This window comes from Euleptes europaea, chromosome 6 (assembly GCF_029931775.1).
Source record: "Euleptes europaea isolate rEulEur1 chromosome 6, rEulEur1.hap1, whole genome shotgun sequence".
Lineage (NCBI taxonomy): Eukaryota > Metazoa > Chordata > Lepidosauria > Squamata > Sphaerodactylidae > Euleptes > Euleptes europaea.
In genome coordinates this window covers 4,555,415-4,683,306 of record NC_079317.1, presented here as the reverse complement: position 1 = coordinate 4,683,306, position 127,892 = coordinate 4,555,415, and the positions used below count along the sequence as shown (strand labels likewise).

Here is a 127,892-nt window from a genome sequence, read left to right as displayed (position 1 = left end):
GAGATGCTGCCAGCCAGAGCAGACAATACTGACATATGGACCCAGGATCTGATTCAGTATAATGCAGGAAACTCACAACTACCTCCCCCACCCCACCCCCAGTGGCCGCTGCTCCATGCCCAGAAGATAGCCAAGATGCCTTCCCTCTCATGAACTGCCAACGGTCACAGAACCGCATTGCTGACAGTTGGCCTCTGCTTAAAAACCTCCAGGGAAGGAGAGCTCGCCACCTCCCGAGGAAGCCTGTTCCACTGAGGGACCCCTCTGACAGTCAGGAAGTTCTTCCTAATGTCTAGACGGAAATTCTTTTGATTTCATTTCAACCCGTTGGTTCTGGTCCGACTTTCTGGGGCAACGGAAAACAACTCGGCTGGACAGGTGCTTGTCCAGCCTCTGCTTAAAGACGGCCAGTGAGGGGGAGCTCACCGCCTCCGTAAGGAGCTGATTCCACTGCCGAAACACTCTTACTAGAAAATATTTTTCCTAATATCCAGCTGGTACCTTTCCGCCCGCAATTCAAACCCATTATTGCAAGTCCGACCCTCTGCTGCCGACAGGAACAAGTCCCTGCCCTCCTCTAACTGGCAGCCCTTCAGATGCTTCAAGAGAACAATCGTCCCCCTTCAACCTCCTCTTCTCCAGCCAAAACATTCCCAACTCCTTCAGCTTTTCCTCGCAGGGCTTGGTCTCCAGGCCCCTGATCATCCTCGTCGCTCTCCTCTGCACCCACTCCATTCTTTCCAGTGGGGGTCTTGAGTGGGGAGGTAGTTGTGAATTTCCTGCATTGTGCAGGGGGTTGGACTAGATGGCCCAGGTGGTCCCTTCCAACTCTATGATTCAAGGTGCCACAAGAGGCTTTGCTATTTTGCAGCAGTTGGAATTTGCCAAAAGAAAAGAAGGGCTGCTTGTTGTCATTGAAAGGCCAGAACCTTCACCTCTGATGAGATGGAACCGAAATGCAATAGGCCAGGGGTCCCTAGTGTGTTGTCCACGGGTGTTTTTAAGAAGTGGCTTTGCCCAGCAAGGCTTCTGATCGACTACTGGAGATTTGATCGGCTCTGCAGGATCTGCACTGTGTGACTGAAGTTAAGCTGTGGCGATCATTTTGTGGCTGGCTCCGCCTCCTGCGGCAGCCATTTTGCGGCAGCCATCTTGTTGTTGCGCCCACCGTGCCGTGTCAGAATTCCAAATGTCCCCCCAGGCTCAAAAAAGTTGGGGACCCCTGCAGTAAGCAGTAAGACTGGCTGATCCTTTTTGTAGAAGGGAAAGTTAAATGGCAAAATGAGCTAGTATGGTGTAGCGGTTAAGAGCAGTGATTTGGAGTGGTGGACTCTAATCTGGAGAACCTGGTTTGATTCCCCACTCCTCCACACGAAGCCAGCTGGGTGACCTTGGGCTAGTCACAGTTCTCTTCAAACTCCCTCAGCCTCACCCACCTCCCAGGGTGTCTGTTGTGGGGAGGGGAAGGGAAGGCGATTGTAAGTGGTTTGAGTCTCCCTTAAGTGGTAGAGAAAGTTGGCATATAAAAACCAACTCTTCTTCTTAAACCAGAAGCTGACAAATCTGAAAACAAATGAAGAAGTCAGCATAAGAGGAGGGACATGCTACAGAGGGGTTGGAGGAAAACCTTCCTTAAGGGCCTCTTCCTCCCGTGTGAACCTACCTGAACATGAGCAGCAGCGTCTGAGGTCCTACCGAGCGTGTCCCTCCTTCATTAGAGTGGGTAGCCAGAAAGACAGGACCTTACTTGGGGTGGCCTCTCACTTGTACATCTCCCTTTTATCAACTGTACGCAATGTTCTTCCCTCATTATAGAGGAGCTGGAGGTAGGGGAAGGTGCAGGGGGGCCATGGCTGATTGGTAGAGCCTCTGCTTGGCATTCAGAAGGTCTCAGCCCAGGCTCAATCCCTGCCATCTCCAGTTATAGGACTATCTCCAGTTATAGGAGATGCTGCCAGCCAGAGCAGACAATACTGACTTATGGACCCAGGATCTGATTCAGTATAAGGCAGCTTCTTGTGTCCGTGGGGTGGGGGGGGGGGGCTTTGGCAATCCACTATGTTTGTGTTCTCCCACATTTTTTTGGTGAACTGTCTTTTAACAATTGTTTCTCAATGAGAAACCATCCACGGTTATATCCTGTTGCCCTAGGGCCTGGCTCCTTGTCCCTTTAGGCTAGGGGTCTGCAGTCCACACACACCCCAGCCTGCAGGCACCTTTAGCATTCTAACATAGGGAGATGCGTGCAACCCTAAAATGGCCAACCACAAAATGTCAGAGAGTGAGGCTATACATTACTCCGATAGTTAGGTCTTCAACATTTCAAACAGAAGCTCTGCTTAACGGGGTGCCTTTTAAAATTAATATTTGCTGGATTATTCTGACGACTGTTAGCTGCTCTGAGCCCGGCCTGACCAGGAAAGAGAGCGGGGTACAAATAAAATAAAATAACACATTTTGTGAAATATTTTCTTGCATAGACACAAAATAAGTACACGTATTGAGTTAGCTAAGAAACACTAATCTGGCAGTATCTGTCTTCCAGTTTGTACCCATCTAAAGCACTTATGCAAAAGGAACAAGTGCTTCTTCCTTTAGTAATCTCTTTATATGAGCTTCTGTTGTGAGCCCAGCCATTTCTAATGCACACTATTATTTATAACAATGACACTTAGTGCTGAAAGGCTGGTCAGACTTACTTGTGCATGTTTACAATAAGAATCATAGAGTTGGAAGGGACCACCAGGGTCATCTAGTCCAACCCCCTGCACAATGCAGGAAATTCACAACTACCTCCCCCCGCCACACCCCCAGTGACCAGAAGATGGCCAAGAGAGAGATGCAGGCCAGATTTTGACAGAAACATTTTGAAAACTTAGCCATATTTGCTGTGGTGAGGTTGTTACCAACTTCTACTTGGATTAAAAATACATTAAACTACCCACAGTTATGAGAATGGGTGACACACATGTACGCTGAGGTGTTGGTAGCGTGTAAACTATGTGTTCCCCACAGGTCTCTTGTTCAGATGCTGTTATGACAATATCGGATATATTTATGAGGTACCTTTAGTTCCCTTTTTCAGTATATTAAACTGGACAGATAAAAACAAAGGCCACAACACATTTTATTTAATGAGAGGAAAGGTGTTCAACTACTGTCATTCTGGGAGATCTCCAGTCATTGCCTGGATGTTGGCAACCCTATAAAAAACTAAACCCTTCTTATTATAGCATACACTTTCCTAGACTAGAGCCCAATTCAGATTCATGACACTGAGCAGCTGAGCCAGGCCAGTGTTTTGCCTACTGTGATTTTTAAATTCCCACCATCAGTAGTTGTTTGATGTCATCTGCGTAATTGCTACTTAGGTGTTTGGCATATTGTATCGGGTAACCACTTCCTACGTTTGGCAGGTGCCGGTCTCGTGGATTTCTACATCATTTCTTGTGGGAGAACCGATTTTATTTGTGGTGGGGATGTATTACCGCAGGCCCTGCAGAGAAGGCCACTAGTACAGACAAAGCAAACCCCACTAGTGAATGATTTAATGCAGAAAGTTCTCTGCAGCTCGCAACCATTCGTAATGTAACTTAAAACATTATTGGACAGTATTTTAAGGATCAGTTTAAAATATTTCACAATAACTGACGACAAGAAGAGGGGTGCTATTAAACCAAAGGAAATTGGATGACTGCATCTTCAGGTAACATAAAGGGGGAAAAGGAAGGTGGAAGAAATTAAGTGAGCAGAGAGAATCCGGGGAGGGCTGCTTAAATAAAAAGTAACTGAATAAAGGGCACTTTTGAAATCTAAAATTGTGCAATAGGCTTGATTCTGGTGGCAGGTGATAGAATTATTGCTGAGCCATTTTATTGATTCCCACTGATTCACTAGTGGTGGGGGGTGGGGGTGGGGGGTGGGGGTGGAAAGTGCCGTCAAGTCACAGTTGGCTTAAGGTGACCCCTCATTGGGTTTTCAAGGCAAGAGATGTTTACAGGCAAGAGATGTTTTGCCATTGCCTGCCTCTGCGTAGCAACCATGAACTGCCTTGGTAGTGTCTCATCCGAGCAGGGGCATAAACTATGGGGGGGGGGCAGTGGGGCTCAAACCCCCAGGGATTTCCTGGTGCCAATAGCCACTTTGAGTTTAGGAAGGAATTTTCCTCCAGGCCAGATTGGCCAGAGATCCTGGAGGGTTTTTTTTAACCATCTTCTGGGCGTGGAGTAGCGGTCACTGGGGGTGTGGAGGGGAGGTGGTTGTGAATTTCCTGCATTGTGCGGGTGGTTGGACTAGATGACCCTAGTGGTCCCTTCCAATTCGAAGGTGAGGTCAAGGTCCTCCTCAGCTACACTAATGAGTGGCCAAAACCTTGGGCAGGACTGATGGGGCATCTGCATGCCTACCCATTTCCAACAGGGGCTTACAAAGACAGGCACCCACCTTCACTTCTCCAGGTAATTTCATCAGCCAATGCAAGTCTTCCCGAGTGCAAAATCTAATTAATAACAAGCAGCCAGGTGAGCTGATTACTTTTTGCTGATCCTCCCTGAATGTCTCCTAGCATACTAGCTTGCTCCAGGCATGGCGGAAGCTACTCACGCAGAGACAGGACATTCATAGATTCTTATCCTGGTGTGTGAGTATGCCGTCAAGTCACAGCTGATTTATGGTGACCCCGTAGGGTTTTCAAGGCAAGAGATGTTGGGATGTGGTTTGCCATTGCCTGCCTCTGGCTGGGCTGAGAGAGTCCAGAGAGAACTGCAACCGGCCCAAGGTCACCCAGCAGGCTTCATGTGGAGGAGTGGGGAATCGAACCCGGTTCTTCAGATTAGAGTCCGCCGCTCATAACCATTACACCACAGTGGCTTCTTTACTCACCCTGAATTCCGGAACTGTATAGGTGTGAAAGCTGGACAATTAAGAAAGCGGATAGGAAGAAAGTAGATTCCTTTGAAATGCGGTGTTGGAAGAGAGTGTTACGGATACCGTGGGACTGTCAAAAAAACAAATCACTGGTTTATAGATTTTCAAGCCTGAACTGACCCTAGAAGCTAAAATGACTAAACTGAGGCTGTTGTCCTTTGGTCACATTATGAGAAGACCAGAGTCGTTGGGAAAGACACTCATGCTAGGAAAAGTGGAAGGCAGCAGGAAAAGAGGATGACCTCGCAAGAGATGGATTGACTCTATAAAGGAAGATCTGAGCAAGGCTGTAATGGATAGGATGCTTTGGAGGACATTGATTCATAGGGTCGCCATGAGTCGGAAGCGACTTGACGGCACTTAATACACACACGTCTTTGACATTATTTTGTGCCGGCTCCTCTAAGGATCGCTGCTCTGCCAGCCAAAACTGCAGTTTCATCCTCTCCACTTGCAGAGCGGCTGCCAACTCCACTTTTCTTTCTCTGAGACTGGAACATTTTCTTACCACCCAGGAGCACCCTGCCTTCACTGCCTTACCTTATTTCTCCCTTGGGATCTATGGAAGTTCTGCCTAAAGCCCCCTACCCTTAACCTATGGATCACTGAAACAGACAACGTACCAGAAGTTCAGGTAATGTCGGTATCCTGTGACATGCTGCTTTAGAGGGGGGGAAATTGGAGGAGATGGGAATATTTCTGTCTTTAGCCATGAGTGCTTGTGGGGTGGGGGCCAGAGGCTTATGGCTCAAATGGGGGAAGTTGTTGATTTTGGTATCCTGGGACTTGCAGCTTTGGAGAAAAAGAAATAGAGGAGACAGGAGTACTTCTCTTTAGCTATTCTTTTTTGTCTCTGTGCATCTGTACATGGGGGGAGGGGAGAGATAAACCTGGTGTCCCAAATATGGAAAGTCAGGTGGTTCTGCTGTCCTGGACCCTATTTCAACCAAACAAATGTTCCCATATTTTCAGGCCAGGGTTATTTGAGAAGCCATTATTTACTGTGGAGTCTGAGATGTATTTGGAGATTTGTACTGAGTATCCAGTATGTAGCGGTGTAGTTGTTAGTGTTGGTCTAAGATCGGGGAGACCAGAGTTCAAATCCCTACTTAGCCATGATGTGCAATATATGACCCTGGCCCTGGGCCATATTCAGCTTAAGTTGCGAGGAAAAGAGAGGGGAAGGAAGTATTTCCTTTCATACATGAATGAAATGTTTTCTCAAATTGTCTCAGTGAAGGAGTTCATGACATCTTTCCTCTCCTCTTACAGACTCCTCTTTCTCAGACTGAGATTCAGGATTCTTGTTACCCAAACTGGAACCAAAGAAGGGGAAATTAGCTTATTACAGGGTTCCAGAAAGGAATAACACAGGACCTTGTAGTCTGTGTATACCAGGGTAGATCTCAGTAGGGGTACCCCAAAATAAAATTATAAAGAAAAGAGAGAAAGTGATTGTAAAGACAAACAACTTTATTGTGTACAAAATAAATTGAAAAGAATAAAAATGTAAAAAACCTACAGTAAGCACCTGAGAACTGATTCCCCAAGCACATTTGCACATGCCAACAAGAGGGCACACTTGTCAAAGGGAGAAGGAAAAGAATTGGAACATTTGAGGGGAGGGAGAAGCATGCAAACTCAAATCCAGCGCTCGAGATCTGGAGAAGTCCAGGGGTTGATGCAGCTGAGGTCCAAGGAGCAGAGTATCAAGAGGAGTCTGCAAAGTGGTTGCAGGGGTATGCAGGTAGTGAGAGAACCCGGCACACTTCCCATAGACATGGGATGGTCTTTTTATGGGGAAGGGTCCCATGGCTAGACACGGGAACCCACTTTCCCAGGAACCTGATTGGTCCAAGATAACGATGCTTTAATTTGACTGGGTGGTTTGAAGGTGACTGCTGCTGTCAAAATCTGGCAGGAAGATTAGTAGGGAAACACCTGACCTTCCCAGGTGGGATGATGATTGGACGGGTTTAACATATTGACAAAGAATTGGGCATTAATTATGGGTTTAAATGTCCTCTTGGTGGCTCATCCTGGGTGGATCGGATGTTAGGCTGCCTTTATCAATAGATGGATTAGATTAGCGATATTTAAGGGTTACCCAGCTGTCTATTAATAGGAATGGTTCATATTGCCTTGATGAAGTATCCCTTGGAGCAAGGGATATGATTGTGTTAGGCATGTTTGGAGCTGGGCAGACATCTCCGGGGTGTGTCAGGATATTGGGTAATGTTCTTAGAGCTGAAAGTTTTTTTTTGTTTTTGAGAAGGATACACCACTGAGCTGGGGGAGATTGCACGTGTTTTGCTTTCCTTGAAGAAACACCTTTCCTCTTAATTCCTGGGAATTTCCAATGTCATGGCTGAACTCAGGTGCCTTTATGAGACCCCCCAAGTTTCAGATCCTTAGGCTGTAAAAGGAAGTGCCCATTAAAACAACAAAGTCCAAAATAAAAAGGGGAATCCTACTATGTAAGGGGTCTTGGCTGGAGGAGGGGATAGGATCCTCGCTCTATTACAAGTGGGGGGGAGTACATTTTTAAAACCACATGATTGATGGCATATGTTTTTTGGAAACATAAAGCTGAGGCTTTTCCACACAAGTGTGATCAGCGCACAACAAGATTTATAGTCACACCGAGATTCCTAAGGAACACACACATACACACACTACAGGTGAACTCAGTCCCATGGAACACATAGATGTTCAGAGAAAATGATGATAGTGAAATATAGCGAGATGTATAATCATAGTGGGAGAAAAGGTGGCATAGTATAGCCCATTCTCGTCAAATCTCAGAAGCTAACGAGGGTCAGCACTTGCATGGAAGACTAAGGAAGGCTCTGCAGAGGAAGGCAATGGAAAACCACCTCTGCTTCTCACTTGCCTTTAAAGCCCCTTGCTGGGGTCGCTGTAACTTGGCTGAGACTTGAAGGAGCTTTACGCACACAAAATCGTAGTGGGATACAGGTGGGGGAATCCTTTTGAGGAGACTCTAGATGACATGGGGCCGCAACATTCGCATCCGCATTACATTGATTTATATCCCACTTTTCTCCCCGGCTGTCAAGTGTCTTAGAAAATAATTCTCCCCCCTCCATTTCCCCACAACAACCCTGTGATGTAGACCAGGCTGAGCATTTGTGATTGGCCCAAAGTCAACCTGTGAGCTTCCATGACAGAAGTGGGGATTTGAACCTGGATCTCCGAGGATCCTAGACCATCCACAATGCCACACCACACCACTACATCTTTCTCACATTTCTACCCCAAATTGCATTCATAGCCAACATGGTTGAACAGGGCAGAGATCCTCCTAGTTTTCTGAGGATTGTTTATAGGTGAAAACGAACGCACGGCTGGGATGGTGAACAGCTGGGATGGTACTCCTTGTGACTGTGAACATCAAATCAGAGGAGTGGTAGTTATACCATAACTAACAGGGAGTAAAATTGACCGTGCTGGTGACTGTGGAGCTGGTTGTGGGCATTTTGGATTGATATGCTGGTGTTTAAAAGGAGGTGACAGCTATGGTCACTTAATCCGTGCACAAATAGTGTGATCTTGAGCCATAAGGAAAGGCGGGATCTAAGTTGTCTGATTAATAAAAGAACAAATGTGGGACTGTAAATAAACAGGAGTAAACATTAAAGTATCCGGCCTGCTCTGCTTGCGCACAGGAACCATTCCAATCTGCGCTCATTGTTGTTTTTGAATGCAGACGCATCAGCAGGCATAACAGGGCAGATTCTCTCAGTTTTCCTCAATGATGAGGGAGAATCAAACTTAAGGGAGAATCAAACTGGCTTACAATCACCTTCCCCTCCCCACAACAGATACCCTGTGAGGTAGGTGGGGCTGAGAGAGCTGTGACTAGCCCAAGGTCACCCAGCTGGCTTCATGTGTAGGAGTGAGGAAACAAATCCAGTTCACCAGATTAGTGTCTGCCGCTCATGTGGAGGACTGGGGAATAAAACCCAGTTCTCCAGATCACCACTCCAAACCACCACTCTTAACCACTACACCATGCTGGCTCTCCATACCCCCCTGAGACCCCCAGTTCCCCTTTCTGGTGCCATTGGAGGGATTTCTGCAGGCTTAAAACATAGTGTCTATGTTGCTATAGTATTTTAACTATTGATAAAAAAAATGTAACTCATTTATGGTGTTGTGAAGGCACTGGCAAACCACCTCTGTTAGTCTCTTGTCATGAAAACCCCAAAAGGGGTCGCCATAAGTCGGCTGCGACTTTACGGCACTTTACACACACACAATGTAAGTCACCGTGAGACCCTTTGGGTGAGTGGTGACTTTTAAAAATCTAATAAATAAGCAAGCAAGCAAGCAAGCAAGCAAGAGAGCTGGTAAAAAAAACCAGTTGGGGAGGGAATGGCAAACAGGAGGAGATGCTGTGAGAAAATTTGCACCTTCCTGTCCACACAGTGTTCAAACCCAGTTTTGACCACTGTCTTTCCAGCAAGCTGGGAAAATGCAGTGAGGTGAGGAAAATCTGGAAGGTGGGCAATTATACACATCATACTGAGGCTGGGGGGAACCATGCAAATTTGGCAGCAAGGCGGAGCTCAATGTCTTTGTGCAAGCAGCCCAGGACTAGCCCAGCCTCTGGTTTATTTTTGCTGCCACACACTAATACAACCTACTTCACCGGAATGGATTTTCTTCCTTTATACCCTGCCCTTCTCCCCAGCTTACATCATTCATGTCTCTTGCATTTCATCTCCACAACAGCACTGTGAGGTAGGTTAGACTCAGTAGGGTTCCCAACTCTGGGTTGGGAAATCGCTGGAGATGGGGGAGGGGTGAAGCCTGGGAAGGCAGAGTATGGTATGCAATATACCTTAGCATGGGTATATTGCCACAGAATCCACCCTCCAAATGATCAATTTCCTCTGGGGCAACGGATCTCTGTCATCTAATGATCAGTTGTAATTCTGAGTGAACACTAGGGTTCCCAACCTCTGGATGGAAGCTGGCGATCTCCTGGAATTTCAACTGATCTCCAGACTGCATAAATAATGTATGTATTGAAAACATTTATTCCATTTATTACTGGGGAAGGGCCATGGCTCAGTGATAGAGCATCTGCTTGGCATGCAGAAGGTCCCAGGTCCAATCCCCGGCATCTCCAGTTAAAGGGCCTAGGCAAGGAGGTGATGTGAGACCCTGGAGAGCAGCTGCTGGTCTGAGTAGACAATACTGACTTTGATGGACCAAGGGTCTGATTCAGTACAAGGCAGCTTCATGTATTTACCTCTGGAAGAAAATGGATGGCTGGTTTGGAAGGTGAACTGCATGGCATTAAGCTCTGCAAAGGTCATAAGAACAGGTGGATTGGTAATTCGTTGACCAACCGAACCCAAAGGGTGCTCATTAATGGCACAACTTCATCCTGGAGAGGAGTGACCAGTGGGGTGCCACAGGGGTCTGTCCTGGGACCGGTACTATTTAATATTTTTATAAGTGACTTGGATGATGGAATAGAGGACATGATAATTAAGTTTGCAGATGACACCAAGTGGGAGGGGTAGTTAATACCCCAGAGGACAGAGTCAGAGTTCAGAATGACCTTGATAGACTGGAGAGCTGGGCCATAAGCAATAAAATGGATTTCAATAGGGAGAAGTGTAAGGTACTTCACCTAGGCCAGGGGTCGGCAAACTCATTAGTCACAAGAGCCAAATATCAACAGTACAGCGATTGAGATTTCTTTTGAGAGCCAAATTTCTTAAACTTAAACTATATACCGGTAGGTAGGTACACTGTTTATTAATTTAATAAACTTTAATTAAAGTTTTAAGTCTTAATTAAACTATAGGTACACTGAATAAAACTTGATATCATACTTAATAGTGATCTTATTTATTGATAAAAATTTAATTGTAAGTCCCTGCCATTTCCCCCTCCCCATCCGGAGTCCTCGCCTGGAGGCCTGGTCTACTGCCATAAAAGCCTATTGGTAGACCTGGCCTCCGGCTGAGTCCCATTGGGAGGCCAGGTCTACCCATTGGCTTTCTTGGCAGTAGACCTGGTCTCCGGAGGCCCTTAGAAGCCAATGGGTAGACCTGGCCTCTGAAGGAGGACTTTTTCCCCTCCTCGGAGTCCAGGTCTACCGCCAAGAAAGCCAGTGGGTTGACATGGCCTCCCAATGGGACTCAGCCGGAGGCCAGGTCTACCAAAGGAAGCCCGCCTTGCCCAACAGCTGATAGGTGGGGGGGGGGCAGGAACCGCTGAGCTGCCCACCCAGCAATCACGCAGCTAGAGGGGAGGGGAGGGGAGGCTTTAGCCTCCCAACCATTGAGGGAAAGGGAAAGGGGGACCCGGCCATTCTCCACAGCGTGGGGGTGGGAGAGACAGCACACCCTCTCGCCCGCTCTCTCTCAGGCGCGCCGGCTCCGCAGTCCAGCTGCCAGAGCGAGCGGGCGCAAGAGTAGGGGCTCCGAACCAAGTTCGGAGAGCCGCACTCAACGGGCCAAAGAGCCGCATGCGGCTCTGGAGCCGCAGTTTTGAGACCCCTGACCTAGGCAGAAACAACATAAGGCACAGGTACAGGATGGGAGAAAGCTGGCTTGACAACAGTACATGTGAAAGAGATCTGGGGGTCTTAGTGGACCACAAACTGAACGTGAGTCAACAGTGTGATATGGCGGCTAAGAAGGCCAATGCAATTCTGGGCTGCATCAATAGGAGTATTGTGTCTAGATCAAGGGAAGGAATACTACCACTGTATTCTGCATTGGCCAGACCTCACTTGGAATACTGTGTCCAGTTTTGGGCTCCACAATTTAAGAAGGATGTTGACAAGTTGGAGCTTGTCTGGAGGAGTTTGACCAGAATGGTGAAAGGTCTGGAAAACATGCCCTATGAGGACTTAGGGAGTTGGGTTTGTTTAGTTTGGAAAAGAGAAGGTTGAGGGAAGACATGATAGCCATGTTTAAATATTTGAAGGGATGTCATGTTGATGAGGGAACTAGCTTGTTCTCTGTTGCTCCAGAGACAAGGATACGGAGTAATGGATTTAAACTAATAGAAAAGCGATTCCACCTAAACATTAGGAAGAACTTTCTGACGGTGAGGGTTGTTCGACAGTGGAATGTGCTGCCTCGGAGGGTGGTGGTGTCCCCGTCTTTGGAGGTCTTTAAGCAGAGGCTAGATGGCTATCTGTCGGGAGTGCTTTGATTGTGGGATCCTGCATGGCAGGGGGTTGGACTGGAGGGCCCTTGTGGTCTCTTCCAACCTTGTGTGATTTTGTGATAAGAAAAGCCATGCTGGATCAGACCGAGGCCCAACAAGTCCAGGAGTCTGTTTACATAGTGGCCGACCAGGTGCCTCTAGGAAGCTCACAAGCAAGATGACTGCAGCAGCACCATCCTGCCTGTGTTCCACAGCACCTAAGATAATAGGCCTGCTCCTCTGATCCTGGAGAGAATAGGTATGCATCATGACTAGTATTCATTTTGACTAGTGGCCATGGACTAGTGGCCCTCTCCTCCATGAACATGTCCACTCCACTCTAGTTGGATGGGCAAATGAATATGAACTAAGAAAGGCCCTGCTGGATCAGACCAAGGCCCATCAAGTCCAGCAGTCTGTTCACACAGCGGCCAACCAGGTGCCTCTAGGAAGCCCACGAGCAAGACGACTGCAGCAGCATTATCCCGTCTGCATTCCACAGCACATAATATATTCGGCATGCTCCTCTGATCCTGGAAGGAATAAGTGTGCATCGTGGCTATTATCAATTTTTACTAGTAGCCGTGAATAGCCCTTATCCTCCATGAACATGCCCACTCCCCTCATGGGGGCTTATTTTTGAGGCCGCTTATGCACAGGAGGTTTTGCCTTGGGTTTGCTGCTCTCTCGATGCACATTTCCCCCATCCTAATTCTTAAAACTCTACATGGGGGGGGGGCATATTTTTTTAGTTTTACGAATTTGGACAGGGGAAAACGTTCATCTGGGGAGCATCAAAGGCCATTTATGCATGGGAGGTTTTGCTTTGGATTTTCCGCTCTCTGGATGCACATAGCCCCATCTGAATGCCCAAAACTCTGCATTGGGGATTACTGTTGAGTTTGGAGAATTTGGATGGGAGAAATGTGCATCTAGAGCAGTGGTTCTCAACCTGGGGCCATATGGCCCCCCGGGGGCCCCCAGGATATTCCAAGGGGGCCACAGGTGAAAACTGTGTAAATGGGGGGCCACAGTGAGAAGCAAAGAAAACAGAGAAGTGACCAAAAGCCTAACACATTACTTTCTTCGTTGCACTTCTAAACATCCTTTGCAACTGTGGATTTTTGTATTGCTGTGATCTTGTGCAATGGTGGTAGAGGCTTTGTTCTCCCTTGTATGGGAACATTGTTGTTTATTAGCATGTTGTATTCCCTTGTGGGGGGCTATTTTGTTGTTGTTGTAAATTTCAGTTCCCCAATAAGAACTGTGCACGTGTGCATTTTGTGTGGCTGTTTTATGCTTCTTTGTTCCTTGGCCATTTATGATAGCCGTGTTTAAATATTTGAAGGGATATCATGTTGATGAGGGAACTAGCTTGTTCTCCATTGCTCCAGAGACTAGTGGATTTAAACTAAGAGAAAAGTGATTCCACCTAAACATTAGGAAGAACTTTCTGACGGTGAGGGCAGTTCGATGGTGGAATGCGCTGCCTCGGAGGGTGGTGGAGCTCCTGTCTTTGGAGGTCTTTAAGCAGAGGCTGGACAGCCATCTCTCGGGAGTGATTTGATTGTGGGATCCTGCATGGTGGGGGGAAGGGGGGAGGGTTGGGGTCACTGGGTGTGTATGGGGGGGAGGTAGTTGTGAATGTCCTGCATTGTGCAGGGGGTTGGACTAGATGACCCTGGTGGTCCCTTCCAACTCTATGATTCTATGAAAACATTTAAACAGCTACCTTTCTACCGGTAGGAGGGTAGGGGCACAGGAAGGAAACAAGGTCGGAAGGGGATGGCTCGGTCTGTGTGTGTAAAGTGCTCTCAAGTTGCAGCCGACCCCTTTTTTGGGGTTTTCATGGCAAGAGCCTAACAGAGAGAGGTGGTTTTGCCAGGGCCGGATTTAGGTTTGGTGAGGCCCTAAGCCCACTCTCTTGGGGCTCCCCCCAAAAAAACAATTTAAAAAAATAATTATTATTTCACTATTAATATACTTCTTCTTAATTGTATTTCAGTTCAACAATTACTTTGATAAAATACAGTATTTTGTTACGTGCAAATGGCTTTAGATACCTATTAGGTCCATAAATTACCATATAGCATATATTCAACACAAAAAACAGCGAGAATTTGTTGTTGGCAAAGGACAGCTGGGCATATAAAGGGCCCCCTTACCTTCAATAGCTTAGGGATGTGTTGGCGAAACTATGGCACGCGTGCCGGACTTGGCACGCCGAGCCCTCTCTGTGGGCACGCGCAGGTAAGTTGAGCAGCCATGGCGTTTGCCTTCCCTGGACTGCCCGCCGCCCAGCTGGGCGGCAGGGGCTTTGAACTGCTCAGTTCAAAGGCAAAAGATGTGAATGTATGAGTTGTTGTTTTTTTCCTAAACGGAAACCTCAGTATTCAGGTTAAATTGCTGTGCTGGCACTTGGCGATAAACAAGTGGGTTTGGGGTTGCAGTTTGGGCACTCGGGCTCTAAAAGGTTCGCCAAAGGTACGGGAGGAGTGGCGGCTGAGGCGGAACTGAGGGGAGGGCGCTGGACCGTTGGCAGGCGACCGTTGGAGGGGAAACGGTCAGAGAGGGCACGAGACGGCTCGAGCGCCCTCAAAGGGTTAATTACTTTGATAAATTAATTACTTTGATAATTAATTAAAATTTTTGATAATTTGATAAATTTGATAATTTTGATATTTGATAAATTTTTAATTTATTTTTAATTTAATTAATTAATTTAATTTAATAAATAAATAAATAATTGATACATAAATAAATAATAAAAAATTGGATAAATAATTAAAGTTAATTACTTTGATAAACAATTACTTTGATAAAATACAGTATTTTGTTACGTGCAAATGGCTTTAGATACCTATTAGGTCCATAAATTACCATATAGCATATATTCAACACAAAAAACAGCGAGGATTTGTTGTTGGCAAAGGACAGCTGGGCATATAAAGGGCCCCCTTACCTTCAATGGCTGGCGGCTGAGGCGGAACTGAGGGGAGGGCGCTGGACCGTTGGCCAGGCGACCGTTGGAGGGGAAACGGTCGGAGAGGGCACGAGACGGCTCGAGCGCCCTCAAAGGGTTAAAGCGGGGGGGGGGGAACCCGTCCGAGGCAGGCCTGCACGAGCGCAGGCCGCTTGGTGGCGCTGTGGCTCCTCCTGGGCCTCCGGGCCCGGCTCGGCCCTTCCGCGGCCGGCCGGCCGGGCGGGCCTGCCTGGGAGGCGGGACCGGGGAAGGGAGGCGGCGGCGGCGGCGGCGGCGGCGTCTCCTCGGGGCTGGTGTGGCCCTCAGCGGCTTCCTCCAGCGGGCGGGCGGTTGTGGCAGGCGGGCGAGGCCGGCTCGGGCCCAGCGCGGCGGAGGGACGAAGGAGGCCTCCTCCCACCCCCTCCCCCACCACGGGGGCCCAGCCAGGCCGCCCCCGCCCCGGCAAGAGGTGAGGCGGCCCGGCGGGAGGGGATCGGGGCCTACCCAGGCGCCGGGCCCCGCGTGAACCGCGCCCGGAGGAGGAGGAGGAGGCGGCGGCTCGGGGGGGGGGGTCCGAGAGGGGTGGGGGGAGATTATGGCGGGGGGGGGGTCCCCCTCGGGAGGACGCAGGTAGACTGCGGGGGGAAGGGGAGGCTCTCGGCAGGCGAGGGAGCGAGAGGAAGGAGAGCTGGGTTTTGAGGGGGGGGGTCTCCCCTCCCTCCGTCCTCCCTCTCCGGCCGCCTCCTTCTGCAGCCCCGGACCTTGAGCCGGGTTACACCACCACCACCACCACTCCGCGGGAAGGCGAGGGGGACTGCGCCCCAACCCCATAAAACTTAAAAAAAACCCCACCTCCACCACCCGGGTCCCCCTGCTTCCCCCCCAAAAAAATAAAGGAAATAATAATTATTTCACTACTAATATACTTCTTCTTAATTGTATTTTAGTTCAACAATTACTTTGATAAAATACAGTATTTTGTTATGTGCAAATGGCTTTAGATACCTATTAGGTCCATAAATTACCATATAGCATATATTCAAGTTATGGGTAGGGCCAGCGGGGGTCCCCCCCCCCCCGGGTCGATTCCCCTGTAAAATCAGGACCCCGGCTGTCTAGTGGGAGGGGGGCTTGAGGGTCTTCCTGTCTGCAAGCAGCAACACCCCCCCCCCAGGCCCGTTTTGATTCCAGCACACTTTTAAGTTTAATGCTCCATTCAAAAAAAAAAAAAGGTGGGGGGCTCATCCTTCAAAGTGCTCAAAGGCTCCTCCTGGGCTGTTTACGCACGGGAGGTTTTGCCTTGGATTTGCTGCTCTCTCGATGCACATTTCCCCCATCTGAATTCTCAGAACTCCACAACAAGCCCCCATGCAGAGTTTGGAGAATTTGGATGGGAAAAAATGTACATCGAGTGAACGGCAAATCCAAGGCAAAACATCCCGCGCATAAATGGCCCTGGTTTGGGTTTTTGTTTCAGGAGACTGAAGCCCCCCCCCCCAGCAATTCTGATGCATTTCTTATGCAGCACCCATGGGTCGGCAAGTCCTTCCTTTGTCCTTAGGTGGGTCTCCATCAGCCAGTGAGGTTAGAGGGTCAGATTAAGACCTGGGTTCAAATCCCCATTCTGCCATGGAAGCTTATTGGGTGACCTTTGATCAGAGAATCATAGAGTTGGAAGGGACCGCCAGGGTCATCTTGTCCAACCCCCTGCACAATGCAAGAGATTCACCACTACCTCCCCCCACACCCCCAGTGACCCTTACTCCTTGACAAGAAGATGGCAAAGATGCCCTCTCTCTCATCATCTACCTAAGGTCATATGATCAGCATTGCTGACAGATGGCCATCTAGCCTCTTCTTATAAACCTCCAGGGAAGGAGAGCTTACTACCTCCCGAGGAAGCCTGTTCCACTGAGGAACCGCTGTGTTAGAAAATTCTTTCTAATGTCTAGACGGAAACTCTTTCGCTTTAATTTCAACCCGTTGGTTCTGGTCCGATCTTCTGGAGCAACAGAAGACAACTCGGCACCATCCTCTTTATGACAGCCCTTCAAGTACTTGAAGATGGTTATCATACTCTGAGCCTACTTTACCTTACAGGGTGGTGGTTGTAAGGATAAAAGGAGAGGAGGGGAGCCACATAAGCGGCTTTGCATTCCTGTTGGGGAGAAAGGGCAAGGTATAAATGTAATAAAAGAAACAAATGAAATAAATCTCTCCCCCCCCTTGCCCGAGAGACTTTGTGCCAGAGATGGGTGCTGGTATCCAGGGTGTAGTTTCACCCCCAGTGAAAGTGTCCCTGAGTTGGCAGGGGTTAGACTAGATGACCATGGTGTTTCCTTCCAACTCCGACATTAAGTAAAAATTAAATACATCCACTAAGGAAGTGGCTACAGTAGATATGATTCCCTCTTAGAGATTCTGCCTGGCTCAGAAGTCATTCAGTGCCTTTGTTCTCAAGCAGGGTTTATCTCAGGCCTCTTTGTGTGTATGTTTAGTAAGACACTGCGCAGAATTTCTGGGAGAAGCAGTTAGTCTTCAGGATACTTCGACTTTGCGGTTTCTTGCTGCAAACTCCATAACAGCACTGGCAACGTATGCTGTGCGCTAAACAAATGGAAATTGGGCATCTGAGTAACCTCCGACTGTGCCAAGAAACACCGGGTTCTGCAGTCTAATGGAGTCAAGCGAGCAGATTTACATGAATTTGCTTGTTTTTCCTGGTTCTGCTAAAAGGGAATTTAGCTTGGGCTCCCTCTGGCTTTTAAGACAGGCTGCAAGCTGTAATCGGTTAATAGATCAAATAACGCTTCAGTTGCTTCCTTGGCAAGGACAAAAATTTTAGTTTGTGGGTCTGAAAGGGGAGGGCACACTTTTTTAAAAAAGTACATCCAAGTGTATGTGTGTAAGGGGAATGGGGGGGGGTAATAGCTCCGCTGAATAGTTGCGTTAGACTGTTTGTTGCATTGCATCATTTTGCTTCTTGAGAGTCAGCGGTTGTAGTGGCTGTCAGGCTAGGATCGTGGAGACCCAGGTTTGAATTCAGACTGTGCCATGGAATTCATGGGACCATCACTCTCTCTCAGCCTTATCTGCCTCGCAGGGTTGTTGAGAGGATAAAATGAGGCAGGGTGAACCACTGACCCTGCACTGGCGATCCTTGGAGAAAGGGCGGCATACAAATGTCCCGGACAGATACATTTCTATCCCGATCTCAAAAAGGACGTCCATATCGAGGGTTTGATATTAATCTGGAAAGTCAGATCATTAATCAGCTTAAATTGTTACGCTTGTGAGAAGCACAAAGCTTTGTATACACGGTTTTAAAGCCTATCTTTGCAGCTGGGAGCTTGCCGTGTTTTTAAAGCTCTGAGGTCCTCGGGTTGGGGAACTCGGTGCTTGGTGTCATTGTGCCCTGCCCCAGCGCAACTGTGGTGTGTGCTCAGAACCCTGACAAAAAGGGACCCTGCAAATTTCTGTCTGGTATTAAATTTTCTGGAGGCAAAACGACCCTCTTGTACAGCGTGCACAAAGAGCGTTTGCCTCTTTGGTTATGTTTATGAGGAAAACATTCTTTGAGCAGAGGGGGTTCGGCCAGACGGTTTCTCTTGCAAAACTTTGGCCGCTGTGTGAGATTTTCCACTGGCAAACGCATGCCTTTTTCTGCGGGAGAATCCACAGCAATTCTGGGCCTTGCCAGTTTGCCCTCCCTCTTTTCCCTGGCTGTTTGCTCTAGGTTTCTGGCGGATCTTCTGGGAAAACGGCAGCTCAAGTCTTGCCTGACATTCAGAGGGTACTGTCAACACATCCATACAGACATGGGGGTACATGAACACATGAAGCTGCCTTATCTGGATCGGACCCTTGGTCCATCGAAGTCAGTATCATCTACTCAGACCTGCAGCAGCTCTCCAGGGTCTCAGGCAGGGGTCTTTCACATCACCTACTTGTCTAATCCCTTGAATTGGAGAGGCCGGGGATTGAACCTGGGACCTTCTGCATGCCAAGCAGATGCTCTACCACTGAGCCACAGCCCCTCCCCATAGGGGGATGAGTCTGGAGTGCCTATAGGTGCCTTTCCCAATCCCCGTTCTTCATGTGGATGCAGGATATTTGGGTTGTGTGTGGTGCTAGTGTGGTGCCTGGAGGAAGAAGAGTTGGTTTTTATATGCCGAGTTTCTTTACCACTTAAGGGAGAATCAAACCGGCTTACAATCGCCTATCCTTCCCCTCCCCACAACAGACACCCTGTGAGGTAGGTGGAGCTGGGAGAGCTCTAAGAGAGCTGTGACTAGCCCAAGGCCACCCAGCTGACAAAGGCTGTTACCGCACTAGGTATTCCCAGTGATGTATCAAGAGTTTGAAACTGTTATAAAAAATACTGTTCGCACTTTGTTTGGCCCCTTTAGCTGTGAAGACGTCTTCCAACCATTTTTTAGCCGTGGCATCCAAAAACCCTTTTAAAGCGATGTTTTTTATAACATTTCCAAACTCTTGATACATCGCTGGGAATACCTAGTTCGGTAACAGCCTTAGTGTGTAGGACTGGGAAAACAAACCCGGTTCACCTCCGCCGCACATGTGGAGGAGTGGGGAATCAAACCCGGTTTTCCAGATCAGACTCCACCGCACCAAACCACTGCTCTTAACCACTTCACCGCGCTGGCATGGAGCATTGGTTGCTGCAGCATATGACCATAGGAAGAGCCCTGCTGGATAGGACCGGTGGTCCATCCAGTCTAGCATCCTGTTTCACACAGTGGCCAACCAGTTCCTCTGGACATAAAAACCAAGGCCTTCCCCGATGTTACCTCCTGGCACTGGTATTCAGAGGTTTGATCCTGAACACGGAGGTTCCCTTTAGTCACCATGGCTAGTAGCCACTGAGAGATCTCTCCTCCATGAACCTGTCTTTTAAAGCTATGCCCGTGGCCATCACTACATCCTCTGGCAGCAATTTCCATATTTTAATCACTCATTGTGTGAAGAAGTACTTCCTTTTGCCCGTTCAGAATCTACTGCCCGTCAGGTTCATCGGATGCCCTCGAGTTCCGGTATTCCGAGAGAGGGAGAAAACGTTCTCTTTGTCAGCTCTCTCCACCCCTTGCATAATTTGGTAAACCTCTAACCATTCTTCCCTCTTTACTCGTCTCTTTTCTGGACTGAAAAGTCCCAGACTCTTCAGTCTTTCCTCACAGGAAAGGTGCTCCAATCTCCCAGCATCATGGACCAGTTGCTGATTGCATACTCCTGGTTCAAGCCAGGATACAAATAGCCCATCCCGCTATCCCCCTGGTCCCTGGTCCCTGTAGGAGAGTTTGCTCGATGCTGTTGCCTATTTTAGAACTTGCTGGTGCTCAGACCTGAATACTAGAATGTGGGGTCATCTGCTGAAGCTGGAGGGTGAGAGATTCAAAACAGATAAAAGGAAGTACTTCTTCACACAATACATCATTAAATTGTGGAACTCTCTGCCCCAGGAGGTGGTGATGGCTGCCAACTGGGAAGGCTTTAAGAAGGGAGTGGACATTTTCATGGAGGAGAGGGCTATTCATGATTACTAGTCAAAATGAATACTAGTCATGATGCAGACCTATTCTCTCCAGGATCAGAGGAGCAGGCCTGTTATATTAGGTGCTTTGGAACATAGGCAGGATAATGCTGCTGCAGTTGACTTGTTAGTGGCTTCCTAGAGGCCCCTGGTTGGCCACTGTGGGAACAGACTGCCGGACTTGATGGACCTTGGCCTGATCCGCGTGACTTTTCTTATGCTCTTATGTTCTTATGTACTACACCACGCTGGCTCATGTGTTCATCCAGCCAGTGAGGGGGAGCTCACCACTTCCCTCGGCAGCCGATTCCACTGCTGAACTAGTCTTACTGCAAATTTCCCCCCTTAATATCTGACATTTCTTTCCATGAGGCATGTTCAAGGCAACTCCCTGTCGGTTGGCTTGTTGTTTTAGCGGGGGCCTTGTTTGTATTTTCTCTCTCAGACGTAAGATGTGCTATAAAGACAGCTTAACTACCCTTGCAATACTTCCCCCATTACACACCCTAAATCTCTGTGACCCAGATGTCAGAACAGGCTTCTGGCCTATGTTTGTTTTGCACAGTGCGACTCCTCCTTGGAGGACCTGCCAATCAACTGCCAGCTTAGTTGGTGCCGCCTTAGAGATGCCGAACATGGCTGATGTGCGCGCAGCTGTGCTGAAAGCATCGTGACACACTTACACTGATGCGTGTTGGCATAAAATAGTCTTTGGCGGGTGCTCATGGACCTAATGGTGCTGGGCAAGTGTACAAAGCAACCCAGGGTGCAGAATCCAACCTGCTGAGAATCTCAGCTTCCATTTCACCAAGAGCCAAGTTTCCAGCTCTTAAGGTCTGAGGGGTCTGGATGGGTGAGGGTCTGAGGGGTCCGGAGACCACGTCCTGTGAGGAAAGGTTGAAGGAGCTGGGTATGTTTAGCTTGGAGAGGAGAAGACTGAGAGGGGCTCTGATAACCATCTTCGAGTACTTGAAGGGCTGTCATATAGAGGAGGGTGCCGAGTTGTTTTCTGTTGCTCAAGAAGGTCGGACCAGAACCAACGGGTTGAAATTAAATCAAAAGAGTTTCCATATAGACATTAGGAAGAATTTTCTAACTGTTAGAGCAGTTCCTCAGTGGAACAGGCTTCCTCGAGAGGTGGTGAGCTCTCCTTCCCTGGAGGTTTTTAAGCAGAGGCTAGATGGCCAACTGTCAGCAATGCTGATTCTATGACCATAGGTAGATGATGAGAGGGAGGGCATCTTGGCCCTCTTCTGGGCATGGAGTAAGGGTCACGGGGTGTGGGGGGGAGGCAGTTGTGAATGTCCTGCATTGTGCAGGGGGTTGGACTAGATGACCCTGGTGGTCCCTTCCAACTCTATGATTCTAACCCTCTTGTGCAAGTATCTGAAACTGAAGAGTCCTGAACGGATTCAAGAATTAGATTCTGCCAAGCTGAAAAATTGGCTCCCTATGAATTTCGGTTATGATCTAGTATCTGGCCTTATGCAGTGTTAGCCCTGCCATGAAGCCCCCCCTCCCCCCGGCGCCCTTAAGGGGGTTGGAGTGGTGAATGCACAGATCTGACATGGTATCTTCCACTGTGCAGTTCTCCTGCACAATTGCCTCTGAAATTAACCTGAGCAACCTTCCGTTCCATGAGAAGAAGGTTTTTTGTACCCTGATTTTCTCTACCTTTTTAAGGAGTCTCAAAGCGACTTACAATCTCCTTCCCTTCCCCTCTCCACAACAGAGAGAGAACCGTGACTGACCCAAGGTCACCCAGCTGGCTTCATATGGAGGTGCAGGGAATCAAACCCAGTTCTCCAGATTAGAGTCCACTGCTCTTAACCACTACACCACGCTGGCATTGCACCTCCCTGTTGGTTGGCTTGTGCTTTTAGCGGGGCCTTGTTTGTATCGTTCCAGGATATGGTTTTTTTCAAGTCAATACCTCATGTAAGTCTCTCTTTTATTTTTCAGGCCTATAGAAAAGCTGGCTGAAGCCATGCAGGTCACTGGCCCGTCTCCTCGCTAGGACCTCCAGGGTGTTGCCGACGATCTCGGAGACCCACCAGCGAGGAAAGAGAGGCAGCCGTGGACTGTTCCCTGTTCCCCCTCTGGGGGGAAAGGGAGGGAGAGCGCGTTTGTGGACTATGGATCCTCTGACTCGCCCGATTGGGGATATAATGCGGCGGAACCCCCAGCAGGACTACGAACTGGTCCAGAGAGTGGGGAGCGGCACATACGGAGACGTCTACAAGGTGGGAACCCGGCAAGGGGATGTTCTCTTGACCTCCTGGCTGCATTTCCATGGCACTTCTGCTGCAAACCCTGGGCCCAGGGTGGCTAACAACAACCCTAATACAATAATCAATACATTAAGGACAATCATAAAAACATATATCTATTACCATAGATATACTTGGAGATAGATCACAATGGGTAGCCTTGTTAGTCTGTCACTAGTAGTAGAAAAGAGTAGGAGTCCAGTAGCACCTTAAGGACTAACAACATTTCTGGCAGGGTATGGAGCTTTCGTGAGCCACTGCTCACTTCTTCACATATACCTAGAATGTTATTCCATCTATCCTTAAGTAGAGACGAGGGAATTAGACATACAACTAATTAATCAGGTTCGACAATGCATTCTCCTGGATTGAATAGAGATCTGGGATTCTTGTCTCATTACCAATGCAAATTTCTCCAAGCCTACTATCCCTCTGCATATCACGCCTAACCAAATCATGCCTGCTAATGCCATTTACTTACTTTTGACATTTACATTGCCATTGTGTGTCTAATTCATTCATCTCTACCTAAGGATAGTTGGACTCACATTCTGGCTGCATCTGAAGAAGTGAGCTGTGGCTCACGAAAGCTCAGACCCTGCCAGAAATTTTGTTAGTCTTTAAGGTGCTGCTGGATGCCTACTCTTTTCTACATAAAAACCTTAACATTCAAGTTGGATAAAATGGCACCCTAATGATGATTGGCTTATTATGCCAGATTAAAATTGGGGGAATAATTCTTTAATAGGGTGAAACTCGTCTCTAAGATGGCAAATGAGATTCTGTGTGATCAAGTGTAAAGTGATGCATGTTGGGGCAAAAAATTTCCCCACTTCACATATACACTGATGGGATCTGTGTTGGCAGAGACAGACCAAGAAAGGGATCTTGGGGCGGTAGTGGATCACTCGATGAAGATGTCAACCCAGTGTGTGGCTGCTGTGAAAAAGGCAAATTCCATGCTGGCCATAATTAGGCAAGGAATAGAGAACTGCTGCTGTTATACTGCCCTTGTACAAATCTATGGTGAGACCACACTTGTAATACTGTGTACGGTTCTGGTCACCACACCTAGAAAAGGATATTGCAGAGCTTCAGAAGGTGCAGAAAAGAACAACCACAATGATCAGGGGACTGGAGCAACTGCCCTATGAGGAGAGACACTTAGGGCTGTTTAGCCTGGAAAGAAGGCAGTTAAGGGGAGACATGATAGAGGTCTATAAAATTATGCATGGCATGGAGAGAGTGGACAGGGAGAAGCTTTTCTCCTTCTCTCATAATAAGAACGTGGGGTCATCTGCTGAAGCTGGAGGGCGAGAGATTCAAACCAGATAAAAGGAAGTATTTCTTCACACAACTTGCATAGTTAAATTGTGGAACTCCCTGTCCCAGGATGTGGTGATGGCTGCAAACCTGGAAGGCTTTAAGAGGGAAGTGGACATGTTGTACACCAGCCAGTGTGGTGTAGTGGTTAAAGCGGTGGTTTGGAGGGTGGACTTTAATCTGGAGAACTGGGTTTGATTCCCCACTCCTCCACATGAGCAGCAGATGCTAATCTGGTGAACTGGGTTGGTTACATATGAAGCCAGCTGGGTGACCTTGGGCTAATAACAGCTGTCTTAGAGCTCTCTCACCCCCAACTACCTCACTGGGTGACTTGTTGTGGGGAGGGGAAGGGAAGGTGATTGTAAGCCAGTTTGATTCTCCCTTAAGTGGTAGAGAAAGTCGGCATATAAAAACCAACTTCTTCATGGAGGAGAGGGCTATCCATGTCTACTAATCAAAATGGATACTAGGCATGATTCATACCTATTCTCTCCAGGATCAGAGGAGCAGGCCTATTCTGTTAGGTGCTGTGGAGCACAGGCAGGATGGTGCTGCTGCAGTCGTCTTGTTTGTGGACCTCCCAGAGGCACCTGGTTGGCCACTGTGTGAACAGACTGCTGGACTTGATGGGCCTTGGTCTGATCCAGCAGGGCCTTTCTTATGTCCTTTTGTCCTAGAGGGTAACAGCAGAAGACCTACCAAACAAGAGAGAAGCACTGAATGTATCAGTCTGGTCCGTGTGATTTGACTTCCTTCCTTTCCTCCCTCCCCTTGAATAGCTTGAGCCAGCTGGGGCACAGGTCACACATTTTTTCACTCCTGGGGTGAACGATGGGAGTGAGAGTCAGGCGGGGCGTGTGTGTAAATGGCTGGGCACCCTGGGTTGGGAGGTCGGAGCCAGTCTTTCCTGGCCCCCTGCACTTCTTATGTGGGCTGCCAGCACCTTGCTGGGTAATCCTGCCCCTGTTAGTCTCTTCCTCCAAATGTCTGTTGTAAGGGGGGGGAACTCCCCGACCTTTTAGTTTTGGATTACCTCAAAGGAGGGGGGTGACTCCTCTCTTGTTTATGTGTTTGGCACATTTCTGTGCTTCCCTCTCCAGGGCAAAGCTGCCTGAGGAGGCTCACGACAGGCACAGAGCCATAAAACCGTCAGTAGTGAGTCTGATAACTAAACGGCAGCTTATCAAAAACAGCTCAGCCCAATGACTGTGAAATAAAAATGACCCACCAGCAGAAGGAAGCGCGAGGTCACAGTGAAGGATGTGTAGAAACATAGCCGAGGTCAGCATAAAACAGCAGAACGTCGATTTAAATAAAACTCCACAAAAATGACGCGTAAGTGATGAGACAGGTGATAAAAGTATTAACGCGGTCAGGAAAAACGAGTAACTCTGCTTCACCCTGGGAAGTCTGTTATAGGCAGTTCCTGAACATTACAAGCCGAAGGCAGCCTGAATAAGACTGGGAGGGGCCTGGGGTGGAGCGCTTGTTCCTAGACTCTTATTCCCAGCCACGGAAGAGGTTCAAAAGATTGCCCTCTCCCCACCATATTTGGGGGGGGGGATGGGAGTCATGGTAGCAAACGGGATTTCACTTGGAGGTAGAATTTTCTCTTACAAGGAGCTATAACTGAGTCCAGTCTTTTTATGTACGATTCCCCAGTTTTAGTTTTCAGGCTGGTAAGCGTTTATTTTTTTTAAGAGGGCGTTTTTTCTTTCTTTCCCTCTATCAGACAGTGCTGAAACGGGGGGTGTGACTGGAAAGGGAAGAGTCTTATTCTGACTGAGTGGCCTTCAGGCCAGTTAGTGCCCCCCATTCCCCCCCACATCAAGTCACAGATGACTTATGGCAACCCCTCATGGGGTTTTCCAGGCAAGAGATGTTCAGAGGTGGTTTTGCCATTGCCTGTCTCTGCATAGCAACCCAGGCCTTCCTTGCTGGTCTTCCATCCAGGTACTAACCAGGACCAGCCCTGCTTACCTTCTGATTTCTGACAAGATCAGGGCTTGGCTGGGCTATTCAGGTCACATGAACACATGACGCTGCCTTATACTGAATCAGACACTTGGTCCATCAAAGTCAGTATTGTCGACTCAGACCAGCAGCGGCTCTTCAGGGTCTCAGGCAGGGGTCTTTCACATCACCGACTTGCCTGGTCCCTTCAACTGGAGATGCCGGGGATTGAACCTGGGACCTTCCGATTACCAAGCAGATGCTCTACCACTGAGCCATGGTCCCTCCCTGGTACCCCCCATTAAGATCTGGTTTTTAAGGCGGTGGAGCAGGCAAGATTTTGACTTGGATTTGGTCAATGAGGCTGCTGTTGGAAGCCCAGGGGGGCTCAGGAGTGATTGTGATTTGGGGTGGAAGGAAAATTTTGTCAGATCTTTAAAGTAAAATCCAAATGAAAGGTGTGCTGGAGGCAAACCAGGCTGCCTTATCTGGCTTTGAGGAAAGGGGTGATCAGGCCCAGTTAGTTAAGTAGAGAAGTGGAGACAGAAACGAGTAGGAGAGATAGAATCATAGAATTGGAAGGGACCACCAGGGTCATCTAATCCAACCCCCTGCACAATGCAGGACATTCACAACTGCCTCCCCCCCCACACCCCGTGACCCCTACTCCATGCCCAGAAGATGGCCAAGATGCCCTCCCTCATCATCTGCCTACGGTCATAGAATCAGCATTGCTGACAGATGGCCGTCTAGCCTTTGCTTAAAAACCTCCAGGGAAGGAGAGCTCACCACCTCTCGAGGAAGCCTGTTCCACTGAGGAACTGCTCTAACAGTTAGAAAATTCTTCCTAATGTCTATATGGAAACTCTTTTGATTTAATTTCAACCCGTTGGTTCTGGTCTGACCCTCTGGGGCAACACAAAACAACTTGGCACCATCCTCTATATGACAGCCCTTCAAGTACTCGAAGATGGTTATCATATGCCCTCTCAGTCTTCTCCTCTCCAAGCTAAACCTACCCAGCTCCTTCAGCCTTTCCTCACAGAACGTGGTCTCCAGAGTTTCTAATCTTTAGACAGAAACTCTTGATCTAGTTTCAACCCGTTGGTTCTGGTCCGACCTTCTGGGGCAACAGAAAACAACTCGGCACCATCCTCTATCTGACAGCCATTCCAGTATTTGAAGATGGTTACCATATCCCCTCTCAGTCTTCTCCTCTTCAGGCTAAACATACCCAGCTCTCCCTTTAAAAACTGGATTTTTGAATTGGAGGGTTGGAGGATATGGAGGTGAAGATCTCCTTGAAAATATCTGCAAGGAAAGACTGTGGCTCATTGGTAGAGCCTCTGCTTTGCATGCAGAAGATCCCAGGTTCAATCCCTGGCCTCTCCAGTTTAAAAAAAGGACAAGGTAGTAGGTGGTGTGGAAGACCTCTGCCTGAGACCGTGGAGAGCTGCTGCCAGTCTGAGTAGACAATACTGACTTTGATGGACCTGATTCAGGGTCTGAATCAGGGTCTGATTCAATAGAAGCCACCTTCGTGGGCACGCATCTGTGGTTCTTGGGACAGTCCCGAATCCGAAGATCTCTTCCAAACTCATGTTCTTCACAGAGCGTCTCTCCTTTCCCTCATTGTGACATAAAGTTGTCGACCTCAGTTTAGTCTGCCGTGTATATCCCCCCCTTCAGACGTGTGACTTGATTGCTTACGACTGTGTATCACCCGGCATTAAATGTGATACTTGGAGGCAGCCTGACCTTGAGCTAAGAGTGGCAAATGCCTCAGGTAGGGGAGTTGGGGGGGGAGCGGGAATGTGCAAAGCTGGTGGCTGTTGTGGGGAGGGGAAGGGAAGGTGATGGTAAGCCGGTTTGATTCTGCCTTAAGTGGTAGAGAAAGTTGGCATATAAAAAACCAACTTTTCTCTATTCTTCCAATTCTTGATGGGACCATGTACGGAAGGCAGCAAGGACTCTAATTAGTACTCAGTGTAGTACTCATAAGTGTGTGTGGGGTTCTGTGTGGAAGGGAGAGCTTGGTTCGAGTCCTGAAGCACCTTAGAGACCGTGTGGAAGCGATAGGGGCACACAAGTGACGAAAATAACAGCGCCGAAGAGCTCTAAGGCCAGGGAATTCCACGCAGTACTGACCTTGATGGACCAAGGCTCTGATTCAGTATAAGTGTGTGTGGGGGGCTTCATGCGTGCTGTGTTTTTAAGGCAGCGTTCCTGTTCTGTTATCGTTGCCCAGCACCAGAGGTTGCAAGGCAGTTGATCTAACAAATTGTAGCTACTACCAAAAAAAATACTAACTAGTTGTAACAGAGGTTCAAAGAAAGTGCAAGACACGTATTGCAATACACACATAGTGAGCAACAACAAAGGCGTTGATAATATTACACAAAGCCACAACAGTGATGGTATGCCGGCTAATGTTCCGTTTCGATCTCTTCTTCAGACTGTAATTTCTTTGAACCTTTGTTACAACTATTTTGTGTGTGTTTTTGTAGCAGCTACAAGTTGTTAGGTAAACTCGCAACCTCTGGTGCCAGGCAACTTCTTCTATCAGAGGTTTCCCCCCTTTTTTTCTGATAAAGTTGCCAGCAGACACTGAAAAGGCCTGAAAAACACCCGCGTTTGGGCCGAATCGGTGTTTGCACAAATATCTGGATTGGTGGAACAGCTGCTATTGCTTGAGGCTGAGGACAGTTACTTAGATGCCTCGGCTAGGCTGTGTGTGCTGGCTGTACATTGATGCGCAAACAAGCAGGGACAGGTAACGCAGTCATAGTTTAGTAGCCTCCACAAGAACCCCGCAAACTTTGACGGCAAGCTGAAGACGCACAGGAGTGTGCTGAGGTTCTGCTGTTGCCAGAGGTTCTGCTGTTCTGCCAGAGGTGTGCTGAGGTTCTGCTGTTGTCCATGAATGTTCTGAGTAGATTAGTTAGAAGAGGTGGAATGATTCAGCATTTAAATCTGGGTTGTTGTGCCTCAGTCTCTTAATTTATTCCATAAAGCATCCTTAGAACTGTGTGGATTTATTGTGGAAATGTGGTGTCTTGCAAAATACAATCTGTTGCAAAATAATATACATAATATGCATCTGCTTTGCATGCAGAAGGTCCCAGGTTCAATCTCCAGTTGAAAGGATCAGATAATAGGTCATGTGAAAGACCTGCCTGAGACCCTGGAGGGCTGCTGCCGGTCTGAGTAGACAATTCCGACTTCGATGGACCAATGGTCTGACTCAATATAAGGCAGCTTTGTGTGTGTTCATGTGTAAGACCTTTCTGGTAGTGGCCCCTGATTGTACAATTCCTTGCCTCCTGCGGTTCATCCAGAACCCTCTTTTTAGCCTCTTCCCACGCCATTGAGGCTCAGCCCATCTCTTGCACTTTCTGCTTTCATTCCTATTTACTGAGGCCTTTATCAATGTTTTGTTTTGGTGGTGTACCTGATAGTAAAGGTAGTCCCCTGTGCAAGCATCGGGTCATTCCTGACCCATGGGGTGATGTCACAACGCGACGTTTACTAGGCAGACTGTTTATGGGGTGGTTTGCCAGTGCCTTCCCCAGTCCTCTTTCCTTTACCCCCAAGCAAGCTGGGTACTCATTTTACCAACCTGGGAAGGATGGAAGGCTGAGTCAACCTTGAGCTGGCTACTTGAAACCGACTTCTGTCGGGATCAAACTCAGGTTGTGAGCAGAGCTTGGACTGCAGTACTGCAGCTTACCACTCTGTGTAATTTTCTTTAAGCTGGGAGCCACCATGAATGCTTGAAAACAGTTGATACAAATAAGTAAGTGATGAACTCTCCTTTTGGTCCCGAGAGCGCCAAGGTGGTTCACCTTCTCAAAATCAAATTTCAGAAGAACCATGATCCAAAGCAACAAAATAAGGGGGGGGGAATCCCCCTGGAGTGGTCTTCCGGCTTCTACAGGGTTGTGGTGAATGCCCTTTTGGAAATCAGTGGGAAGATGAACAGGGCTGAGGCCTGATTCTTGTGGTAGCTCAGAGGTGCAGTGGCCCTGCTCTGCCATGGAGCTTGCTAGGTGAGTCTCAGCCTAACTGCCTCACAGGGTTGTTATCATAAAATCATAGAGTTGGAAGGGGCCGTACAGACCATCTAGTCCAACCCCGCTTAATGCAGGATCAGCCTAGAGCATCCCTGACAAGTGTTTGTCCAGCCTCTGCTTAAAGACTGCCAGTGAGGAGGAGCTCACCTCCTCCCTGGGTAGCTGATTCCACTGTTGAACAACTCTTACTGTAAAAAATTTCCCCCTAATATTCAGCCGGTACCTTTCTGCCTTCAATTTAAACCCATTATTGCGAGTCCTACCCGCTGCTGCCGACAGGAACAGTTCCCTGCCCTCCTCTAAGTGACAGCCCTTCAAATACATAGAGAGCAATCATGTCCCCCTTCAACCTCTTCCAGCCAAAACATTCCCAACTCCCTCAGCCTTTCCTCATTGGGCTTGGCCTCCAGGCCCCTGATCATCCTCGTTGCTCTCCTCTGCACCCGATCGATTCTGTCCACATCCTTTTTGAAGTGAGGCCTCCAGAACTGCACACAATACTTCAGGTGCGGCCTGCCCAGTGCATTGTGACCCTCTTGCCTACCAAGGCAGAGAGGACTTCAGTCAAGCTCAGCCCCTTTCCAGTGGCAGGCGGAGGTCAGTGACCAACGCATGAGACGCTGCCCTGTCCCGGGCTTGTGGCTCCGCCTTGTTCAGCATTGTCTGCCCCAGCTCTCCAGAGAAAGGCCTTTCCCATCTCCTGCCATCTGCGCTTTCTCCCTAGAGATGCCAAGAATGTAACTTGCGACCTTCTCCTCCACGCAAATCCGCTGAGCTGCATCTTCTCTGTTACGCAGAGAAGCAGATCTCTGCTAATTTGCCCAAATAATTCACATGAAAGGAGTTGGTTTTTCCATGGCATGGAATTTTGGTTTTTGTGTGTCTCAAAACAGGCCTGCCCTTAGTTAAGTGGCTTGTGATAATATTTCACATTTGCTCTGATTTTAGTTACATTTTTTTGCTTTGGTATAAGTCAGTATGAGCTTGATTTAATTTTGTTTTTTGTCAATGGATTTTGAGTCCAGGTTTTGGAATATTTTTTCACCCAAGTGATATGCGGGAAAAAGTATTTCTGCCAGCTTCTTTTTGCTTCTCTCTGCAAGAAGCTCTAGGAACAGCTAGATTTGAGTCCAGTAGCACCTTCGAGACCAACCAGATTTTCAGGGTATAAGCTTTCAAGAGTCAAAGTATCTGACAAAGAGAGCTTTGACTCTCAAAAGCTTATATCCCCAAAAACATGTTGGTCTCTAAGGTGCTGCTGGACTCACATCTAGCTCTTCCCCTGCAGACCAACACGGCTACCCTCCTAGAATCATAGAGATGGAAGGGACCACACAGGCCATCTAGTCCATCCTCCTACTTAATGCAGGATCAGCCTAGAGCAGGGGTGTCAAGCATAAGGCCTGAGGGCCAGATCCGGCCCCTTGAGAACTCTTATCCGGCTCACTAGCCAGCCGAGGAAGCCCCCCCACTCTCGATCTGGGCTGGCGTGGCATGGCCCGGCCCGACCAAGTGACATTTATATCATATCTGGCCCTTGTAAGAATTGAGTTCGACACCCCCCCACCGGCCTAGAGCATCCCTGACAAGTGTTTGCCAAGACCGTCAGTGAAGGGAAGCTCACCACCTCCCTAGGGAACTGATTCCACTGTCGAACGACTCTTACTGTAAAAAAAATTTCCCCTAATATCCTGCCGATACCTCTCCACCAGCAATTTAAACCCACTATTGCGAGTCCTATCCTTTGCTGCAAAGAGAAACAGCTCCCTGCCCTCCTCTAAGTGACATCCCTTCAAATACTTGAAGAGAGCAATCCTGTCCCCTCACAACCTCCTCTTCCCCAGACTCAACATTCCCAACTCCTGAACCTCTAGCGCAGGGGTGGGGAACCTTTTTCCTGCCAAGGGCCATTAGCACATTTATAACATCATTCGGGGGCCATAACCAGGTGTAGATCTCCCAGCAGGGGGGAGGCTAGGGTTGCCAGGTCTCCAGCCACCACCTGGAGGTTGGCAACCCCAGGGGAGGCCACGCAGAGAAGGCCTGGAGGGCACCCCTGCTCCCCCCGTCCTCCCCCCCAGGCAGGAGGGCAGCCAGCGGTTGGCCCGAGCAAACGAGGCGCCAGGGGGGCACAGCCCGCAGCCGATCCGCAGGGAAGGAAGGGAGGAAGGAAAGAAAACAGAGAAAGAGGAAAAGGGAGGGAGGGGGAAAGAGGGAGAAAGAAATGGAGGGAGGGAGAGAAAGAAAGAAAAGGACGGAGGGAGACAGAAAAAGAGGGAGAGAAAGGAGAGTGACAGAAAAGAGGAAGAAAAGTAAGAAAAGCCTCCCCCCACACACACACACACACCCGCGCACACCGGCCCCATGCAACCAGGCCCCAGCCTCCACGCCTCCCCCCCACACACACACACACGGGCCCGGAGCTCCTGAGGACCACGGAAAATGTCCTCGGGGTCCGCATGCGGCCCCCGGGCCTGATGTTCCCCATCCCTGCTCTAGCGAGTGGTTTATAGCCAAAGATTGTGACCTTCTGTATGCCTGTCCCGCTTAAAGAAGGTGAAGGTATATTTGTCTGCCTCTTGTGAGAATCGGGCATTTATAGCGCCTGATTAAAAGGATGCAGGTTGTATCCTGAGGTTAAGAATAGCTTTCGGGAGGCCGAATCAGATTAAGGCTGACCTTTGGTAGTGGAGTTACAGGTGGCAACAGGTTGGCATTACATTCGGAGCGCTTTCGGTTGGATCCAGACTAAATGGGCAGTTTCCACCACCATTCTGCTGTAGACCCACGCCATGGTGCTCCCCCCGGGTCCCTTGTCTCCCCACCCCCAGCAGATCCATGGGCTGTTGGGAAAAACATGGGGCAGGCAAGTCCTTTCTGCTGGTAGAAAATTTAGTCTGGATCGTGCCCTTGGTTTTGTGCCCTTCCAAAACCGAAGGAGTCTCCCTCCATCTTAGTACAGAAGTGGTCTTGTGGCTATTCTGAGGCCAGACTTGTGGTTTGCCGAATGACCAGTGGTGTCGCGAAAGCCCCTCCCGGTTCCTGGATGAGCACGGTGCGGCCTTCTACTTCTCGTATGCTACTCCGTCGCTGTCCTCTGACTTGGGCAGAGAGGAGACTTTTCGAGCAGGAAAACGTAGCAATCTGGTGCCCAAACTAACGGGAAACACAGAGTATTATCTGCTGTGGAAGGTGTGCAAGGATAAGGAAATGGAATGAGGCGGTCAGGCGGTGGCGGAGGACGGTGAGGGCTGGTCGCGTCTGAGATTGATGACAGCTGCCGTAACAGTGTGTTGAGATCTGGGCTGGGAGGTCCTCAGTTCGAGTCATGCCTGGACTCACCAGGTAGCCTTATAACCACTCAGTATCCTTTCCCCACATCTGCAGTATGGAAATCAGAGTAATAACAATGAACTTTGTGATGCTTGCAAGGATTTCTGAGAATTCTCAAAATGCCTCCTGTGGCATATAAAGACCAACTCTTCTTCCTCTTCCTTCTTTTCCTCCTCCTAAACAATCTCTTCTGCACAGACTGGAACCAGTCCCTCACTAGCAAAGTGGTTTTGGTGCAGGGCTCAACCCCTTTAGTTATACAACAGTGCCTCAGCCACCTTTCTCTTTGGGGTGGCTTCCATCTGACAGGCCCATACTGCTGCAGTAAGAGCCCAGAGATTTTTACTGGGCAAGGGCAGGTGGTACCCTCTTGGCTACCTGGCTCTCTTGTCTTTCTTAGGTCTTTCAAGGTTAAGGTCCCTGTAGGCTTGGTCTGTCTGCCTCTGATGGTTTTTTCTTTATACTGTGAATACTTTTATTGTGAGCCAGTCTGAACTTGGGGAAGAGAAAGACAGGAATGCTTAAATACACAAGCGAGGGCCTCGCAAAGACCTGGGAAGAACGCGAGAAGCTCTCCTTCCAGGCTAGATCAATTGCTGGTGTCTTCTCCAATCTCATCTGGGGAATAGACCCAAACTAAGTGTCAATCCAGATACACTGGAACAGTCGGTACGATCTGCTGGTGAGAGTACCCCAGGATTAGAGAAGCCCAGGTTCAGATTCTCCCTTGCCATGATGTTGGGAGGCATTACAAAATTATCAGCATACGACCAAAAACAAGTGCTTTTCAATGTAGTTATATTCTGTAAGCATATAACATACAAACTTGCAATCTACAATTGCTCATGTGTTTTGTGATGCCAGTTGCTTATGCACAATTATCAAACATACAATGTTTTGCATACATGAACTTCAATATTCCGTCAAAACAGATATTGCACCATTTGATTTTGTCTGTAGCATTCACAATGTCAATGGAATCCAAGGTTTAAACAGAGATGGGCTCCCGGTATTGTTCCCATTTCGCTTTGCTGCTTCATCAAACTTGGAAATTCATTATGCCAGTTGAATAGGTGCTCTTTCCTTCTTCACGAGGAGGGTGCCTCTCTGTTGCTTTGCGGATGGCTGCGTAGCTTCATGTTGGGAGGGGCTGTGGCTCAGTGGTAGAGCATCTGCTTGGCATGCAGAAGGTCCGAGGTGCAAAACAGAACACTACCTGTTGAACTTGCTATTTGTATTTGTGGGACTACTATCTTATGAAGTGTTATTTGTCATTTATAAGCTTTTTGTCTCAATTACAAGTGGACAGTCACCCATCCAGCAGATGTTTTTGAGAGTCCATTAACCTCTGGCATGTTGTGTATCTAGATTTCGTTTTTGCTGTGAACTAGAAGGCTCCTATGACATCAGAAGCGACTGAACTTCCCAGATTTGATGGCATTAGAATAAAGATAAACCTTTTTTTCAAAAATAGAGACAGGAGAGTGTAGCTGTTCGAAGAGCAGGTAATCATTTTCCATCAACCACTGAGCTCGACAGGAGCTGTCTCAGTTCATTAGGTTTTCCTGGAGGCAGCAGATCCGTCCTGTGCAGTTAAGAAGACGACGAAGAGTTGGTTTTTATATGCTGACTTTCTTTACCACTTAAGGAAGAATTAAACCGGCTTACAATCACCTTCCCTTCCCCCCCCACCACCAACAGACACCTTGTGAGGCAGTTGGGGTTGAGAGAGCTCTAAGAGAGCTGTGACTAGCCCAAGGTCACCCAGCTGACTTCGTGTGTAGGAGTGGGGAAACAAATCCAGTGCCCCAGATCAGAGTCTGCCGCTCATGAGGAGCGGGGAATCAAACCCGGATCTCCAGATTAGAGTCCACGGCTCCAAACCAGTGCTCTTTACCACTACACCACACTTAAGAGCGCTCTTCTCTGGGACACGTGTCCCCAGTGTTACCATCGCAGCTTTCATCGGAGTAATCCTGCCCCAGGCAGCTGGGTGGGGAGTTAGCCAGGGAGCCTTGAGGTGCGGGTTCAAGTTTGTCCACATGTTGAGGTGGGTGTGGAGGGCTTGATGTGAAACCTGTGGGGACACAAAAATCCCAAGGGGGCATTTTGGACTCTCCTTCGCAGTCAGAGCTGGAAGATGCCTGGGAAGGCAGAGTCAGCTGCTGGCTGAGAAATCCAGTTTAGAGCCAGTGTAGCGTAGTTGTTAGAGTGTTGGACTAGGTCATGGGAGGCCCAGGTTCGAATCCCTGCTCTGCCATGGAAGCTTGCTGGGTGACTCTCAGCCTAACCTGCCTCACAGGGTTATTGTGATCATAGAATTGGAAGGGGCCACACAGATCATCTAGTCCAACCCCTGCTCAATGTAGGATCAGCCTAGAGCAGTGGTTCCCAAAGTGGGCTGTACCACCCCCTGGGGGGGCGGTGGGATTACCTAGGGGGGCACTAAGAGGCAAGAGGGTAGCAGGGGGTGCTAGAGGTGGGCCCCTTCAACTGTGTTGTTGGGAAGTGTAGGGGGTGATGGGGTTGAGTTTGTGGAACCAAGGGGGCGGTGGCCCGAAAGGTTTGGGAACCACTGGCCTAGAGCATCCCTGACAAGTGTTTGTCCAGCCTCTGCTTAAAGATTGCCAGTGAGGGGGAGCTCACCACCTCTCCAGGAAGCTGATTCCACTGTTGAACAACTCTTACTGTAAACATTTCTTCCGTAATATCCAGCCAGTTCCTTTCCAGGTGCAATTTAAACCCATTATTGCGAGTCCTATCTTCTGCTGCCAACAGGAACAGCTCCCTGCCCTCCTCTAAGTGACAGTCCTTCAGATACTTAAAGAGAGCGATCCCTCAACCTTCTCTTCTCCAGCCGAAATATTCCCAACTCCCCCAGCCTTTCCTCCTACTGTTTGGTCTCCAGGCCCCCGATTCTCCTCGTAGCTCTTCTCTGCACCCGCTCCATTCTGTCCACCTCCTTTTTGAAGTGAGGCCTCCAGAACTACAGCGGAACTATGACATCTTGTGATTTGAATTTTATGCCTCGATGATAAAATAGAGGAGAGAAGAATGCCATAAGTGGCTTTGGGTTCCCGCTGGGGGGAAAGGCAGAGTAATAAATGAAGTAGATAAATCAAATTTTATCAGCTGAACCTGGAGTGTGGAAACAGGTTGGCAACTCCTGCCTCCTTTCTGAGTAAACATGCCGAGGGTTGTACTGTTTCTGTCCGCGTTTTCTTCCTTGAGAGGCTGAACATTTGTCTTGGAACTGGGGGGCTCACTCTCAGCCCCAGCAGGCCTCGCTCGGCGGCCTCGGGCGTCTTGGCGTCTTAGTCCCCGTCTGTAAAATAATGAGATGCAGAAGGTGGTTGTGAGGATGAAGGACTCGGTGCGTGCGTTGTGCAACCACTTTGGCTGTTACATAAACGCAGCTAATAATAAACCCGGCTTGGCTCTGTTCCCGGCTGCCACCCCCCTGCGGTGTTTATGGGCTTCTCACATGCGTGTCCCTCCTTGCCGCCTGTTCTCTGCCAGAGGGGATGTTGCTTCTGGCTCAGCCATGTCATCTCTGTTGGCCAATCCCCTGTAGCCCTGCCCCTTCCTTTTCAGGTGGTCTCCGTGGGGATTCTCCATCTGGGCATTACTGGAGACGCCCCTTTCCAACAGCAACACCTTTATTGGCATATATACAGTTAATACAGGGGCTAAGACAAGAAGATAAAAAACTAGGATCAGATCGGATCAGAATTTAGATTCTCGAAGCCTCGTAGGTAGTTGCAGAAATTTTGCTACCGTATCCATTATATCGGAGTTTTGTCCAGAAAGAAAAAATAACGAACTTTACAATTGTCCAAAACTCCGTTCCATTCATCTAAGAGTGACTTAAGAATTTTTTCTTGGATATCAGCATAGAAAGGACAATACAAAGAGACATGTTGTCGTGATTCTCGAGGCCTCGTAGGTAGTTGTCGAAATTTTGCTATGCTAGCCATTATATTGGAGTTTTGTCCAGAGAGAAATAAAATGAACTTTACAATCGACCGAAACTCTGTTCCATTCATCCAAGAGTGACTTAAGAAATTTAGCTTGGATATCAACATAGAAAGGACAATACAAAAAGACAGGTTGTTGTGATTCTCAAGGACTCTTAGGTAGTTGTAGAATTTTTGCTAGGCTGTCCATTATATTGGAGTTTTGTTCAGAGAGAAAAAAACCCTGAACTTTACAATTGTCCGAAACTCCGTTCCATTCATCCGTTCCTTTGGGAATCTGGCACAGTGTGGTGGGCACGGCCACACAATGGCTGCCGAAGGAGGTGGAGCCAGCATTTTCGAAAATCCACGCAGCCTATCAAATCTCCAGTGGCCAATTAGAAGCTTCACTTGGCAAAGGCCCCACCTGGCCCTGCCCACTTTCTAAAAATACTTGGGCACCCCAAAAAGTGTTGGCAGGCATCCTGGCACCCACAAACACCATGTTGGGGACCCCTGCCTGAGGAGATATTTCTGGTTTCTGCCCAGGCATCCAGAGAGTCGACCCGGCTCACTTGTCTCGGTCGTGGAGCTTGAGTGCCGCTGACTGAGTGTGACACGTGGGAATTTTTTCCTCGTCTACCATTGCAGCTGAACTATCAGGGCACCTTAATGTATGAATCATAGAATAAAATCATCAGAGTTGGAAAGGACCACCAGAGTCATCTAGTCCAGCCCCCTGCACAATATAGGAAATCCACAACTACCTCCCCCCACCACACCCCAACGAACCCTACTCCATGCCCAGAAGATGGCCAAGATGCCCTGCCTCTCATCATCTGCCTAAGGTCATAGAATCAGCAAAAAGCAAAGACTTTTCTAGAGTGTTGTGTCGGAGACATTTGGATTTTTGTTCCCTGGCAGGCTCAAAACAGAGAAGGGTAAAAAAAAGATCTTTGATCCATTCCACTTTTCTTTTTTTTTAAGCTGTTCATGTGATTTAATTTTTCTGGTTTCGGCCGCTGGGAAGCGACTTCAGCAGTAATTCTAGGCACATCTACTTGGGAGAAAACCGACTGAACTTTGGAGGATTGGGCTGTGTTTATGTTTTTCATTTCATTTCCTTTTTCTTTTCTTTTTTGCAGTTAGTAGCAAGGCCGAAAACTACGTGCTTTACATTTTTCGAAAAGTGGTGATAAATATTTAGGCCGCATTCCTAAGCTCAGCTGAACCCAGTTGGTCTCCCTTCTGAGTAAACATGCATAGGACTGGGCTGATAGTTTTTGGGCAGGAATTCAAGACAGTCTGAATTGGCCTATTATGGAAATTTCTACCGGCGATCGTGAGAATCCAGCTGGGGCAAAGGGCAGGCAGTTCTACAAAACAAAGTCTTGAAACCTTTCTGCTCTTTCCGTCCCCCGTGGTGCGCATGCACACTCATTACTTGGTACCTGCAAGGTCAGGCGTTGACTTAGAGATGTGAATGTGCCATGGTTTCTCGAAGACCACAGTCCAAGGGTTTGCATCACCTCGAATGCAGTGTGCTCCAGTGGAGGCTCTTCCCACATTTCAGCTGCGAAGGATGTTGTGTAACCTGAGGAAGAACCACTAAATGATAGTACAGGCACACATGTGATCCATGTGCAAGTGATATAAACTTGGACCTAATGTAAAGATTTAGGTGATGCATGTGCATCTTTAACTGCCCTATGAGGAGCGGTTAAAACGCTGAGGGCTGTTTAGCTTGGAAAGAAGGCGGTTAAGGAGAGACATGGACTTGATGGGCCTCGATCTGATCCAGCAGGGCTTTTCTTATGTTCTTGATGTTGTCCTCCCCCTCACATTCTCAGAAGAGCGTGCTGGTGAAGCAGTGCAGAGCTGGGAGAAGTGCCTGCCATAACAGCCGCCGTGTTTGGCCCATGGGGCCAAGGGGATGCCAGTACAATGCCTTGGCTTCCATACAGTGGCTGCATGATATCATTGTCTATTCATCCTGTTTCTGCATTTCCCCTGCTTTTCTGCGATCTTTCTCAAGGCTGGCTTGCTACTATCTTTATAGAAAGGTGCTGTCAGACGCCTTGTAGATGGGACATAGCAGCACATTTTTTCCCTTGCCTCAGCCCCAACAGCCACCATTGGGACTTAACAAACATCTGCAGCACAGTGATGCTATAATGATCACTGTGCCATGGCCTTCTAGTACCCAGCTTTCAGAGTTTTTTTTTTAAGTCACCCTTTTTGTTGTGGAGTTATAAGGGGAGTTGTGCAGCCTGCACCGTTTGCCTTATGACGTTGCAATGAATAAGGCTAGAGACTTTTTTACAAAAATTAAAAGCTGGGAACATGTAGTTGTGGCGATAATTCTCTTTAATATTATCGCACTGTAGTGCTCTGCGAATTACCTTATTTTTAAATGCCTGAAAAAGGCCTCTAGTGGTGCGGATGGGAAATGGTATCCTCAGTTGGGCTGAGGCAAGGAATATGTGGGAAAACTGCCACGTGGATTCTCTGTCGCCAATCTGTGGGGAAGCAGCGCTGTTAGAATTGGGGCTCCCAAACCTTTAACATTTAAGCAACAGTGATGCTAGAGTAAGTATCTTGCAGGCCCATTGCCTGAGTTGTGCCTGACTTGCAGCAGGTTGTTTACCAGGATGACTTGTTGCCCATCAGGATTGTCTCCAGTTACTCATAGAATCATAGAGTTGGAAGGGACCACCAGGGTCATCTAGTTAACCCCCTTCTCAATGCAGGAAATTCACAGCTACCTCCCCTCCCACACCCCCAGTGACCCCTACTCCATGCCCAGAAGATGGCCAAGATGCCCTCCCTCTTATCATCTGCCTACGGTCACAGAATCGGCATTGCTGACAGATGGCCATCTAGCCCCTTCTAAAAAACCTCCAGGGAAGGAGCGCTTCCCACCTCCTGAGGAAGCCTGTTCCACTGAGGAACTGCTCTAACTGTTAGAAAATTCTTCCTAAAGTCTAGATGCAAACAACTTTTGATTTAATTTCAACCTGTTGGTTCTGGTCCCACCTTCTGGGGCAACAGAAAACAACTCGGCACCCTCCTCTATATGACAGCCCTTCAAGTACTTGAGGATGGTTATCAGATCCCCTCTCAGTCTTCTCCTCTTCAGGCTAAACATCCCCAGCTCCTTCAGCCTTTCCTCGTAGGACTTGGTCTCCAGACCCCTCACTATCTTCGTTGCCCTCCTCTGGACATGTTCCAGCACTTGTCTACATCTTTCTTAAATTGCGGTGCCCAAAACTGAACACAGTACTCTAGGTGAGGTCTAACCAGAGCAGAGTAAAGTGATACCATCACTCAGATAGGGAAGCTCTGCAAAAATTAGTTTCAGAGGGTTTGGTTGCCATGTTGATCTGCAGTAGAATAGCCAAATTTGAGTCCAGGAGCCTCTTAGAGACCAACAAGGTTTTCAGGGTATGAGCTTTCGAGAGGGACAACAGGCAGCCTTGACTCTCGAAAGCTCACATCCCCCCCCCAAGTCTTGTAAGTCTCTAAGGCCCTACTGGACTCGAATCTAGTTCTGCAAAAATAGGCGCTAATTGGTTCTGTGTCCCCCCCACCCCCCTTTTAGACTATGAACAATTAATGTGGCTGTGGGTAAAGCGCAGCTAGCTAGGGGAAATCTTTGTGAGCGGGTAACTTGTATAGACTTATTTGTGGTTCCAGCTTGGGTGTGTTTTTGTCACATGGGTGTTTGGGTGATAAAAAGTTGGACGTGCAGTTCCATACATCGCATTGACTGTTAGTGCGCTCCGCAGTTACCATGGAGAACAGAAAGAACATTTGTGAAACACATACCGGGGTTCAGAGTGCGAAGAGCTCAACGAGTCTGTCAGCTCAGTGCAAAGCAGTGGAGAAAAAGGCAAATTTGATGCTAGGGATTATTAGGAATGGGACTGAAAGCACAGCTGTAAAGCTTGCGTATAACTTATGATTCATAGAAATACAGAATCATAGAGTTGGAAGGGGCACATGAACACATGAAGCTGCCTTATACTGAATCAAACCCTTGGTCCATCAAGTCAGTACTGTCTGTGACCCGCAGCGGCTCTCCAGGGTCTCAATCGGAGGTCTTTCACATCACCTACTTACCTGGTCCCTTTAACTGGAGATGTCGGGGATTGAACCTGGGACCTGCTGCATGCCAAACAGATGCTCTACCACTGAGCCATGACCATCTAGTCCAGCCCCCTGCTCAATGCAGGATCAGCCCCTAGAGCATCCTGACAAGTGCCTGTCCAGCCTCTGCTTAAAGATGGCCAGTGAGGGGGAGCTCACCACCTCCCTAGGGAGCTGGTTCTACTGTCAAACAATTCTTAGTGTAAATCCCCCCCCCCCATATCCAGCCGGTACCTTTCCGCCCGCAAAAACCAGCCTGAAGGCAGTCTCTAGTTGGCACTTCTATGCCAGAGCAGGAATTGGGGCACTGGGAGCCCTTTGGGGCATGTAAGATGCCAGCTGCTCCTCCAGGGGTGCAGCCAGCCCTCAGTGATGTGGTCTGTGCTTTGCACCAATAACGTTCCAGCTTCAGTCCCTGGCATCTCTGCCTTTCTGGCCTCTCTGTCCACACCTTTGGAGAGCCTCTGCCGGTATAGATACTGCCAAGCCTAGATGCTGCACTCGTCTGACTCTGAGGTGACTTCATACGTTCACACGCCCTTTTGAATCCTTTGGAAACCACTCTTGCTGGTGCGTAGTCCCCACCCTTTTTGAGTCTGTAAATATAAAACAAAAATCTACTCTGTGTGTGTGTGTGTGTGTGTGTGTGTGTGTGTGTAAAGTGCCGTCAAGTCGCAGCCAACTTATGGCGATCCCTTTTGGGGTTTTCATGGCAAGAGACGAACAGAGGTGGTTTGCCAGTGCCTTCCTTTGCCCAGCAACCCTGGTATTCCTTGGTGGTCTCCCATCCAAATACTAACCAGGGCTGACCCTGCTTAGCTTCCGAGATCTGATGAGATCGGGCTGTACCATGCTGCCTTCCCTCCCATGCTGAATACAATGATAATAATAAGAGTTGGTTTTTATATGCTGACTTTCTCTGCCACTTAAGGGAGAATCAAACCGGCTTACGATCACCTCCCCTCCCCACAATATAGAAGTCTATATGCATAACAGTAACATCTGAGAATCCAATAAATCAAAGTATTCGCTTCAAGTCCAATATTGCTTAAGATGAGAACCATTCACAGACATTTATAAGCAGGAGACGGGATAACTGAATAGATATTCAGCCGTTTCATCCAAGCAGATTTCCTCGGTCCTATGTAACTGTTGCTACTACTAGCACTCAGTAAGCACAAACGTGATTCTGCATTGCATTGTCTTCAGAATTCCTGGTGCCCAAAATCTTGGGCAGGCATTTCTTCTTTTAAGTTTTGTTATAAAAAAATGCAGAGATTGTGCAAATGCAGGCAAGCAGGATTGAGAAAGGCAATCTGTCCCACAGGTTTGTGGTCAGCTGAGACGGAATTCTGGTGCTCATTTAGAAATGGGTATTATGGATGACTCATACAGGCACTTTCTTGACTGTGTGATTTAAATTTACATTTATGAACTGTACTGTTTTGGAAGCTTCTTAAAGGAAGGAGCCGTACCTTGATGTCTCTGGGATTCTGTTTGTTTGTATGCAGTACAGCATATGTGTCAACATGTTTAATTTTAATGCTTGAAGTGAATCTCGGGCAGGCGTTTCTTTTTCTCAGTCTTGTTGTAAAAATGCGGAGTTAGTGCAAATGCAGACAAACAGAATTGAGGAAAAGCAATCTGTCCCAAAGGCTCACCACTTAGGGAAAAAATCCACTTAAAATAAAGAGTGCATGGAAGGAATGTGTCCGGATAATTTAAATTAAACACACCAAGGGACTTGTTTTAACCGCCTATCCGATTGCCTGCTTCTGTAAATAAGGAATCAGAAAACAGAAGGATACAGGAGGGATAGGTATAACAATGTCTTCTCTCTGTACCTGAGGCACAAGTTACTATCTGGTGTGGAACAACTACTACCATGACATTCTATGGTCATTTTATTACAGCCCTTCCACAATTTTAAGCTGCCCCCCCCCCCATTTTCCCCAAGTTCAGCTGGTGGTCTTGGGGTGGTAGTGGATCGCTCAATGAAGATGTCAACCCAGTGGGCGGCTGCTGTGAAAAGGCAAATTCCATGCTGGCCATAATTACACGAGGAATAGAATAGAGAATAAAACTTCTGCTATCATACTGCCCTTGTACAAATCTATGGTGAGACCACACTTGGACTATCGTGTACAATTCTGGTCACCACACCTAAAAAAAGGATATTGCAGGGTTTGAGAAGGCACAAAAAAGAGCAACCAACTTGATCGGGGGACTAGAGCAACTGCCCTATGAGGAGCTGCCCTTTGAAACGCTTAGGGCTGTTTAACTTAGAAAGAAGGCAGTTAACAGGAGATATGATAGATGTCTATAAAATTCTGCATGGTATGTAGAGGGTGGACAGAGAAAAGCTTTTCTCCCTCTCTCATAATACCAGAATGGGGGAGTTGGGTCATCTGCTGGAGGGTGAGAAATTCAAAACTAACGAAGTATTTCTTCACACACTGCATAGTTAAATTGTGGGACTCACTGCCCCAGGATGTGATGGCTGCCAACTTGGAAGGCTTTAAGAAGGGAGTGGACATGTTCATGGAGAGAAGGCTATTCATGGCTACTAGTAAAAATGTATACTAGTCATGATGCAAACTTATTATCTCCAGGATCAGAGGAGCATGTAGAATATATTAGGTGCTATGAAACACAGGCAGGATGGTGCTGCTGCAGTTGCCTTGTTTGTGGGGCTTCCCAGAGGCACCTGGTTGGCCACTGTGTGAACAGACTGCTGGACTTGATGGGCCTTGGTCTGATCCAGCAGGTCTTTTCTTGTGTTCTTATGTGTTCGCCCTGTGTTGTGCTTAAGCCTTGTGCTGCAGTTGCTTTTTGACGATGGCAGTAATCAAATCCATCAGATTTTTGCATCTCAGGAATCCACTTTTTCCCCCCGACTTTAAAACCTTTTTTTGCCTCTGTGGTTGTGAATACAATACTGACTTTGATGGACCGAGGGTCTGATTCAGTATAAGGCAGCTTCATGTGTTCATGTGAACCGGTGTATGAAAAGAAACAGAAAATGTCTCTGTAAAGAGCAGGAATCCTTTGAAAAAGGACCATGTTGTCTAGATGTGTTTAAGCGGCAGGCCCGTCTTACGCTGAAGGAATGAACTACTGCGATAGCAAACTAAAGGGCGGCGAACCCTCCCTGGAAGCAGAATGTGACTCGGTCCTCACTGTCTTTGCATGCAAATCGCTTCTTTCTGTTTTGGCAAGCTTCAGTGCTGGGCTTTGACTGCTGCATTACAGGTCTGCGCTGATGCCGGATAAATTTTTAATTGACTTTTCATTTTGGGGTTATGGATTAATTGAGCATTTCGCCACTTAACGAGCGGCATTTTCTGCCCGCTTTTCGACCTTTTTATCTGCTTTTGGGAGTCGCTTTGGGGGGAAAAAAATGATTTTCTTAAAACACGAGCGCAAAGGAATAAACCCTCCGGCCCGAATTTGCACCACCCTGAATGTGATTGTTTTTGCGTTTCTGGCTGCTGTTTGCTCTTCTCAGCTCAAGGAGAATAACCTGTTTGGGGGGTGCGTGAATCTTATAGAAGTTCAGGAATTCAGTTCCTGTTTTTCTGTATCGTCTTACGACCTGTTCTGAGCTGCAGTTCCTGTTGCTCTAGGCACAGGGCCCCACCACCCCCACCCCAAATTGGCATAGCCCAGGCAGTTTTTCTTTGATCTGCCTTGGAGACGGTCATTCCCCGAAACCACTTTTTTTGTTTCCTGGTGGTCCTTCCAAATGCCAGATGTGTTGTGTGTGTGTTGTGTGTTAACCTAGCGTGGTGTAGTGGTTAAGAGCGGTGGTTTGGAGTGGTGGACTCTAATCTGGAGAACCGGGTTCAATTCCCCACTCCTCCACATGAAGCCAGCTGGGTGACCTTGGGCCAGTCACAGCTCTCTTAGAGCTCTCTCAGCCCTGCCTACCTCACAGGGTGTCTGTTGTAGGGAGGGGAAGGGAAGGTGATTGTAAGCTGGTTTGATTCTTCCTTAAGTGGTAGAGAAAGTTGGCATATAAAAACCAACTCTTCTTCCTCTTCTCCTCCTCCTCCTCCTTCTTCTCCTTCTCTTCCCTAAGTTGCTTCCAACTTATGGTAACCCTACGAACCAATGATCGTATCATTAACAGCCTCGCTCAGGTCTTGCAAACTGAAGGCTGTGGTTTCCTTGAGCCCTTTCTGAGCCTGCAGGCACCTTTGGGCTTCTGTCACAGGATGGTGAGTGAAAACATAAAATAGCTGACACGGGAGGTGGAGCCCCCCGCAAAATGGCCGAGCCATCATGAAATGTCAGGGAGTAAGGTTATACATAACTGTCATAGCAATTCTTCAACATTTCAGGTAGAAGCTCTGTATTAACAGGATGCCTTTTAAATAGGGCGTATTGTTTTAAACTATTTTCTTGCACACGCGCCACTTACCTCCCAGACATGCAGTGAAGATCCTTGTGCCGTGGTGGCAGCTGCTGTCAAAGCAGTGTTTTTAAAAACCAGCACAGGCAATCAGATCTCCGATGATCAATTAGAAGTCTCGCTGGGCAAAAGCTCTGCCTGCCCCTGGCCGCTTGGCAAGTGCCAGGAAAGGGGTCAACAGGTGCCATGCGGGGGCCCTGCACTAAAGTGTTTGGCAGCCTCAGTTTATATTGTGTTACAGAACTGCTCAAGAGAGATAATTTTAAAGTTCTGCATTTTGGTAGGAAAAATCAAATGCATAGTTATAGGATGGGAGAGACTTGTCTCAGCAGTAGTGTGTACGAAAATGATCTTGGGGTCTTAGTAGACCAAACACTGAACATGAGTCAGCAGTATGATGCGGTAGCTAAAAAGGCAAATGCGATCTTGGGCTGCATCAACAGAAATATAGTGTCCAGATCACGCGAAGTGATGGTATCGCTTTCCTCTGCTCTGGTTAGACCTCACCTAAAGGACTGTGTTCAGTTTTGGGCACTGCAATTTAAGAAGGATGTAGACAAGCTGGAAAGTGTCCAGAGGAGGGCAACAAAGATGGTGAGGGGTCTGGAGACCAAGTCCTATGAGGAAAGGTTGAAGGAGCTGGGTATGTTTAGCCTGAAGAGGAGAAGACTGAGAGGGGATCTGATAACCATCTTCAAGTACTTGAAGGGCTGTCATATAGAGGAGGGTGCCAAGTTGTTTTGTGTTGCCCCAGATGGTCAGACCAGAACCAACGTGTTGAAATTAAATCAAAAGAGTTTCTGTCTAGACATGAGGAAGGATTTTCTAACAATTAGAGCGGTTCCTCAGTGGAACAGGCTTCCTCGGGAGGTGGTAAGCTCTCCTTCCCTGGAGGTTTTTAAGCAGAGGCTAGATGGCCATCTGTCAGCAATGCTGATTCTGTGACCGTAGGCAGATCATGACAGGGAGGGCACCGTGGCCATCTTCTGGGCAAGGAGTAGGGGTCACTGGGGAGGTATAGTTCTGAATTTCCTGCCTTGTGCAGGGGGTTGGACTAGATGACCCTGGTGGTCCCTTCCAACTCTGTGATATGCTTGTGTCTTATAGAAATAAAAGAAAAATAAGTCCATGGTCTAACATTTCTTCTCCCAGTCCCTTTTTTCCTGCAAGGTCTTTTTTGGATTCCCCCCCTCCCCCCAGTAGCGTGAATGGCAGTTCTGAGGCAGATCTCTTTACTAGCTGCTGCCTATAAAGCCTCTGTTCTGGTGATGTTTTCTGCCCCCGCCACTATAATGGAGCCTGTCACGGCGGTCTCTCCCCCAGCTCGAGCTGGGCAAGTGCACAGAATCCACAATCACCCGGGGCCGCTTTCAAAAATGAAAAGGCTCTGAAAAGCTACAAAAGGCCTGCTGAGTTGCCTCCCCCCTTTCCCCACTCCCGGCAGACGGAGCTGATTTAAAACGTGGTTGGCTGTGCGTGGGCAGCAAGTTCCCAAAGCAAAATGGAATGCCAGGAGGTGGCAGCTTATTGCAGACGGCTCCCGAGGCCACTGCTGCCAAGACGTGGCGGCATCTGCTCTGCGCCCTTTGATTTTTGCATCACAGAACCTCTAGTCTCTGGCTGCAGTACAAATGAACACATGAAGCGGCTTTCTACTGAGTCAGACCATCAAGGTCCAGCGAAGTCAGTATTGTCTACTCAGACCGGCAGCGGCTCTCCAGGGTCTCAGGCAGAGAGGTCTTTTACCTCTCCTACCTGCCAAGTCCCTTGAACTGGAGATGCTGGGGATTGAACCTGGGACCTTCTGCATGCCAAGCAGAGGCTCTACCACTGAGCCACAGCCCCTCCCCACTAAGCAGCGTGGCTTGTGGAAAGCACAATGCCCTGACAAGGTTGGGGCTGGGAACCTGGAAGAAAGCAGGCCTTGAGGAACTGGATCCTTCTTCACATGAACACATGAAGCTGCCTTATACTGAATCAGACACATGGTCCATCAAAGTCAGTATTGTCTACTCAGACTGGCAGCGGCTCTCCAGGGTTTCAAGAAGAGGTATTTCACTACACCTACCTACCTAGTGCCTTTAACTGGAGATGCCCGGGATTGAACCTGGGACCTTCTGCATACCAAGCAGATGCTCTACCACTGAGTCACAGGCCCTCCCAATTGGTACTTCCAGTGGGCTGAATAAGTTTGCATGACACCGACCTCTTCGTTGGGGAGAGGCCGTGGTTCAGTGGTAGAGCATCTGGACCAGGTAGTAGGTGACATGAAAGACCTCTACCTGAGACCCTGGACAGACCCTGCCAGTCTGAGTAATCAAAGTTGACTTGGATGGACCAATGGTCTGATTCAGTAGAAGGCTGCTTCCTGTATGTATTGATCATGCACTGAGTATTCATTGGGGAGGGGCTGTGGCTCAGTGGCAGAGCATCTGCTTTGCATGCAGAAGGTCCCAGGTTCAATCCCCGGCATCTCCAGTTAAAAAGGGCCAGGCAGTAGGTGATGTGAAAGACCTCAACCTGAGACAGGAGAGCCGCTGCCAGTCTGAATGGATGATACTGGCCTTGATTTATTTGATGGTCTGATTCAGAATAAGGCACTTTCAGGTGTGGGGAGGGGCCACACCTCCCCACACCTGAGCTCTCCTTCCCTGGAGGTTTTTAAGCAGGGGCTAGATGGCCATCTGTCAGCAATGCTGATTCTGTGACCTTAGGCAGATGATGAGAGGGAGGGCATCTTGGCCATCTTCTGGACATGGAGTAGGGGTCCCTGGGTGTGTGTGGGGGAGAGGTAGTTGTGAATTTCCTGCATTGTGTAGGGGGTTGGACTAGATGACCCTGGTGGTCCCACGCAACTCTGTGATTCTATGATCCTGGTCTATGATTCTAAATGCAAGCCCCTCTGTGGAAAGAATTCCTCCAAAGTAGAAAAACTGTCATACGTGGCAGTCTCAAGGTGGAGCAGAGCTGTGGAGCGGTCACCCGCCATCCTGTCCTCTATTTTTGAATCTTCTTTGGTACGGTTTTTATTATTTGTCCCCTGCTTTTATCACTTCCAAAGGACTGAACGTTCCCTGCTTTGGCACAGATGCCGCGTGCTTCCTGCAGGCGAGGAAGGGAAGCAGCTGCCTTCCTGCATTTGGGGCGACCCTCCTGGCCTTTTGCCCCCTTGAGCTGTCAAGGGGTCGGCCCGGGGCTTGGGAGACTCCAAAAGCCCTGCTGGATCATAGAAAGTGGCCGAAGGTGCAGGAAAGCGGGCACTGCCTCTCCACGGCCCCTGTTTTTCAACGGTCGGCTGTGAGAGCAGCGATAAAGTAGCAGGGCTGTAAACTCCTGTCGGAAGTGTTTACAATATAACTGTAAATGTGGAGATTACTTTAAACCCAGGGTTGGCTGGGGGGATTTGGGAAGAAATTGCTTGCGTCCATTGTAAAAAGGATATCCAAGACAGCCCGTAGGTTTAGAAACATTCCAAGGCTGGGGGCCCGAGAGAAATTGTGGGGCAGATAAATCATAGGGAAGGTACCCCGCCCCCAGATACCCCCCTTCCGGATTCTGTAAACTCACTGACCAGCCAGTGTGGTGTAGTGGTTAAGAGCGGTGGTTAGGAGTGGTGGACTCTAATCTGGAGAGCCGGGTTTGATTCCCCACTCCTCCACATGAGCAGCGGTGGCTAATCTGGAGAACTGGGTTTGATTCCCCACTCCACATGAGTAGCGGACTGTAATCTGGAGAGCCAGGTTGGTTTCCCCACTCCTCCACACGAAGCCACCTGGGGGACCTTGGGCTAGTCACAGCTCTCTTAGGGCTCTCTCAGCCGCACCTACCTTTCAAGGTGTCTGTTTAGGGGAGGGGAAGGTGATTTTAAGTTGGTTTGATTATCCTTAAAAAGGTAGAGAAAGTTGGCATATCAAAGCCAACTCTTCATGACTAGGCCGCTCCTGCCCACCCGTTTTGTTTTTTCTCTTTATCGGCTGTTCAGTTATGCTTAACTTTCCGTGCCTCCTGGAGCTTGATCAACCCTCATCAGGCTGTTAAGGGGGGAAGAAATTGCTGCATCGTTGTTTCAGCAGAGTGTAATGCTTTATTATGTATTTGGGGAGCCTGCTTAGTATTTGGATGGGAGACCTCCAAGAAAGTCCAGTGTCACTGGAATCCTATGTCCCTATTCGGCCCTAGGGACCGAACCTTTGTTTGTCTCTGAGGTGCTACTGGATTTAAATCTAGCTCTTCCACTGCAAACTGACACTGCTACCCTCGGAAATTCTCACCACAAATGCTAATTTCTTGTCCCTAAGCATTTCTTCCCAGCTCCAATCAAGCTCCCATTTGGCGTGGTGCCTTTGTATCCCGACTTCCTTCTTTACAACACCCCATTACCTCCCGGCTGGGGTGTAAGGGCTCAGAGAGCTTCGTTCCGACTTGTATCTGATGAAGGAAGGTTTGACTCTTGAAAGTTCGCACCCCCCAAAATCTTCTCAGTCTCTAAGGCGCTGCTGGACTCGAATCTAGCTCTTCTATGGCAGGCCAAACTGGCTACCCTCCGAAGTTATCTTGTGGAAGCTGTTCCAGTGACCTCCGATGTCATCATGCACAGCTTCATTCTGAACAGATACAGTGAGGGGAAAAAGTATTTGATCCCCTGCTGAATTTGCACGTTTGCCCTCTGACGAAGAAATGACCAGTCCATAATTTTAATGGTAGGTCTATTATAGCTGTGAGAGACAGAATAACAACAGGAAAAACCCCAGAAACCCAGAAGACAAAAGTCAGAGATTGATGTGCATTAGAATGAGTGAAATAAGTATTTGATCCCTTTGCAAAAGATGACGTAGTCCTTGGTGGCAAAACCCTTGTTGGCAATTACAGAGGTCAGACTTTTCTTGTAAGTGGCCACCAGGTTTGCACACATCTCAGGAGGTATTTTGTCCCACTCCTCTTTGCAGATCCTCTCCAAGTCAGTAAGATTTCGAGGCTGATGTGTAGCTACTCAAACCTTCAGCTCCCTCCACAGATTTTCGATGGGATTAAGGTGTGGAGACTGGCTAGGCCACTCCAGGACCTTAATGTGCTTCTTCTTGAGCCAATCCTTTGTTGCCTTGGCCGTGTGTTTTGGGTCATTGTCATGCTGGAATACCCATACTCGACCCATTTTCAATGCCCTGGCTGAGGGAAGGAGGTGCTCACCCAAGATTTGACGATACATGGTCCTGTCCATCGTCCCTTCGATGCGGTGAAGGTGTCCTGTCCCCTTAGCAGAAAAACACCCCCAAAGCATAATATGTCCCCCTCCATGTTTGACGGTGGGGATGATGTTCTTGGGGTCGTAGGCAGCATTCCTCCTCCTCCAAACACAGCGAGTTGATGCCAAAGAGCTCGATTTTGGTCTCATCTGACCACAACACTTTCACCCAGTTCTCCTCTGGGTCATTCAGATGTGCATTGGCAAACTGCAGACGGGCCTGTACATGTGCTGTCTTGAGCAAGGGGACCTTGCGGACTCTGCAAGATCTCAGTCCTTCACGGCGTAGTGTGTTATCAACTGTTTTCATGGCGACTGTTGTCCCAGCTGCCCTGAGATCATTGACAAGTTCCCCCCGTGTAGTTCTGGGCTGCTTCATCACCGGTCTCATGATCACTGCAACTCCACGAGATGAGATCTTGCATGGAGCCCCAGACCAAGGGAGATTGACAGTTAGGGTTAGGGTTGTCACCTTCTCACCAAGCTGCTTGGCAATAGTCTTGTAGCCCAATCCAGCCTTGTGCAGATCTACAATCTTGTCCCTGACATCCTTGGACAGCTCTTTGGTCTTAGTCATGGTGGCTAGTTTGGAATCTGATGGATTGATTGCCTCTGTCGACAGCAGAACCCTAACCCTAACCTGGCTGGTTGATAGGGGATCAAATACTTATTTCACTCATTATAATGCACATCAATCTCTGACTTTTGTCTTCTGGGTTTCTGGGGGTTTTCCTGTTATTCTGTCTCTCACAGCTACAATAAACCTACCATTAAAATTATGGACTGGTCATTTCTTCGTCAGAGGGCAAATGGGCAAATTTAGCAGGGGATCAAATACTTTCCCCCCTCACTGTACATCATGACAAGCCAAAGGAGCGTGTGTGGAAGACCATGTGGAAGAACATGTGGTCCATCTACTCCAGCATCCTGTCTCACAGTGGCCAACCAGTTCCTCTGGAGTGCCGGCATAGGGGCCGAGGCCTTCCCCTGATGTTGCCTCCTCCTGGCACTGGGACTCATAGGCTGACCATCTGTGAACGTTTAGTCACCATGGCTAGTAGCCACAGGTAGACCTCTCTGATTGGTTCTGTTTTGTCTTTTTAGGCCAGAAATGTGCACACGGGAGAGCTGGCGGCGGTAAAAATAATCAAGTTAGAACCAGGTAAGTGTTTTCCTCTTTTCATTCTGCTTCCAGATCGAGGTGTGCTTGGAGAGTGTGTGCACAAATGACAGATACGTGTGTGTGTGTGTGAAGTGCCGTCAAGTCTCTTCCAACTCATAGCGACCCTATGGATCAGTGTCCTCCAAAATGCCCTATCCTTAACGGCCTTGATCAAGTCAAGTTTATTGATACAGTCTATTTGACCAGCCAGAGGTTAGTACATCAAATTATCTAACTTGATGAGACTGTAAAACTGGTACAAATTACAAAAATTGACAAAAATCCAGTATTAAAAAAATATAAAATATTAGTGCATAACACAAAAGTAGGCTTACCATCTTAAAATTACTGTCCTGGGTCGCCTTCCAGCCTGCCCCAGGACTCTGCCAGGAGCCCCCCCCCCCCGACGGACCTCCCAGGACCACACTCACCTCCAGTCCAGTGGAGGGCGAGGCGCGACGCGGCGGGTCCCATCAGGACATGGGACCGGGCCAGGGTCTTGGGGCCAGGAGGGCTGCGCAGAGTGGGGGAGTGGCCGCCTCGGGGCGGAGCGGAGGCCGCAGGCAGGCTGGGCGCCTCGGCCCGGTCGGCCTCATGGGCAGAGGGGCGGAGACGCGGGGGTGGGGCGGGACACTGTGGTGCGGGGACCACGACGCCGCTGGAGATCCCGGCGAACGGCGGCCCCTGCCTCGGGGGAGAGGCGAGCAGGGCCGCGACGGGCAGGCAGCCACGGGCCAGGTTCAGCCGGGACCGCCGGGCGCAGGGCGAGCGCGGAGGAGCAACCTCCGTGCGCCCCGGCCCACTCTTCCACCAGGGAACAGGCGGGGCGAAGCCGGAAGTAGGCTGCCTCCTTATAAGGTGGGAGAGGGCACAGGCGAGGGAATAAGGGGAGAGTGGAGGCCGATGAGGAGGAGGGCCAGAGACGAGTGGGTGGCAGTGGCTGGAGCAAGCTCTGCAGGCTGACACGCTGGCTGACATGGCAGGCGAGGACAGCTCAGACTCGCCTGCTGAGTGGTCTGAGGCCGAGGAAACTCCTCCCGAGGGGACAGTGAGTGCCGCGGCCGGGGTGGAGTCCAGGGACATGGTCCCACATCGTCACAATTACTAAAAGTATAAAAGGATTTAACAGGTTTTTCCCCACCCTATTTTTGCGTATTTTAATTGCAATGGCGCAAAATTTGGCACTGGGGAGTGAAAGATGAGAACTCTCCCCCATCAGAAGCTTCTTAGACAGGAACTCAACCGACTTGTCTGGGAATCCGCTGATCAGGGGAGAATTAATCTAACGGAGCCCCATGGTAAAATGGACAGCTGAACAATACATGTTCAATAGTTTCAATGTCACCTGTCCTACAAGGGCACAGCCTTTCAGATTTTGGGATCTTGTATTTTCCATCTAAAACAGCCCATGGCAGGGCTTGACACCTGGCTAAAGTATAGGCCTTCCTATAATTAATGAGTTCCAAGTTGGAGAGATAAGCCGCGGGTGTAACTAGATGTCTGGATTTTTCTGGTGATAAGAAGAAAGGTGATTTCCCCAGGTCTACTTGACGTTCAATATCTGTTCAGATCTTGCAAACTGACGGCTGTGGCTTCCTTTGTAGAGCCAATCCATCTCTTGTTGGGTATTCCTCTTTTCCTGCTGCCTTCAACTTTTCCTAGCACGGTTGTCTTTTCCAGTGACTCTTTTAATAAAAAAAAAGTATTTAACTTAAAATGGTCACATCAAAACATCATAAAATATGTAGAAAAAACTAAGTGAATAATAAGAACCCCCCATAAACTCCCATCTAGGCTGCAAAACCCACTCTCAAAAAGGGCAAAACAGGCAACGAAAGGACCAATGTCCCCCATTAATACTGTCAAAACCATCGTAAAATGTTGCAAGATAGTTCAGTGTCCTTGTCTTTTTCCAGGGACTCTTGTCTCCTCATAATGTGACCAAAGTACGACAGTCTCAGATAGTCATTTCAGCTTCTAGGGACAGTTCAAGCTTGATTTGATCTAGAACCCACTGATTTGTCTTTTTGGCAGTCCACGGGATCTGTAACACTCTCCTCCAACACCACATTTCAAAGGAGGCAGATACTTAACAATCCCTTTATCACACTTGTGTCTTTTAGTCCCCCCTCCCCATTTAGAGCCAGCTTGGTGTAGCAGCTAGAGTGTTGGACTAGATTCTGGGAGGCTCGGGTTCGAGTCTTGCTGGATGACCTTGGGTCACTCATTCACACTCGGCCTGACCTACCTCACAGGGTTCATGATGATGAAACGGGGAAGAGAAAACAATATGTGCTGCCCTGAACTCTTAAGAGGACGGAAATGTACCAAATACAGATAAATCTTCACAATGACCTTCTAAGGTAGATTAGGATGAGAGACAGTCACAAGTCCAAGAACAGATCAGAGACACCCTGTGAGGTAAGTGGGGCTGAGAGAGCATGGCTAGCCCAAGGTCACCCAGCTGGCTTCATGTGGAGGAGTGGGGAAACAAATCCAGTTCACCAGATTAGCGTCCGCCGTTCATGTGGAGGAATGGGGAATCAAACCCGGTTCTCCAGATCCAAGTCCACCGCTCCAAACCACCACTCTTAACCACTACACCACGCTGGCTCACTGAACTGACCGGTGAATTTCCTCACTCCCTCTTAGATATTCCCAGGGTCTTAGCTGGATTCCAGGCAAAGTCACTTGGTTTTACAGAGGAATGTTTTATGATGTTTCCATGATAACTGGAGGAAATAAAGCTGGGGGAGTGAGGGGGGGGAGAGAGAATCCTCGTCTGCCTCCTGATGACCCCCCCCCCCGCGCACCTCCTGAACTGACTTTGCTGTCTGGTATTCAAGCTTCTCGTTCTGCTTTTGTTCGGCTTTCCTGCCGTCGCTGCAGTTTACGCCTTTCAATGAGTTGCGCTTAGCCTCCACTCGCTCCCTGCGGATTAGCTGGGGAGCCGGCTGTGGCGCTTGGCCTCAGGGCATGCAGGGCAGCTGGACGGGGAGAGGAGGCCCTTCTTGCCACCCTTGAATAACCTCCGTGACTCGCTTGTTGGTTTTGCATCTTCTGCGTTGGCTTCTAGCTCCCAGGCTGCCCTTTGCACCTATTTTGAGAGAGGAAGGCCTGCGCATTCGCGGTGATGCCGGAACATGACGAGATATTGTTTTCTTTGTTTAGTAGAACATTTGAACCCCGCCTTTCCTTGTGGCTCAAGGCGGCTTACGAGAATAGTTAAAACATCCCCGGATAAAACCAAAAATAAAATGGCAAGACTCTGCTTGCCGTTCCCTGGCTAATAAGCAGTCAGCCCTGCAAGGATTCCTCCTGGGCCCACCAATTTCAGGCTAGGAGCTTGCCAACACGGTTGGTTTAACCAAACACATGGCCCCCAAAAGAGGCTCCTCCGGGGCCACCCGGTTGCAATTTCCCCCTCTTCAGGACATCTGGATGCTTTGCTGCGCTCGAGGCAGCTCTGCCTCCTCCAGAGATCCTCGGAAGCATCGGTAGCTCGAAGCAGCCCGAGTGCGAAAGCCAGCTTCCTTGTATGGCTTGAACACATGAGCTGGCCTCAGCTCGACAGCCGCGGTCAGAAGGGCTCTGCCTGCCAAGGCCAGTTCTCCTCCGTCTGGGGGAAGAAGGGAGAGACGAAAAATAAAGCAAGAACCTGGCCTCGGAAGGTGGAGGAATTGCAGAGGGGTTGCGTAGTCGGAAAGGCGAACTCCGGAGGACCAAGAGCCCTGTGGCATCTGAAAGACAGGTCTGTTGCAGTGGGAACTTCTGGGAGCCTCTCGGGGCCTCAGATTCACATCTCATTTTCTTGCCTGGTCTGCGGGAAATGACACGAGTGTGCCTTACAGCGTTGTGAGAAGGATGCCAAGATCACACACTTCGAACACCCCGGGCATAACAAGCAAGGCCTTATACCGGAGCTAGCAGGATGTAATGGTTAGAATGCTGGGGTAGGACCTGAGTTCAAATCCCCATTCAGCCACAGAGCTCACTGGGTGATCTTGGGCCAATCACTCTCTCTTGGCCTGGCCTACCTGTCAGGGTGGTGGTTGTGAGGATAAAATCGTGGAGAATCACACATACTGCCCTGAGCTTTTTGGAAGGGAGGAAGATAAAAATGTGATAGATAAGTGACCTAGGTCATTAATTTTATTTATTTATTCCTTATATTTTTAGAGAGCCAGCGCGGTGTAGTGGTTAAGAGTGGGGGTTTGGAGCGGTGGACACTAATCTGGTGAACTGGGGTTGGTTTCCCCGCTCCCCCACATGAAGCCAAGCTGGGTGACCTTGGGCTAGTCACACTCTCTCAGCCTCACCTCCCTCACAGGGTGTCTGTTGTGGGGAGGGGAAGGGAAGGTGATTGTAAGCCGGTTTGATTCTTAAGTGGTAGAGAAAGTCGGCATATAAAAACCAACTCTTCTTCTTGTTCTTCGTAGCCCGCACTCAATCCCAGCAAGCCGGGCTCAGAGCTGTAGCGGCTCTTTTCCCAGCCCTGCTATTTGGGGATAAACGTGCAACTTTTCCAGTGCCCAACTCTTTGCTCAGCCACTGAGCTGCGGGCCTTTTTAAAGCGCTGTGCAAATGTGGAGCGAATGCAGGTTGTTAAGAGGCTGCGCGCATCAGTTCCAAGAATCCGATTTGGTGTGTGTGACTGACACACGTTTAGTCGCTCTCCGACTCCTTTTACATCAGTTCTGAATTACGTGTCGGATTCATAAAGAGCTGGGTAGAAGATGCTGCTTTATTTTCCCAGTTTAAACTCTAACAGTGCATTTCTAAGGAGAGTTACTCCAGTCTAAGCCTATTCATTTCAATGGGCTTAGACTGGAGTAACTCTCCTTAGGAATGCACTGTAAGCCTGGAACCTAAACTGCAGTAGATGGTGAATTAAAAGGCTGGCTGTCATTAACGCCCACCTGAAATTGGACAAAAGGGAATTCTTGCATTGTGCAGTAATTGCTTGTGGACACAATCTGTTGCTGGCATCCTGAGAGCCAGTGTGGTTTAGAAGAAGAAGAAGAAGAGTTGGTTTTTATATAGACTCTCTCTACCACTTAAGAAAAAATCAAACCGACTTACAATCACCTTCCCTTCCCCTCCCAACAGACACCCTGTGAGGTAGGTGGGGCTGAGAGAGTGTGACTAGCCCAAGGTCACTCAGCTGGCTTCGTGTGTAGGAGTGGGGAAACAAACCTGGTTCTCCTGGTTAGCCTCTGCAGCTCATGTGGAGGAGTGGGGAATCAAACCCGGTTCTCCAGATCAGAGTCCACCGCTCCTACCACTGCTCTTAACCACTACACCACTCTGGCTGGTCAAGCCCTCAAGAGTTTACAGGATCTCATTTGTTTACTCCCAAAAGATGCTACAGATTCTCACCTTCCACAGTCATACCGACCAATCTCCCTGCTGAATGTAGATTATAAACTATTTGTTTCCATATTGACCAAGAGGCTTCAAAGATTCATCACTAAATTGGCCCACCCTGACCAAACCGGGTTCATTCCTAAGAGACTAATGAAGGACAACGTGAGACTGGTCCTTAGTGCAATCAAGCATATCAAATCAAAATCCTTGAAAACAGTTATGATGTTTCTGGATGCGGAAGAAGCCTTCGACAAAATTTCCTGGCGGTTTATCTCAAAGACGTTGGAACATATGGGCTGTGGTGATACTTTTGTTAAAGTATTCAACACAATATAGTCAGTACAAAAGGCACGACTTCTAGTCAATGGTTCTCTAGCGTCAGATTTCGCAATCTCAAAAGGTACTAGACAAGGCTGTCCACTTTCACCCCTTTTGTTTGATTTATCGGTGGAAGTTCTGGCAAATCAAACAAGGAATGATCCCAATATAAATGGACTTAAGTTTAGAAAAGAAGAACACAAAATTAAAAGCTATGCAGACGATGTTGTATTGATTTGCCAAGACCCTAAAGAAAATCTCACTCACATACAACATCACATTACGGAATTTTCTAGATTTTCGGGCTACAAATTAAACAGAACAAAGACAAAAATATTGTCATTTAACACTACCAAAGTAGAAGATAATTTTATTAAAGAACTTACAGGATGCCAACTTACAGATTCAACAAGGTATCTAGGTGTTAATATATCATCACATAATGGGACTATTTAAAATGAATTACCTCAAAATCTGGGGAGAAATAGAGAAGGATCTCAACCGTTGGTCAAAGATGAATATTTCCTGGTTAGGAAGAATATCAACTGTAAAGATGAATGTCCTTCCAAGATTAAATTTCTTATTTCAATTTCTACCTGTCAACATACCCAACAAGACGCTAGATAATTGGCAGAGACGGATACAAACATTTGTATGGAACGGTAAGAAGCCAAGAATTAAATCCAAAGTATTACAAGACGAAAAGAAGCGGGGAGGTCTTGCATTACCAAATCTCAAATTATACTACTTTGCAGCTTGTTTGATTTGGGTTGCAGATTGGATTAAACATCCCATGAACAGAAATACAATACTGGAAAGAGCAGATCTTTTGCAAGGTTTGCACAAAGTTTTATGGAATCCTACAACGATTCCGCAACCCAAAAAAATCTCTGAAGATTGTGATATAAAACCCGCAATTCTTAGAGTATGGAAGAGATATAAGAAGCGAATCAGTCCCTCCCCACCATCTATAATGTCTCCAACTGAAGCTTATCTTGATGATGTCAAATTGAAGACAGATTCACCACTATTGTATTCTGATATGATAGACTCACTGGGAGAGATTAGAAGTTTACCAACGCTTCAAGACAAATTTGAAAAATTAACTTGGCTGACTTATTTCCAACTGAGATCTCATTTAAAGACAGACTGCCTACAATTCGGTCCACTTCGAGAGTTAACGGAATTTGAATCATTTGTAACTAAAACAGAAGATCATCTATTAGGAAAAATTTACAAACTACTCTTGAAATATGATACAGAAGTCGAGCAAGTTAAAACAAATATGATTAAATGGATGCAAAACGTTGGAGAAATGGTCCCAATGGAAACCTGGGAAAAACTTTGTACCTCAGATTTGAAATGTACTGTGAGTCAAGAAGTTAAGGAAAATTGGTTCAAGATGTTTCACAGATACCCAACATGATCTCCCAAATGGCCAATCCAAAAGAGAAAAAAGGGGCTTGTTGGAAGTGTCATCAGATAGATGGTACCTACTTTCATGTTTGGTGGACGTGTCCAAAGGTACAAAAGTATCGGAAAGAAATTCATCACGAATTACAGAATATGACCAAAACAAAACTAAAACTAGATCCCAAATACTTTTTATTGGGTATAATACCTTCTGACTTGCCCCCAAGATGCAAAGACATCTTTAAATATGCCACAACAGCTGCCAGAACTGTATTGGCAAGAATCTGGAAACAAGCATCTATACCTGATATAAGAGAATGGAAGGATAAAATGTTTGATTATGCTAATATGGCCAAAATGACCTTTATGATGAACCTTTCCCCTAACGAAACAGTAGAACAATTCAATGAAAAATGGCAGTTATTCTACGATTACATATCAATAAATCTGTAGATATATGTAATACAGTATTAGAAAAGAATTAATCATTACTTAATTTATTAATACAATAGTATGATACATTGTGTATAATGTTGAAGATACCTTAAGCAGTAAGTGTTTAGTTAAATCTGGCGGATATTTTAAATGTTTTTTCTGCATCTATCAGCTTGAAATAATTTTATGCTCTTTTTGCCTAGATTTATGTTTACGCTTTTGTCAACGCAGACGGACTGCCTTCCCCCCCATCTTTCCTTTCTGTATCCCCTTATTAAAAAAATAAATAAATAAAGAGTTTACAGGATCTGAGAGAGCTGTGACTAGCCCAAGGTTACCCAGCTGGCTTCATGTGGAGGAGTAGGGAAACCAACCCGGTTCTCCAAATCAGAGTCCACCGCTCCAAACCACCGCTCTTAACTACCAAACCACGCTGGTTTAGTGAATAAAGTGGCAGAATGGGATGTTGGGCCACTTGGGTTCGACTCCCAGCATCTGCCAGGGAAACTTGCTGGGTGACCTTGGGCCCCTCGCAAACCCTCAGGCTGTCCTACCTCACAGGGTTGCTGCTGTGAGGAAACGGAGGTGAGGAGGACGATGTTCCAAGCCACTTTGAGTCTCAACCGTGGGGTGAAAAGTGGGATAGGAATAAATAAACGCAAGTGCGTGAGCATCTCACAGTGGCTGGCATGAAATGGCTGCCGCAGGAGGCGGAGCCAGCCACAAAATGGCTTGTTGCAGCTCACCTTCGGTCACACAGTGACGGTCCTTGTGCTAACAACATTCCTAGCAGGGTAGGAGCTTTCGTGAGTCACAGCTTACCTCTTCAGATACAGCTAGAATGACATTCTGGAATGACAGGTACGTTCTAGCCGTATCTGAAGAAGTGAGCTGTGACTCACGAAAGCTCCGTACCCTGCCAGGAATTTTGTTAACCTTTAAGGTGCTACTGGACTCGTGCTCTTTTCTGCTGCTGCAGACAGACTAACACGGCTGTCCACCATGATCCTTGAGCTGTGATGGCAGCTTCCGCCAAAGCAGCATTTTAGAAAATTTGCACTGCCACTCAGATCTCCCATGGCGAATCAGAAACCTTGCTGGGCAAAAGCCCCACCTGGCCCTGCCTGCTTTCTAAAGACACTTGGCGAGCACCAGGAAAGGTGTTGGAGGCCACCACGATTTCATGGGTACCATGCTGGAGACCCCTGCGTTAGGATTTTAGAAGCCCGGGACCACCAGTAAGATATGAAGCATAGCACGAGTACTCGCATGACACATTTAAGTGGTACAGAAATTACATAAACAGGATCCTACTGAACAGAAAGCGAAATAACCTACAGTATGCTAAACCTTTCCACCCTCAAGGCTTTGCTGTGATCTTTCCCAAAACCTTGCAGCAAAGCAGGTTTGGTGGGGAAGGCCAGAGAAAGGCTGAGGAAATCCCGGGAGTTTTACAAACGCTGTAGGGAAGCGTAGTTGAAACAAGCGCAAATAACCCATGTGGAAATGGCCCTTGTCCTTTCTCCCAAGTTTCCACTTACTTTGCGCTGATCTTTCTCTTTCCCAAACCTATCTTACGTAGCCCAAGCATGTTTGCTTTCTACGTGGATAGGAAGGTGTATATTTTTTAAGGTCTTGCCATCATAACTTATTTATTTGGAAAAGTTGTACTCCTCCCCTTTCAGAATCCACCAAAGAAAGCTCAAAACTGAAACAATAAAACCAAAGAAGCCAAAACATCGGCACCATTTCCCTTCTGTCACCCTCTCAGAGCCAGTCCCCCACACCACTGGAGTGCTGTTAAAAAACATTGGTTCAGAAGTCTGTAGTAGTAGACCTAGATTCGAGTCCAGTAGTACCTTAAAGGGTAAAGGTCCCCAGTGCAAGCACCGGGTCATTCCTGACCCATGGGGTGACGTCACATCCCGACGTTTCCTAGGCAGACTTTGTTTTACGGGGTGGTTTGCCAGTGCCTTCCCCCAGTCATCTTCCCTTTACCCCCAGAAAAGCTGGGTCCTTATTTTACCAACCTCGGAAGGATGGAAGGCTGAGTCGACCTTGAGCCGGCTACCTGAAACCAACTTCCGTTGGGATCGAACTCAGGTCGTGAGCAGAGCTTGGACTGCGGTACTGCAGCTTTACAACTCTGTGCCATGGGGCTCCTAGTACCTTAGAGACCAACAAATCTTCAGTCCCTAGGGCTGAATAGGGACATAGGATTCTTATCTCACTAGAGTTAGATTCGAGTCCAGTAGCACCCTAGAGACCCACAATCAGCTTGATTAGAATAGAGGAAAAATACTTAGGGGTAGAAAATTAGGGGATACTGTGGGCTGCCAAAAAGTGGGTTCTAGAGCAAATCAAGCCTGAACTGTCCCTAGAAGCTAAAGACTAAACTGAGGCTATCGTATTTTAGTCACATTATGAGACACCCAGCAGGAGTGGGGAAACCAACCCAGTTCCCCAGATTAGCGTCCACTGCTTGTGTGGAGGAGTGGGGAATTGAACCTGGCTCTCCAGAGTCCACCGCTCCAAACCACTGCTGTTAACCCCTACACCACGCTGGCTCTCAGCCTCATTTACCTCACAAGGTGTCTGTTGTGGGGAGAGGAAGGGAAGGTGATTGTAAGCCGGTTTGATTCTCCTTAAAAGGTAGAGAAAATTGGCATATAAAAACCAACGCTGCTGCTGCTTCTTGTCCGTCTCTAAAGTGCTACTGGACTCAAACCTAGTTCTTAAAGGTTATTACACAATAATGTTATAATCTAGTGTCATGATCTACTAGTTCTTCTAAATTTCCAGATTTCTTTTAAAAAGCAATTCTCTAGTCCTCTTCGTTGCAGGGATATAAGGGGAAAGATGCAAGCATGTTTTATCCAGATTTCCTGGTAAAGAATGGGGCGGGGAAGCTCCGTGATGGCTGGAGCCTGGCAGGAGTTCAGTGCTCAGCTCATCCTGTCGATGCTCCATCGCTGCTGCATTCACTGTGCATTCGCAACGGCATTGAATGCAACACAGAGCATTGTTGCTGTGTAGATGCAAGTGAAATAAAAAATGCAGCTTATGTGATATTTCTGAGCTTTTGGGATCGATTTCTTATAAATACCTTAGCCATCGTTTTGCATTTTTGTTTCATTTGCTAGTTTTCTCAGCACGGGTTGTTCCTTTTGTAGCTTCAGGCTGTGTGGATGCAGGCAGCAAAAGAACTTCAAAAGCAGACTCCAGTGTGAAACTGCTGAATTAGAATTCATCCAAAAGCTTGACGCCATCTTCCAAGGGCTTAAGAAGGGCTTGGGATTCCTCAGCCATTACAGGACTTGCTTCGTTTTGCTTAGCAAGTTGTTAGTGTCCCTGGGAGTGGTTTACATTTAAACTTTCATAATGACAATTTAACCGGTACTTCCTGCATTTCGTGGCCCTCTGACCCTGCTGTTGACAATTTTTTTTTAACCTTCATAACTTCCTTTTTCAATGTCTGCCTTAGGTTTATTTTAAGCCAAACCAAAGTTTCTGGCCTTTTTGGTTGTGATGAGAAGTTCAGAATCTGTGCTGGCATTGTATGGATTTTAAAGGGGTTATTCAAATGCAAGGAAGCTGAGTCTGGCAATAGTTATTAGACAAAACTGAAATGTCTATAGGTATGTATGTATATATGTGTACACACACATGTACATATACACAGTTCACATGATGGAAGAGAAATAACACCCAACGTCTGTCTGCAGCATGCCCAACATATTAGCTCCTGAGGGGCATTTGGCTGACTAACATTGGGGGACTTAAAAAAAAAAATTCTCTCCCTCTCTCTTTCTCTCTCTCTCTCTCTCTCTTCCCCCCTTCCCTTTCTCCCTCCCTTCCCTTTTTCCTTTTCTATGCAAGGATGGAAATAGAGGATGGTATTTGTAAGATGAGCTCTATCCAAGACTGTTGGGTCATCGGATTCTTAAAAAAAAAAAAGTTTGTGGGTTGAACCATACATTGTTAAAGGTTGTGTAGGTTGTTGGAGACTGGAATAGTTGGGTTTGAGATTTGGATATCTTTGCGGAGGGAATAATTTTTGAAATGTGGGAGAAATTACCATACTTGGGGACTGTGGCTCAGTGGCAGAGCATCTGCTTGGCATGCAGAAGGTCCCAGGTTCAACCCCCGGCATCTCCAGTTCAAGGGACCAGGCAAGTAGGTGATGTGAAAGACCTCTGCCTGAGACCCTGGAGAGCTGCTGCCGGTATGAGTAGACAACGCTGACTTTGATGGACCAAGGGTCTGATTCAGTATAAGGCAGCTCCATGTGTTCATGAGACGGGCTGGTATCTGTGATTGCGGAAGGTTCAATCCTGACTTACATACCCTGTGCCATTTAATTTTACAGCAAACAGGCCTGTAATCGGCAGCCTGCAGTGTCTTTGGCTGGTCGTGAAGCCCACAGACCGCTGTGCGCATCCTGAGTGTTCCAGCTTTTACTTAAAGCAAAAGTTTCTAGCCCTCATGTTTTAAGCAAAACATGGCAGGAGAGAAACACCAAGCCATCAGAAACGAAGAGACAAGAAACAAGCGGTTCTCCTTCATTCCTGTTTTTGGGGTTTGATGAGTTTGTAGCATCTGACGGCAGCAGCCTGTTGAAAGAAGCCATTGTGTAGCCTGCGCAGTTTGTGTTCAGAAGTTCGGCGGTCAGTTGCTGCCTCTGAAAAATGTTGTTTGGTTTCAAATGCGCACAGGCCAGAGGTGGCCCTTGGTGACCCTGTCCCCGATCGATGGCAACCTTGCTGCGTATTCACACTCGGTCTGGTTGCCAACCTCTAGGTGGGGCCTGGAGATCTCCCACTATTACAGCTGATCTCCAGACAATAGGTATCAATTCCCCTGGAGGAAATGGCTGTTAGAATCATAGAGTTGGAAGGGACCACCAGGGTCATCTAATCCCACCCCCTGCACAATGCAGGAAATTCACAACTACCTCCCCCCAACCACATCCCCAGTGACCCCTACTACATGCCCAGAAGAAGGGCAAAAAAAAAAAAAAATCCCTCCAGGATACCTGGCCCGGAGGGAAATTGCTTCTGGACCCCAAAGTGGTGATCACCACTACCCTGGGTATGCAAGAAAGGGCTACGAGAGCCAAACACTGACGCAACCTCTCCTGCCCTCCCTCTCATGATCTGCCTAAGGTCATAGAATCAGCATTGCTGACAGATGGCCATCTAGCCTCTGCTTCAAAACCTCCAGGGAAGGAGAGCCCACCACCTCCCGAGGAAGCCTGTTCCACTGAGGAACCCTTCTAACTGTTGGGAAAGTTAGAAAGTTCTTCCTAATATTTAGCTGGAAACTCTTTTGCTTTAATTTCTCAAGGATGGGACTGTATCCGGCTTCGGTCCCTCTCCTTCCCAGACGCCATCCTGACCAGGAGCGCCCCCCCCCCCAAATCTCCAGGTGTTTTCCAACCTAGAGCTGGCAACCCCCTAGCCAGGACACTGTTTTTCAGGGTTCTGCTTGTGAGTAGTCGTTCTTGTCTTGGTGTTTCACTTCAGGTAGTTCTCATAATCTCAGCAAAACAAGAGCCTAAGAATCGGCTTCCCAAAATTGCTGGGTCGACGGGGGAACCCGGTGCCGGCCCAGTGGTGGAGGGGCTGCTTGGCCTGGCTGGGCAAGGGAGACACTGGGCAGCCGGTCTGGACTCTGGCCGAAGGGCGAGGATGGGGCAGGAGTGAGGGGAACACTCCCCCCCCCCAGTTTCCCCCTCTGCCTGCAAACGTATTTTATTTGAAATGCTTTTTAGGCCTCAGACTTTCAGCCCAAACAGGCCCGCGGTGGCTTCCGAGTCTGTTCTGCGTTTTAATGTCGTCATGAATGAACTCCGAGAGGAATAAAATCCACTGCTTGCAGCAGTCGATTTTATTCCTCTCGGAGTTCATTCATGACGATATTAAAACGCATTGCAGCTTGCAGCAGTCTTAAAATATCATTCGTCGTTAAAAGATAAGGAGAAATGGGGCTGTGGTGGGGAGGACTGTCCAGATTAGAGTCCACCGCTCTTAGCCACTCTTCCACGCTGGCTCTCAAACTGTCAGTCAATCAATCAATCAATCAGTCAATCAGTCAATCAACCTTTATTGGCATATTCCCAGAAATATAGCATAGATGGTACACAAGAATCCTCAATCCATACATTTCCCATATAAATATGATTTAAACTTTGATCCTAGTCCTGACAACTTCCGTCAAGAATTCTGCCACCTTTAATGTGACTTCAGGGATAGAGTCATTCATTAAAAACCGGCATATGGAAGCTTCATGGCCAGATTTCATTTTATCAATCAAGGGTAAAAAATTTTTCTTACGAGGGCCATCATGCAGAAGACAATGGATGATTATATGCTGAAGTGTATCATGTTGACTCAAACTGCATAAACATATTCTTTTCTCAAAGGGGATCTCTCAAACTGTCCAAGGCAACAAAACCATTTAACGTTAGACATACCATCCTGGGGAGAGGGTTACAATGAATAGCAATAAGAAGGGGCAGGTACGTACAGTAAACATCACGTGGGAAATGGGTAGAGATCTTTGTGAGTTCGAGTGGCCTTCCTCGCAGGGTTGCTGGGAGCATGGGTCAAATAATTACGATAGTAAAGGTTCTAGATTTGTGTCCAGGAGCACCGTAGAGACCAACAAAATTTTCGGGGTATGAGCTTTTGGGGGTCAAAGCTCCCTTTGTCAGATAAAAATAGGAAACATGTTTGGTATGTGGGAGTGATTGTTTAATCATCTTTTTTCTTCCTTCGCAGGAGACGACTTTTCATTAATACAGCAAGAAATCTACATGGTTAAGGAATGCAAACACTGTAACATCGTGGCTTACTTTGGAAGCTATCTCAGGTGAGGCTGGTTATTGCATTTTACAAAGCTTATTTTCTGTGCCAGCTTCCTGGAGTGTCCGGAATCTCTGCGCAAACGCCCCCCCCCCCCCCCCGAAAGCGAGACTCTTCCCGGAGGCGCTTTATTTAACAACTCTGCTACAACATGTGGCTGCCAAACTTGATTGCTGGTAGCAAAAGTTTTTTTTTTTTTGGATGTCATGTGACAGCAGTGAACTTTTTCTTACTAAAATCAAGGCAGCATATTTTCCATTTCTCTGAAATTCTTTATTTAATTGGTGGGATCCTTGGGAATAGATCTCTTCCCTTGTTGGATTTGACCTCTCGCCCCAAGTCCAAGTGTGCATTTTCTGGAGATCTGATACTCAGAGGACTGTATTTTCCCTGGTGCCCTGTAAATGTTAGGCAGTTGGCATGCCAAACTAGTCAGCGCAAACAAACACACATACCAAGATCTATGTGTTTGTGTGCTTGCTTGTTGATGTTGGCATTTTGTGAAGTTACTGTGAGTCATAAGTTCAGAGCAACTGATGGTGGGGAAAAAAGGCCTCTGCTCTCCATTCCTATCTGTAAAATGGGAAGGAGGATGACCAGGTAGACCCGGCGTCCCCAGCCTTTTCGAGCCTCCAGGCACCTTCGGAATTCTGACAGAGCGTGGTAGACACAGCCGCAAAATGGCTGCCACAGGAGGCGGAGCCAGCCACAAAATGGCTGCCTCAGCTTACCTTCAGCCACACAGTGAAGATCCTTGTGCTGTGGTGGCAGCTGCTGCCAAAGCAACATTTTTGAAAATCTGCACAGCCGATCAAATCAGTAAATAAATAAATACATTTTATTTGCCGCTGGTATGCCAAATAAAACAGGTAAAACAGAAACTGACTGTACAAGGTATATGTTTACAACCAAGGCCAACAAAATTAGGAATCATCCAATTTTACTTTTCCACAGATCGAGGGAGTACATTGAGGCGATGCAGCTTCATTGCTGCTGCACAGTATTTTGCGACCTGGGTGGGGATTGGTGAGCTGTCTCCCAGCAGAAACCTTTTGGTCCATTCACCGTCATCACCAGCACCCATTTCCCTAATCAAAGGGTCAGTAATATTAGAGCAGGCTGACTTATAGAAGAAAAATACGTACTCTATGGTTTCCAGCTCCCCTGTGTTACAGGGGCAAAGTCTCTCCACCCTGGGGATCTTCTTAAGCCGATCAAATCTCCTAAGGCTCATCAGAAACCTTGTGGGCAAAAGCTCCATCTGGTCTTGCCCGCTTTCTAAAAGCATTTGGCAGGTACCATGGCACCCATAGGCACAATGTTAGGGACCCCTGGAGTAGACGTTAAGGCTGAGGGTAACTGAAAAACATTTACTCTGAGTTGTCAGGGGTAGGAAGGGTGATCGAATCCAATGAAATTAAAAAGTGACTCTCAATCGTCGCTTCTGTTGTAAAAATGGGATTAATTCTGGTCATTTTTCCTTTGTTTCGAAGTCGGGAGAAGTTGTGGATCTGCATGGAGTACTGTGGAGGAGGATCCCTACAGGACATTTATCATGGTAACTGGAAACATACCTTGATTTATGTTTTTCACATCCCACCTTTCCAAGCATAAGGGGTGTGGGGCACTATCCATAGGGAAGGGCTTCAGGCAAGCCTTATCAAGTGTGAGAGTGCATGCAGAGCCCACCACCCGCAAGTTGTGGTGCTGACCACTAGCTGAGGTGTCTTTAAGAAAAAATTGTGGGGCAGAAGCCATGGCTCAGCGGGAGAGCATCTGCTTGGCGTGCAGAAGGTCTCAGGTTCTATCCCCGGCATCTCCAGTAGCGTTTTCAAGGCAAGAGACATTCAGAGGTGGTTTTGCCATTGCCTGCCTCTGCATAGCAACCCTGGACTTCCTCGTTGGTCTCCCATCCAAATATTAAGCAGAGTTGACCCTGCTTAGCTTCCGAGATCTGATGAAATCGGGCTATCCTGGGCTATCCAGGAGTATGTATTTCATATATGTCAAATATGGTCAGATGGGCTAGAGGAAAACATGTGAGCTAGTGCTTTTTGTGGGTTTCTGTGTCAAGCTCCATGTAGGGAAGCAGGCTAGCTGTAAGAAGTAGATTCTGGGGACAGTCACTGGGGAAAGGCTATTGCTGGCATGCTCCGAAGGCAGGGCTTCCACCAGCCACTACCGGAAGCAAGCTGTGGTCTGGTTAAGTAAGCCACATGCTTCGATTTAACCACCAGTTGCCTCCTTCATCCTTGGAGATAGATCACGATGGGTAACCGTGTTAGTCTGTTACTAGCAGGAGAAAAGAGCAAGAGTCCAGTAGCACCTTAAAGACTAACAAAATTTCTGGTAGGGTGTGAGCTTTCATGAGACACAGCTCACTTCTTCAGATACAGCTAGAATGTGAGTCCATCTATCCTTAGGTAGGGACGAGTGAATTAGACACACAACTAATAATGAAGCTCAAGACAGTGCATTCTCCTGGATTGCATAGAGATCTGGGATTCTTGTCTCATTACCAGTGCAGATTTCTTCAAGCCTACTACCCCTCTGCATATCACGCTTAATCCAATCACGCCTGCTAATGCCATTTACTTGCTTTTGACATTTACATTGCTATCGTGTGTCTAATTCACTCGTCTCTACCTAAGAATAGATGGACTCAAATTCTAGCTGTATCTGAAGAAGTGAGCTGTGGCTCATGAAAGCTCATACCCTGCAAGAAATTTTGTTAGTCTTTAAGGTGCTACTGGACTACGGCTCTTTTCTGCTCCTTCATCCTGTCTCTCAGTCCACCACCCTGCCGTATCCCATCCTTGTAAAAGAGAAGACCTGCTTTAAGCTGGATGCTCCTTTTGTCTTGGCTTGTGGGGTGCCTAACTGTTTTGCCTCCAGAGCTTGGCATGGCAATCCTCAACGGTTTTTATGTGTTTGTTTTTCTTCTAGTCACAGGCCCACTGTCAGAGCTACAGATTGCCTATATGTGCAGAGAGACTTTACAGGTGAGCTGATCCTGTGTGCAGTCCTGGGTTATGAAGGCTGTTCTGAATTTCCTGCATTGTGCGGGGGGTTGGACTAGATGTCCCTGGTGGTCCTTAAGAACATAAGAAAGGCCCTGCTGGATCAGACCCAGGCCCATCAAGTCAGCCTTCTGTTCACACAGTGGCCAATCAGGTACTTCTAGGACACCCACAAGCAAGCAAGCTGGCTGCAGCAGCATTGTCCTGCCTGTGTTCCACAGTACCTCATATAATAGGCATGCTCCTCTGATCCTGGAGAGAACAGGCATGCATCATGACTAGTATCCATGTTGACCAGTAGCCACGGATAGCCCTCTCCTCCATGAACATGTCCACTCCCCTCTTCAAACCTTAACATAAGAAACATAAGAAAAGCCCTGCTGTTTCAGACCCAGGCCCATCAAGTCCAGCAGTCTGTTCATACAGTGGCCAACCAGGGGCCTCTAGGAAGCCCCCAAACAAGACGACTGCAGCAGCAGCATCCTGCCTGCGTTCCAAAGCACCTAATATAATAGGCATATTATAGTCCTTCCAACTCTATGATTCTATGATGGCATAAAAATGTCAGATTTTTCAGTGAGCAGTGAATACTTTAAGAAAAGATGGGAGATCCAGATATGCCACTCAGAGCTTCTCCAAGGAAGGATGGGGGGAAATGTGACCCTCAGTGTTGGTGCTGGGCAGACCAGTAGTCTGGCTTTGTATAAAGTGGCTGCATTTGCATGTGTGACTGTGCGGATGGGCCAGGTATTCTCATGGAAATCAGGCCTTTTGATCTGTATTTGTAATGCTCCCCCCCCCCCCACGCACCTTTCTACCATCTGTTGCTCTGGCTGTAAATCTCTGCCAACTCAACGTGCCACTTTGTGCGTTGGACAAAGGAGTCTCTTTCTCACAAAAGCTGCTTTCCACGTGAAATGAGTGAAGAAGACCTTTAAGCGTAGTGCATGTTAGACCCCAGGTCACATATGCAGGTGTTGCTTGGCCCAGCTTCCATGCTGTTGGGAAGTGTGGTTCCCCCCGCCCCCGGCTTCCTCACAGCATTGTGATGCTTCCGTCCACCATCCAGGTTTTCCACGACTTTTCTGCAACCTTGCCTGAGCCTGCTTTGCTGTGATGTTTAGGGAAGAAAAGTCTCCGCAAAGCCAGGCTGGCTTCCACGTGGGTGAGTGGGTGGGAGTCTGGATTTTTTAAAAAGTCCTGCCCACAGAGTAGCTCTTTCCCCTGCCCCAGTCCCCACAGCAGCCCACCCCATGCCACCAGAGGGCTTTTTTGAGATTTGAAACTAGCAGTCGGCGTATCAATATAATGGTAGATCAGTGTGTCCGTTGTGTGTGTAAAGTGCCGTCAAGTTGCAGCCAACTTATGGCAACCCTGTAGGGTTGTCCAGACACAAGAGACTAACAGAGGTGGTTTGCCATTGCCTGCCTCTGTGTAGTGACCCTGGGCTTCCTTGGTAGTCTCCCATCCAAATACTAACCAGGGCCGACCCTGCTTAGCTTCCGAGATCTGATGAGATTGGGCCAGCCTGGGCCATCCAGGTGAGGGCCAAATATGTCCATTACTAGCTCTTTAAACAAATTCTGAAAAAGCCCCTTCATCCCCTGCAGTGGACAGGGGAGTGGCCACTGTGGCAACTGGGGTAGGAAAGCCGTGGGGAAGGCTGCCACCTGGAAGCCCCGTTTCCAGTGTGCTGTGTTGGCAGCCGCAGCATCACCGGAGCTTCCACGGGAAAGTGTTGCCAGGTGGAAAATGGGCTGGTCTCGACATGACATAAAAAGAGGTGGTAGACTTCTGGACAGTAGCACTTCAGAGAAGGAGAAGAGGTCATATTTTTTGCGGTGTCCTTCCGTATAAAAGGTTTCTTGTATGTGTCAGCTACTTTGTCAGAGAGAGAAGTTCAGGATGGCCCTCTTCCTGAAGCATTGCTTCTTGTATACAGTCACGTTTTTTGCAACCAGGAAGCATTCACCATAGATGACTGCTGCTTGCCTTTGAACATAAGAACATAAGAAAGGCCCTGCGGGATCAGACCAAGGCGCATCAAGTCCAGCAGTCTGTTCACACAGTGGCCAACCAGGTGCGTCTAGGAAGCCCACAAACAAGACGACTGCAGCAGCATTGTCCGGCCTGTGTTCCACAGCACCTAATATAATAGGCATGCTCCTCTGATATTGGAGAGAATTGTCCGGCCTGTGTTCCACAGCACCTAATATAATAGGCATGCTCCTCTGATATTGGAGAGAATGCATCATGGCTGGCATCCATTTTTACTAGTAGCCATGAATAGCACTCTCCTCCATGAACATGTCCACTCTCAAAGCCTTCCAGGTCGGCATCCATCACCACATCCTATTCGTTGTGTGAAGAAATACTTCCTTTTGTCTGTTTGGAATCTCTCCCCCTCCAGCTTCAGCAGGTGACCCCGCGTTCTAGTATTATGAGAGAAGAAAAGCTTCTCCCTGTCCACTCTCTCCAAACCATGCATAATTTTATAGACCTCTATCATGTCTCCCCTTAATTGCCTTCTTTCTAAGCTAAACAGCCCTAAGCGTTTGGAAAAGACACGGTCCATTATTCTATCGTCTCCTTCAGTATAGGGGTAGGACAGCTCTCAGTCTTGCATAGACAGAGCTCCTGGCATTTTGGAGCCTGAAGTGCAAAATTCAAATGTTTTTTTTTCCATTGTAGAAAATTACTTTTTTGGGGGGGGGGGGTGGATTTCTTGAGCCAGTATGGTGTAGTGGTTAAGAGTATCGGACTAGGGTCTGGGAGACCTGGGTTCAGATATCCACTCATGCCATGGAAGCTTGTTGGGTGACCTTGGGCCAGTCATGCTCTCTCAGCCTAACCCACCTCACAGGGTTGTTGTGAGGATAAAATGGAAGAGAGGAAAATGATGTAAGTTAATTTGGGTCCCCATTGGGGAGAAAGGTAGAATATAAATTAATAAAATAAAACCTGGTGCCCTGATCTTGCATTTAATTTTGTAGTAAAATGTCCTTATTTTTAATTTCTTCTTCTTTTTCTTAGGGGCTTGCTTATTTGCACATGAAAGGCAAAATGCATAGGGACATTAAGGTAAGTGAATTCCTCAAGGAGAATGTTTGCAGTGTAGAAAAATAATCTCTGTCAATGGATTTAATGAAGATATCCCCCTTTTTTTTTAAAGGGTGCAAATATTTTATTAACAGACCACGGGGACATAAAGTTAGGTAAGTGAATTATCTCTCCTTAGCTTCCTTATGATTGAAAACATATGTAACATTTTGTAGAGCAGTGGGACCAGCTTGGAAGCACTCTCCCCACTATTCAGTGCAAATGTATCTTTTTCTTCTCCATATTGAGCTTTTGGTCTTTAACTGCAAAATCTAGAGGTGGGCGGCACTGATTGGCCGGTGCCCGTGACCTCTCCATCTCAGCTCCTGCCCCGATCCCCAGAGTGCTTTTGTAACTTAAAAAAAAATGTTTCCAGGTTGTTTAAGGAAGGTAAAGAAATAACAAATAAACAGAGAGGGTGCGCGTCCTGCTTCAGAAAAACCAAAAAAGATAATCCTGGAGGGGGAGGGGAATCCTGGAGGGGGAGGGGAATCGGCTGATAGATGCAGCAGTGAATTGATAGAGTGCATGTCTGGTGGGCAGCTTGCGCAACAGGAAGAAGCCAGGGCCTCCCCACAGGTCTGAAAAGGCTGCTGTGACTTCTCTTTAAATATTGCGTCTGTCTAGAGATGCGAAGGGTCCAGGAAAAAACTGGAAATGCAGTTTCTGGGTCTGATTCCTGGAAGACCACTAGGGGCCTGTAACCTCCTCCTGTACCAGGGAGGAGAGAGTAGAATACTGAGCATTTAGTTACCCATCTAAAGGCCTTGAGGTGAGATGGGGAGAGGGTCGTTTGAGTGTGACTTCACCGCCCCCCTTTTCCATAGTCCTAGTGAACGGAAATGATTTGTAGCCTCATAACAGTTTCCCCCCCCCACCGCCCCATTTCCCTTGCTCCCATCCCCCATATTCACCCTTCCAGGAAGGGGCAAAGACCAGCTTGGTTGGAGGTTAATGTTGGTTGAGTATTGGCCATGCCACCCCCTGCAGGGGGCGCCCTTTCCTCTGCCCCAGGAGGAATCAGAGTTTCATAGGTGTCCTGGCAGAATTTAAATTGTGGTCTTTAGGTATTGAGTTCTGTGAGGTAGAAAGGCGGACGATAGACGTTTTCAATAAATGAAAAAAATAAATGAAACCAAAAGGCCGGCTCCTAGAAACATCTTCCATTCTTTCTCCTGCAGCTGACTTCGGCGTAGCGGCGAAAATAACCGCCACCATTGCAAAGAGGAAATCGTTCATTGGCACACCTTACTGGTAATAAATTCCTCGGGATTATTTGAACGCAGGTCTGGGTGGCTGAGCCAGGGCTTCCACGCTGTGCTGGAAAGATTCTGAAATAAACAGTCGGCAGAGGAGGCCGTGAGCAGAGAGGGCCGCCTCCTTTTGGAATGCCGTGTGCAGTCCTGGTCACCCTATCTCAAAAAGAACATTGCAGAGCTGGAAAACGTACTGAAGAGGGCAGCCAAGGAGTTGGAGCCCCTTCCCTAAGAGGAAAAGCTGAAGAGTCTGGGACTTTTCAGTTTAGAAAAGGAACAGATAAGGGGGGACGTGATAGAGGTTTATAAAATTAAGCACGGGCCGGAGAGAGTTGACAGAGAGAACGTTTTCTCCGTCTCCCAAAATACTAGAACTCAAGGGCATCCAATGAAGCTGATGGACAGTAGACTCGGGACAGACAAAAGAAAATACTTGTTTACATAGCAAGTGAATTGAAATGTGGAATTTGCTGCCAGAGGATGTAGTGATGGCCACAGGCATAGAGAGCTTTAAAAGAGGATTAGGCAGATTCGTGGAGGAGAATTCTATCAGCCAGGGTGACTAAAGGGAACTTCCATGTACAGAGGCATCAACCTCTGAATCTCAGTGCCAGGAAGCAACATCAGGGGAAGGCCTTGGCCTCTATGTCCTGTTATTGGTCCTCCAGAGAAACTGGTTGGCCGCTGTGTAAGACGGGATGATGGACTGGATGGACCCCTGGTCTGATCCACCAGGGCTCTTCTTATGTTCTTAGAGCCAGCGTGGTATAGTGGTCAAGAGTGGTGGTTTGGAGCGGTGGATTCTGATCTGGAGAACCAGGTTTGATTCCCCACTCCTCCACATGAGCAGTGGAGGCTAATCTGGTGAACTGGATTTGTTTCCCCACTCCTACACATGAAGCCAGCTGGGTGGCCTTGGGCAAGTTACAGCTCTGTTAGAGCTCTCTCAGCCCCACCTACCTCCTAGGGTGTCTGTTGTGATGAGGGGAAGGGAAGGTGATTGTAAGCCGGTTTGAGTCTCCCTTAAGTGGTAGAGAAAGTCAGCAAATAAAAACCAACTCTTCTTCTTAGCTGGCTCAAGTCTCTAGGGCCCATCTTGTCTGGACACATGAACACATGAAGCTGCCTTATACTGAATCAGACCCTTGGTCTGTCAAAGTCAGTATTGTCTACTCTGACCGGCAACGGCTCTCCGGGGTCTCAGGCTGACTTCTTTCACATCACCTACTTGCCCGGTCCCCTTAACTGGAGATGCCGGGGACTGAACCTGGAACCTTCTGCATGCCAAGCAGATGCTTTACCACTGAGTCACAGCTTTCCAAGATCACAAATTTACAGGCTCAGTGGCAGGCAAAACCCCATTGGGGGGGCACAAAATTGGAGAACAACTCCCCTCCCATTCATTCCCAGGAACCAAAGAGCTACCCTCTCAGTTCAATGGGGAAGGGGGACAATGGGGACACTTTGGCTTTCCTCTGGGGGTTGCCTCTTCAGTTGGGGCCAAAGACGTGCTAAACTCACCTTCTAATTCTCTTCGGCCTGATCTCAACTCGATGTTGCTTGACAACAGAACTTACCCATGTAACTTGCTGGAGCGAACAGAGCAACGAAAACTGAATCGTCGAGTCTTTCCTCAAGGAACCCTGGGAATTATTCTGCAAGCAGAGTTTTTCTGTCTGGATTCAAGCTGCCCAGGTTTCTGAGGGAAAGTGTCGGCGAGTCTGTCAATATACAGTCCGTTCGTTCTGGCCTGCGGATCTTGAAATCCAACAGGTTGAATGCGCCCCCTCCACAGGAGTTCAATAGACCTCCTGCTTTGGCTAGGGGATTTGTCCAGCAGTGTGGATTTATTTATTTATTTATTTATTTTAAATGTATCTCACCTTTCTGCCCTCACAGGGGCCACCAAAGGCGGCTAACAATTTAAGACCTACATGATAAAATCATGTTTTAAAGCCATTAAAATACCCCCCCAATGAAAAAAACAAGAATTAGAATACAGACAAAACATCAAAACGGCAATTAAAACATTGGTTAGGAAGGAGGGATCGTTGAGGGAAACAAAAGAAACAAAAAAGTCTTCATCCACTGGCAGAAGATAGCGATTCAAGGGGACTGATGAATCTCACTGAGGAGAGAGTTCAAGAGTTTTGGTGCCACGACCAAGAAGGCCTTCTTCCATGTTGCTGTCTTCCAAATCTCAGAAGGCAGGGGCACTCAAAGCAGGGACTCTGAACATGACCGTAGTGGTGGGGTGGGATCATACGGGAGAAGGCTTAAATGATGCTGGCCAGAAGCCGCATTGGGCTGTAAAGGTCAACAACAGCACCTTGAGTTCTGTCTGGAAACATATTGGGAACCACTGTAGATGGAACACAGCTGATAGTGTCCCTATGACCCACTTCGGTCAACACAGATTGGACATGCCAAGTTTAGTTTCATGGGCGCTGAGAAAATACTCGGGGAGTGGAAAGGCCTTGCAACTGGCACTCTCTAGTGATAACCTTATCTCCCTTTCAGGATGGCCCCGGAAGTTGCAGCTGTGGAGAAGAACGGCGGCTACAACCAGCTGTGTGACATCTGGGCCGTGGGCATAACGGCCATCGAACTGGGGGAGCTGCAGCCGCCCATGTTCGACCTTCACCCTATGAGGTCAGTGGGCAGAGGGGCTCTCCTCCCCTTTCCTTTTTGGGCGGCAGCATGGAATTAGACGCTGGAATTGTAGGGAAGGAAGCCCCTGTGCCTTATAAACTTTGGGAACGTTTCCTTCTGTTTCAGGGCCCTCTTTCTCATGTCCAAAAGCAACTTTCAGCCGCCAAAGCTAAAGGAGAAAACAAAATGGTAAGTCTGGAGTTTCCTTTCTTTTTATAACGTGCTCGAAGAGGCATTGCTTGCTCCAGCCAAATGTTGCCTCCGTGTTAAAAAAAATAAAATCCCTAGTTCGCTCTTTCTTAAGCCCTTATGGCAATTTTTTATTATTACACATAATATACCAGTATGAAAATCTATATAATCAAACCACATCAACTTTAGCAATGCGTAACTTACTGTAATCTTGTACACCTCAACATTTCTTTCTTTGCAGTTCCCTCTGGTTTAATTATATTCCAGTATGTAATGAATGGCTGCCAAATCTTAATAAAATCTTCTTGCGTGTTCCTTTCGCCCTCCCGTATTTGCATAATTGCCGTTATCCTGTTCACCAGCAAAATGAATCAGGCTTTGTGTATCCAAACTATTAGTTTTGGGAGTATTTCTCCCCCACCCCACCCCAATACTGTGCTGTCATTCTAACAGCTGCTAAATATTTTTAACCAACTTTCTCAATTCCGGTTTCAGCTATCTTAGGAGTATGCCCTAAAAGGGTGAATTTAGGATCATGTGGTATTTTCTCTTTTAAAATGTCTTCCAATACCTTAAACCCACCCTTCTACCAGACCTGGCCACCATATATGAAAACGAGAACCATTTTTTACTGTTATATCTCCAGCGTCCTTTGTAGATGATGTTTTCCTATTTTCTCAATCCTCTCTCTGTGTGTGTGTGTGTGTGTGTGTGTGTAAAGTGCCTTCAAGTCGCAGCCGACTTATGGCGACCCCTTTTGGGGTTTTCATGGCAAGAGACGAACAGAGGTGGTTTGCCAGTGCCTTCCTCTGCCCGGCAACCCTGGTATTCCTTGGTGGTCTCCCATCCAAATACTAACCAGGGCTGACCCTGCTTAGCTTCTGAGATCTGCCGAGATCAGGCTAGCCTGGGCCATCCAGGTCAGGGCTCAGTCCTGTCTGGGGTTAAATACGACCTATATACTATTTTCAATATATTTTCTCTTATTTAAAGAACATTTCTTAACGCCTTCACACAGAGCAAGCTGTTCTTCATTTGAAATATTAATCAATAAATCTTTTCCCCATCTTGTCTTATAAATCAATGGTCTCTTGTCAGCTTGTATTAATAACCCACAGATGGCGGAAAGTAATTTAAGTTGCTTTTCTGGCTCGTTGGCAATTACCTCAAAGCCTTTTAGAACACAGAAAAGATCCATCTGTGACTGCTTATTGTTTTGCTTACAACTCGACAACTGTTTTATGAATATCATTTTAGGCTGCTGAAATTTTGTTACTATTTTAATGCCCTTGGCTTGTTTATTATTGATCATCCTTGGGCTGTTGTCTTCATGATTTTATTTCCTTTGTGAGCTGTCTCGAGCAGGTCTCTAGACTGGCAGCATAGAGATTTTCTAAATACATAGCCCCTTCACAGCTGCTGTGGAGGCAGGCCTTAGCTAGGACAAGAGCAGGAAATAAATAGTTAAGATTCCTTGGTATTTAAAAAAAATCCCAGGCTGTAAAAGAAGAATAGTTGGTTTTTACATGCCGACTTTCTCTGCCACTTAAGGGAGAATCAAACCAGCGTACAATCACCTTCCCTTCCCCACAACAGACACCCTGTGAGATAGGTGGGGCTGAGAGAGCTGTGACTTGCCCAAGGTCACCCAGCTGGCTTCGTGTGCAGGAGTGGGGAAACAAATCCAGTTCACCAGATTAGCCTCTGCTGCTCATGTGGAGGAGTCAAACCCGGTTCTCCAGATCAGACTCCACTGCTCCAAACCACCGTTCTTAACCACTACACCACACTGTTAATGTCTCACGAGAAGGGCTCATTATGCCTGAAAAATTAAGCCAGCAGGTTAGATATATTCACCACTCTGCGCCTCTCAGAGCACGCAGGACCTTTGCTGTACTGGTCCACCTGCCCGCCCACCCCTTTTCCTGCCAATCTATGCATAGTGACATCATCCTCGAGAAGAGGACACGTGAGGATCCTTTGACTCTGCCCACAGCACAACTGATAAAAGCCGTAGCATCACCGTTGCCCACAATTTACTGGGCGAATGGGACCTAGGAAGCCATATTAAAGTCTGCCTTCTCCCATATGAACCTACCTGTATGCTCCGGTCCCCTTTGGAGGCCCTGCTTTGTTTGCCTCCACCATCGAAGGCTAGAAGGGCGACCAGCTGAGAAAGGGCTTTCTCGGTGGTGGCACCAGAACTTCAGGACTCCCTCCTCAGGGAGACTTCGTCTGCCTCCCTCTATTGGTATCTTCCACCAGCGGGTGAAGAGGTTTTGTTTGGTTTGGTTTGGTGTATCCCCAATAACAGTTACTGGCCCTCCTCCCCAGTTCTGGTGTTGTTTGTCTATGTGTTTTTATCGAATTGTTTTATAATTTTAAATGCTGTTTCTATTCGTTCAAATGTTTTAATGTTTTCACGTGCACTGCCTTGGGGTCCTGATGGGGTGGAAAGCCAGCACGTGGAAAGCCAGCGTGGTGCAGCGGTTAAGAGCGGTGGTTTGGAGTGGTGGAGTCTGATCTGGAGAACTGGGTTCGATTCCCCACTCCTCCACATGAGCCGGCAGAAGCTGATCTGGTGAACTGAATTTGTTTCCCCACATGTACACACGAAGCCAGCTGGGTGACCTTGGGCAAGTTACAGCTCTGTTAGAGCTCTCTCAGCCCACCTATCTCACAAAGTGTCTGTTGTGGGGAGGGGAAGGGAAGGCGATTGCAAGCCGGTTTGAGTCTCCCTTAAGTGGTAGAGTAAAGTCAGCATATAAAAACCAACTCCTCCGCCTCTTATTTACTTAACGTTTTTAAGGTTTTATATAAATAAATAAGAGTAACCGGTCTGTTCCATGGTTTGAAGGAGGATGCATGCCTATTGTCCTGTAAACTGATCAAGAGTGTGTCTGTATGCTATATTTCTAATCCAGAAAAAGGGGGGTTAGTGCTGGAAATCTCTAGCGCTTGGGAAAGACTGTCTCATTCTACTCCTCCACCATGGTTCCTGTGCATAAATTCTTTTCAGATGGTATCACCAGGCCTAACAAAAAGGATTTATTACCCTATGGTGGGAATCCGTCTGCCTGTTAACTTGCTCCTCTGCCTGGCCTTTTGTTTAATCGCCAGGGTGATGTCCTCGTAACCACTAGCATGTCCGATTGGATGGGTCCTTCACCAGTGATTTGTGGCATTCCCCCCCTCCCCCAGTTTCCAGCTCTCCTTTCTTCCTTCCCCAGTCAAGAAGCACTAATGTACCCAGTGGGAATTTTGCCGGCAGCATTTTGTGATAAATTGTTGGGTGTCTATAAGAGCCAGTCCCTATTGGCTGAGTTGCTGTGATGTCATGGAACCAGAAGGTTATGGAACACTTACAAAGAGCGCTGCCTTGTGTGAGAGAAGTGAAGGGTCAGTTTGGCTGGGAAGAACCGCCAAGGGGACTCGATCACTAGGAAGCTGAAGAGGGCAGGGGCCATGGCCAAGTGGCAGAAGGTCCCAGGTTCAATCCCTGGAGTTTCCAGAGAGCCAGCATGGTGTAGTGGTTGAGCAGTGGTTTGGAGCATTGGACTTCAATCTGGAGAACCGGGTTTGATTCCCCACTCCTCCACATAAGCGGTGGAGGCTAATCTGGTGATCCGGGTTGGTTTCCCCACTCCTCCACGTGAAGCCAGCTGGGTAACCTTGGGCTAGTCACAGCTCTCTTAGAGCTCTCAGCCCCACCTACCTCATAGGGGAGGGGAAGGGAAGGTGTGGGGAAGGGAAGGTGATTGTAAGCCGGTTTGATTCTCCTTTAAATGGTGGAGAAAGACAGCATATAAAAACCAACTCTTCTTCTTAAAAAAGGATCACTTAGTAGGTGACGTGAAAGACCTTTGCCTGAAAACTTGGAGAGCTTCTGCCAGTCTGAGTAGACACTACTGACCTTGATGGACCAAGGGTATGATTCAGTATAAGGCGGCCTCGTGTGGGGAAGCTGAGGCAATGGGAGGCAGGGAATCCAAAGGTGAAGAAAACGAGGCACTGAGCTGAGAAAAAGGTATTCGAGGGAAGGGCAGATCAGAGAGCCAGTATGGCGAAGTGGGTTAGCGTATCGGACTAGACCTAGTGAGACTCGTCTTTGAATTCCCACTCAGCCATGATGCTCACTTAGTGACCTTGGGCCCGTTGGCCTGGCCTGTCTAGCAGGGCTGCTGTGAGGAAAAAATGGCAGAAGGGAGAAGTTTGAACAACTTGGAGGAAGGGTGGGATAAAACTGAGATTAACATTGAAGCAGATTTCTGTCAGCAAGAAGAGGTAAGAGGGAAGGGAGCTGAGGTGAGGAGGGCCCAGGAAAAAGCAGGCCAGGACCGGACAGGGAGTGAACGGGGCCAAGGATGCAAGGTAGTGGGACGTGATTTCATGACTCATTATTTGTCTGCCATCCTCTCGTCCGAGGTCAAGTTCTCCCAGTCCGAGGTCCCTTTTGTTAAACTTGATTTTTATTGGAACGTGATGGATGTTCTCTGACCTCGATTGTATTTTCCAACATACCCCAGCGGTCCTTTACGTGTAGGTTTCTTCTGCCTCTGCCTTTCTGCGGAATCTTGCGTACAACTAGCAGGGGGTAGGACAGAGAATTGCTCAGCTGTTTTGAAGCCTCAGGAACGTGGTTTTAAAAGACAAGATCTGATGATGCGTGACTGTACAGGGAAGAGGTTTTTAGGCCGGAGGCGGTTCTTCCAGGGAAGCCGCAACCTTGACCCCTCTCATGCTAGAAATTAAACGCTGCCCCTCCCCCACAAACAAGCTGAAGCTCAGTTGTGCTTCCCTTTTGGAGGTTACTTGTTTCTCCATTTTCTTGTTTCTCCTTGTTGTGTAGTGCCAGTGTTTTGATCTTCAACTTAGCCACATTTTCCAGCGCCCGGAGAGTTGAAACCACATTCTTTTTCTTACAGACAGTTTTGCTATTTGCATAATAGTTGCATGGACCCTTCCCACCCTTCCTCTTTTTTTGGGAAAAAGATACGAACCATTACATTTGCCACCAAAAAAGAGATTTAAAACACAACAAATTTTCACTGAAAATACTATGTGGGGTCCATGGGTTAGAGAAGGAGGGTCCATAGTTCAGTTGTATTGTTCGTCATGCCTTGCTTGCAGAAAATTCTTAGATTCAGTTCCTAGCATCTCTAGTTAAGAAATCTTCCATCAGAAAAACTGAAAATACATGGGGAGGAAATCCCCCCAAAATTATTCTGTCCCCCTTCTCCCAGGGGAGGGGCTGTGGCTCAGTGGTAGAACATCTGCTTGGCATGCAGAAGATCCCAGGTTCAATCCCCGGCATCTCCAGTTAAAGGGACTAGGCAAGTAGGTGATGTGAAAGACCTCTGCCTGAGACCCTGGAGAGCTGCTGCAGGTCTGAGTAGACAATACTGACTTTGATGGACCAAGGGTCCGATTCAGGATAAGGCATCTTCATGTGTTCTACCATTATTTGGGGTTGGGCCGTGGCTCAGTGGTAGAGCATCTGCTTGACATGCAGAAGGCCCCAGTTTCAATCCCCAGCATCTCCAGTTAAAGGGACTAGGCAAATAGGTGATGTAGAAGGCCTCAGCCTGAGACCCAGGAGAGCCGCTGCCAGTCTGAGTAGACAATACTGACTTTGATGGACCAAGGGTCTGATTTAGTATAAGGCAGCTTCATGTGTTCATGCATTCATGTGTTTTTTAGTTAAACCCCATTGGTATATATTTGATTTGACCCCCACACACACCAATGTGCATGACTAAGCTTGGTGGTGATTGAAATTGCCATCCAGTCGCAGCAGGCTTCTGGCGACCCCTCATGGGGTTTTCAAGGCAAGAGATGATCAGAGGTGGTTTGCCATTGCCTACATCCGGGTGAGGCCCCTGGTATTCCTCGGAGGTCTCCCATCCAAGTACTAACGGGGGCAGACCTCGCTTAGCTTCTGAGATCTGAAGATTGGGCTAGCCTGGGCTATCCAGGCCTTAAAGATTACTTATAATAATAATTGTGTGCCGTCAATTTGTGACTGACTCAAGGAGACCCCAGGACCACGTGGCAAGAGACGAGAGGTTACAATTCCATAATAACAGTGTGGTCCTACTCCACTATATAAGAAGGAGGAGGAGAAGAAGAGGAGGAGGAAGACGAGGAGTAGTAGTTGGTTTTTATATGTCAACTTTCTCTACCACTTAAGGCAGAATCAAACCAGCTTACAATCACCTTCCCTTCCCCACAACAGACACCCCTGTGAAGTAGGTGAGGCTGAGAGAACTGTGACTAGCCCAAGGTCACCCAACTGGCTTCATGTGCAGGAGTGGGGAAACAAATCCAGTTCACCAGATTAGCCTCCGCTGTTCATGTGGAGGAGTGGGGAATTAAACCCGGTTCTCCAGATCAGAGACCACCGCTCCGAACCACCGCTCTTAACCATGCTGGCAAACAGGCCAACAGCTTTTGCATGCTGTGTTCCACCACTGGCTTCCTATACAATTTTTGGTGCTTGGAACATTTTAATTGATACTTTAGATATCAGTTAGTGCTTCTGTATAGGCTTGAGATGTAAAACATTGAAACTCTGATCCTTGCGTGGACAGAAGTTCAGAGATATCTTGAAATATCAAGATCTGGATATTTCAACATATCTTACTTACAGTCTTCTTGTGAGACTGCTCTATTCCTAGAAGAGGATAGAGACCCTTAGAATTCCTATTCTTTGAATAGGAATCTAAGTGCAGTGATCTTTCCATGAATTGGAACACTGAGAGTCCATCAGATTTATGGATTCTTACAAACTAAGTCTATTTGGCTTACCAATGCTAAGAAGCATCCTGAATACAGAGCTAATAGCTAGACCTCTGAGATTGTGTCAGAACGTCCTCTACTTAACAGAGGGACTTCTGAACCTCCTCAGAGCAAGAGACCAGAGAAGTTCCTGAAGGGAAAGGAGATTCTCTGTACTCTGTGAGATATGCACAATGCACATACACAGATTGGCACAGTCAAAGAGACTGTAAACAGCTTTAAGCTAACACATAGTATTTATATATTCAGCATTGCTGTCTAAACTAGAAAGAGCATGCATAGCATGTACATAGACAATGCCTGATCTTAATGATGATCAGTTAAGAATATTAATAGAAGTCTTTAAAGGACTCCAGGTGACACAGATGACACAGCAAGGTATAGTGTGTCTTCTGTACAGAAATGTTATGATGTTTTGAATGATTTAAGTTAGGATGCTTCTAACCAAATCTTTCTCCAAAGAATTAACTATATTTTGACAGGATTTCTGTAACCTTATATTCTGAATGAAGGTGCATTGCACTAAGGATACTTTATGAGTATATTCTGACTAAGATACTCCTTTATGGAGGCATAGAGAATGTGAATGATTACTTGCTACATAAACATGTTTAAGACTAATGATGTCTATCCTTATATGATATTTTAAGGCTTTGCAACCAAAAAGCATATATTGTATAATGTAAATAAATGTGTTTTTTATATATACTTCTACTCTTGTCCATTATTATAAATTTATTGGCGTGTTCAAAAGATGTCCTAGAAGCAATAACAAGTTTCTAGGAACCGTTGATTCCGGTCTAGTGGTGTCTCGCTGTATAAGATAACGCCATTTCTCAGTAAATGGTACATTCTAAGAGTGTAGGCACTTAACGGCCCGAACCGCGACACTGCGTTCTCAGTTTCCTAGCTATTAACATTGTTGGTGAGTCATGTAAATTTCCAATGTAACAGAATTTTCACTGCGCTGCCTTTATTTTATTTTATGAATTATTTTAATAATCCAGAGCCAGAAAAATATATATAAGAGCTGCGTGCAGTCCCACTAACTGAGATTAAAATAGCGTATTTAATTTCCTTTAAAGGTCAGCAACATTCCACAACTTTGTCAAAGTAGCACTTACCAAAAATCCAAAGAAGAGGCCGACAGCAGAAAGACTTCTGACTGTAAGTGGTTTCTGCATTTTTTCTTCTTCATTGTTACTGATGGGGGTACGTATTTCAGACATTTTCTCACTCCAAGAGGCATCGCTTACAGTTACAAAGCACAATGAACGTTAAAGACTTTCAGACAAACAACGTGCTTCTTGCTTGTTACAGGAAATAGCTTTGTGGTTGGACTGGGCAAGTCTGGATAAACAGGCATTTGTTTTTAACTGGAAATCATGGAAAGTTAATGGCACCTAAACTGTGTTCTGGTGCAGAAATTAACAGAGGTAAATTAAAAGAGTAAGTAAGTAAGAAAGAGTCTGTGGCGCAGAGTGGTGAAGCTGCAGTTCTGCAGTCAAAAGCTCTGCTCACGACCTGAGTTCGAAGTCGTTTTCAGGTAGCCGGCTCAAGGCTGACTCGGCCTTCCATCCTTTCAAGGTCTGTAAAATGAGTACCCAGCTTACTGGGGGTAAAGTGTAGACGACCGGGGAGGACAACGGCAAACCACCCCGTAAACAAAGTCTGCCTAGTAAACCTTGGGATGTGACATAACCCCATGGGTCAGGAATGACCCGGTGCTTGCACAGGGGACTTCCTTTACCTTTTTAAATAAGTAAATGTAGCTGTTCTGCTGCAGACCAACATGGTTACCCTGTGAAATAGTAAACAATTTTAGGACACTAAGAGCGCATTTGTGGGGGAGGGGTGGGGGTGAAGCTCCATAGGAGCCGGCGTGACCCTGTGCTGGCGTAAGTGCCTGTTTAACCCGGGATAATGGGTACTTATGCCTTCCCTGGTGGCACAAACACTGTTGCCTGGGTGCCCTGGAGTGGCACAGGCTGCTGCTGCGCTGGGACCTAAATACTGGAAGCAGCAGGCCGTGCTGGCGTCGGGAGAGCATTCCCGGGGCGTTCCAAGGGGAGGAGCTGATGTTAGTCAGCTTCCTAACCCACTTTCGCCCCCTTTCGCTGCGGCGTGGCTGCACTGCCTTGTTTGGTGGCACAGCCTTGCTGTTTGCAATGGGTCATTTCCCCCTTTTTTAATTTTTAAAACAAGGGTTTTTTCCCCCCTTCAGGAATGGGCATGCCTAAAGCAATCATAAAATCAACACCCACCAGGTCCAGAAGTCTTCTTGCTCACTGTCAAACAAGAATTCTATTCCTTCCTTCCTTTCTTCCTTCCTTCCTCCCTTCCTTCCTCCCTCCCTTCCTCCCTTCCTTCCTTCCTTCCTTCCTTCCTCCCTCACTTGAGCACATGAAGCTGCCTTATACCAGATCTGACCATCAGTCCATCAAGGTCAGTACTGTCTACTCAGACCGGCAGCGGCTCTCCAGGGTCTCAGGCTGAGGTCTTTCACACCACCTACTTGCCTAGTCCCTTTAACTGGAGATGCTGGGGATTGAACCCGGGACCTTCTGCATGCCAAGCAGATGCTCTACCACTAAGCCACAGCCAATTCCTTCCTTCCTTCCTTCCTTCCTTCCTTCCTTCCTTCCTTCCTTCCTTCCTTCCTTCCTTCCTTCCTTCCTTCCTTCCTTCCTTCCTTCCTTCCTTCCTTCCTTCCTTCCTTCCTTCCTTCCTTCCTTCCTTCCTTCCTTCCTTCCTTCCTTCCTTCCTTCCTTCCTTCCTTCCTAAATTTGCAAGGAGAATTGAATCAGTATTTTCTGACTGTAAATGAATGCTTCCTTGCAATCGTGGAAATCCTCCATAGCTGCTATGTAACAGTGGTATGAAACAAAGTGGGATATGTTTAAAAGAGGTCTTGCTCAGTGTGGTACAGCATCTGAGCTGCCGCGTCCGTAACTGGTGTTCGTATTTCATCTTTGCCTGTTGAGAGGCAGCCCATAGAGAATGGGGGAGCAATCCCTGGAGAGCCGCTGCCAGTCAGAGTAGACAGTACTGACCTTGTTGGACCACGGATCTGATTCAGTATAAGGCAGCTTCATGTGTTCATGTGAAATTAACCTTGGTTGAGCCACTGCTGATCATGTCACGGTCATTTCCATGCTCAACCCAATCTTGCTCAGCTTGGATGCTGTTAATGTTGAATTTTTCTGGCTCTTAGAAAGCATAGCAATGTGGAACCAAAGCGTGAACACAAGAAGCTGCCTTATACTGAATCAGACCCTTGGTACATCAAATCAGTATTGTCTACTTAGACCGGCAGCAGCTCTCCAGGGTCTCAGGCAGAGAGGTCTTTCACATCACGTACTCGCCTGGTCTCTGTAACTGGAGATGCCAGGGATTGAACCTGGGACCTTCTACATGCCAAGCAGATGCTCTACCACTGAGCCACGGCCCCTCCCCTCAATGTAATGTGTTATAATCTTGAGGAGGACCAGGGGCTACTGGTAGTTCCTGGACCACAATTTAAGAGGCACTGTGTTGGACGGAAGGAACTCCTTGTGTGAACGTGGCTTCTTTGATGCACGGACCGTTGTCTCCCAGCGCAGTTAATTCTTATGCAACAAAAGAAGTCCATCTGCCTCAGTTCCTCCTTTCAAGAGCAGTCAAAGTCCTAAGCCAGTTCTCTTCTTTGCGCATTTCCCCCCCCCCCCCCAGCATAGTTTCGTCGGGCAGCCTGGTCTGACTCGAACTCTGGCCGTCGAACTGTTGGACAAGGTGAACAATCCTGATAACCACCCCCACTACAGTGAGCCGGACGACGACGACTTCGAGGTGAGCTCCTCTTCTGGCCCCTTTCCGTGACGGTGGTAACACCAAAGAGTTCCTGGTGATTCCTAGAACTGTGTGAGGTCACTTCTGTGTTGGCCCTGGAAGAGACGTCACGGTGTACACGACACCGGCTTTTTAAAAATAAATTATTATGCTGCCACTTGGAGTGGTATTGGGCAGTAAGGGTTGCCAGCAGGAGTATAGTGGGAGGTCTGGCAACCCTATAGAAAAGGCATGAAAGGAAAGAATATATGAACATAAGAAAGGCCATGCTGGATCAGACCCAGGCCCATCCAGTCCAGCAGTCTGTTCACACAGGGGCCAACCAGGTGCCTCAAGGAAGCCCACAAACAAGAGAACTGCAGCAATATTTATCCTGCCTGTGTTCCACAGCACCTATTATAACGGGCATGCTCCTCTGATCCTGGAGAGAATAGATATGCATCATGACTAGTGTCCATCTTTACTAGTAGCCATGGATACCCCGCTCCTCCATGAACATGTCCACTCCCCTCTTAAAGCCTTCCAAGTTGGCAACCATCACTACTTCCTGGAGCAGGGAGTTCCACAATTTAACTGTGTGTTGTGTGAAGAAATACTTCCTTTTGTCTGTTTTGAATCTCTCACCCTCCAGCTTCAGCAGATGACCCCGCATTCTAGGATTAAATGCCCTCACCCCGTGATGCTTTCCTAGATTTTTTAAAAATGCACACACACAAGATCCTAATTGCAAGTCTTTCACCTGTTGGAAAATGTGGAGGGTAGGGTTTTTGTACCTAAGGTACAAAAACGTAATGCTGAAATTAGATGTCACTCTTGGTTTTAACATCTTAGTTTGGGGCCGCAGATAGGCAGTCCTGTTTTTCTTGTCTTTCTCTTTCTTGAGTGAGCCTTCCTGACACCTGACGTATCCCTTTCTGGCCCCGACAGCCTCACCCAGTTATTCGGCCGACCATCCGCTCCACCAACCGGAATGTCAGAGCAGAGAGGACGGCGTCGGAAATAAACTGTGAGTTCGCTGGGTGTTTTTAAAGGAGCGTTCCCCCCGCCGGGTGAACCCGCAAGGGCAATTCAGTATCCTTCCCAGATAGACCACGATGGGTAGCGGTGTTAGTCTATCCGTAACAGTAGAAAAGAGCAAGAGTCCAGTAGCACCTTAAAGCCTAACAAGATATCTTCAGATATCTGAAGAAGGTGGTACTGGACTCTTGCTCTTTTCTGTTTCCCAGAGATGTTGAGCAGTTTATGTCCGTTGGGTGAGATGGAAACAACGGAACATAAGATGTCCTTATTAGAGGGACGTTAGATTAAAAATTTTAAAGCCTCTGATAGGATTCCTGATAAAACCGATGAAATTAAACTGGATTTTCGGTTAGCGGACAAAAACCACCAGATATCGTGCCAAGTAGCCAAATTCTGCTTTTTGATGAGCAGGATTCGGAGGGAAATAAAATAAGAACCATTGTAGGTTAAGCGGTCTTAAAAGTGTTGAAGGTTGCATTGTTAAACGTTTTAAGACTCAAATTATGTTGTCATTGGACTGGACTGCTGTTTTCCTTTTTTTTCTGTAATACCGGTTAATGGCTGTAATAAAGTTAGTAATGATAATAATAATAAAAAGGTTGAGCAGTCTGCGCTCGCTTTGCTCACCGACCTGAGAGAGAGCCCTTGCGGAATCGTCCCTCCCCGCTCTTGCTTTTCGTGGTGCTCCGGAAGGTGTTGGGGGAGGAGGTTCGGAGTCTGCCCCTCCCTGCGTGCTGGGCAGGAACGTTCCTGAGCTTCCCAGAAGGCCCTGTGCTGCGGTTTGTGCATGCAGAGCCTCCGGGCCAAAACGAGCATGGCGACAGCCACCCTGCAGCCGCCAGCACCACGTGAGAAGGAGCTCCTTGTGCTCTTTTGGCGCTTGAAAACGCACAGGGGGGAGGGGCAGGAGCTCTTGGGCCTGCACCCGATCCAGATCGAGGCTTTGCAAAAGTTTTTAAAGAACTATGGCGGCATCTGAAATGGCGGTGGCCACGGAATGGGCCCACAGCCACGTTTAGTTTGGCTTTCAGACAAGGCCCCCAAGAACAGCAGTTGGCATCCGGTTCCCAAGGCGCTCAGTTCAGATTATGAGAACAAAGCAGGACTTCCACTGAAAATAGCTAGATTCAAGTCCAGGAGCACCTGAGAGACCAACAAGATTTTGGGGCACGAGCTCTCGACAGTCAAAGCTCCCTTCCTCAGACTCTCGAAAGCTCATACTCCGAAAATCTTGCTGGTCTCTAGGGTGCCCCTGGACTCGTATCTAGCTCTTCTACTGCAGACCGATGCGGCTACCTTCTGAAACTACCCACTGAAAATGTTTCAGTTTCTTGGAGCTGAAGAGTCTCGTTCTGGCCAAGTGCCCACAATAATCTAAATAGCGCCAGAGGAAGCTGGTCTTCTGCGGTATGGGAGAACATACTGTTAAAACCCTCTTCATGTTGCTTCACCCGCTTCTGAGACGCAACCGGTTGTTTCTCATTCAGAGCCAGTACTGTATCCAACTGGAAGCCAAATAGAACCTCTTGTTACCAGCTGCTCTCTGTTTCTAATGTGGATGAGCCCCCAAATATATTTTGAAGGGAGGAGGCTCTTAGGAAGAGCCAGCCCCTCAACCAGCGGTCCTCTAGAGGACAGAGGACCTCATTTCAGACGAGCGTGAAAACAAAGTGTTGCTTTACCTGATCCGCGAGGAGCTTTTCGTAGGTTCTTCTGTCCTGCTTTTATTAATACCGTCGGTGCTTGATGATGGGGATCTGTCCTCGGGGAAGATCTCTCCCAGGGGAATTCATTTCAAGTTGTACGTTCCTGTTTTGCAGTTGATAAGTTGCAGTTCGAACCCCCTTTGAGAAAAGAGACGGAAGCGAGGGATGAAATGGTAAGGCTTGCAGTTTGTATCCCCACAGGGTCAAAATAGTAGGCTCTGTTTAATTTTAGCCAGTTAATATGCAATAACGAGTACCAGTGTTATAAAAACAGTGTCAGAGGGTGGGGGAGAACCCCATAGATCGCCGGGGTTGATTTCGGCTGATCTGGCTGGCTAGGCGGGTTCCCCTTACCTCTCTCACAGCTCCATGTGCGTCCCTCCCGAAGCTGCACGCTTGGTAGGTGAGGATGACCATCCCAGATAGGGGTGTACTGTTCTTTGGTCAAGGGTATACAATGAACTGCCCAGCTGACCTGGTTGGCTTTGGTTGTTCCCTGACTCCGGGAACAGTCGTGGCAGGGGCCATCTTGAAGCTGACGGGGGACTCGGGGCAAGCATGGCGCAGCTCCAGGCAGCAGCTTCGGTTGGACTCCTTTCAAGGGCCATGCCAGCTAGACACTCTGGCAGAACAGCATGGCTCACTGGAGAGGCTGCGCACGCTGGGTAACCCCATCCTCCCAAAGTGCAGGGGTGGGGGAATAGACAGGGGTGCATTCCAGCTGTTGACTCAGTCCCACCCCTCCTTGTGTCCTTCTGGGCCAGCACAGTTCCAGTTCGGCCTTTAGAAGGAGAGCTCTGCTCCTGCTAAGGAGGACAAAAGGCTCTGGAGAGGCCAGCAAACAGGATCTAATGAGAAGCTACCACCCCTCCCCCATGCACTCTCCAAAGGGACCCTGAAGGGCGCTCAGGGCCAGGAACCCAATCCAACGGGGCCGACGCCTGACAAACAGCATTTTAAAACGAGTAAATATAATAAAGTAGCAGCCTGAATAGGCCAGACTAGCCTGAGCTCCCTCAGATCTCGGCAGCTGAGCAGGGTCTTCCCTGGTTAGTACTTGGATGGGAGGCCACCAAGAAGTTCAGGGTCGCCACACAGAGGCAGGCAATGGCAAAACCACCTCTTGCCTTGGGAACACTTCAGGGTCCCCATAAGCCAGCTGCGATAACACGATAAACAATTAATTGCACCTTGACCATTGTGGCCCAGGCCAGCCCCAATCTTGTCAGATCTCTGAAGCTAAGCAGGGTCATCCCTGGCTGCTGCTTGGATGGGAGACCACCAGGGAGGTTCCAGGATTGCTGCATAGAGGCAGGCAGGGGCAGCCCACCTCTGTTTGTCTGCCCTGACCTGGATAGTCCAGGCTGGTCGTCAAATATCGGAAGCCTAGGAGGGTCGGCCCTGGTTAGTACTTGGATGGGAGACCTCCAAGGAAGTCCCAGGTTGCTACACAGACTGAGGCAGGCTATGGCAACCCACCTCAGTTCATCCTTTGTCTTGGAAACCCTACAGAGTCGTCGTAAGCCGGCTTTGGCTTGACGGCACTTTACTGTTAATAAAATACGTCAGAGAGATTATCTCAGCTTCACCACAAGGTATAGATCAAGCATTCCGTTCTTTCACGCAAAGGAATATTGAAACTGAGGAAGGGGTGCTTGAGGAGCTAACAGCTCAAGCATGAGCTCGAATGTCCCAGGCCTGCTCCAAGGAGACTTTCAGAACTACAGACTGTTAGCGCCCTGCCAAGAATCCCTGGATTTCTTGCCAAAAGGTCTTGGTTTGTCAGAAACTCTGAGTAGACTGGAGAATCCAGAACGGTCCTTGTTTCACCCAAACCGGCACCTGCCAGAATTTGGATCTGAGACATGCCCATCTAGAACTTGCTTAATTTCAACTAGGACCTGAATCCAGAACAGATTCGGCCTTTGAGTTGGGCTCCAAGATGGCCGCCCTCTGGCTGTGCCTCACTGCACAGGTGGAGAGACACGCTAAGCACGTCAGGAGTTTGATAGGCTTATCGTATGCCCCTCTATTGCCGGAGGCTTCCAGGCCTATGAGATCCGGTCCCACCTGGCTTGGGGGTGTTCAGGGTGCAGTTAATCCTCCCCTCCCCCGTCAGTAGTTCACCAGTGTGAGGTGATGTCTCTTACGTCATCAACTCTCCAGGCTGTGCTAGAACTGGCCCTGAGTCACCCAGACCGGCACCTGCCAGTATTTGTATCTGAGACATGCCCATCTAGAACTTGCTTCACTTCAACTAGGACCTGGGAAATTTCCAGCGGCAGCAGCAGCATTCTGTGCTGTCCCTGGCAAACTGGGCTTTCAGCAATCATCCGACCCTTGGGGAGACGGGTTCATCTGACGGTTTGTGCTTCCACAGGTTGTAGCCGCTGGAGCGCACTTCGCTTCACACTGGAATCCTTTCGTGGACTGTGGGAGCAGCGCCAAGTAAGTATTGGTCTGCACGGCCTTGTCAATAAATAGACGCGCACATGCTGATTGTTGGCTGGGGAAGCAAAAGACGAGACGACGGGTTGGATCCAGCACCGCAGGCGGAAGAGGCAGGAGACGGCAGTGACGGCTGCCCCTCCCTCCCTCCTCAGGGCCGTCTCCCAGTCCACCAGGCTGTTACTCTACACAGGTCCTGTAACCCCAGGGACAACCCTGCCAGCAGCCCAATATGATTCAAGCGCAGTATAGTGGTTAAGAGGGTGGACTCGAATCTGGAAAACCAGGTTTGATTCCCCACTCCTCCACATGAAGCCTCCTGGGTGACCTTGGGCTAGTCACAGCTCTCTCCAAACTCTCAGCCCCACCTACCTCACAGGGTGTCTGTTGTGGGGGGGTGGGGAAGGGAAGGCGATTGTAAGCTCCTATGGGCCAGGGGCCAGTATCCATTGGCTTCGTCGTTCTGTTTATGGTGTTAGTATTTGTGTAGCACCATCAGTGCATGTGGAGCTTTGCGTAGGGTGAGAAAGAAGGTGGCCCCTGCTCTTCCGCGCTTGAAAGTTTTGCCCTTGTGGGAGATGCCATGGGGGCTTGGAGGAAAGGAAGATCCAGGTTCCAGGCGTCTGAAGGTGAACAGCCACAGCCTGAGGTCACATTGAGGCTTCTGCCTACTGCATTAGATGGCTGCTTCCTCCTCTTCTCTGCCTGGGTTAGATTCGCATCCAGTAGCACCTTAGAGACCCACAAGATTTTTGGGGTACAGGTTGAGTATCCTTTATCCGGACATTCTATATCCAGAGTGATCCGAAAACTGGACCTTTTGAGCCAGCATGCGGGCATTACTCATAAGCCCTCAGCAGTGCCGTTGATGGTTCAATGTATACAACATTATTAAAAATATTGTTTATAATTACATTTAGGCTATGTGCATAAAGTATACATAAATATATATATACATATATATACGTATAGATAGATATAGATATATAGATATAGATAGATATAGATATAAATGAACATAAATGAAATTCGTGTTTAGACTTGGGTCCCATCCCCAAAATATCTCATTATGTATATGCAAAAATTCCAAAATACGGAAAGATCCGAAATACAGACCACTTCTGGTCCCAAGCAGTCCGGATAAGGGATGCTCAACCTGTGTAGGCTTTCAAGAGGGAAGGCTCCCAAAAATTCCTCCCCAAAATCCTGTTGATCTCTAAGGTGCTACTGGACTCGAATCTGGCTTTTCTACTGCAGACCGACACGGCTACCTCTGAGACTATATCCAGGGGAGTTGGTGGTGGTGCTGGTGCTGTAGTAGCCCTTTTCTTTGTTACTCGTTGGCTCTGTAGCCTTTCCCCTGTTTTATTTCCCTCATGTGGCCCAAGTCATCGCTGCTTGCTTGCTGGCTCTTGTGCTCTGCGGTGACATCCCTGCTTGGGCAGCAAAACAGGTGTGCGGGGTGATGGATGGGCGCTTGGCCTTCCCCGCGCTTTCTGGTGTAACCTAAGCTTGCTCAAACAAAATACAGAGGAGCCGAAGGCCCAGTGGCAAAGAATGGGTCACCTGCGCTGACTCACGACTCGTTCAAGGGACAGTCCCGCACGTCACATGAGAGAAAGAAAGAGAGTGAATCCGCCACTCCCTTGCGGCTGAGGTTCTGTCCAGCAACGTAAACAGGAAATGCTTGGGTTTTGGAGGTCTGGAATTCTGGATAATGTCATCGCCCTGCTGAAAGAAAGGAGCCGTTTGAGCTGCGGCTTTGGGACGTCTTCTGCGCTCTCTCCAGCCCGGCCAGAAATAACACTGCGCTGATTTCGGGCCACTGTTCAAGAGTCGGCTCTGGGCGAGAGGGCCTGGAGCAGCAGCCAGGCTTCGGCTCGAGGCTTTTAAACTCTGTCTCGCTGATAGCAAACTTTGCAGACAAACAAGTCTCTTTCGGGTTTTTTGCCTTCTGTCTGGGTCGTTTCTGTGAATTGCTGACCTCCTTCCCAGGTCTTTGTGTTAGGTACTCTCTGAATCTTTCTGGCAACAGATGTCGTTACTTATTTACTCTGTAGCCTGTCTTTGTCCCTGGGATTCATGAATCTGTTCTGTCATCAGTCTGATCATTTGTCCCCAGGGCTGGGAACATCTTTTCCTGCCCACCCTGCCTCTCCAGGGCCTTGGACAGAGAGGGCGTTCCCGGCCCTTCTGCCTGATTTCCTTCAGCACGTGCTCTGCCCCCACTCTCTTTTCAGGCTGCCTTCTCTCTGGTCTGTTTGTACCAGACCAAATTCGCCTTCTCTACCCCACCCCCACCGTCAGCATGGAGTAGTGGATAAGAGCGGTGGTTTGGAGCGGTGGACTCTGATCTGGAGAACTGGATTCAGTTCCCCACTCCTCCACATGAGCGGCGGAGGCTAATCTGGTGAACTGGATTTGTTTCCCCACTCCTACACAAGAAAGCCAGCTGGGTAACCTTGGGCTAGTCACAGCTCTCTCATCCCCACCTACCTCACAGGGTGTCTGTTGTGGAGAGGGGAAGGGAAGGTGATTGTAAGCTGGTTTGATTCTCCCTTAAGTGGCAGAGAAAGCATATAAAAACCAACTCTTCTTCTTCTTTCGCCCCTGTCACATTTCCGAGCAAGAGAGATCCAGGAATTTGGGTGTGTGTGTGTGTGTGTTAGAAAGCCTTGTTGTTCATTTACCGAAATCATTTTCATGATACTTTTCAGTGGGGTTAACATCCCCCTTGCTTAGTCCTGCTGTTGCAGAAACCCCAGAGAAGCGGTTTTGAGCAGGTGCCTCCGTTGTGCTGGCTCTTAGAGAGACGGGCCATTCTGGAGGATGACAGAGGACTACCAGCCGTCTACATCAGAGACTCCCGTTCCTCTGGCGGCTGGGCTGACTTCTTGCGGGGGGAGGGGCTGAATACATGCAGAAATGTGTTGATTCCCCCCCCCCCCCCGGCACTTCAGCCATTACATAAACTGGCGGTGGGGGGATATGGGACAGATCAGCAGCTCCTCCAGTAATCATCTTTCGCCTTTGAGCTGGGATCACTGACCTCCCTGTTCCACTGGCCAGAGACCTCTCAGTGAAATAAGACGAGAAGTGACAGCCAAGGTGTAGCTCGGCTTTTAATGCCCGAGGTGAGCCTTTCCCGGAGCCTCTTCCTTAATTCATATTAGTGAATCATGGCTGTCACCCGAGGGGTCGGCGCTCCGCATTTCCTTTATCCCTACTCAATTTGCACAGCCTGCCTTGAGAAATCGCAGCTGTAAGTGAAGTGTGCTCCGCATGTAAAAAAAAATCTGGAGAGAAAAGGGGTGTTCAAGGGCTGCGGTAGCAAAGCAGCTAAAAGAATGGAGAGGGGGAGCCGCTGGAAACAGTGGTGGTAGACCTGGCCTCCGGACACCCGGTCTGCTTGCTGTTGGAAACAGTGTTGGTAGAGCTGGCCTCCAGATGCCAGGTCTACGCACCGCTGAACACGGCCTCTAAACACCAGGGCTATTAGAAGGATCGCTCTGATGAGGGCTAGGAAGCGCACTGCCCACAAAAAAGCATGCTTTAAATAAGTACTTATTTTTTTAGGTAAAGGTGCAAGCACTGGGTCATTACTGACCCATGGGGTGATATCACATCCCAACGTTTACTAGGCAGACTTTGTTTTACGGGGTGGTTTGCCATCGCCTTCCCCAGTCGTCTACACTTTACCCCCAGAAAGCTGGGTACTCATTTTACTGACCTCAGAAGGACGGAAGGCTGAGTCGACCTTGAGTCGGCTACCTGAAACTGATTTCTGTTGGGATCGAACTACAGGTCGTGAGCAGAGGTTTTGACCAGTACTGCAGCTTTACCTCTCTGCGCCACAGAGCTCCTAATTTTTTTACCCATCATTAACTTGAGAATCTCAGATCTATCCGGGGGCTGCTTCGCGATGTCACTTTTGCCAAAATAGATTAGTACCCTCCGGAGCAGAACGCCGTCTTCCCAGTTGTCGTAGAGATCAGCCCTTGATCCCACTACCCAGCCTGTTTTTTAAATGCCTTCTTTGTTCTTAATTTTATAAACATTTTATCTAGGGCACCTCTAGCCAAATTTGGCGACGGCCACGAAGATACTGAGGAGTGAGTTGACTGCTTTTTTAACATTTGGCTTTCCCTCTTTCTGCCTCTTACTGCTTAAAAACAATCCAGACCCTTGGATTCGTGGTAGTGTTCCTGAAAGGGAGGAGTATTCTTGGGGAACTGGACAAGCTCAGTACCTCCCCCCCCCCTTTAACAAATAGTGAAATGCTAACTTCGAATCCAGTACCACCTTAGAGACCAACAAGATTTTCAGGGTATAAACGTTCAAGAGTCAAAGCTTTGACTTTCAAAAAACTTATACCCTTAAACGTTTTTTAATTAAATTTTTATTTTCCAAAAAACATAAAACAACACAGTACAACATACACACTCCGTATACATAATTAATACTCCATGCCTGGAACAAGATCTTCATCCACTACCCTATGAACGGAGGTACATCATTCTAAACTACCTAGCATTAATCTTTAAATCTTAAAAGTAAATAATTCTTTAAACAATACGGGGGATATATATAACTGTACTCACACCTCAAGCAAGTTAACTAATTACGAAACTTGATAGATATTGCATTATACTTGTATCAGTTACTGTATCATCAACCATAATATCTAAAAAATAAGTAGCTATACACATTTATTATTGTTAAATCTAGAAGAAAAATATTAATATAGGTATATACCTACTTTCAAACTCAGTAGCCTATATGTATTGGACTACTTAACATTAGTATATATTACCAATAACATCCTTTTGCGAGCTTACTACACGTGCTTTATTTTGCTAGATAGTCGTAATACAATTCCCAATTCTTCTGGAATTCTTCCATCAACCTTTTATTCGTGATGTTTGTCAATTTAGCCATCTCTGCATATTCAGCTAGTTTTTCCAGCCAATAACTTGTACTCCAAAATGTGGTTGGTCTCTAAGGTGGTACTGGATTCGAGTTTAGCTCTTCTGCTGACCAACGTGGCTATCCGCTGAAACTATCTTCCAAGAGAGAAAAGGTTATGATAATGAAGCTGTTTGGGACTCCTCTGGCTTCTGGAAGCTTCTTGTGGGCAGGGGTGGGCTCCCCCTCCCCGCGCGCACTGGTGCCCACTGAGTTCTCAGGCACAAAGCGTTTGGGAAAATGCAAATCAGCGTATGAATCATGTCACACCATCTGGAATGCCATTAACACATTGTCCCAGAATTTGTGCTTGAGAATGGATTTAAAACAAAACAGCCATCTGGTGGAATAATCCTGGTTCCCGGAAGGATAGCAGAGGGATCCCAAGGAGGGGTGTACTTTTAAAACCAACCCCCCCCCCCCCGTTACTTACCCTGACTTGCTGAGCACTGGTGCTGTACACTTGAAGCAGCCTCATACTGAATCAGACCCATGGTCCATCAAAGTCAGTCTTGTCTACTCAGACTGTTGTGGCTCTCCAGGGTCTCAAGCTGAGGTCTTTCACGTCACCTACAGCCTGGTCCTTTAACTGGAGATGCTGGGGATTGAACCCGGGACCTTCTGCATGCCAAGCAGAGGCTCCACCACTGAGCCACATCCCCTTTGGCTGCACCAAGAGCCTTGTAGCTGGACACTGGGCCCTGGCAACCCACCTTAACAACAGATCAGAAAAACCATTCCTCAAAAAGTCAAAAATTGTGCTTTATCTGGGTCTGGAGAACAGGGTCAGTTTCTGGTACCTGGAATGCACGGGCCCTCTGTCTTGTGTGGGATCACGCATCCCTGCTGGATGGTAAATCTGTTTGTCTGTGAAAACTCAAAAGGGCATTCCTGTCTTTGGCACTTATTGGAGGATGCAGAAATGCAGCTGTTTCTGGTGCAAAGCAGATAATCGGCCATTTGTAGGGAGAGGGAAACCAAAAAGACCTGCATGTCTAATCCTACTAATTTTTCCAGTCTTCACTTACCTAACTCTTTACAGGTTTAATCCTGTGAGCCTGCCTTTTGAGAGACATAATATGGTAGCTTGAAATGTAAACTCTCTGTTGAACTCTCTCTCTCTTCCCACCCCCCAGATCGACATTGAAACGGCCAGGACCCCCGCCTCTGCCTCCAAAGGTGAGTCTGTGCGGTTGCTTAAAGATGAGTCAGCTGAATATTTTTTTTCTTTTCAGCATCTCAGTTACAAAACTTAAGTCCTCTAATTTTCTCTGGCTATGATTTGCCGATAAACATGTGAGTTATATTCTCCTTATAAGTTGCCAAGTAAAATCTGAACAGAGTATTTTAATTGATGTGACAAGAGAGTCTTGTGGCAAAATGTTTTACAGAATAAGTTCTATAAACCAGACCCTTAATTCACTTGGTGCATTAATATAATCTAGGCCATTTCCACACATAGTTATTTACCATGGGTTCAATGCTTTTGGGAAGTGAGATTTTTTCCTACTCCCCCACAGCACTGTGATGTCTTTATGCAACTCCTGCGGTTTCCCTGGCTTTTCTGCTTTCTTTCTCAAACTTTTTTTGCTGTGAATGATTAGAGAAGATTGCAGTTAAGCCTGAAGGGCTGCTGTGTGGGTGTGGAAATGTTGGGTTTTCCCACCTGCATGGACAGCCATTTTCCTGGCCTCCACACTAGCCATTTCCTCGCCTACTGCCAATTGTAAGTCTGTAGCCCCTTTCATTGTGGAGATATAAGGGGAAAGGCATATCATTACAACAAAAAGGGCCAGAGATTTACTTTTTAAAAAATTAAAGTTGACAAATCAGAGAACCCAATACATTGATTATTGTAATGCAGTATCAATATAACAATAACCAGTTACTGATTTTTAAAAAATTGAAAAGCCCCATAGGCCCTAGGGAAGGAGGGATGGATTTTCCCGGGGACTGGGGGAGAGAAACTGTGGGGCAACCTGCCATGTGGAAGCCGTGTTGCCATGGCGCTGTATGGCCAGCCGCAGCAGCGATGGGTAAACCATACAGGTCTGTCCATGTGTGGAAACCCTAGAGTTGCCATGTCCACCACCAGCGGTCGGTTTTTGGGGTGGAGCCTGAGGAGGGCGAGGCTTGGGGAGGGGAGGGACATCAATGCCATAGAGTCCAATTGCCAAAGCGGCCATTTTCTCCAGGGGAACTGATCCCTATTGGCTGGAGATCCGTTGTAATAGCAGGAGATCTCCAGCTAGTACCCGGAGGTTGGCAGCCCTAAGAAACCCCCTTAACTGAGAACAATCTTGGTGCAGTTGTCTTACATAGATGGATATTTGTTGGCAGAATATTTATTGTATATGGCCGCTGGCCATCACAAATAGCTAAAACACAGTTATATAGCAAATAGTACATGCATACAATTAGCTAAAACAGTAATACAGAAATTTAAATAACACATATCAGTTATTAAAATATTATAAAGATGGATATTTGTTTGTTTAAAGATAGTGGGCTGATAAAACACTTATTTATAACTATTAATTTATCTGTGGACAATTATAGAATAAAAAAGTGAGCTCAAGGAAAAAAAATGAGTTGGTGGCTACAGGGGAACTTATTTGGCCGTCCATTGCTTTCTCTTCCCCAGCCTAGGCTCAGCATTTACCAGGAGGAAAGCCTCGTGGACGATGAGAAGTCCCAGACGATCAAGTACTGCCCCGACTCCCACCATCAAGGTCCTCCGGTGCATCGGAGGCAGAGCATCCCGGTGTGTGGGCCTCAGCTGGAGCCTGCCCCGCTCGGCATGACCAGCAGCGTTAGCAGCCCCGGCCTCCTCACTGCCAGATACAGCGACTTGGGTAAATGGCATCCTTACGGTGGCCGACGTGGTCATAGAATCATAGAATCACAGAATCATAGAGTTAGAAGGGATCTCCAGGGTCATCTAGTCCAACCCCCTGCACAATGCAGGAAATTCACAACTACCTCCCACACAAATCCCCAGTTACCCCCTACTCCATGCCCAGAAGATGGCCAAGATGCCCTCCCATTAAAAAGGGGGGGTCATCCTTAAAAGCGCTCATAGGCTCCTGGTTTGGGTTTTTGTTGCGGAAGACTGAACCTCCCCCCCAACCTGCCGTAATTATGATGCATTTCTTATGCCGTACCTGTGGGTCAGCAAGTCCTTTCCTTGTCCTCAGGTGGGTCTCCATCAGACAGTGAGGTTAGAGGGTCAGATTCGGACCTGGGTTCAAATCAAACCTTCTGCCATGGAAGCTTGTTGGGTGACCTTTGGTCATAGAATCATAGAGTTGGAAGGGGCCAGCAGCGCCATCTAGTCCAACCCCCTGCACAATGCAGGAAATTCACAACTACCTCCTCACACCCCCAGTGACCCCCTACTCCATGCCCAGAAGATGGCCAAGGTGCCCTCCCTCTCATCATCTGCCTAAGGTCACAAAATCAGCATTGCTGACAGATGGCCATCTATCCTCTGCTTAAAAAGCTCCAGGGAAGGACACATACACACACACAACAGTTTGCTTTACCGTCCTTTTCCTCTTATGGTGTTTATATGCTTTTCAAATTCTATTTAGGGAATGGAGACAGCATGCCGAAACTCCCTGAGGAGAACGCCGACGGGTTGGGACACATACCACAGTTGCCACGGAAAAAGGAGAAGCGAGATTATCCGGTGGGTGTTTTTGTATTTTGTTCCATTGCGTGGCCAAACTGTGGCACTTCATCCTTGCCTGGTTTCCTAGACAGCTCAGGATAATATAGAGGAAATGGAAATATCATCTAAGTGAGCTGGCCAGAGAGAAACTCCTTAGTTCCCAGCCTTTGCCATCCTTCTGTTCTGGGATCCTGTCTTTGGCAGCCGTGTTGCTCTGCAATAGAACAGCTGGATTCGAGTCCAGTAGCACCTTAGAGACTAACAAGATTTTGGGGGGTATGACCTTTTGAGAGTCAAAGTATCTGACAAAGGGAGAAAATTGGGGTATAAATGAAGAGAAGAAGTACATGGCAAATCTTTGTTTTTGTTTTAATTTTATGTTCAACAAGCCAGTGTGGTGTAGTGGTTAAGAGCGATGGACTCTCATCTGGATAACCAGGTTTGATTCCTCACTCCTCCTCATGAAGCCAGCTGGATGACCTTGGGCTAGTCGCAGTTCTCTTTGAGCTCTCTTATTCCCACCTCCCTCACAGGGTGTCTGTTGTGGGGAGGGGAAGGGAAGGAGATTGTAAGCCGGTTTGATTCTTCCTTAAGTGGTAGAGAAAGTTGGAATATAAAAACCAACTCTTCTTCGTCGTCGTCTTCTTATTTACACATTCAATCTAGCAAGAATGCTGGCAAAAGCTGTTGTAAATGTACATGAGGGATTAGGATACCGTTTGATGTGCAAGAGCAGTTGTTTTCTGTTCATCAATAGTCGTTCTTGATCATTATAAATTATGCTACTTAAGGGTAAAATTGCAGATCATGCTTATGAAGTGTTTTCTCTGCTGTGAGTGGAAAAGCACCTTTGGGGTAGCTGTCCCTACCTCGGCTTCTGCTACAGATTGTAGCTTTCCACAGTTGGCTTTTTTTGTGGGGGGGGGGAGGGAGTCTGGGGGGATTCTCATGTGGTTGAGTGGCAACTAGGGCTTAACCCTAAGCAACCTTAAAATATGCCAGGCTGTGTTTGGTTTTCACCCCTTCATTTTAAGAATTCACCCTGATAGACGCATTGTTTGCCGCTAAAGTGTGTGAACCGATTTTTCCCTGCAGAAGCCGGCTATCAACGGCCTGCCTCCGACGCCAAAGGTTCTGGTGAGAAACCTTTTTGATTTTTAAATTAGGTTTGAAATGACACACTTTCATAGAGTAATGGGATCATAGAGTTGGAAGGCGCTGTAGAGGCCATCTAGTCCAACCCCCTGCTCCATGCAAGATCAGCCTAGAGCATCCTTGACAAGCGCTTTCCCAGCTGCTGCTTGAAGACTGCCAGAGAGCCTTCAACTTGGAAGGCTTTAAGAGGGGAGTGGACATGTTCATGGAGGAGAGAGCTATCCATGGCTACTAGTCAAAATGAATACTAGTCATGATGCATACCGATTCTCTCCAGCATCAGAGGAGCAGGCCTGTTATACTAGGTGCTGTGGAACACAGGCAGGACAATGCTGCTGCAGTCGTCTTGTTTGTGGGTTTCCTAGTGGCACCTGGTTGGCCACTGTGTGAACAGAGTGCTGGACTTGATGGGCCTTGGTCTGATCCAACAGGGCTTTTCTTACGTTCTTATGAGAGGGGGAGCTCACCACCTTCCTAGGTAGCTGATTCCACTGTTGAACAACTCTCACTGTAAAAAGTTTTCTCCTAATATCCAGCCAATCCCTTTCCGCTCATAATTTAAACCCATTCTTGTGAGTCCAACAGGAACAGCTCCCTGCCCTCCTCTTAAGTGACAACCCTTCAAATACTTCAGGAGAGCAGTCATGCTTTGCTGCAGTGGTACCTTTCCTTGGGTCAGCCCTGGCTGGAGCAGCATAAGCACAGCGTCCTTCTCAGCTCTTCTTCCCGCTGATTTGGCCCCTGCTTCTATTTTATTTCTTTGAAAACTTTGTATCCTGCCTTTCTGGCCTGATAACATGGCTTTTTGGTTCCACTGCCTGTGTTAGGCTGCAGGAGTCCAAGCTGGCCTTTCTCATCTGAAAGTCCCACTTCCAGATGGAGGAATGTGTGAACCGCTGAAATGCAGCTCTGCAGGCGTCCTGGCTCTGCTCTCTCACAGGTTCACACAAATAGGGCTGGCCTGGGCATCGAGAAGCAGGTCTGAGCAGGAGCAATGCTTTTATTAAGCATTGATCACTGCTGCTGAAATCTGCTTGAGAGGCAGCGTGGTGTAGTGGTTAAGACTGGCAGACTCTAATTTGGAGAACTGGGTTTGATTCCCCACTCCTCCATGTGAAGCCTGCTGGGTGACCCTGGGCCAGTCACAGTTTTCTCAGAATCGCTCAGCCCCACCTACCTCACAGGGTGTCTGCTGTGGGGAGAGGGAAGGATTGTGATTGTCAGCCGCTTTGAGACTCCTTAAGGTGGAGAAAAGCGGGGTACAAAATCCAACTCTTCTTCTTTCCTCTTAAGTGCTGAAATTCCTGTGAAGACGGTTGGTAACTGAAAATGTAACACTAAAAAATGATGTGCAAATCATTGAACTGGGTTCCTTCTGCTTGCGTGAGTCACTGGGGAGAGGGAATAGAGCTGTACGTGGCATTCAGTTACATGACCACACAAAGCTGCTTTATATGGAATCAGACCCTTGGTCCATCAAGGTCAGAATTGTCTACTCAGACTGGCAGCAGCCCTCCAGGGTCTCAGGCAGGGGTCTTTCACATCACCTACCTGCCTAGTCCCTTTAACTGGAGATGTCAGGGATTGAACCTGGGACCTTCTGCATGCCAAGCAGATGCTCTACCACTGAGCCACAGCTCCTCCCCTACATTCAGCTGAACACATGAAGCTCCCTTATACTGAATCAGTCCCTTGCTCCACCAAGGTCAGTCTTGTCTTCTCAGACTGGCAGCAGCTCTCCAGGGTCTCAGGCTGAGGTCTTTCACATCACCTACCTGCCCGGTCCTTTTAACTGGAGATGCCGGGGGATTGAACCTGGGACCTTCTGCATGCCAAGCAGCGGCTCTTCCACTGAACCACAGCCCCTTCCCAATTCCTGCCCTCTAAATCCCACTCTGGCTTTTCTCTGGCTTCTGATATTTCCCTCGGCCATGAGCCACATACTAAGGGCCAAACTAGATCATTATGTTTGTCTTCGTGTGGGTCGTGGATTTTTCAGGATCGAGACCGTGGTGCATGGAGAAGGGGCCTTAAGCTTTCCCCTCTCTCATGCTGTATTTCTGACCTGAAATGGTCCCAGAGAGGCACAGCTTTCCCCATTGGGTGGCCCGTGTAGTCCCTCGGTGCACCGTGCCTCTGTTCTTTGGCTGATTGGTCTTTCCCTCTGCAGATGGGGGCATGCTTCTCTAAGGTCTTTGATGGCTGCCCTTTGAAGATCAACTGTGCCACCTCATGGATACACCCAGACACAAAAGGTAAGATGGCTTTTGATTTACATTCTTAGGACCTGTTTTCCTGCTGCATTACTAAACCATGGCACCCACCTAAGTTGCCAGGCTCCAGATGGTGGCTGGAGAAATACCGCTATTACAGCTGATCTCCTGGTGACAGAGATCAGTTCCCCAAAAGAAAATTGCTGCTTTGGCAATTGAATTCTATAGCATTGAAGTCCCTCCCCTTTCCAGACCCTACCCTCCTCATGCTCTGCCCCCCAAATCTCCAGGTATTTCCCAACTTGGCACTGGTAACCCTACGCCCACCGACACCTTTCCTGGTGCCTGCCAAGTGTTTTTTTACAAAATGGGTGGGACCAGGTAGGGTTTTGCCCAGCAGAGCTTCTGATTGGCTATTGGAGATTTGATTTGACTATTTGGATTTGTAAAAACCTTGCCTGAGCAGCAGCCTCTGCCACAGCACAAGGATCTTCCTTGTGAGTGAAGGTAAGATATGGCAGCCATTTTGTGGCTGTGCCCACCGTGCTGTGTCAGAATTCTAAAGGTGCCCCACGCCCTCCAAAAAGGTTGGGCTAAGCGGCTTTTTCTTCCCCCATATTACAGATCAATATATTATCTTCGGAACCGAAGAGGGCATCTATACGTTGAACCTCAATGAGCTTCACGAGGCCACCATGGAACAGGTAGGGGGGGCCTGTCCAGCACATCAGAGGTGGGGGCAGGAAGGCCCAGGTCCTCAGCAAGTGGGCTGAGCCCAGTCGACCAGGTTCTCTGGTGAAGGATTGGACCAAGATCCTCAGGGGCACCCCTCTTTTGTAACACAGAAGGCGCTTGGGCCTGAGAGGAAAAGACCTGCCCTGTCTTCCATCCCTCCACCCCCCTGGGATAAGAGTCTGCAAAAACCTTCCCCAGCCTAAGTTTTAATCTGGTTCTTGAACTTTGTCCAGGTGAACCAGCCATGAAGTGTACTGAAATCCACTGTTTCCTTCCTGCTGCCAAGGGTTGCCAACCTCCAGGTTCTGGCTGGAGCTCTCCTGCTATTACAACTGATCTCCAGCCAATATAAATCAATTCACCAGGAGAAAATGGCTGCTTTGGCAATTGGACTCTATGGCATTGAAGTCCCTCCCCTCCCCAAACCCCTCCCTCCTAAGGCTCCATCCCAAAAACCTCCCGCCAGTGGTGAAGAGGGACCTCTGGCAACCCTACTGCTACACCCTACAGCAGTTCTGGAGAGCAGAGCCCTCTAAAGCTTAAGAATGATAGAGGCATTGAGAATTAAAGCCTCCCTGTGAGAATTTACCATTGTGTTTCAGTGTTGTTTTTGACAGCCATAAAGACTAGAGTTTTGCTTTGTCTGAAGCAGTGGCAGTTGAAATTTTCACATTTCTCTGTCCCATGTTTACATAGTACATTTATGCCATGGAACTTGTACAGCTCTAAGAATGACTGGCCCTGACCAGGATGGCCAAGGCTAGCCTGATCTCATCAGATCTCAGAAGCCAAGCGGGATCGGCCCTGGTTAGTACTTGGATGGGAGACCACCGAGGAAGTCCAGGGTCGCTATGCAGAGGCAGGCAATGGCAAAACCACCTCTGTTCATCATCTCTTGCCTTGAAAACCCTGCTGGGTTGCCATAAGTTGGCTGCGACTTGATGGCACTTTGCTGACACAAGAATGACTGATCCATGTTTTTAGTTTCTGGAGTCTCCATGAACACACAAAGCTGCCTTATACTGAATCAGACCCTTGGTCCATCAAAGTCAGTATTGTCTCCTCAGACCGGCAGCAGCTCTCCAGCGTCTCAGGCAGAGAGGTCTTCCACATCACCTACCTGCCTAGTCCCTTTAATTGGAGATGCCAGGAATTGAACCTGGGACCTTCTGCATGCCAAGCAGAGGCTCTACCACTGAGCCACAGCCCCTCCACGTTTGTTTCACTCACCCTTGTTTCTTTCTCCAGCTGTTTCCACGGAGATGTACGTGGCTGTATGTGATCAACAATACCTTGATGTCGCTCTCAGGTATGTGGATTGCCTCAGACGAAATAAGCTGGGACGCTTAAGATGGTTTGGAAGATACCCAGTGGGTTCCCTTTGAGGAAATGTTGAATTCAGTAGTAGATCGCCTTGGTAATGTCATGAAAGTGACCAGTAACTCTGTTTTGTCTTTTGCTCTCTGCTTGGACTTCTCTGGATATTTGGGGGCTGTCCTTTTAGAAGGTAATCTTTCCCACTCTTTCTTACTTTTTTTTCCTTTTTACTTTGACACGTTATCGTTGTCTTGTGTAAGATTTTGAGACAGCTCATGTTTTGTTTGTTACAGGGAAAACATTCCAGCTCTACTCCCACAACCTAATAGCTTTGTTCGAACAAGCCAAAAAAACAGGACTTGCTGCTCACATTCAGACCCATCGCTTCCCTGACAGGATATTACCCAGGTAAGCGTAGACACTCTTGCCCGTTGAACCGAACAGTGGGGAAAAGGGTGTCCTTCCAGTGCAGAGATATGGAGGTTCCTGGAGCCGGGATTTTTGAACTGATGCCCATCTAAAAACCTTGGTGAGGGTTGTGTGCATGCCGGTTTTAGAATCATAGAGTTGGAAGGGGCCATACAGGCCATCTAGTCCAACCCTCTGCTCAATGCAGGATCAGCCTAGAGCACTGGTTCCCAACCAGGGGTCCGTGGACCCCCAGGGGTCCGCGAGAACTAAATTAAGGTCTGCAAAACAAAGTTATAAACCCATAATAAATTAATATTTTCAATTAAAAGTTCTCTATTATAAATATATATATATTCAAATATTATTCTAAGTTTAATGTTTAACTAACAGTTATGATTAAAGTTTATTTTCAAATTCTTGGAATTTTTATTTTGAACCTTGGGGTCCCTGCACCGAACAAAAAAGTCCTAGTGGTCCCTGGTCAAAAAAAGGTTGGGAACCACTGGCCTAGAGCATCCCTGTCAAGTGCTTGTCCGGCCTCTGCTTGAAGAGAGCCAGTGAGGGGGAGCTCAACACCTCCCTAGGTAGCCGATTCCACTGTCGAACAACTCTTACTGTAAAAGTTTTTTCCTAATATCCAGCTAGTACCTTTCTGTGAGAAGTACTTCCTTGTGTCCATCCTGAATCTCTCACCCTCCAGCTTCAGCAGATGACCCCCGCGTTTTGGTATTACGAGAGAGGGAGAAAAGCTCCTGCCTGTCCATTCTCTCCAAACCATGCATAATTTTATAGGCCTCTGTCATCTCTCCCCTCACTCACCTTTCTCTAGGTAGTCATAGAATAGAGTTGGAAGGGACCACCAGGGCCATCAAGTCCAACCCCCTGCACAATGCAGGAAATTCACAACTACCTCCCCCCTCCACACCCCTAGTGACCAGAAGATGGCCAAGATGCCCTCCCTCTCATCATCTGCTTAAGGTCACAGAATCAGCGTTGCTGACAGATGACCATCTAACCTCTTCTTAAAAACCTCCAGGGAAGCTTACCACCTCCCAAGGAAGCTTGTTCCACTGAGGAACTGCTCTGTTTGGGGGAGGGGCCGTGGCTTAGTGGTAGAGTGTCTGCCTGGCATGCAGAAAGTCCCTGGTTCAGTCCCCGGCATCTCCAGTTAAAGGTACTAGGCAAGTAGGTGATGTGAAAGACCTCTCTGCCTGAGACCCCAGAGAGCCGCTGCCGGTCTGAGTAGACAATACTGACTTTGATGGACCGATGGCCTGGTTCAGTAGAAGGCAGCTTCATGTGTTCATGTGCTCCTTCCTGTTCCTATTTCTCTTCTGTGGAGCTAATTAAAAGTGGTGCAGAAGCAGCCCTGCCGATCAGGACTTTGCCTGATCACCTTTAAAGCGCTGTGTCAAGATAAAAATTATTTTTAAAACATTAAAACAGCACAATGGCATTTCCTAAGGTTGATATCTATAACCACATGCCAGATGCGTTTCGGCCTGTTTAGCCTTCCTCAGTGGTCAGTTGAAACCCATGTAAAACATACACATATTTATAGATATGTATATACATATACAGACAATATATATCAGACCAGGCATGTCTTGTTTGTGGCTTCCTAGAGGCACCTGGTTGGCCACTGTGTGAACAGACTGCTGGAGTTGATGGGCCTTGGTCTGATCCAGCAGGGCCTTTCTTATGTTCTTATATAGGTTGTACAATATATTACCAATTATACAAACATCTGGTAAGATTGTCTCAGGTTGCTATACTGGGCTGTGTATGTCTCCCATGTAAAATGTGTGCAATTATCAACCTGGTAAAACAATGTCTAGGTTGGGTTTCATTCCCCTCTTTTTTCTTCTATTGTTCCAGGAAGTTTGCCTTAACCACAAAGATCCCGGATACGAAAGGGTGCCATAAGTGTTGCATAGGTAAGTCTTCAGCTTGCTCTGTCTTTCCTCAGCTCTCTGGCACGATCCGCTGGGAAATCTCCCCGCTTTTGTGAAACCGGGCTCTGGCCAACTTCCGGCTGCAGTCTCTCTCCCGCTGGCTAAAAGCCTGGCCGATGCAGGAGAGAGGAAGAAGAAGAAGAGTTGGTTTTTATATGCCGACTTTCTTTACCACTTAAGGGAGACTCAAACCGGCTTACAATCACCTTCCCTCCCCACAACAGACACCCTGTGAGGTAGGTGGGGCTGAGAGAGTGTGACTAGCCCAAGGTCACTCAGCTGGCTTCGTGTGTAGGAGTAGGGAAACAAATCCAGTTCACCAGATTAGCCTCCGCCGCTCATGTGGAAGGGTGGGGAATCAAACCCGGTTCTCCAGATCAGAGTCCACCGCTCCAAACCACCGCTCTTATCCACTACACGACGCTGGCTCCCTTCTCAGAAATAGGTGTGAGATTCTGCCCATCCCAGGATTGCTTGAAAGTTTTGCAGTCAGCAAGACTGTGCTTTCAGTGCCAGCAGGAGAAAATCACATGCAGATGAGTCATAAAAAAAACCCCAGGATTGCTTCTCTCTAGTGCACATCCAAGGAGCCAGCTACATACATAACGGATATTTTACAGCATCCTCTTGTTTCAAGAAAGGACCGTCTCAATGACGTGTGGGAATCACTCCTTGTAAGCAAAGGTGTAGCAGAACCCAAGAATCTCCGGAGATCCATTATCCAGAATGAGCATCTCTTAGAAACAGCTGAGTGTTCTAAATGAGCAGACGTGCTAATATCCCTGGGTACTTGAAGTCTGTGAACAATGCGCCTGTGGATTCCTCCTTGGGGTCTGGAGGAGACGGAAGCCCTGAATGTTTCCCAGGACTGGCAGAAAATCTTACAGATGGGGGGAGGCCCATCGCAACGTCATCTGTTCTGTCTTCGAAGGTGGATTGTCAGACATTTCTGGGCTCAGCTGCCACTAGGGCATAACCTCAAAGGAACAATTTTTGCTTAAAAGGAGTCATTTGTAAACGTTTTTGGAGCTGTTCTCTGTTGAAATGAGAGAATCGCTTGCTTGTTCCATGAATGTGTGCTGAATACACTATTGCTATTGGTAAAGCAACCTTTTGTTTTTATGACTCGTGATATTTCTGTTGATCTTAACGCTATAAGATAAGTATGTAGTGGTTAGAGTGGTGGATCCAGGTTCGAATCCCTACTCTGCCGTGGAAACTCACTGGGTGACCTTGGGCCAGTCGCTCTCAGCCTAGCCTACCTCACAAGGTCATTGTCAGGATAACATAGAGCAGGGGACAACAGCATTGTAAGCTGCTTGGGTCCCCCCCTTGGGGAGAAAAGTGAGATGTAAATAAATAAATCAAATCTGTGTCTTCATTGTTGCAAGACTTACCCAGTGTTTGGGAGTTCAATTGTTTTGGTTTTGTGTTGGGAGCCCACCTACTATTTTATCCCAATTTAAATGTCCTTTGGGGAGAAAATCTGCTGTTCCTTTCACCAGGGTCCGAAAAAAGCACTTTGACTACAATTGTGAACTTAGTCAGCCCCTTTAGAGCCAGGGTGGTGCAGTGGTTAGAATGTCTGACTAGGGTCTGGGAGACTCGGGTTCAAATCCCCCCACTGCCATAAAGCTTGGATCCAACTGCATACTCTCAGCCTCACAGGGGAAAAGGGGGAAGGGAGGGCCACGCTTGGCTCTCAGAGCCCCAGACTGAGGAATTTAAGGGGAAGCAACAGGAGAGAAAGATGGCGGGGGTAGGCTCAGAACTGTACGTTCAGTTGGATGAGTTTGGAGAGAAAATGCAAACAGCTCATGAGTTTAACCAAATCAGCTATAATATTTCAGGTTTATTCAGGTTTTTTTGTTTTTTGTTTTAGTAAGAAACCCGTACACCGGCCATAAATACCTCTGCGGAGCATTGCAGTCAGGAATCGTTTTGCTTCAGTGGTATGAACCGATGCAGAAATTCATGTTGATAAAGGTGTGTTTTACCTGCTTCCTCTGCCGTTCTGCTTTACCCAGATGTGTAATTGCTTTCATGGGAACAAAGATGTCTGTGTGCCAGCTGTTTCAAGTAAGAATTGCTTCCCTTTCACAAACGGCTGCCCGCCACTTGTTCTTGGACCCAGTCCAAGGTGCTGGTCTTCTCTATCCTACGATGGTCAGCGGCGGCATGGCTTAATCCCCTGGGCCTTTGGAGAGAGAAAGGTGGAGAACAGGGCCTTTTCTGTGGTGGCCCTTCTGTCCCACAGTTCTCCCCCGAGAAGCAAATCGACGAGCAGCCTTGTGGCTAGCAAAGAGCTTCCTTTCAGGAAGGCCTTTAGGGCGTGTTCCTGGCTCATGTATTTATGTACCTTTTTATTAGGGCAGTGTAGTTAACATTGGTTTGAATTCAGATTATGTGTTGGATTGTGCTAGATGTGGTCATAGGTGTCGCGAGACGGCTAAAAGGCCACTGGTGACAGTCAAGAGATGCCGATTGAAGCAATGTGCGGGACGGCCATCTTTGAAGAAACCAGATCTTTAAATGGGCTGGTCGCTTTTCGACCTCACCTCTCTCTGATCTTTCCCTCCAGCACTTTGATTTCCCGTTGCCAAGCCCCTTGAATGTGTTCGAAATGCTGGTGATCCCAGAACAGGAGTACCCCATGGTGTGCGTTGCGATCAGCAGGGGGGCCGACCCGAACCAAGTTGTTCAGTTTGAGACGATCAACTTGAATTCTGCCTCTTCGTGGTTTACAGAAATAGGGGCAGGTGAGCTTCTTGTCATAATGGCCAGCACGTTCTGCGTTTCGCAGCCCACAAACATCCGGGCAGTCTCCGACCATTTCCTTTTGTGTCGGCAAGTCTCTAGTCCTTGTGGGCGCAAAGACGAGATTGAAAATTGGAGGACACGTTTCTGTTGTCAAGCTGCCACGTGGCCCCCATGTTTGGGGCCCTGGCAGCTTCTTCCCCTTCCCCTTCTTCCCCGGCATCATCACCCACCATGAGAACTTTGCTGAAGACCCTCTTGTGTCAAAGGACGGCTCCTAAAGCCGCAGGGAAAGGGTTGCCCTTAGCAGAGCAGCAGGAGATTGGCTGTTTTTCTAGCATGCATGACTTTTGCCCATACGCTCCAGAATCTGAGATCCTTCAGAGAGAAATCACCTTCAAAGAGAAGTCACATCTTTTGGGCATGGAGTAGGGGTCACTGGGGGGGGGTGTCGGGGGGGGAGGTAGTTGTGAGTTTCCTGCATTGTGCAGGGGATTGGACTAGATGACCCTGGTTGTCCCTTCCAATTCTGTGATTCTATGGGGGTAGTCACCAGTAAAAACTAACCAAAGAGGAGCTGAACGTAGGACTGCCAAGCCCCTGCGGGGGGTGGGGAATCCCCCAACCCCTGCTGCCAATCAGCTGGCTGGGGGTGGGGCTTACCAGCAGTGGGAGGAGCCCTATCCTGGCGTGGCTGTGATATTGACAACAGCGTCACTTCGGGCAACACTGAAAGTGATGTCATCGCCTGGCCGGCAATGCAGAATGTTCAGGCATTTGGGCAAAAAACTCTATGGTAAAAGCAGTTTCTGCCATAGAGTGTTTGCCCAAGTACCAGAGTGCCTGGTTTGGCCTGGCAGCGTGACAACATCATTTCTGGTGAACACCGGAAGTGTGATGCTGCGATGCTGAGCTAGGCCTTCCCCACTGCTGGTAAGATCCCCACCCCCCTGCCGGCTTCCCTAAACGCCAGCCTTCCGAGGTGAAAGAAAGCAAAGCCGATGACACTTTCTGCGATCCCGATCAACTCTTCTGTAACAATGATGGTCCGAGCCGTTTGAATGGCCTCAGACGGGAGCAGGGAAGCCAGTTGGGGGAGGACAGAATACTGCCTGTTGTGCTTCTTTCCCCCCTAGGCTGCCAGCAGCTGGACGCCATCCACGTCACACAGCTGGAGAGAGACACCGTCCTCGTGTGCTTGGACAGTAAGTCACCAGACATGACAAAGCCCGCCTGGCACAGCGGCGTTTATTTTTATGTCTCTCTCTGCTGGAACGTTTAGAAGAGGGGTGTCAAACGTAAGGCCTGCGGGCTGGATCCGGCCCCTCGAGAAATCTTTTATCAGGCCCACACAGGGCCGTCTTAACATGTGGGCACGCTGGGCAGTTGCTTGGGGGGGCTCATGAGCATAGGGGCCCCATGCTAATCTATGTGCCTTGCACATTTAGCATGTGTTTTACTAAAGATAATGAACAATGTTAATGTTAATTTGGGTTTGGATTAAGAATAAATACTGAAGTATAATGTAAGAAAGGATTTATTCTTTCTGGAAGCACCAATAAATATATCTTTAATTTTATCAACCATTTACATTTTTATTCCTGTGAGTGGTTGTGTGGGTGGAGGGGGTTAATTTTTATTTAAATCGCTTTTGGGGCACCTTTCTCCAGTGAGGTGCCAGTGGTAGTAGTTAAAAGCAGCCCAAGACCACAATAGCACACGAACGCGCATGACGCTGCCTCATACTGAATCAGACCCTTGGTCCATCAAGGTCAGGGTTGTCTACTCAGACCGGCAGCAGCTCTCCAGGGTCTCAGGCGGAGGTCTTTTACATCATCTCCTATCCGATCCCTTTAACTGGAGGTGCTGGGGATTGAACCTGGGACCTTCTGCATGCCAAGCAGAAGCTCTACCATTGAGCCACAGCCCCTCCCCCAAATACTCATGAAGCTGCCTTATACTGAATCAGACCCTTGGTGCATCAAGGTCACTGCTGTTGTATTTAGTCCATCTGCTCGCCTAGTTGTAATTTTTTACACTTAGAGGCACCTAAGTAGTTTTAGGATATTTGGTTTACATAATTTTAGGGGTATTTTAAATGTTGTTTTAATGGTTTTATTGATTATATGGGATATTATTCCCTTGTTAGCCGCTCTGAGCCCGGTCTTGGCTGGGGAGAGCGGGGTATTAAATTGAAATAATTAATAAATATAAATAAATATTGTCTACTCTGGCAGCATCTCTCCGTGGTCTCTGGTAGAGCAGTTAACTGTACTAAATTACAAATATTTTAAAAAACCGCACAGAGGCATAACTACTTGCCAAAAGTCCTTCTGAATAATTCTGTTTTGCATGTTTTCCTCAACATTAAAGGAATATTAAAAATTCAGGCCGGCACCGCTATCGAAAAGGCTGACTGAGCCGTGGCTGTTTTATCCACATTAAGGAGGGAGGGGGGGACACAATGATACTGATCCAAAGAAGCGCCATTGGTGAACAGGTTCATGCCGGGTGAGACTATCCTTCAAGCGAGAACATCCCAGGCTGTGATGGGCTTTAGTAACGGTAATATGTAGGGAAGCTATAAACGTTCCATAAAGCACTAATTATATAGTTACGCCTCTGTGGTTTTACTGTCCTGCTTGCATGCCTGAGGTGCTACAGAAATGAGGATTTTTTCAGTTAGGGCCTACGTTGGTCTGTCCGCATTTCTTTATGGCGCAGTATAGTGACAGAGAGAACTTGATTTACCAGCCGGTCTTGGCTTCGCTGACATTTCTCGCGAAGAGAGCACCCCGAAGTGGCAAGATCCAGATCACTGAATTTCTCAGCGAGGCAGAAGTGCTCCACAGATCGCTGAATCTTAGACCTCCTCTTCGAAAGGGGTCTAATTCTGAAGGACTTTTCATCCTGCACAGTTTAGGGTGCTGGTTTTGACTGATGAATGCTTCATGGCATAAGCACTACCTTCTCTATTACACCCCATTGCTACTGTCAGGTGCCCAGTGGTACACAGCTCCCCATTTTTGGTAAGAGTCCCAGTTCAGCCTCTGGCATCTCCAGTGAAAGAGTCTCAAGCAACAAGCATGGGGACAGAGTGTTCAGCCAGCGTGGTGCAGTGGTTAAGAGCGGTGGACTCTAATAAATATTTTTAAATAAATAAATAAGTTAAAATGTATGTTCCTATGCGGAAGTTCAGATAAAAGGCCAACTCTGGATAAACTTACCCAGAGATCCCCCGGCATCTACAGTTAAAAGGGACGTGGCAAGTAGGTAACGTGAAAGACCCCTGCCTGAGACCCTGGAGATCCGCTGCCGGTCAGAGTAGACAATACTGACTTTGATGGACCAAGGGTCCAATTCAGTAGAAGGCAGCTTCATGTGTGTTCATGTGACAGTTAAATGTAAGGACAAAAGATCGGTGTTTGTCCATGGGTGAGACCCACCCTCAATTGGAAGCTTTTAACAAAAACTACACTCTGTAGCGCCCACAAAGCCCTGCAAACTCTCCGGAGATTCTGTTTCCACGACCCCTGGGCCGTTTCCTCCATTGTCATTTGCCATTGAAGTGATTTGTTTCTCTTTTTTTTGGCATTTCTCTTGAGGATTTGTGAAGATCGTGAACCTGCTAGGAAAGCTGAAGTCGAGCAAGAAGCTGGCCTCTGAGCTGAGTTTTGATTTCTGCATTGAATCCGTAGGTGAGCAAACTCTTCTTCCAGCCACTACCTTCAAATATCTATGGACTTTCCTGATTGCCAAAAGGAGACAGAAGATTTGAAATCCAAGATTAGGTCTCCTGTCCCTTTACATTTCTCTTCACAGCTACTGTGAAGCCTGAATTGGGTCCAGATTGCAAGGGTGAGGGGTGGTTAAACCTATATGTTTCCCATGAAGGGCAAAAAGTTGCTTCAGGGGGCCGTTTACACTAGCAGAAAGGCATGGGGGAGGGTTAGTCCCCCCCATCCCGAACACTGCAGTCCTGACCGGTATTCTCACTCACTCACTCACACACACAACCGCTACTAAAAAAAACATTAGAGAGGCAGGAGAAGGGATGATGGACCTTTGCGATCTAGAATCCTAGAATCTTAGAGTTGAAAGGGACCACCAGGGTCATTTAGTCGAACCCCCTACACAATTTAGGAAATTCACAACTGCCTCCCCCACACACACACCCAGTGACCCCTACTCCGTGCCCAGATGTGCCCTCCCTCTCTCTCATGATCTGCCTAATGTCATAGAATCAGCCTTGCTGACAGATGGCCATCTAGCCTCTGCTTGAAAACCTCCAGGGAAGGAGAGCCTACCACCTCCCGAGGAAGCCTGTTCCACTGAGGAACGGCTCTAACTGTAAGAAAATTCTTCCTAATGTCTAGACAGGAACTCTTCTGATTTAATTCCAACCCGTTGGTTCTGGTCTGACTTTCTGGGGCAATAGAAAACAACTTGGCACCACCCTCTGTATGACAGCTCTTCAAGTACTTGGTTATCATATCCCCTCTCAGTCGTCTCCTATTCAGGCTAAACATACCCAGCGCTGCCGCCGCTGCCTCTTGTTCTTCTTCAAAATGGCTGCTAGAGGAGGCGGAGCCAACCACAAAATGTCAGGGAGTGAGGCCATGCATAACTCTGATAGTAACTCTTCAACATTTCAAGCAGAAAATCTGTTTAATAGGATGCCTGTTAAGATGACCATATAGCTTAAAACATTTTCTTGCAGACACACAGCTTCATTGCACGACTGACGGTCAGATCCTTGTGCTGTGGCAGCTGCCAAAGCAGCTTTTGAAAAAATCTGCACAGCAAGTTAGATCTCCAGTGGCCAGTCAGAAGCTCTGCTGGCACAGGCCCCCACCTGGTCCCGCCCACTTTCTAAAAACACTTGGTGGGCACCAGGAAAGGTGTCGGCAGGCACGGTTGTGCCAATGGACACAGTGTTGGGGGCTCCTGCCCTAGACAGGGAACAGCGATCAGGTAATAGAGATACATGTGAATGCTCCAGACAGAGAATAAGCAAGAAGCTGGCGGTCCCAGTCTTTGTGCTCATGGGTAAGTCAACATTCCGTTCCAAGACTTCCCTCTCAGCAGCCCTATCTCTGCCCCCCGCCAAGAGATATGAAATTTCGCCAGGAGTGGGCAGCGTAAAACCTCTCCTGCTTCAGGCCACGTTTCCAGGCGCATTCCCACCATTTTCAGGGCATTTTCCTGGCACGTGTCTAAAGCGATGCAAGGATGTTGTGCCGCCCTGCATTCAAGGGCCCCGCTGACCGCCGTGGGCCTTGGGTTGTGTCTCCCCTGCAGTGTGCCTTCAAGACAGCGTCCTGGCCTTCTGGAAGCACGGGATGCAGGGCAAGAGCTTCAAATCCGACGAGGTAAGTCTCCCCTTCTCGCTCCTGGGTTTTATGGGCTGTTTTCCCCCCCCTTGCCTGGGATTTTGTACAATGTAGGAAGAAAAAACAGCACTATGACCAGAACGGAAAACTTAACTGAAATCTAAACACTAGACATCAGGCACAGCATGCAACAATACTTATACGTTTACTGAGTCATAAGAATGAGAATATAACATCCTAAATAGTAGCCTAGCTATCTACCTGAATATTCTCATTCTTATGACTCAGTAAACGTATAAGTATTGTTGCATGCTGTGCCTGATGTCTAGTGTTTAGATTTCAGTAAGTTTTCCGTTCTGGTCACAGTGCTGTTTTTTTCCCTACATTGTACAATTTCACAGCACGACCATCTTAACTTTGCTTTGGATTTCATACTATCAGAGCTCAATCCTAAAAGGGGGAAGTGGAAGAATGGTGGTTTTATTTTCCTTTTGGGGGAATTTACACGAAACAGAAACCAACCTGTGCTCAGGAATGCCCAAAGATAGAAGCTGACATGCAGGGAAAGTGTACCTCCATAGGTGAGAGTTGATGAGGCACCGTTGTCAGGAGTCCCAGTTGTTATGGCCAAGGGTTCCCTGGAAAGCACCTTGGTCACCGGCTGCCACCACTCTGGGACTTCCTGAGTACATCTAGACTAGGGGGTCCCCCAACCTTTTTGATCCTGTGGGCACATTGGGCATTATGACATGGCATGGTGGGCGCAAAACGGCTGCCACAGGAGATGGAAACAGCCACAAAATGATTGCCACACTGGATTTCGGTAACACAGTGCAGATATTTGTGCTGCTGTCAAAGCAACATTTTAAAAAGATCAAATCTCCCCATGTCAGTCAGAAACCTTGCTGGGCAAATAGCCCTATCTGGCCCCATGCACTTCCTAAAAACACTTGGCGGGCACCAGAAAAGGTGTTGGTGGCCGCCATGGCGCCCATCAGCACCACGTTGGGGACCTCTGATCTAGATTGACCCAGCTGAGAAGGTATCCTTCTAGTGCAGCAATAACAATGTAGCAGCATAGTTGTGTGTTAAGTGCCGTCAAGTCGCTTCCGACTCATGGCGACCCTATGAATGAAAGTCCTCCAAAATGTCCTATCTTTGACAGCCTTGCACAGATCTTGCAAACTGAAGGCTGTGTCTTCCTTTATTGAGTCAATCCATCTTTTGTTGGGTCTTCCTCTTTTCCTGCTGCCCTCAACTTTTCCTAGAATGACTGTCTTTTCCAGTGACTGTTGTCGTCTCATGACGTGACCAAAATACGATAGCCTCAGTTTAGTCATTTTAGCTTCTAGGGTCAGTTCAGGCTTGATTTGATCTATAACCCACTGATTTGTTTTTTTGGCAGTCCACGGAATCCGTAACACTCTCCTCCAACACCACATTTCAAAGGAATCTATTTTCTTCCTATCAGCTTTCTTCACTGTCCAGCTTTCACACCCATACATAGTAATAGGGAATACGATGGCATGAATTAATCTAGTCTTGGTGGCCAGTGACACATCCTTACACTTCAAAATCTTTTCTAGCTCCTTCATGGCTTCCCCTCCTAGTCTCAGTCTCCTTCTGATTTCTTGGCTGCAGTCTCCCTTTTGGTTGATGGTGGAGCCAAGGAATAGAAAGTCTTGAACAATTTCAATTTCCTCATTGTCAACCTTAATTTTCCTCATTGTCGCCATGAGTCGGAAGCGACTTGACGGCACTTAACACACACGCACACAACCTTAAAGTTGTGTAATTCTCCTGTAGTCATTACTTTTGTTTTCTTGATGTTCAGCTGTAGTCCTGCTTTGGCACTTTCTCTTTTAACTTTCAGCAGTAGTCGTTTCAAATCTTCACTATATTCTGCCAATAATGTAGTGTCATCAGCATGTAACAGCATAGAAACCCTGCAAAATACCTTATAACTAACTATATAGCCTCTATGCGATACATAAATGCAAAAATAATTGTTACTAGTTATCATTCGCTTCTCTTTCTTCATGGGCCCAGCATGCCGATCAAGGGTAGTCTGGGACCTCCCCTATAATGTGGGCATTTCCGTAATTATCATTAGCCAGTAGTTTGGTGGAAGAGAATCTGCTTTGCATGCAGAAGAAGGCTTTATAATGGGGACAGCAAATTAACTGAGGGGAGGTCCATCAGTTGCGATGCTGAAACGAAACCTCCGTGTTCATGGTTAACGGCTCTTTGAGTACCCCTTGTTGATCCATTCGGCCATATTTGGAGAAGTGAGAGATTTCCAATATGTCGCAAATAAGATTCTGGAAGAATTTGCCTTTTGATGCAACGTATAAAAGTTGCCTTCATACCAAGCCGGACCCCCTGACTCTGTACTGTCTGCCGTGACGGGCGGCAGCAGCGCTCCAGGGTCTCGGGCAGAAAAAGCCCTCGCGTTCCACCAGCCCCTTGTCTCACCGTTCAGCCTTTTTGTCTTTTCTGCAGGTCACCCAGGAGATCTCGGACGAAACCAGGGTTTTCCGCTTACTGGGCTCGGACAGGTAATCCGAGAAGACAATAATCCGCCCTTTTAATGTATTTGTTTATTTAGTTCACTCATACCTTGCTTTTCTCTCCAAGGGGGAGGGGCGAAGCGGCTCACGCCCTCCTCCTCCTCCATTTTATCCTCACAACAACAACCCTGGGAGGTCAATCACGATGGGTAGCCGTGTTACGTCTGTCACTAGCAGTAGAAAAGAGTAGGCGTCCAATAGCACCCTAAAGACTAACAAAATTTCTGGCAGGGTCTGAGCTTTCATTGCCCACAGCTCACTTCTTCAGATACAGCTAGAATGTGAGTCCATCTATCCTTAAGTAGAGACGAGTGAATTAGACACACAACTGCAATGTAAATGTAAAAAGCAAGTGAATGACATTAGCAGGCGTCATTGGATGAGGCGTAATATGCAGAGGGGTAGTAGTGGTGGAGAAATCAACATTGGTAATTAGACAGGAATCCCAGTTCTCTATTAAGTCCCAGAGAATGCATAGTCTTGAGCTTCATTATTAATTGTAATTCAGCAGTAGGTAGGTGAGGCTGAGTGTGTGTGACTGGCTCAAGGACACCCAGCAATCTTCTGTGGCAGAGTGGGGATTCGAACCTGGATCCCCCTAACCCAGCACGCTAAGCACCACGCCATGCTAGCTCTCTAATGTACGCTGAAAGTCCAGAGAAGGAGCCATGAATGTCTATGAGGGGTCTGCCCCCCTCATCCTGCCACCATCTCCCTCCAGTGGGAACACATGAAGCTGCCTTATAGTGAATCTGACCATTGGTCCATCAATGTCAGTACTGTCCACTCAGACCAGCAGCGGCTCTCCAGGGGTCTCAGGCGGAGAGGTCTTTCACATTACCTACTTGCCTAGTCCCTTTTAACTGGAGATGCCGGGGATTGAACCTGGGACCTTCTGCATGCCAAGCAGAGGCTCGACCATTGAGCCACGACCCCTCTTCTGCTGCTGCTGAAAAACCCAGCCCCTGGTATGTATGTGTGTGTGTGTTGCCGGGCCCTTTCATGTGTTCAAGGCAGCAGCGTCGCCTTTTGTTTCGCACACAAAAGTTTTTTCCGTAATCTTGGCCCCTGTAACATCCCAGTAAATCTCTTTGACAAACACACCAGGGGTGCAGAGGCATTCTGGGTGGGGCTGCGGCATTCCAAGCAGGCAAAGGCAGACAGGCTCCGGATGGGAGCAGCAGGTTATGGGGCCGTGCGCAGTCTGTGTGCGCATAGCACACCAGTGCTCAGCTTGGGGGGGGCTGAAAAAACAAGAGGCGGTCCTCCCAGAGAGTTTTGTACTGAATAGGGGTACCGTGGATACGGAGACCAGCAAGCGCACTGGGTGACAATTGGAACAGCAAATTGAGCGCATGTTTGGTTCACTTTGGTTTTAATATGCCGACTTTCTCTACCACTTAAGGGAGAATCAAACCGGCTTACAATCGCCTTCCCTTCCCCTCCCCACAGCAGACACCCTGTGAGGTAGGTGGGGCTGAGAGAGCTCTAAGAGAGCTGTGACTTGCCCAAGGTCACCCAGCTGGATTCGTGTGTAGGAGTGGGGAAACAAATCCAGTTCACCAGATTAGCCTCCTCTGCTCATGTGGAGGAGTGGGGTGCGTGTGTGTATAAAGTGCCAGCACGTCACAGCTGACATATGACAACCCCTTATGGGGTTTTCATGGCAAGAGACTAACAGAGGTGGTTTGCCAGTGCCTTCCTCTACACAGCAACCCTGGCATTCCTTGGTGGTCTCCCATCCAAATACTAACCAGGGCCCACCCTGCTTAGCTTCTGAGATCTGACGAGATCATAAAAACATAAGAAAGGCCATGCTGGATCAGACCAAGGCCTGTCACATCCAGCAGTCTGTTCACACGGGGGTCAACCAGGTGCCTCTAGGAAGCCCACAAACAAGATGACTGCAGCAGCACCGTCCTGCCTGCATTCCACAGGAGAGAATAGGTATGCATCATGACTAGTATTCATTTTTACTAGTAGCCATGGATAGCCCTCTCCTCCATGAACATGTCCACTCCCCTCTTAAAGCCTTCCAAGTTGGCAGCCATCACCACATCCTGAGGACTGGGCTATTCCACGCTGCCCTTCCCTCCCCAAAAGCTCACCCTCCCCCCCAAAAAAATCTTGTTAGTTTCTGAGCTGCTCCTGGACTCGAATCTAGCTGCATCTCCCCTTCACTCCCAGGAGTCAAAACCTGTTGCGATAGCAGCATATATGCCCTTCAGGTGTCCTTGTAGGTAGCAGAAGATGGCCCGGGAGCCAGGACTGGGGCGCTGGCACCTGCTGGGTAGGGGAACTTCTGTGGGCTGGAGCGGTTGCTTGAGGGAGGGGGCGGCCTAGCCAGCCCGCTGACTGGCCCCTCCCTATGAGGAGCAGTTAAAACACTTAGTTCTGTTTAGCTTGGAAAGAAGGCGGTTAAGGGGAGACATGATAGAGGTCTATAAAATTATGCATGGTGTGGAGGGAGTGGACAGGGAGAAGCTTTTCTCCCTCTCTCAGAATACTAGAACGCGGGGTCATCTGCTGAAGTGGGAGGGTGAAAGATTCAAAACTGATAAAAGGAAGTATTTCTTCCCGCAATGCATAGTTAAATGGTGGAACTCCCTGCCCCAGGATATGGTGATGGCTGCCACTTGGAAGCTTTAAGAGGGGAGTGGACATGTTCATGGAGGAGAGGGCTATCCATGGCTACTAGTCATAGAATCATAGAGTTGGAAGGGACCACCAGGGTCATCTAGTCCAACCCCCTGCACAATGCAGGAAATTAACAACTACCTCCCCCCACATCCCCAGTGACCCCAACCCTCCCCCCGCCAGGCAGGATCCCACAATCAAAGCACTCCTGACAGATGGGCATCTAGCCTCTGCTTAAAGACCTCCAAAGAAGGGGACTCTACCACCCTCCGAGGCAGCACATTCCACCGTCGAACAACCCTCACCGTCAGAAAGTTCTTCCTAATGTTTAGGTGGAATCGCTTTTCTATTCGTTTAAATCCATTACTCCGTGTCCTAGTCTCTGGAGCAACCGAGAACAAGCTAGTTCCCTCATCAACATGACATCACTTCAGATATTTAAACATGGCTATCATGTCTCCCCTCAACCTTCTCTTCTCCAAACTAAACAAACCCAACTCCCTAAGTCTCTCCTCATAGGGCATGGATTCCAGACCTTTGACCATTCTGGTCGCCCTCCTCTGGACACACTCCAACATGTCAACATCCTTCTTAAATTGTGGAGCCCAAAACTGGACACAGTATTCCGAGTGAGGTCTGACCAATGCAGAATACAGTGGTAGTATTCCTTCCCTTGATCTAGACACAATACTCCTATTGATGCAGCCCAGAATTGCATTGGCCTTCTTAGCCGCCATATCACACTGTTGACTCATGTTCAGTTTGTGGTCCACTAAGACTGCATACCTATTATCTCCAGGATCAGAGGATCATGCCTATTATATTAGGTGTTGAGGAACACAGGTAGGATAAATGCTGCCGCAGTTGTCTTGCTTACGGCTTCCTAGAGGCACCTGGTTGGCCACTGTGTGAACAGACTGCTGGACTTGATGGGCCTGGGTCTGATCCAGCAGGACTTTTCTTATGTTCTCCTGTGTTTGCCTTGCAGGGTGGTGGTGCTAGAAAGCAGACCAACGGACAACCCAGCCGCCCACAGCAACCTCTACATTTTGGCAGGCCACGAGAACAGTTACTAGGCAACCGTAACCCGACTCGGACAGCAAAGCCAAGGAACACAGGCGCCGAAGGGAATCAGCCCTTCAAGGAAACTCTGTACAGGCCCGACTCTGGGGCGCTTCCCCCCCCCCCCCCAGCCCCGCATTTTTCCATGACGATATTCTCAACAACCCGACCCTCAGGACCCGGAGCCAAACGTTTGTGTGCGTCTCGCAGCTGTGGGAAGCAGCTGTTGTGCCCACTTGCCACTATGTGGTTGGTTATTTGTCAAGCTTGCTTAATAAAAGCTATGAAACGACGGGGCCCTTTTTTGTTCGCCGGACCTGCGGGACGCGCCCCCCAAATGCGAGTCAAAAAGTGCCATATGATTTCTCTCCATGCTCCACTAAAAGCCTGGGGGCTACCGGTTCTTCTAGTTTTTCTCTGATATGGCAATGCCTATTTTTTAAACACAGGTGTTTGTTTTTTTGCCAAAGGCAGAACTGTTGATGGTGAAGGGGAGATGCTTCTGGGGCGCGTGACCCCCCCGGGGATGTCTCCTACGCAAGCTCCACAAATGTCCCCGTTCCAAGGGGTCAACAGCAGGAGAAGTTTCCAGTATGGTGTTTTGCTTTGTTTTTAAATGTAACTGTTCCTCTGTGGGTTTGTAAAATAAGACTATTTAATCCTTATTTATTAATCTGCTGCTAGGGTGGTGTGTTGTATCTTAACTTTTAGCAGATGGAGGTTGTCGAACAGCTTCTGATTGGGGAGGGCTTTGGGGTTTTTGGGGGGTTTTTTTACAATTGTACAAAGATCTCGGCATCCGTTTGTCCTTTTCCTCTTAGATGTAGCACATATTCAGACGAAAATGTTTCTATATGGGGGAAGGGGGCGGGCGGGTTGTTGGCTAGTCCGGCGTATGCGCCATTTTGTACGAGAGTATTTTGTAACGAGTCGTGCCTGAGGAATTGGCCATGAAAGAAAGGTTTGGTATTTACCCAAAACAATAAGCGTACATTGTGGAAATGCAAGCAGGGCTCTCAATGAGGAAATCAGGAAACTTTCTTGGAGTCTGGATAGAAATGGTAGATCAAATGTATCTATGAAACTGAGTTTGTCAGGGAATGTGTGTGTCTGGAGCTTCATGTGTGCGGTGGTCTTGGAAGCTGCCGGGGGAAAGAGGCGAAAGGCTTGTCCCCTTGGGTCTTGGTGCTTCCTGATGCAGCGCAGTCCAGATGTGGCGGCTGTCGTGACCAGTCCACAAAAGCCTGGGCACACGTGAGACCTCCAGAGTTGGCCGGATCTTTTGGGCTGGGTCCCCGTTCTCGCCATGGGATTTGGCCCACTGGAGAAGAGGTCAAAAGTGGTTCCTTTCCCTGGAACGACTTCCCTGCTCTACGGAGCTGACCCAGCAACTCCAGAGCTGCCAACCAGACAAGCCTTTTCAGAGCGTGATGTCCAAGAATCTGCTTATGGAAGTTTTAAAATGCTGCTTTGACATCTTCATGGACACATATTTTATTTATACCGTACCCAAGGGGAGCGGGCGAAAGGGCAGAGCCTGGATTTCCCCCCACTGTGGGCTGTTTCCCAGAGGTATGGTATAAATATATCTATACGATGCAGTATTGTTTAATAAAACACAGGGAATCTCCTTTAACTCCCCTCTCAAGCCTACCTGTGTCTGTCCTTTTTTTCTGTTTCCCCCATTAAAGTATCCCTTTGTCCCTGATTCTGTCTGCCTTCGTTCATTGAGGGTAAACAAGGAATTCTACTTGCTGTTGGATTGACATGGTCACAAATTGCAGCTAAGGATCCAGCAGTTCGCCCTTCAAGAAAATACAATTGGTTTGGGGTTGTGAGGGGTTCGTATTTTCCCTGCAGCTGTGATACGTCCGTGCTGGAAAAATGTTTGCAGTGTTTGGAGCACTGGATGGTGCAGAGACGCATAAATGTCTTCTTGGGTGCCTACCAGTCAGTGTCTCTAGGGCTGCCCATGAGAACCTCTCTGCCAGGAAGGCTGCAAAAAGCCTATGTGCTTTCTAGATATTGCAGAGCTTAAGAAGGTGAAAAGAGCGACCAAAATGATCAAGGGCAGCACTGCCCTATGAGGAGCGGTTAAAACACTGAGGGCTGTTTAGCTTGGAAAGAAGGCGGTTAAGGGGAGACATGATAGAGGTCTATAAAATTATGCATGGTGTGGAGAGAGTGGACAGGGAGAAGCTTTTCTCCTCCCATAATACTAGAACGTGGGGTCATCTGCTGAAGCTGGAGGGTGAGAGATTCAAAACTGGTAAAAGGAAATATCTCTTTACACAACGCATAGTTAAACTGTGGGACTCCCTGCCCCAGGATGTGGTGATGGCTGCCGACTTGGAAGGCTTTAACAGGGGAGTGGACATGTTCATGGAGGAGAGGGCTATCCATGGCTACTAGTCAAAATGGATACTAGTATCAGAGGAGCAGGCCTATTATTCTGGGTGCGCTGGAACACAGGCAGGATGGTGCGGCTGCGGTCGCCTTGGTTGTGGCTTCCTAGAACGGACTGCTGGACCTGACGGGCCCCGGTCCGATCCAGCAGGGCCAGCCTGGCGGTGCGGTTAAGAGCAGTGGTTCGGAGCGCTGGGCTCCGATCTGGAGAGCGGGTTGGTTTCCCCCGCTCCTCCGCACGAAGCCGGCTGGGTGACCTTGGGGTAGTCACGCCCTCTGAGCCCCACCTCCCTCCCAGGGTGTCTGTCTTGGGGAGGGGGAGGGAAGGTGGTTGCAAGCCCTGGTTCGATTGTTCCTTAAGCGGTGGAGAGAGTCGGCATGTAAAAGCCACTCTCCTCCTCCTCTGCGCTGCTCCGTCGTTCCTCTGCGGGCTCCTTGTCCCTCCCCAGGCCGAAGGGCTGCAGGGCGGGTGCTGGGAGGCGCCTCTTGGCCCCCCCTCTCCTCCCCTCCCCTCCCCTGGGCGCCGGCCAGGGCCCTGCAGCGGCTTCGCTCGCAGGTGGAGGCGCAGAAGGCGGCGGCGGCGGCGGTGAGTGGCGGCGCGGCGCGTCGGGCGAGGGGGGCCGGGGAGAGAAGGCAACCTCTGGGCATGCACAGAGCGCCCTCCGCCCGGAAGCCGCCTGGTGGGCAGGGCGCTTGGGGCAAGAAGCGCCGCCGGCGCTTCTTGCCCCAAGCGCCCTGCCCACCAGGCGGCTTCCGGGCGGAGGGCGCTCTGTGCATGCCCAGAGGTTGCCTTCTCTCCGGGCAGGCAGGCATGCAAGCAAGCGGCCGGGCTGCCCCCTGCGCCGGATCTGGCTCTTTCGGGTCCGTCCTTGGGGCCGCCTCTGGTCCCCTTTGGAGGCTGCCTCCCCCATCCGAGCCCCCCCCCCCCAGGCAGGGCCTGCTCGGTCGGGGCACCAAAGCGCTGCGACGCCCCCTCCGGGGAGGCTGGATCCAGGAGACTGGATCCGTCCCCCGGTCCAGCCGAGGCAGGGCGGTGCGCTCGGACGGGCAGGGGCTCTCCGGGGGCTCCGGCAGGGGTCTTTCGCATCGACTGGCCCTCTTGGGGAGGGGCCGGGGCTCAGCGGCGGAGCCTCTGCTCGGCATGCAGAAGGGTCCCAGGCTCGATCCCCGGCAGCATCTCCCGTTCAAGGGACCGGGCAAGTACATGATGGGAAAGACCTCAGCCTGAGACCCTGGAGAGCCATGGAGAGGGGCTGTGGCTCAGTGGCAGAGCCTCTGCTCGGCATGCAGAAGGGTCCCAGGTTCAACCCCCGGCATCTCCCGTTAAAGGGCCTAGGCAAGTAGGTGATGTGAAAGAGACCCTGGAGAGCCGCTGCCGGTCTGAGTAGACAATACTGACTTTGATGGACCCAGGGTCTGATTCAGTAGAGGCAGCTTCATGTGTGTTCATGTAAAGTAGTAAGGCCCAGTCCCTTTAACTCACTAGTTCCCAACCGGGAGTCCACGGACCCCCAGGGGTCCGCGAGAACTAAATTAAGGTCCGCGAAACAAAGTTATAAACCCATAATGAATTAATATTTTCAATTAAAAGTTCTCTATTATAAAAATATATATATTCAAATATTATTCTCAGTTTAATGTCTTAAGTTTAAGGCATTAAGTTTAAAGTTTATTTTCAAATTCTCTGAATTTTTATTTTGAACCTTGGGGTCCCTGCACCGAACAAAAAAGTCCTAGTGGTCCCTGGTCCAAAAAAGGTTGGGAACCACTG

General features: G+C 48.1%; 1 protein-coding gene across 2 annotated transcripts; it reads left to right on the top strand.

Annotated features, from left to right (window-relative positions):
- Window positions 1–22,744: 22,744 nt before the first annotated feature.
- Window positions 22,745–123,756, top strand: MAP4K5 (mitogen-activated protein kinase kinase kinase kinase 5). 2 transcript variants are annotated; one of them, XM_056850691.1, is made up of 32 exons: window positions 22,745–22,879; window positions 52,457–52,514; window positions 66,830–66,920; window positions 68,407–68,471; window positions 69,860–69,915; window positions 72,967–73,014; window positions 73,106–73,148; window positions 74,214–74,286; window positions 76,809–76,940; window positions 77,067–77,129; window positions 85,016–85,097; window positions 87,642–87,758; window positions 88,686–88,764; window positions 90,599–90,657; window positions 92,865–92,932; window positions 97,000–97,044; window positions 99,034–99,076; window positions 100,542–100,752; window positions 101,491–101,588; window positions 102,666–102,707; window positions 104,896–104,980; window positions 105,563–105,642; window positions 106,922–106,982; window positions 107,284–107,398; window positions 109,280–109,338; window positions 111,239–111,342; window positions 111,938–112,115; window positions 113,250–113,318; window positions 115,719–115,811; window positions 117,415–117,485; window positions 119,949–120,004; window positions 123,642–123,756. In XM_056850691.1, the coding sequence occupies exons 1-32, from the start codon at window positions 22,772–22,774 to the stop codon at window positions 123,727–123,729; spliced, it is 2,640 nt and encodes an 879-aa protein (XP_056706669.1). In that variant the 5' UTR covers window positions 22,745–22,771; the 3' UTR covers window positions 123,730–123,756. The 2 variants fall into 2 exon arrangements, with proteins under 2 accessions (XP_056706669.1, XP_056706670.1); XM_056850692.1 differs by lacking the exon at window positions 97,000–97,044.
- Window positions 123,757–127,892: the final 4,136 nt, after the last annotated feature.

What these genes read in the sequence shown, in the direction of transcription:
- MAP4K5 (XM_056850691.1), top strand. Translation starts at nt 22,772, where the DNA reads ATGGATCCTCTGACTCGCCCGATTGGGGATATAATGCGGCGGAACCCC. An exon ending in CTAAAGGAGAAAACAAAATG is followed by an intron (nt 77,130 to 85,015) that starts GTAAGTCTGGAG and finishes TTTCCTTTAAAG; the next exon opens with GTCAGCAACATTCCACAACT. An exon ending in AGAGCTTCAAATCCGACGAG is followed by an intron (nt 117,486 to 119,948) that starts GTAAGTCTCCCC and finishes TCTTTTCTGCAG; the next exon opens with GTCACCCAGGAGATCTCGGA.